This window comes from Pipistrellus hanaki (assembly GCF_964339955.1).
Source record: "Pipistrellus hanaki genome assembly, chromosome: 16".
Lineage (NCBI taxonomy): Eukaryota > Metazoa > Chordata > Mammalia > Chiroptera > Vespertilionidae > Pipistrellus > Pipistrellus hanaki.
In genome coordinates, this window is record NC_140518.1 from 6,337,920 (window position 1) to 6,455,188 (window position 117,269).

General features: G+C 39.1%; 2 protein-coding genes across 4 annotated transcripts; both read left to right on the forward strand.

Moving 5' to 3' along the window:
- Positions 1-284: 284 nt before the first annotated feature.
- On the forward strand, positions 285-45,343 carry ABCA9 (ATP binding cassette subfamily A member 9). 3 transcript variants are annotated; one of them, XM_084863685.1, is made up of 39 exons: positions 285-645; positions 2,918-3,019; positions 5,449-5,656; positions 7,993-8,157; positions 9,387-9,490; positions 10,200-10,426; positions 10,690-10,831; positions 11,258-11,443; positions 12,066-12,213; positions 12,882-13,050; positions 13,585-13,646; positions 14,169-14,279; positions 14,696-14,871; positions 15,065-15,184; positions 15,401-15,539; positions 16,294-16,384; positions 19,035-19,174; positions 19,669-19,788; positions 21,034-21,232; positions 22,684-22,850; positions 23,821-23,954; positions 24,339-24,476; positions 26,077-26,184; positions 27,978-28,151; positions 28,653-28,766; positions 32,955-33,074; positions 34,008-34,076; positions 34,503-34,594; positions 35,755-35,875; positions 36,448-36,562; positions 37,244-37,335; positions 38,202-38,362; positions 39,067-39,142; positions 39,222-39,316; positions 40,000-40,119; positions 40,307-40,447; positions 41,690-41,769; positions 44,287-44,342; positions 44,473-45,343. In XM_084863685.1, the coding sequence occupies exons 2-39, from the start codon at positions 2,924-2,926 to the stop codon at positions 44,569-44,571; spliced, it is 4,875 nt and encodes a 1,624-aa protein (XP_084719811.1). In that variant the 5' UTR covers positions 285-645; positions 2,918-2,923; the 3' UTR covers positions 44,572-45,343. The 3 variants fall into 3 exon arrangements, with proteins under 3 accessions (XP_084719811.1, XP_084719812.1, XP_084719813.1); XM_084863686.1 differs by having other exon boundaries at positions 286-641; positions 5,617-5,656; XM_084863687.1 differs by lacking the exons at positions 285-645; positions 2,918-3,019; positions 5,449-5,656; ... (1 more) ...; positions 9,387-9,490; positions 10,690-10,831 and having other exon boundaries at positions 10,342-10,426.
- Positions 45,344-51,504: 6,161 nt separating this feature from the next.
- On the forward strand, positions 51,505-97,394 carry ABCA8 (ATP binding cassette subfamily A member 8). The gene is made up of 39 exons (XM_084863688.1): positions 51,505-51,789; positions 54,643-54,744; positions 55,634-55,838; positions 59,350-59,514; positions 60,234-60,340; positions 61,160-61,386; positions 61,918-62,059; positions 62,353-62,538; positions 63,763-63,910; positions 66,599-66,767; positions 68,781-68,839; positions 69,849-69,959; positions 70,717-70,892; positions 71,368-71,487; positions 72,716-72,854; positions 73,429-73,519; positions 74,262-74,401; positions 74,616-74,735; positions 75,743-75,941; positions 77,540-77,706; positions 80,135-80,268; positions 80,795-80,932; positions 81,585-81,689; positions 82,757-82,930; positions 83,134-83,247; positions 85,797-85,916; positions 86,740-86,790; positions 87,267-87,358; positions 88,234-88,354; positions 88,988-89,105; positions 89,794-89,885; positions 91,433-91,593; positions 92,067-92,142; positions 92,222-92,316; positions 92,874-92,993; positions 93,178-93,318; positions 94,866-94,945; positions 96,309-96,364; positions 96,495-97,394. The coding sequence occupies exons 2-39, from the start codon at positions 54,649-54,651 to the stop codon at positions 96,579-96,581; spliced, it is 4,842 nt and encodes a 1,613-aa protein (XP_084719814.1). The 5' UTR covers positions 51,505-51,789; positions 54,643-54,648; the 3' UTR covers positions 96,582-97,394.
- Positions 97,395-117,269: the final 19,875 nt, after the last annotated feature.

Consider the following 117,269-nt stretch of genomic DNA (forward strand, 5'->3'; position numbering starts at 1 on the left):
GTTTGGCTGACTCATGCACGAATGTGTTCATTTTCTAACCCTGAAAAAAGCAATCACTTTGCTTCATTACCGTATTTCTAGGTCCAGATTTGGAGAACCAAATTTTAGAGGAAGGTTTGGAGCTACTTTTTGACTTGATTGGTATATTTCTAGCTGTTTATTCAAAATCTCCCCTACCTCCTGCCCCCTGCTTCTTTCTGCTCTGCACTGTCTCTCATGTTTCTTTAAAAGATTGTTAGGCTGGGGGAGAAGGGAGGTGGAAATCCCAGTAGGGCCTTGTGTGAAAAAAACTAACAGAGAAAGACTAAAACCTTTTGGGTCTGATAGTGCCTAGTGTTTTGTTCTGTCCAGACAGCCATCTGCAGCTCCACACTCCCTGCTGAGGAACTGGCCTGGAGACAAAGCAGTGGGAAACAAACAGTGAAGGAGTCACCCCGGTGATGTGAGCAGAGAGCTTTGGGCAGTAGCCTGGCTGAATTAAGACCACAATCTTTTTCGGAAATCAGTCTACAACGGAACTCTTCACAACAAACATGAAGTTAAAAGCATGATGTACTAGTGGCCCAGAAGGAACGTGAGCGCTTCAGGAACTGCCGAGCCCCGAGGACGCACCGTGTCTGGACGATCATTCCAGATTTCCTGTGAGTAAGTGGACCTCGAACCCTGTGGTGGTGTTGCCTGTGGAAATATCACCTATGACATCCAACAGGAAATGCCAAACATTTGGGTGGAAACTATGAAGGGCAGTAAGTTATTGATGACTCGTTTTGATTTGTCAAATCATCTGAGTAGTTTCTATTGCAAGGCTAAGTAATCGGTTGGAGAACTAAGACTTTTTTTTTCCCCCTTCTCATTTTTACCCCATGACTAAAGCATATTTGGACCAAGTGGCTTGTATTAGCTAATAGGCTATTGGAGAAATGGAAAGAAATCGAACTTTCTGCTCCCTCTTTGCAAATAGAAGTTACTCCCCATGTTATTGGACTTAATTCTTTTTTGTTTGTTTTCAGTGTTTCTGCCAGAGAATTTGTAAGCATGGGGTGTGGGGGTGAGGGTGAAGGGGGGAGGGGGGTGAGGGTGGAGGGTGGAGGGGGGTGGGCAGGGCTGAGGAGCAGGGGGGAGTTACATGATTTTCAGAGTTTTGAATTGTGTTAACTGGCTTGAGGATATTTTCATCAAGAAAATTCAGAGCAATGTTTTTAAAAATATATTTTATTAATTTTACACAGAGAGGAATTGAGAGGGACAGAGAGTTAGAAACGTCAATGAGAGACAAACACCGACCAGCTGCCTCTTACACACCCCCCACTGGGGATGTGCCCGCAACCAAGGTACATGCCCTTGACCGGAATCGAACCCAGGACCTTTCAGTCCGCAGGCCAACACTCTATCCACTGAGCCAAACCGGTCCCGGCACAGGGCAATGTTTTTATGGACCTTTGTGGATCATGCCAAATACATAAGAATTTCCATTTGATGTGTTGTGCAATGCACTGATGCTCTAAATATGAGGAATTCTGGCAGGAAATGACTGGGGTTTTATAGCCAAGTTATTCTTTCTGGATCACACAATTTTTGGAGCAATTTAAGCTAGTTAGATGTTTTGTGCTACTATGTGGTGAGTTGCATTTTTTCCTGGCATTTACATCAGGAGGTGCTGTGCTGGGGGTAGGAGGGGGCCACACAAAGGGGGGGCAGGGAAAGAGCGAGGGGGGATAGTGTTAACAGTGAGAGACAGAGAGCCAAATGATGACACTTAGATCATGTCCATTCTTTTATTCATGCATAATTATCAGCACATGCACTAATCACAGAAAGAAAGAATTGGCAATATATTTAACCCTTTGATTCTGTGGTTTACCACGACAGTGATGTCCTGATCTGAACTGCTGCTGTTGGTGTCAGGTGGGTCCTCTCAGCTGTCACTGCCTGCTCCAGTGCAGTAATATCGGGAGCTCATCCCCGTGGCTTCTGAATCCTTCTGTTCATTCCTGGACAATTGTTAAACATAAACGCATGCCCTCCTGTGTTCCACAAACAGCACATTGTAGAAGGAACCTCCAGCAACTATTTCTGTCTTCATGCTCTTTATTATTGTTGTTGTTGTTGTTGTTATTAAACTAGAGGCCCAGTGCATGAAATTCATGCACTGACAGTGGGAGCCATCCCTCAGCCCAGCCTGTGCCCTCTCACAGTCCAGGAGCCCTGTAATGGATCACCCTCAAACATGTAGCCCCACGCACCCGGTCAGGGCTCCATGATGGATCACCCCTGCAGAGGGAGGCCCCAGCCCACCGGCCAGTGGCCTGGGCTTCCTTGAGAACATTATGCTAAGTGAAATAAGTCAGACAGAAAATGCTAAGAACCATATGATTTCACTTATATGTGGGATATAAAACTGAAACTTAGGAACACAACACTATACCACCATAGTGCACATTAGGAAGAGCATCTTCATAAAGGACCCCTTCAGGGCTCCTATGAAAATTTCCTGGGCATTTGTACCCTGCAGCTGAATTGACTGATGGCAGTAGTAACGAATAGGGAATGAATCACTCAAATGACTGTGTGAGTCTATACTCCCCCCAGCAGTCCATAAAGTTCCTGTGTCCCCATTAGAAAGCTGAACAGTGGAAGGTTGTGGAGAGAAAACTTGACTCTGTGAAACTCTCTAATTTTTTGTCTAATTTTAATTTTCATAAGGAGTCAATACAAATTATGTCTAATCATTTTTAAAACTGTGGTTTCTTTCAACACTGCACATGAACATCCCTTTGTCTGTCTTTGAGCTTTTTACCTCCTTTCTTTGTTATATAAGCAGTTGGGAAAATCTGTTATGATATTTCTTTTCAGCTTGATTGCCCAGTGTTCCCTATTTCACACCTTTACATTTACTTCCTAATTTTTAAATAAACAGGTCAGAATGAGCAAGAGGCACTTCAGCGTGGGTCAGCAAACATGGGCCCTTCTCTGCAAGAATTTTCTTAAAAAATGGAGGATGAAGAGAGAAACCTTCTTGGTATGGTTCAGAGTCTATGTGTTCTCATTTGTAGGAGAGGAAAAAGTATTTGATCAGACAGCATAAATACTGTGTCTTCATTATTTAATGTTCAGATAGATTCTATTTCTAATAGACTGACTTTTTTTAAATTCTGTTCTTTGCTATTATTTCAAACTAGGGGTCCAGTGCATGGAATTTGTGCACGAAATCCTGCATTGAGTGCCTGCCTACTGGTAGTCAGTGTGCATTGTAGCGACAGGTTGACCCATTTTTTCTGGTCATTCTGCTGTTTAGTTGCTGGGCTTTTATTACATAGGATAATATTTCTTTAAAAATATTATTATTATATGTCTTAAGGCATTTGAAAAATAATTCATATTTAGAAACTCCATGAAAAATAATGCCACATCTTTACACTGCGGAGTTAACAATTCTTAGCATCTGAACTCATTTGAAACTTATGAAGATATAGGTACACAAGTTCAGGGTTAAAGTCAAAGAAACAGGCAACATTTAAACCAGAATTAACCCAGAAATAGATGAAGTTTTTAAAAAGCATTCAAAAGACAAAGTGTAGCACTTCCAAACAGTTGTATTATGGATACAGATGATGTCAATTGGAAAGAAATAATGGCTGTATATACAACTAAGAGGGGAAGGAAAGTGCATTTTGAACTTTTGCTTCTATTAGGATAGTATTTGTTTTCTTCTAATCATAAGAATGATTAGATGTTCTAGAACATCATGCTGAGTGAAACAAGCCAGTCAATGAAAGAGAGACACCACATGACCTCACTTATTTATGGATGATAAAGAACATTATAAACTGAAGAACCAAAAGATAGATATAGAGACAGTAAAGCAGCAAGCAGACTGTCAAATTACAGCGGGGAGGTTGGGGAGATCTGGGGGAGATAAGAGATCAACTGAAGGACTTGTATACATGCAAATAAGTACAACCAATAGACACAAAACTCTGGGGAGGGAGGGTATGTACGGGGGGGGGGGCATTGGTATATGTACAAAAATAATAATTTAATAAAAAATATATTATAAAAAAAAGAATGATTAGATGTTCTTTATGTAGAAAATTCAGTAAATTTAGGAAAAAATATTAAATACATTAAAAATCACTCATAAAATATCCATAGGTTAAGGGATGATATATTAATAGTTAATCTTATAGACATTGTGTGCATATGCTCTTTCAATCAATATGTATTGAAAACTTCAATTGGCAAGAATAAGGTCTATAAAAACCTGCATTGAGTAGAGATCATATGAATATAAAAGTTAGATGCTACTCTAGATAAATATTTTGTTATCATCATTTTAATTATTCACATGAGCATTGTACTGTTAATTTATCTACCTGACTAGATAGGATATCTATAGGCCAACACACATAGCTGAAAGAAGAACATCTGATGAATATTGTCTTCTAAGGGACATGTGTTTAGAATTAAAACTAAATATTAAAGTGTGTTCTTAACACAGGACTTCACATGTATTCTGTTGCATCTCCAATTCCAGAATATTGTCACAATGATGAAGACTTTTAAAATATGTCTTTATGAGCAATATTTTGGAACTATATTTTTCCATGTTCAGGTAGCAGAAGATAAAAATATGACCTTGCTCCTGTGGATGTCTAGTTCTCTATTTCATGCCACCGAACATTTCTTTATTATTGTCACTCAGGTTTCCACATGATTATAAATCATTAAGCCATTCATGAAGCAATCTAGCCTTTAAAACTTGCATTGAAGTGTGATAAACTTAGATTCTCAATTATAATTGGAACCAAGGGCCTGACATACAAATTCATGCATCAGTGGGGTCCCTCAGCCTGGCCTGTGGGATCAGGCCAAAATCAGCTCTTTAAAATCCCCTGAGAAGTCCCAGATTGTGAGAGGGTGCAGGCCAGGCTGAGGGACTCCACCAATGCATCATCGGAGATAGGGAAGGATGTGGGAAGTTGGCCACCTGGGGAGAGGCTGAGGGAGGGCTTCAGGGCATATTCTGCCTGTCTCACTCAGATCCCAGCAGCAAGCTAACCTACCAGTTAGAGAGTCTTCCCCCTCGTGATCTGTGTATGTCATAGCTACTGGTCAACCGGTAGACTCTCTACCCCGTGGTGGTCAGTGCATAACATAGGGAGCAGTTGAGTGGCCTTAGCATATCATTAGCATATTATGCTTTGATGGGTTGAAGGGACGACCAGACACTTAGCATATTAGGCTTTTATTTTATAGGATGGATGCTATAACTCCATTTTGATAGATGTGCACATTTCAAAATGGGCAGATTAGAGAACAAGAAATTTGGGAGAGTTCAAGACTGGAAGAAAGGAAAAATGGAATCTAAGCTACATAAAATTAAGTGTTTAAATTTATCTGTAGTTGAATAATTACTGATTTGCTCCATCTTCTCTCGTTGATATGCAGGAATGGTTTTTTTCATTGCTCCTGGTGTTATTTGCTTACCTGATTTCTTCCTCTATACATTACGCTGATAACTTTCCTCACATACCTGCAATATATCTGGGACGTGTAGATCATTTTAATGATTCTGATTTCGTTATTGCATTTGCACCCGAATCCAAAACTACCCAGGAGATCATGAACAGAGTAGCTTCAGCCCCATTTATGAAAGGTATGTGCTCTAGAAATTCAGGGTACATGTCTTGTTGGCAAAATACACAAATTCATTTTGAGATTCCTTTGATAAACTGTGTTAAATGTTTAAGTTTCTAGATTTAATTCACAACATTAATGCATATTCCTTTCTGATATCAATGAGATTTTCTTACTGTGTTTGCTAGCCTCCTATACTAGGAAATTTTATGTTAAGAGGGTTTTCCTTTTATAGTCCATATTAAAATGTAATAGTCCAGAATTATTCAAATGTTTGTTTCCAAGAAGATTCTATAAAGATTGACCAATGGTGACAGCATGGTTTTTTAATCTCTTAAAATGCATAAAAATTGAGAGAAACATTAGACAGCAAAACCAAGAAACCATGGACAATATTGACAACAAAATAGGTGCCAAGGTGTTTCCTTGAGCCTCTAGATGTAAGTGAACAGGGAAGAAGCCCTAACAGCCACAGTGCTTGCTGTAGGGTATCTAATGGGCCCAAGAAGAGAATAAGAACCCCTTAAGGAAAGAGAGTCAATTTGAGAAAGATCAAAACCATTAGTAATTGGATTGGTGCTGTAGTTTTAGAATGTTATTCTGAGGTTGTTATGTATGTCATGTGAGATATGCCAAATGAGTAATTATGGAATAGTCTAATTATTCCCAAGTCCTTGAAACATAGGAGTCTTGGTATGGGAAGAAAGGAGATGCAGAGATCTGGGACAGGAAATTTACAGGGGGAGGAATCTTGACCTTCCACAAAGTTAGGAAACCTTTGAGAGCAAGTAGATTGTGCCAGAAAAACTCAGCAGTCAACTACCAGAGACCCCCTCCTGGGTCAAAGCTGGCATATGTTAAGCTTCAACAAGAATAAGCGCAATGATTTGAAACTCATCCAGTGTATATTTAAATGCCTGCTTTCATCGTGATGTTAAAAGAAAAAAATGTTTGCCCTTGGAAGATGATAAGAAATCAGTTGTTAGGAACATTTGTAAATAAAGGGGAAATACCAGCATTTATCCTGTGTGAACTGTACTATTGGATAACCAAACAGATGCTGGAAAGTACTATTTTATAAACATGTTCTACTAGTAGGTGAAAAACAAATGATGGAAATAGAACATCATCATTTTGAAATTTCTAGTGGATCTGGGCGCTGATTGTCAATGGCTGCTCATAACACAAAAAAGCAAGACACTCAGCAGTTATGACACTAATGAAAGAATACACCATCACCTGTAGCCTGGCCATAAGGATTGGACCTGGGTCTAATTAAATCTTTGGTCCAGCTGCCAGATGGCAAGGAAGTACAGAGGACAGTGGAACATGTTGCATTATAACAGGCGTTTGCATTCAACAGATTCTAGACCACATGTGTCAAACACAAGGCCCGCGGGCCAAATCCAGCCCCCCAGGCCTTGCAATGTGGCCTGCACCGCGCTGTCATCACTGCACTCCGCTGTCAGTTTATGACATTGTCAGTTTATGACTGTTCAGTAAACCATTCGGCCCGCGATTTAGGCTGGATTTTAGATTTTGGCCCCTTTTCTGATTGAGTTCGACACCCCTATTCTAGACAGTGAGTTAAATGGCCTGAGTTTGGTCCATAAAAGGCACTCATTTACATGACATATTTTAGAATAAACAAAGTCTCTTGGGAAAACACTATCCAAATTGAACAATTTTATGCTGCCTTTGAAGTTTAGCCATATTGACACCATTGTCAAATGGAAACATACAGGGTAGGATGAAAATAGGTTTACAGTTGTTTATACAGAAAATAATACAATCAATAGTACAAGAATAAACTGTGTTTTGTGTACTCACAAATGTAAACCCACTTTTGCCTGGCCCCATATATTATAATTATAGAACATATTTATAGTTGTAATATATATTTCTACTTTAGATAGGTCTGTATGCACATCAGTTTAAATGTATGCGTTGGTATTGCTATTCCAAATTCATCATGCTTTAAAATATTGGTTAAATACAGGGTGTCCCCAAAAATGTATACACACTTTGAATAATTATTAATTCCAATGAGTTAAATCTGAGAAGAAAAAGAAAACACATCACTTGAGCTATCAGCTATAAAGTATGTATACATTTTGGGGGGACACCCTATCTTTCATTTAGAAAGGCACAACCTGTGATAGAAGCGATTGCCACAGGGCACTTCTGAGTTTACCAAGAGCGTTAGAATCCCCGCTACACACACCACATGTGAATCTCTCAGTTAGTGAGGAGAGGATGTGAATGTAAGTAAGACCTTCACCATGATTGTGTGTGGTGTGTTGTCTTTGGACCAAGTAGAGAAATTCCTTACCTTTTTCTCTCTTTCACCCACAGGAAGGACAATCACGGGGTGGCCTGATGAGAAAAGCATGAATGCATTGAATTTAAGCGATTCTATAGATGTAGTGAGAGTCATCTTTAACAATAACTTCTCATATCATTTAAAGTTTTCCTGGGGAGGTAGAATTCCCAGGGTGAAAGAGCACAGAGACCATTTAGGTAACTTTCCTATTAGAAAAATACTTTTTTTTTTCTGTTGTCATTAGTCAAAAGGAAGCATATGTGATAGTAATATATCCAGACTTTTAACTTCTGAACATAATGAGATTCAATATACACACAACATATCCAGACTTTTAATTTCTGAACATAATGAGATTCATTCCTGTTTCATTTTTTTTAAAAGCCTGTGTTCTTAAGTATATTGTCTTATTAAGAAATTATATTTGCTGTTGCAATTATGCGCTGCTTAACAAGAGGGATACTTTCTGAGAATTGCATCATAAGATGATCTCATTGTTGTACAAACATCACAGAGTGCACTCACACAAACCTAAATGGTACAACCTACTACACACCTAGGCTGTATGTATACAGTATAGACTACGACTTGTAACCTGTACAGCATGTGTCTGTGTAAAATAACATGGGATTAAATTAAGCACAAGAGAAAATGGTGCAATCCAGAGATGCGCTAAACATGAGATAGTCTTTGGGCTGCTGTTAGCATAGCCTGGCATACTGCTTTACAGCCAGCTTTTTTATGTAAGTAGAAAAAGTATACTCTAAAATAATGATAAGACATATAGTATACATAAACTACTGAAATTCTGCAGCACACCAAGAAGTATATTTTTTGAAGAACTGATAAAAAAAAATAGGTGTCATTTTGATTCACTCACACTGGGCAGCTGTCATTTTTTGTGATGGCGTTGTCATTTTTTCATTTGACAATCTAGAGGAAAAGAGATCAGTGCCCTGACTAAGTAGTCAGGTCCTAGATTATAAGAATTTTTCAACTTCATTATATGTGTCCCATCATTTACCCAATATAGTAATATGGCACATGACTGTATTCCTGTGTTAGTCCTAAATAAAATTTCAAGAAAAGGCTCTTGCTCAATGATTACCAAACAGTTTAAAAAATTTAGTGCTTCTTTGGCACAAGCCACAGAATAGTCTTGGCTCAACAAAACTCAACAAAATATTCTTGGGTAATGGCGAGAATTATAAGATTGAGTGAAAAATTGTTGAAAACTGATGTTCACATGAACAAAGCATATTCTCTGGATGTACCTGCAAACCTTACTTGCAAAAAGCCCTATCTCACACTATGTTATTGTGAACTTGGAGTGCATTTTGGAGCATTTGAAGTCTTCGTTTTTCCTATCACCAAGATTGTCCCATCCCATCCTAACTGTTTATGTCGTGTTCTCCTTTTCCTAAAGCCCATTGTCAACCATCATATGAACAAGTCACCTGTGAAGGTTCAGTCTTCTGGAAGAAAGGCTTTATAGCTTTTCAAGCTGCCATTAATGCTGCTATCATAGAAGTGAGTATTAAGTTAACGAGACAAATGGCATTGTGAGTTCAATTTTGTTGGATGGTTATCTTATAGATTGTCCTATCTTATCATGTAATTGATTTATTCACTTCATTTATTGGGTAAATGTACTAGACAAGTAAGACAAATACTGTGCGGTCATGAGCCACTGTGCACTATGATGTTTGGATAGTTTTGTCACTAGATTATGAGACCACTGTTGTATATACAGTCTGTCATTGACCAAGATGTATTGTTGCAGTGCATGACTGTATATAAACCATTACACTAAGCACTGAGGATCAGGAAATAAGTAGAACACAGTTACTTTTCTCCAAGGATACTGAATAGTAGGGGGAGAGAAATGGACATATGGTTCACAGTAAGAGTTCACATTCTGTCATAAGATTATAAATGGTATACTAGGCAAACAATGAAACAAGATTACTCTGAAATATCAGAGAGGATCTACTAATAGAAATGACATTTTGGCTGAGACTTTGAGATTGAGTGGAATTTTATCTAGTGAAGATGATGGGAAGATGTTCTAAGGAACCAAGACAAAAACTGGAGGGTGACAGGAACTACCTGGGGACAGATCGTGATAGGCATATGCTTTTAAATGTGGAATGCACATGATTTCTTATCATTGAGAGGAAATGCATGAGGTTATAGTTAGCTTGATAATAACAATGTGTTCATTGATATCTTTCTTTAGATCACAACAAATCACTCGGTGATGGAAGAGCTCATGTCAGTCACCGGTTTAAATATGAAGATATTATCTTTCATTGCCCAAGCAGGGGTGGAGACTGATATTTTCATTTTCTTCTGCATTATTTCTTTTTCTACATTCATCTACTATTTATCAGTCAATGTTGCCAAAGAAAGACAATACATTAAGTCATTGATGACCATGATGGGGCTTCGAGAGTCAGCATTCTGGTAATTACATGGCTACAGTCTGTCACATAGCATTCATAAGCAGAGCTAGTTGTTTGGACTCCCTAGACCTATAAAGTACCATATTTAAACTTGATGGCTCTGTAGAATATGTACTTCATGAGCAGAGAAATTTTCTGACGTATTAGCTGTTGTATTCCCTGAACTCTTGCTATGTGATGAGCTGCTCAAATCATTTGCTGAACCCATGAATGAGTCCAGTGATGGAGGAGAAGCTCTGAACTGACATTTCTTTTCTCTGCAAGGCTCTCCTGGAGTGTGATGTACGCTGGCTTCATCTTTATTATGGCGATTCTAGTGGCCCTTGTTGTAAAATCGACCCATGCTGTTGTCCTCACTGGCTTTGTGGTGGTCTTCATGCTCATTCTCTTCTATGGCTTGTCTTTGGTGAGTCAATGAATTTAATCAGCTTCTCTCTCTCTCTCTCTCTCTCTCTCTCTCTCTCTCTCTCTCTGTGTGTGTGTGTGTGTGTGTGTGTGTGTGTGTGTGTGTGTGGTGTGTGTGTGTATATATATATATATATATATATATATATATATATATATATATATCCTTTCCTTCTCTTTCTCTCCCTCCTCCTTTCCTTTCCTCCCTCCCTCTCCTTTTTTCTCAGGGAAACCTACCCATTATTTATCACTAATTCTGATCGCACCTGTTCTTTTCTGTTTGCAGTATTTGACTGTTTACATGAGATAGTATCTAGGAGTGGGGAGGGAATAGACAAAATATCATCCTGTGAAATTATGCCCGTTAGTATGCCTCTGATGATTCTCAGAGAAGTATATATTTCCTGAAGTGTTTCTCTTCTCTCAGATAACTTTAGCTTTCATGATGAGCGTCCTGGTAAAGAAGCCATTCCTTACCGGTCTTGTCGTCTTTTTGCTCACGGTCGCTTGGGGGAGCCTGGGTTTCACTGCGATGTACAGGCATCTCCCTGCCTTTTGGGAATGGACCTTATGTCTTCTTAGCCCCTTCGCTTTCACTGTTGGGATGTCCCAGGTAAGAGCTGATGTAACTACTTCATTTTCTACAAAATGTTTAAAACAGATTGCCTCTGAATAATTCATGCTCCCAGGTGCTAAACATTAAAATTCCCATCTACCTTGGTAAAGACACATGCCGAAGGTATAGATAGGAGATGTATGTTTCTATTTTTTCTCTCTCAGCACAGTTCATTTTCTTTTAAGTCCCTAACTGCAGTCTAATACTCCATTACTGATGCGGTTCTGCTTTTACTTTTAATGGGCTGTCCCGTTGAAGATATACCTAATTTAATGCTCAGGAAACATGACCCTTAATATTATGACCAGAATTTAAAAACCAGGCATTCCATGGAAATACGTTTTTACTTTTTGATAGGCCAATTTAAATGAAACTGAGCCTCCTCTCAGAAAATTAATTCTAGTTAATTTGGCATCTATATTTACGCCTGGCCTGTGGGCATTGGGCCAAAACCAGCTCTCTGACATCCCCCGACGAGTCCTGGATTGCAAGAGATCACAAGCCAGGCCTAGGGACCCCACTGGTGTAGGAATCCATGCACTGGGCCTCTAGTAAGAAAATAATAATTCTTGATGCGTCTTTTATCCTTTTAATAGTCTATGTATTTTTTTTTTTTTAGCTTATACATTTGGACTATGATGTGAATGCTAACACCCATTTGGACTCTTCAAGCAACCCAAACCTGATAATAGCTACTTGTTTCATGTTGGTTTTTGATACTTTTCTCTATTTGGCATTGACGTTGTATTTTGACAAAGTTTTGCCCAGTAAGTAGATTCATGATTGTGCCTCAACACAATTTCATTCATTGTATTTCTTCAATGGTCTACACTTTGTCAAGAATAAAATGTACATCATTAATAATATTAATATTGGTTACATATTGAAACAATAATATTTAGGATACAGTGGATTAAATAATATCTATGGTGTATTGACTATAAATTAGCAAACATTTTTTTCAAGACTTTAAAAATAAGTCTAATTGTATACTGCACTGTGTTTATAGAATAACTTCCTAAGATCTTGTTCTACCATAACACTTTAGATTGTTTCTTTTAAGAAAGAGACACTTGTGCTCAGCCAATGTGGTTCAGTGGTTGAGTGTCAACCTATGAACAAGGAAGTCATAGGTTCGATTCCCGGTCAAAGCACACACCAGGGTTGCAGGCTCAATCCCTAGTAGGGGGTGTACAGGAGGCAGCCGATCAGTGATTCTCTTTCATCATTGATGTTTTCATCTCTCCCTCTCCTTTCCTCTTTGAAATCAATAAAAACTTTTTTTTAAAAAAAAACATAGACACTTGTAAGCGATGAAGAATAATTATATTATTAGTGCACGTATCAGAACTAGATGAGGAATGCTACTTCTATGGTGACTGCAGTCCTTAAAGTGGTGCCTAAACCAATATTTAATTGCCCCCCTTTCATGTAGCTGAACATGGACGTCGACATTCTCCCTGGTTTTTCCTGAAACGCTCTTTTTGGTTTCAACACCAAAGACCTGACCACATGACCCTTGAGAATGAAGTAGATTCAGATTCTTCACCTAATGACTCTTTTGAACCAGTGTCTCCAGAATTCCATGGGAAAGAAGCCATCAGGTACAGAAAAAACTACCTGGAGATGCAAATGAAACACCTGTCAGAGGAAAGAGAGCTATCAGGCAAAACCCAGATATGACAAAGATTTCCTTCGGTGTCCTTCTCGTACTCACCAATGTCCAGGCTGCTATCCTCAGGAAGGGCTACCCTCTTTCTTGATAACATTTTATTGTCTTACATTATCAGCATTTACATTTATGTACTAATATCTAAGGTTTAGCAACTACCATCCATGAATAAATGGTATTCATATTTCCACTCTCTTCATTATCTCTTTTCCATTGTTCATGCTTTCTCTCTCTCTCTCTCTGCTGGCTGTCTTTGTGACAGACACTGTCACCATCTCTCTGATTGTTTTCACCCCCTGTTCTCCATCATTCACTCTGTCCCTTTCCTCTTTGCTTCCTGGTTAATACAATGAGAAGAAAGTGGCAGGTGAGGCAGAAAGGGGAAAGAGACCCTCCAGTGAGTGGATGTCTCAATCATCTGTCCACCTCCAACATTTCTTCACTAATTTTCATCTTTTTTTTCCAGAATAAAAAATCTTAAAAAGGAATATAAAAAAGGAAAGCATGAAAAAGTAGAAGCTTTGAAAGGTAATAAATATCATACATAACAGGCGGGTTCGTTTCAAGACTGTATTTCAACTGTGATACTGTCTTGGCAGACGAAGAGTAGATAGTCCAGCTCTCATGATGCTCCTTTGTTTGAACCCAGTGTGTTTCCTTCCAAGTAAATGAAAGCCACATAACCATTTCAGAAAGTCAGAAACATCCCTCATATCCTTTAGGTTTGAGAGATGCATGATAGGCTCATGCTAGTTTATTTTCAGCTCACCACATTCTCCAATCCAAAAGCTATCTTAATTGTAGTCAGCCCATCTTTAAAGACAAAACTGCTTTGATCCCCAAGATTGTTAATCATAGAATAATGTATTATGGCAATATTACACCTATAAATTTATATCATAGCAGACACCATTTTAAAGAAAGGAATTTGGGGATGAATTTTGACTATTTCTAGCCAAATATACCCATATTATAAGAACTTACACAAATTTCAGAGAATCTAAAGTTATTATGTAGGCTCTGAGTGTAATTTTTTAAAAATAACTTCAGGTCTGGTATTTGACATATATGAAGGCCAGATCACTGCACTCCTTGGTCACAGTGGAGCTGGTAAAACGACCCTGTTAAACATACTCAGTGGATTGTTGGACCCAACATCAGGTGAGAAGACAATTATATAATGACAGAACATGGGCAAATGAATTAACTGTGCATTTTTATTAGTTAGTTTCAATAGTAGTTTCATAACTACTAGTCACACTCAGGTATTTAAAAGTTTTAGAAGTTTCCTCAAGTTATTCTTGCATAGATTCATGTTCTCTTTATTTAGGAAAATCTCCTTGGTTTAAATATTTCCTGGTAAGTAGCTTTATGCTTATGAATTGTCACCCAGCTGGATCAGATGTCTTTTGAACATAACATTTTTAATTAGTCAATAGTGTATTTCCTATAGGTAGGCCCAATGTCTTTAAAGGACTCTAGTGATTGACACACATTGTTTTTTCATTTAAAAATATCTTACATAAAGCAAGCATGCGACATTACCCTGATATTAACTGTCTACCTTTAACTTTTAGGTTCGGTCACCATCTACAATCACTCACTTTCGGAAACTGCTGACTTGGAGACTGTCAGCAAGCTCACCGGAGTCTGCCCCCAATCCAACGTGCAATTCAGTTTCCTGACAGTGAGGGAGAATCTCAGGCTCTTTGCCAAAATAAAAGGGATCCAGCCACAGGAAGTGGAAGGAGAGGTAGATTCCTTGTTAAATGGCATGCAGCCATGAGGATGAAATTGTTTACCTAGGAAATTCTAAGTGCACTTGTGTTAGTTCACCCTCTACAGGGCAAAAAGGCCCCTTATAATGAACAGAAAAATAATACTGTTTTGTTTTGTTTTAAATAACCATTCTGGGTTTTGGACCAACTAGCCTTTCTTTGGTTTAGGTACAACGAGTTTTAGGGGATTTGGAAATGGAAAATATTCAAGACATTCTTGCTCAAAATTTAAGCGGTGGACAAAAAAGGAGACTAACTTTTGGAATTGCCATTTTAGGAGATCCTCAGGTAAATCGAACTAAAATTACTGGTAAAATCAGATTGAGGGCTGAGAAACTATTGTATTTGGTCAGACTTAATTTGTAAATGCTAAAAGCAAGAGAGCAGTTACAATGGAAAATTAAGTACTGCGCTATGTCTCCAAATACATCTACTAGTGTGTTGCTTTTTAATGAAATTTTTCCTGGAAGGGGAGATGACTTTACATGCTTTTGTGCTGTGCAGATTTTGCTACTGGACGAACCAACCGCTGGATCAGATCCTCTCTCGAGGCACCGTGTGTGGAATCTTCTTAAAGAGAGGAAATCAGACAGAGTCATCCTCTTCAGCACCCAGTTCATGGATGAGGCTGACATCCTGGCCGGTGACTCTTGGGTTTCTTTCATGTACCTTCGTTAGAAATCAGAGTCACGTGTGGAATATGTATAGATTCATTCCAACACAGTTAGTTGCCATGAGTGTGACTGCCATTTGAGCACCTGCATCTCTGAGTACATTGTGCCATGGAAGTGCTCTGAACCTATTGCAGTGGTTGTAAAATATTTAGCTGTTCTTAAAGATATATTATGCTTTGCCCTTGCCAGTGTGTTCAGTGGTTAGAGTGTCGGCCTGTGCACCACAGTCGCAGGTTTGATTCCTGGTTAAGTGAACACACCAGGGTGTGGGTCTCTCTTCATCTCCTGGTTGGGGTGCATGCAGGAGACAATTAGTCTATGTGTCTCTCACAGCAATGATTCTCTCTCTCTCCACACCCCCTCCCTCCATTCCTTCCACTGTCTGAAAAGCAATGGAAAAAATATTCTCAGGTGAGGATTAACAACAACAAAAAAGATATATTATGCTTTATTCCATTTGAATGTCAGTTCGCTCGAAACAAACCCTTTCAATGTATATTTTTTTCTAAACTAGAGAATAAACTAACATGTCATTCCAATTATTGTATGACAAAGAAAGTGGCTTATTTATGATCAGGATTCAAATGCATCTGTTTTAGTGGGTCATGCTTCTAAAATATGTTGCTTATTAATGAATTTGTTTCTTTTATATTAATAGTGAAAATACAACACCTTGATGCAAGTTATTATTATTTTTTATTTTTTTTTGCTTTTAATACTTAGACCGAAAGGTGTTTATATCTAATGGGAAGCTGAGGTGCGCAGGCTCTTCTCTCTTCCTAAAGAAGAAATGGGGCATCGGCTACCATCTAAGGTACGACCTCACTGTTGGAGACAGGTTAGCACATGTTGGAAAAGCTGAGAGCAGGTGATATTGAGCATGTTCAAGTAGACTGCACAGCTGGTGTGTTCATTTCAAGAGATCCGTGTTAGAACTATGCCATGGGGTTCTTTTTCTTAGCTAGAGTAAAGGATATGAGGGGTTGCAGACATGAAGGCTATAAGGATGATGAAGCAATGTTTAAATAAAATTTTTGGAAAATATTTTTACAACACTTTGTTTGCTAGAAGAAATGTATTGATATTCCAGTCCCTTCTCTTAACATAATTCGTTGCTTATTTGGGTTTATTGCGACAGTTTCAGTAGCCTCCTCTCAATTCCCCATGAATTCATTTTTTTTCCTTCATTCTTTTCTGTCTCCTTCTCTTCCAGATTATAGTTATTATCACTATTAAGTAATGTCGGTCACTTAATAAGCATTGGCTATGGTTTAGGTACTAGCTAAGGTGCTGACATTTGGAATGCTCATATAATCATATTTAAACTTCCAGATAACTTTAAGATGGTTTTATTATTCTCCTTTGGCATGTCAGAGAGTTTTAATAATCCGCCCAACTCACTTATAAGTGGTAGAATCTTAGACCAAGATTATAGGTGTGATATGAATCACCCCTTGTACTCACACCAAAATATTAATATTTCTCAAAAATAATTAAAGTCACTTAATCTCCAGTGGTTAAATGAGTCCCCCCATTATTTACTCCAGGTGTTTGATCTGATCTAGCCTACCATTCCATCATGATTTCTTGGTACTACCTGATTGAATCTGTACCTTCCAACTAAGAGGAACCACCCACTGTTCTCTGGGAGTGTTCCATAGCGTTGTGTGTTTTTTTTGGTTTTTTTTGTTTTGTTTTGTTTTGTTTTTATATTTTTTTTTTTATTGATTTTCTTACAGCGAGGAAGGGAGAGAGATAGAGAGCTAGAAACATCGATGAGAGAGATACATCGATCAGCTGCCTCTTGTACACCCCCTATCAGGGATGTGCCCGCAACCAAGGTACATGCCCTTGACCGGAATCGAACCTGGGACCTTTCAGTCCGCAGACCGACGCTCTACCGCTGAGCCAAACCGGTTTCGGCCATAGCGTTGTCTTTTATCTGAGCTTGAGATAGGACATCTGTTTAACATGTCATCCTCCAACTCCTTCAACCCACATTCCAATCATATCCATTTTTGAAGGTCTTTTCTGAGTGTTTTCTTTTTGAAAAGCACACATTGTTCAGGAACCCTGAAAGCATTACTTTGAATTGCTGCCTTATGCAACTTAATTTACTTGATTTTCAGTAACTTCATCTATGGAGTAGCAGCAATAATACCTGCTTTGCATTTAAGACTAAAGATATTGAACGAATGAGTAATTGACAATGTGCAAAGCACTCAATTGAATTATTCAACTTCCTTCTCCCTCACTTATTTTATAATATGCTTTACATTATATTTATATTATTATATTATAGTATAGTTTAGTATAGTATAGTATATTTTGTTACAGGTTCCTTTAGAGAAGGTTCTGTATTCTTTTTTAAATATGTTTTTATTTATTTCAGAAAGGAAGGGAGAGGGAGAGAAAGATAGAAACATCAATGATGAGAGAGAATCATTGATCTGCTGCCTCCGGCATGCCCCCTACTGGATGGAGATCAAGCCCATAATCCGGGCATGTGCCCTTGACCAAAATCGAACCCGAGACCCTTCATGCTGCAGGCCAATGCTTTATCCACTGAGCAAAACCAGCTAGGGCTGTATTCTTACTTGTTATCTTAGAGAGTTCTTAGCACAGGGCCTTGTAAGCACAAAATATCTTCTTCTAAAATGGATTTTTTTTTTAGGTTCATGTCATCAAAGTCAATTGTGATACCCTCGTCATCCGATAGCCTTAGTGTACTTCAATGCATGTGACTAATAATAGGCTTCCTCCAATCCAATGATTTCATGAAGAACTTTGTCTGTTCTCATAATAAGACAGACCAGCTTTGACTTGAATACATTTTGGACCAAAAAAGAAAAAAGATCACATCAGCTACCATATTGAGGGTTTCCTTAGTGCAAGGCCCTGTGCTATCTAATACCAATTTTGTTTTGTTCTGTATTTTGAGATCCTTTGAGAGGTTAGTATTGTTCAGTCTCACAGATGAGACAACTGATGCTCAGGGACACTAGACCTGCATTCTGGAACAAGGATCAGTAAAACAATAAAACCATGTTCTTAAGGACTATACACAGTACCTCTGTTTTGTTTTTCCCATGTTCAAGTGCTAGTTTTTGCAGAACTCATACTTTACTGCAAAGGGAGAATTCAAAATTGAGTTATTGAACAGGTGGAAACAAAATTAGGCATTCCCTTCCACCTCACCCCAACCAAGGTCTAGCCAAATATCTCTTTTCACCAAATAATAATCCTTGAGTCACCTTTTCTATCTCTAACATCCCTTACACTAGTTCCCCTGCCATGTGGTACAGATGATACAGTTTGGACTATATTGGTATTTTTATGTTTCACTTCTTACATTAGGTTATACATGTTTTATCTCATTAATGAAAGGATGAGTGCATATTACGATTGCTTGTAGAGATAGTGTTCGAGAAAAATAATTTAAATTTACTCTTTTTAAACATTAGTTTGCATTTGAATGAAATGTGTGATCCAGACAATATAACATCGATTGTTAAACAGCATATTCCTGATGCCAAATTAACGGCACAAAGTGAAGAAAAGCTTGTATATATTTTGCCTTTGGAAAGGACAAGCAAATTCCCAGGTAACAGAATGCAGAGACCCAGAGTGGTTTATATTGATGTTACAATAAACTTAGTTCTTTTTCATTTGTTATTATAATGCCTAAAAAGCCTAACATGAAAGCATAAATCTCAATTTTCTAGAAAATATTTCTTAAATATTGGGGATTTCAACATATAAATTTTGGGTTGACACAGTCATTCCATCCATAATACTCTTCATAATCTAACAGTTAAATATGTTAAACAGATTAAGTAAAATATAACTTACTTCAAAATCCCTCACATAGGTAGTTTTCTAAGAATAAAAAAAATAACTTTAAAATTGTATACTCAAGAAGACATGGAAATGTATATACTGTATAGATCATTTTATGAATAAGGGAAAGTCTATATCATAACTTTGCTTCTGATTAATGCATTGTATTCCACATGAGTTTTCTATTTTTCTTAAAACGTTATTATCAATCTCATTACAAATCATATTCTTTTCATGCATTTTTGTGTCTACCTTTAGACCTCTACAGGGATCTTGATAGGTGTTCTTACCAAGGCATTGAGAATTACGGTGTTTCCATGACAACTTTGAATGAGGTGTTCTTGAAACTAGAAGGAAAATCAGCTATTGATGAATCAGGTAAAAAAAAAATTTTTTTTGAATTTTATATTTTTGTGCAGTATTTTATCTTGAAAATATACTTTGAATGATAAAATGATATGCTTTTGGAGTGTAATGATTTAGTCTTGTCTTGGGAAAATGTACAACAGATAGAAATGTATTTCTGTTACCTACCCTCTTCTCTCAGTGCTGGCCTCCCACCTTGAACATCCTATTTTTGTACCATGCATTTTTTTTAAAGCCTGTGGAATACTGCAGGGCATAAGACTAAATCCTCATGGAGCTGAAAATATTTATTATTATTATATTTATTATTATGTACATAATATAATATTCTATAAGCGCTATTGAGATAAGAAATTAGAGTTGTAGATTGACAGTTGCTTTTTTTGTGGTATTTTGATGACATCATTCCAGTGTCTTCAGGGTTTCATTGTTACTGTTGAAATTTTTTCTGTCAGTCTAATTGTCATCCTGCTATAGTGTTCTGCCTGTTCTCTCTAATGATTCTAAGGTAGTCCTTTGTTTCTGGTTTACTATCTGTGTCTACTCTTTATTGCACTTTTTCATTCTTATTTTCTGTTTTTTTTCCTGATTGATCAAATGGAGTTTTTTGTTTTATTCTTTTTGAAGTTATACACTTGGTATCTTTTCTTAGTGGTTGTTACACTTACCTTTTAATGTTCATCTAGCTTTGTGAAAGTCTAAAGTTGATCAATTTGTCTAGGCTCTTTTTCTAAAAGACGTAACTTTTCTCTTATTTTCAACCATTGCTATATTTAAAAAATCTTGTCTCTACCAATTTCTTATTCCCAGAGGGTAAAGAGGAGGATTTAATCTATATTAACTTTTCCAGCTGTGTCAGAAATGCTAAAATATTTTATCTGTTGACATGCAGAGACTGTTCTTCTTGGCTAAAGCTAAATATTAGTTTCTTTTCATTGATTTCTCTAGACTAAACTAAGTCCTTTAAAGCTGTAGACACAAACTTTTTTTTCTTCAGAAAATACAAATTTTTCTTTTATTATGTCATATTGTTTCTTCTTGTAGTGTATCTTTTTTTTTTTTTTTTTTTTTTTTTTTTTTTTTTGCTTCATTCCCATGTCTGTAGTACTTGCTCAGGTAAAACTATTAGTTAGATTACTTGTATCTTTGTCCAAGACTCTACTCTGACACCATGTGGTGAGTAGATAACCTTAGGGAAATCAAAATAGGGCACATCTAAAATGGCACTTTATAAATTACTGATTTTACATTTTCTAGATTTTGGAGTTTGGGCGCAATTACAAAGTGACAGGACAAAAGATACAGGAGGCCTTGTTGAGCTGGAACAAGTTTTGTCTTCCTTTAACGAGACAAAGAGAGCAGCCAGCGGCATGGCTCTCTGGAGGCAGCAGACCTGTGCCATAGCAAAAGTTCGCTTCCTGAAGCTAAAGAATGAAAAAAAAACTCTGGTGGCCATGTGAGTCCCCGAGGGTTTCGGGTATGCATGGTCTGCACATCCAAAATCAATCGGGGGGGGCGGGGGGGGTGGACAATCACAAATAAAATAAATTTCAGCAATTGTATATGGTCTTTTAAATATAGAAGCCAATTTTTAGTTGCTTAAGTGGGTGTGTAATTAAAACAGAAAAGTATGGGGGTTTTCTCTTCATTTCACAGAGAATCTGCTCTTATCAAAAGCTTGTAGTTTACCAGAAGCATGAATGTCAGCACTTAGGTCCCATCTCAAAGACTTGCCTCTGTGTGGGCTGCATCTTACTGGAGGCTTCATGTCACTCTCTGGAGCCTCTACCGTCCTCTCCAGATTCCTGTTTCTCACTGAGTGATACCTCCTGGCATGAGCCCTGCTTTCCACCCGGGCACTCACTCATTCCATTAGCTCCTGAGGGTGATTAGAAGCCCAGCAAAAAGGCATAGTCCAAAACCGGACAATATAGTCAACCATAGAGTCCATTTAGGGCATTGGAAAAAGAATTTTACATGAGGGAGAATTTGAATCTGATGTAGGAAAATTGAACATTTAGCTAAAGAGGGAAAGCATGATGGAAATTCAGACAGAGAGAACAGTTCAGAGTGTGGAGATGCATGGGAAGTCCGCAGAACTGTTATTAATTATTAACAGAGTGTTCAAAAATAAACAATTTTGATAATATATTACATAAAGCTAGAGAGTTTGGACTTTGTGACTAGTAAGGAGTTTTTGAAGTTTTAGTTTTTAGTTTGAATAAGCAACTGATATCATTAGAACATAATGCCAAGAAACTTAGCCAGGAAACAGTGCAAATGGCTTGGAAATAGCAGATAGTGGGTACAAGGAAAAGAGCCATTTAGGGCAATGTTGAAAGAGGTCAGGAGAGAGAGAATTAAAGTCCAAACTTGAAAAGTAGAAGAGAGAAGAAGGTGCAGGGCAAGTACTAATGATGATATGATAGACATTTCCAGCCATTTGGAAAAGCAAAGAATGGGAGAGAAATGAATATAACATAATTGAACTTCGGAAGCTGAGTGGATAAGAAAATGTTGGAACTTGCAGAAATCTGGGAGAGGAAAGGGAAAGTTATAGAGTATAGCAAGTCAGGGTATAGCTTTCAGTGGTTCCCCCCAAAAAAGAAATGCAAGACTGAGTCAAGGATATTGGAGAGGGATATTAAGAGTGATAATCAGCATATTTCCTAGGCTTGAATGACATGTCTAAAGGGGGTAGAGGGCGGCATTAGGAGAGAGAGAAATGTCAACGAGAGGTTCATAGGAACCATCTCATCTTAGAAAAAAAAAAAGAAAAAGAAATGGGGAGGAAAAGTATGATTCACATATGTGGTTAGTATTTGTAATTTCCATTATAACATCCATTTTCTGTCCACATGTAAATACCTACGTACATGATTTTCTCTTACCTTTTCCTTTATGCAGATTACTGATTTTGGGCATTAGCCTTTTCCCTCTGCTTCTGGGATATCTGTTCTATGAGATATATCGAAAGAGTTACTCTTGGGGACTGTCTCCCAGTATGTACTTCCTCTCACCAGGACAACCGCCTCAAGGTCCTCTGACACACTTACTGGTCATCAATAAAACAGGTGAACATGGAGCTCAAATGCAACCTTTCAATGTTGTGCTTGTTCAGAGATTCCCAAGACAGCATAAATCATGAAGGAAAAACATCATATTCTGAATGTTTTATTTTATTTTTTAAGCCTCAGCCAAGGATATTTTTTTCCATTACTTTTTTTTTTTAGAAAGAATGGAAGAAAAGGTGGTGGAGGAAGGAGAGAAAAATATTGATGTGATAAAGACTCATCAATTGCTTGCCTCTTGCACATGCCCTGACTGGGGCTGGGCATGCAGCCGAGGTACATGCACCTGACTGGGAATTGAACCCAAGGCCCTTTGGTGCATGGGCTGATGCTCCAAATACTGAGAAACATCAGCTGGGCTATTTAGAAAGCACACATGATGCTAAACAGAAAATTAATTTTAAAATGGCAAATAGAGGGTGGAAGAGTTGGTTTTAGAAACACATTTTGCAAGTTTACTTGACTATGGACTGTTCTTCTAGATCTTTCCATAACATTTTTAAGTACTATGCATTTTTAGGCTCTGGAAAGAAAATGTATTTCAAATTTCTAAGAAAATAGAAGATTAATATCTTGGATGATAATGATAATTTTAAATAGTATTTTTTTCAATTGATTTTTATTGAAAATAGTGTTGACACTATTACAGATGTCTCCATCTTCCCCTCCTTTGCCCACCTCCGCCTCACCCCGAGCCCTCTTTTCCCCACTGTTGTCTGTGTCTATGGCTTATGCATATTTGTACATGAACAACATTATAAGTAAAATACCTAGCCTCTAGGTAACGTTACCTTGTCATATCCCAGTATCAGAATGGGTTTTAGTACCACACCATCAATTCTGCCTTTTTAAGCAAATCCTCATGATGGTATGCTTTGAGTTACATTATTTAGTTTTGTTTTGTTTTTAAATATGTTATTTGACTTTTGTTTTACTACATTTTTGCTTCTTTTGAACTTTACCTTCTTGGTAGGATCAAGCATTGAAAACTTTATACATTCACTGAGGCAACAGAACATAGCTTTGGAGGTGGATGCCTTTGGAACTCTACATGGCTCCAACGAGCCATCCTACAATGGGGCTATCACAGTGTTAGGTGATGACAAGGTATGTTGGGCTCTGATTGCTGCATCTCACCAAAGATGGTTTATGAATGTGCAATCTGAGAAATATTTATTGGGCTACGTAAAAGACCAATTGGCTGTGAGAAGATGGGGTAGTTCTTATTTGTAGAGGAGAAGGTGGACTACAGTTAGTTACCCACAGCCTCCATATTACATATTGTGGCTGATGTGGTGGCTAGTAAAGACCACAATACTGTATTTCTTGGCAGTATTTGGGGACTTCATCAAATATTAGTGGTGGCGGTATTCATTGTATTCAGTGCTTTAGCCTTATTGTGTTGTCAATACTTTGTTTTCTATCAGATTCTCTCATTACATTTTGCATTGGCTTTCTGAGGACTCAGAATGCACATTTATTTTCTTTCAGCACCAGAAATTTTCAATAGCATGCAATACCAAAAGGCTGAATTGCTTTCCTGTCCTCATGGACATCATTAGCAATGGACTACTTGGAGTTTTTAATTCTTCAGAACGCATCCAGACAGATAGAAGCACATATTTTACAGTGAGTATAATATTATCTCCCTTATCCTGAACTATAAGACATTTAAAAAAAAATACCTGAGATGCTGAAATACCATCATGTTAATTTTTATGAACTTATTGAATGAGTTCATGTTTGTTTGTTTGTTTAATATATTTTTTATTGATCTCCAAGAGGAAGGGAGAGAGAGATAGAAACATCAATGATAAGAGAGAACCACTGATCAACTGCCTCCTGCACACCCCCTCTGGGGATCAAGCCCAGGCATATGCTCTGACCGGGGATCGAACTGTGACCTCCTGGCTCATAGGTTTATACTCAACCACTGAGCAACACTGGCCAGGGTCATGTTCTATATACTTACAAGTTACTTACAATTAAGTATAACATTGTAAACTTAATTGGATGACTTAGGGTCAGTGGAACAGCAGAAAATACAATTAGTTCAGAAAAAGGAATGACTTTTGGTCTTAGATCTGTCACCATCTCTGGTCCTAAGTAGTAGGACCTGGTTGAAACAGCCAGGGTCATCAAGGCCAGATGCTGGGGCCTCCTTAACAACTTGACTTCAGCAGGCCTTGGTTCACCATTCCACACAAAACAATACAGATGAGAATTCGTCACTGGGGTTTCTTTAGAAGTAAATGAGGCAATGTGAACACCCAGTACAGTTGGCCAAGCTAGTATAAACATGAGTTATAAAATCCATAAATGCAAGAAGCCATAGGTGCTCAATAAAATGCATTTGTTATCATTACTGCTGTTAATATTGCTTTTCTTGGGATCCACTGTTTCTATTAAAGAGCATTCAGTTTTTTTTAGATTGGAAAACTGGCTGAGTTAGAACTAGAAGCAGTTCTTGTTTAAAATATAATTTGCCACTGAATTTTAGAAGGGGCTAAGAGAAGAGAGAAGGAAGATAATCTCAAAACTCATGATTTCAGACCTCATGATACAGATGGCTCGCAGTGTAGTAAACCAACTGATCATAGATCAGATCAAAGCTTCTAGCAAAACCCAAGGCCCTCTTTGACCTGATAGGATTTTGACATTTTTAAGACTTAATGCCCTTATGTGGAATGTGTGCTGATCATTTTTCTCTAAACCCATCACTTTTATTTCCTAACATCCTCCTACTAATTCATTTATATCTACCAGGTCCCCAAAGGCGTTTAAATTTGCTACTTATGCACTAGGTTGAGCCAGAGGAATGATTCTTCATAAGTGTTAGACTGAGCTGATTTGGCACCAATTTTTGAGAGTAGCATTGGCAGTCCACAAGCTCTATTGCCCATAGAGACATCATTCTAAATGTTATCCTCACAAAGTCAGAGAGCAGACGTTTTGTGCTTACCTTGCATGTTATTAACTGTGGGACCTTGGCCAGTTTTTGCAATCTGGCGGCACTTGCTTCCTCCTAAGGAGAGCAGGAGGCATGTTGAAGTTCCCGTGTTGTTGCAACTCGTGATTGAAAATTAATGTGGAAAGAAGTTGCAAAGAGAACCTTGGGAAGTATCTCTGGTGGTCAGATTGGTTGATTTATTTGAGTGATTTAGTTAAGAAAGTAGAAATGAACCTTATACCCAATTGCCATCAACTCTTGTGTTCTGCACTATTTCAGGAGTCCATGTCTGAGGAGATTGAGTCCATGAGCAATACCTTCTTCTGGGTAGTTGGGACGGCCTGTTTTACTCCTTTCATTGCCATGAGCAGCATCGGTGACTATAAGGTAAGAAGGGTTGACCAAGTGTTTACATGTTCTTAATGCCCAGGGAGCACTTCCCCATCTTCTGACCATAAATTCATATGTAGGTGGTACACCCAATGTATATACCTGAAACAATGAACACCCAAGCATTTTCATTAAAGGTTGACAACTATAAAGAAAATGCTGTTTTTCTTAAACCAATAAGAGATCTCAGGAAGGGCAGATTCCGAGATATCATCACCTAACAGGAAGTAGGAGTTTTATCTGCTCTACCACTTAGTTTTATTTCTAGATGCTTACCCACAAACATCCCCTCTTCCCTGATAGCATAACAGCCTCCCTAACTGCTAAGGCGATGGGGCCTCATTTGTCATCTCCTATTCCATTTTCCACACCGTGTAACAGAGCACTATCTTAAAAGCACAGCCCTGATCTTGTTAATTACCTGCCTAAATCTTGTCAGTGATTCCTTATGAAACCAAGGAGTGAGAATGAAATACCTGAATAGCCTCAAAAACCTGGGTGGACCCAGGTGTTTCCACTTGGATCTGATGCCACTCTCATCTTGATAACCATGTCCAGCTCTACTGGCTTCTTTCCAGGGTCCCCTACACTTCAGCTCTTCCCACTGCCCAGCCTTCTCTCCTCCTAGTCTGCCTGCCTGCAATGCTCCCGACCAGGCACATGGATACTCCCACTCGTGCTTAGACCCTAGCCCTTCACAAAGGACCCCTCCCTCCCGACCCGAATCCTGTATTACAATGCATCTGCTTTGTAAAGCCTCTCCTATGACCCTGAACCTCCTTAACACTTTTAATTTTACTTGTTTTCCATTTTTTACTTTAATAACATTTTTAAATTATGTAGCTATTGTTGTACATATTTGCTTATTGCCTTTTTACCCACCTCTCCCTCCCCTCCAAAACCTAAATTCTACAAGAGCTCTTTGACCAATGCCAAGTCAGGCACATGAACAAATGAATAAACAGGACTTGTCAGCCCTCTAATGTGTCCTCGCTGTCATTCTCTTTCCTGCTTCCTTCCAGCTGTACTCTTCTTTCCAGAATACTTATCTGCTTTCCAACTTTCCCCTTAGTTCATCTTTTTTTATAGACTCAATTTTAGATTTAAAATTTTAATTGCTTTTTGTGCTTTACTGTTAGAACGGGCCAAGTTATATGTTAGGACCTTATGTTAAAACCATCACCGCAACAAAATACAGCTTATAGTGTGGTCCACAATATCAAAAGCCACTACTACTTTTCACTTACAGGAATGAAAAGTATGGTTTGCTTCAAGGCAGGGAGTGTAACATTTTAATGGGAGACTTCTTAGGCCAACCTAAAGAAGCCATTTTAATGAAATCAACCAGTGAGATGATCATTTCTTAGGCCGCAAATAAAAAGCCAATTATAAATGCACTATTGACATCCAGTATACAATTTATCTATCTTATAGGAAATTGTAAACCTACATCTTTTGTTTATTTGTACAATTAGCAAGTCTTCAAGATGTCAAAGGGAGGAGTAGCTTTGGAAGGAAAGGAACAGGTATCTTCTCATTCAGACAATGCCTAGTCATTCTGCGATGGAATGTAAGCTAGATACATGGGTGCATTTTCCCTTTATATAATGAAGTGGTCATGTGATTTACAGCATTATTAATAGCCCAGAAGCAGGAGTGTGGCACGTGAAACCCAATTACTAAGTCAGTATAACATATAGAAGGAACATAGAACGTTTGTGAATACATAGTTGTAATTTCTCAGCCTGAATGATCAGTACCTTTGATAACTTCGTTTTTTTTTTAACCAGAAAAAAGCTCACTCCCAGCTCCGGATCTCAGGTCTCCACCCTTCCGCTTACTGGTTCGGGCAGGCATTGGTGGATGTCCCACTGTACTTCTTGATCCTCCTTGTGATGCAAATAACGGATTACATTTTTCACCCAGAAGAAATGATAGTTATAATCCAAAGCTTGTTAATTCAGGTAAGTGGCAAACATTAGGAAATGGTTTATTAGATTTTTAAGAAAATATATTTTATTGATTTTTACAGAGAGGAAGGGAGAGGGATAGAGAGTTAGAAACATCAATCAACTGCCTCCTGTACACCCCGTACTGGGGATGTGCCTGCAACCAAGGTACATGCCCATGACCGGAATCGAAACTGGGAACCTTCAGTCCACAGGCTGACACTCTATCCACTGAGCCTAACTGGTTAGGGCTAGATTATTTTTTTTAATATATTTTATTGATTTTTCCCCCCTCCCTCTCATATAATACATACCCTCCCTCAATAGAAAGCATCAAGAGTAGACTAGATGAAGCAGAGGGCTAGATTGTTTTTAATGGATGTGGTAACATTATTCATCTTAAACCAAAGGATTTCACCTTACTTCTGCTAGTGCATAGCTTGGAAAGTTGGGGTTTAAATATGAATACTTTTCTAGATCGTGTTTACCTTATTCAACTTAATCTTCTCTTTTCAGATCCTGTGTAGTATTGGATATGCCACATCTCTTATTATCTTGACATATGTGATTTCATTCATTTTTCGCAATGGGAGAAAAAATAATGGCCTTTGGTCATTTTTCTTCTTAATTGTAAGTAAGCATACAGTGCACATTGTTTTGTTTTGTTTTGTTTTTAAGCCAGTTTATATAATTTTAAGATTGTATATTTTAATCTTTATACTAAACAGATTGGTAAATTAATGTTGCTCTCTAGAAAATTCTAAATAAGATAGTCATAGGCATATATAAGATACTGTATGTGAGAGTGTGCACCATTTATAAAGTAGGACCTCAAACATGTCTCCAAGTGTAGCCTGTCCCTGGAGCTAGAGACTTCTACCTTCAATAGTTCACTTACAATTTTACTTGAATATTTAAAAGACACCTCAAGGATCACATTTCTAAAATATAATCCTTTCCTCAATCCTGTTCTTTTTTGTCTTTTCATATCTGACTTTACTACAGTGCACTCTCCCCAGATAATTGCTCATACCAGAAATCTAGACTTATCTTCGATTCCTCTCTGTTTCTCCTCAGATTCAATCCATTCATATGACCCTAAAAGTCAACATTTCTCAGGTCTGTTTGGTGTGTCTCCGTGTCACTGTCACTCCCATTGTCAGCATCTCTCTCTACTGCAGTATTGCAACAGACGTGTAACTGGTCTCCTGCTTTCTACTCTTGCCTCCTGTAAATTATTCTCCATATAATAACCAACATGATCCTTTTAAAATAAAACATTATTGAACAGTGTGACCTACATATGGAAAGTGCACCATAGATTCATGTATCCGGTTTCTGAACTTAATAAAAGTGGAATCAGGTAGATATTCATAGAAACAGAGTCAAATGCTAGTTACCAGGGGCTGAGGGTGATAAGATGAATAAGTTCTGGGGATCTGATGTACAGTATAATGATTATTGTTCACAATATTATATATTTGAAAGGGGCTGTGAAAGTAGATTTCAAATGTTCCCACTATAACAACGGTGACAAAATGGTAATTATGTGTAGTGAAGGATGTGTTAGTGAACATGATTTTGGTAATCTGTTCACAATATATAAATGTGTCAATTGATCACATTGTACATCTTAAATTTACAAACTCTTATTTGTCAATTATATATCCATAATGCTAGAAAAAAAGATGTGCCACTTAAAGATGAAATTCATTCAACCAAGAAATAAGTCAAAATTCAACAAAATAAAAATTACTATAAAAGCCATGAGTAGGGGTCACTTTACTCTGTGAAATGTGTGAATATTAGATAACTTTGCGAATCATGGTTTGGTCATATTAATATAGAAAAATTCTCAAATTTAATGATTCCTTTTGTAAAGCAAGCATAACTTTAATAACAATCTTATGGAAGATATAGTTAAAAAGAAAATTCCCTGCCAAAGCCAGTTTGGCTCAGTGGTAGAGCATCGGTCTGCGGACTGAAAGGTCCCAGGTTCGATTTCAGTCTAGGGCATGTACGTTGGTTGTGGGCACATCCCCGGTGGAGGGTGTGCAGGAGGCAGCTGGTCAATGTTTCTCTCTCATCGATGTTTCTAGCTCTCTATCTCTCTCCCTTCCTCTCTGTAAAAAATCAATAAAATATATTTAAAAAAGAAAAAGAAAAAGAAAATCCCTGAGAAATTTAATCAGAAAAATTAAGGATAGCTCTCTAAATAAAAAGATGCCCAAGCAACCCCAGAAGTAAATTTTTAAAAAATAATAATAAATACGCAGGTGTGATTTATTTCAGAATAAACTGATGGCTCAGTATTAGCAGCTATAAAACTAAAAGAAGAAAACTGCCTTTGTTAAGAAAATACTGTACAACTCCTTTTTTAAAATATATATATTTGTATTGGTTTCCGAGAGGAAGGGAGAGAGACACTCAGAGAGAGAGAAACATCAATGATGAGAGAAATCCATTGATTGGCTGCCTCCTGCATGCCCCCTACTAGGGGATGCTTGAAACCTGGGCATGTGCCCTTGACTAGAATTGAACCAGTGACCCTTTAGTCTACAGGCCAATGCTCTATCCACTGAGCCAGGCCAGCTAGGGCCCATACAATACTTTTTTTTTCTTTCAAAATGCTGAGCAAAATGAAAATATAAATATAAAAAACACAAATTACCAAAAACAATATCATATTAAATAGTAAATTATGTAGTTATTCACCTAATATCAGCAGTAAAATGAAGACACCTACAATCATTAATATAATGTCCTATCTCAGTAAGATGGCATGGTGTGTACTGTAACTCATGGTCTATAGAAGAATAGACTGTCACCATCTTTTGGAAAAAGAATCCGTTAGTAACTATGGGAAATTTAAGTGCACATACTTCTCAGAAATCTTCCTTAATGATTATAAATGTAAATATACAAAAATTTATGTTGACCAGCATTTATAGGACCAGAGAAATTGGAGCATCATTCTAAAATTATTACATTCTTGCACATCCATTCAAAGAAATACTAAACAGCTATGAAATGAATAGCTGGTATGCCAAAAATGAAAAGGGGTGTCTCTGACCCACTGGGCAATGGAAAAAATGCAGAATGTGGAGTGTTGTGTAATAAATGGATCCTTTCTCAGAATCTAAATTTAGTAAAAACTCCTGCTGGTTTGTATGTACATTGAATTTGAGAAACCCTGCTGTGTCTTAAAAAGTTCATACAGTGGTGCCTCGCATAAAGAACGCCTCGCACAGCGAACGCTGCACACAACGAACTTCATTTCATGATTCATACAACGAACTTCGTTTCACACAACGAAGTCACCCGAGCTTCCACGATCGCTGCCGATGTATTGCATCCTTCCGCGCAGGCACTGCAGGCAGTCGTTAGTCACTGCGCTTAACTTAAGCACGTATCGCGGCAATCATTCTTCATTACGAATTAAATCACGCACGTATCACGGCAGTTGTCCTTTTAAGTTAAACTCAATATTTTTTTTATATCATGGCTTCTAAAAAAAGAAGGAAGGTGATTTCTGTTGAAATGAAACAGGAAATAATTAGAAGGAGTGAATGTGGAGTAAAACAGTGTGACCTCGTCAAAGAGTTTGGCCTCAGCAAGACCACCATTTTCACCATTTTGACAAATAAGGATGCAATCAAATCAGCCAAAGTAGCCAAAGGAGTATCAAAACTATTTCATGAAAAACATAGGTCTTCAATCCACGAGGAAATGGAGAGGCTATTAGCGATTTGGATTAAGGACAGGCAGGTGAAAGGTGACGTAACAACCCAAGATATTATCTGTCACAAAGCCAAGAGAATTTATGACGATCTAAAGAAAAACTGGAAGTAGCAGCAATCAAGATAATGAAGAAGAATTCAAAGCCAGCAGGGGGTGGTTTTTTAGATTTAAGAAAAGGTGTGGAATCCACAGCGTTACTATGCATGGTGAGGCTGGCAGTGCTGACAAGAAAGAAGCAGAAAAGTTTGAGCTTATTGAGGAACACGAAGAAGAGCTGACAACTGAAGAGCTCCAAGCACTTCTGGTCCAGCAACAGGACAATGCTCAAAGGGAAGCGTCATCTGATAACGAGGAGCAACAATCAAACAATCAACCAATCCCAACTGCTGACATCAAGAACATCCTGGTCAAATGGAAGGCAGTTCAGGAGTTTACCAATGCCCACTATCTGGATTCAGCTGAAGCAAACAGGATCAACGATCTTTACTCCGATACTCTTGTCCGTTATTTCCGGCAGATGTTGGAGAAAAGAGAAAAACAAACGACTTTGGACAGGTTTTTCATGAAACCATCGGCCAAAAAGCAGAAAATGGATGAAGATGTGCAAGATTCGGTAGACTCTACTTAGTCTGTCTTAAAATTAAAAAAATGTGTGTTTTTTTTAAAAAAAAATTATGTTTTTAGATGTATCTAAATAAAAATAATAACAAAAAATTTATCTTTTTTATGTCATCTTAGCATATTTTATGCTACAGAACGAATTATTTTTTTTTAACATGTATTGTTATGGGAAAATGCGTTTCACATAACGAACTTTTCGCATAACAAACTTGCTCCTGGAACAAATTAAGTTCGTTGTGTGAGGCACCACTGTACTCCATCCAGATCAGAATTGTGACAGTGCAAGGCAGAATTCTCTGTGTTGCAGAAGAAAAAAAAATGGCAGTACTGGCTTGGGAAGTTGAGATGGAAATTGAAAATAAGAACATTTATAAGATGAAGCTCTACTCTCTTGCAAAGCATCAAAAAGTTCAGATTGTTGCACTTTAGTGAAACTATACTGTGTTTCTATTTTAGGTCACCATCTTCTCGATATTTTCTACTGAAATAAATCATTATAGATTTCTAGGGCTGTTAACCTGCACCCTATTGATACCGCCTTTCACACTGATTGGCTCTCTATTAATTGTCTCACAGGTAAGAATTTCACTCTTGTCCCTTGATCATGAAATGTGTGGCCACTGAAGGCAGCCTTGAATATTGTAAAAATGTAGGTAGAGTTTTAAGTTGTATAAGGTTTTAGGTCTCTGTCTTCCGAAAGTCAATTCACTTACCACAGGCAAGAATCATGTTCTCATTCAATAGGAAAGCCTGCCTTGATTTATGAAGGTCAAAGGCAACTCCACAGTAGTAGAACTTCATAGTTCTCATAATAACCCTCACTCCTAGGAACAAATGACTTAACTGAGAGGCCAATGAGATGCCCTTCTTATGGTATTTTGGACATGTCAAGTCTAAGGCTCCTCATAGACATGCATTGGGAAATATCAAGTGTCCAATTAAATTATGAGTCTGATATTCAGTGTGCAAGGTTTTGAAGATTTGGGGGGATGTAAAGCTAAACATTTGAGATTCCTCAGCATGTAAGTTATATTTAAGGCCATGGAACTAGGTGATATTACCTACAGATTAAGTTTAAGTAGAATGAAAAGACAGTCCATGGACTTGGTCTTGAACTCCAAAATTTAAAGATCAAAAAGGGACTGTTGTGTGCCAGGATCTATTCTCAGACACTCTCCTTAATGAGATAGAACACCCACATATAAGGATGTACATCAGCACCACTGAGTTCCTCCTAGCAGGGCAAATCCTGCTAACTTTCAGTGTTAAAATATAAAGTATAAAAGCATTGTAGCCTACAGCACAGGCACAGGGTAACAGGTCACCAAGTGACTTTAGAAGCAAGGAGGACATGCTGCACAGTCAGAAATTGACTTTTATCTGGTGCATGAGCAAGAATCACATAGAAGGCTGGCAAGGTCATGTAATGGGCTTTAAATTGTCTTAAGTGAGATGAAAGTCATCCACAGATAGAGGTCAATCTAAATACACCTTTTTCTTGCTTTACAGATTCCTCCTGACTCGATGGAATATTTAGGAGAAGCGGAACAGTATCTAATTTATCTGGCATTGCTGATAGTAAGAAGACATTTCCATTTAAATGTTCTTGCATGAGGGAGATTCATTTGTATGCTTTGCACTAAATTAAAATTTTAATTTTAGTGCTTGAAAATTTGGCACTTTACACATTTGAACACACACACACACACACACACACACACACACACCAACAGAGGCTACAAATTCTGGACCACTAATTTTATAATGTTCGTCTGAGGCTGAGTATGAAACCCAAACTCTCACTGGCATGAACAGAGTCAGTATCAGTGTACTCCTACTTGTGCCATGCTCTCTCATAGAATATTAAACACAATTTCTCAATCTTGTGAAAATGTTATCAAATCTACCTATACATGATCAAACTCTTTAAGTCATGTCTCATATTGAAATTGTTGTTTTTCATGGTGATGCTAATTTTGATTTTTTTTCCCCCCCCCCTCATAGCCTTACCTTCAATCTTTCATTTTCCTTTTCATTCTACGGTGTCTGGAAACAAACTTTAGGAAGAAACTGATAAGAAAGGATCCTATATTCAGGTTGAAATATTCGTGTTTTATTTTAATATTTCTTGTTAAATACATTTTAATAGGCTTCAATTGATTGAGTAAAAAGTACTGTACAGGATTATTTTTAAGGGACTGTGTTGTATACAAATTATAATTTCATGTTAATGAGCTTATAATATAGCAAGAGAAGCTACCCCAGCACACATAAGACACTGAAAAAATAAGGCAAACCATAATTTCACTAATGTTCTAGAAGAAAGAGGTAGCACTTAAAAATAATGGCTAAATATAGACAAGTAATTGGATAAGTGTAGCCAATTCAGGAAGGAAGAGGAGTCTGAACAAAAGGACAAAAATTGGAATAAATGCCGCCACCCTATAGGTTCATGAAGGCTGCTGGAATAAACTTGAAGCCTTGTGTTGGAGGTTAATAGGAAATTAAAATTAAGCTAGATATTGGAGTGTCTTGGAATAGGGAACCATTGGGAAGGTTTTATAGATTATGCAATCAGAAACAGACAGATATGTTTTGAAAACTTTGCCTAACTCAAAAAATATGACTGAAGCTCAAGTCTAATGTAGGCAGTAGAGCAGGAGAGTGACAGGATGACAAGCATGGTTTAGAAAATCTACTGACTGCAGCCATTTGGGATGGCATGAGGGAAAGAGACAGGAATCAGCAGTAATCAGCAGTGGGGATGATGAAGGAAAGGGTTAGATTGGTAGTAGTTAGGAAAGAGTGATTCTGATACACATTCCCAAGATGTGAAAGTGCTCAGAAACTGGTGATTCCGTATCTTCGGATCTCTGGGACACATCCCTGATTCCAAATGTTTTGATCCGTTCTTCTCACAAAGCCTTCAGAATTCCAAAATATCTGTGTCAAAATTACAGTCCCTAGATTCCTTTATCAACCCTGTCAGACTGTGAGTACTTTTATTATTTATAAAAGAAGTCACAGCCAACATGGAGAATGAAACTTAGACCAAAAGCAAGCATGGTGTGAAAGCACTATCATTTGAATCACTGCTGGAAAGTAGGCTGTCTGCAAGGCACAGGGCACAGCACAGAAGCATGGAGATCATGTGGTCTCAAAGTTACTCAGACTATGCAAATAATTGACAGCAGTTTACACAATGTTCATTATTTCTGTTACAAGTTGTTCAACTGGAAACCTGCTCTGATTTTAGAATTTCACCAAGAAGCAGTAAGTTTCTTCCAAATCCAGAGGAAACGGAAGGGGAAGATGAAGATGTTCAGATGGAAAGAATGAGAACAGCGAATGCTGTGACCATCCCGGACTCTGATGAGGTAGAACTACTAGCAATACCCTTCATAATATACTACTGTCTGTCAGATAAAGTGGGCAACTATCTAATCTGAATTTGGGGGCAAGGGGACACACACACACTTTGAAGTTCTTTCATCCTTGCCCATAGAGCTCATTACTTGATTTCAGTAAATATGCAAAGCCAGCAGAGATCTAAGAACACACACAAGTTACTTTTCAGTCATAGTTTTGGTAGGTAAGGCTAACAATTGCAAAACCTAAAAGAGATTTTGGGAGCAAAGCAATCCAGAGGAGAGAGTTCACCTGAGGTGTATGTGTGCGCATGTGCGTGTGTGCCTATGAGTGTGTGTCTCAACAGACTTATTGGTTAGACGAAAGTCTCTGTTGCTATTTTTTGAGGAACAACGAGCATGAATCAGATGATACAATGCAAATATCCTTTTGCAGGTTGAGGGAGTTTGCTTTAAAATGGCATTTTTGAGGAGAACTGGTAGGATTCACTATTTTGTATTGGGAAAGATCTGGCCGGAAGGAGGGAGTATGGGACACACACTCATCTCAAGGTGATAATGTTATTCCTTTGTCTTTCCAGAAACCAGTCATCATCGCCAATTGCCTCCGGAAGGAATATGTAGGCAAAAAGAAAAACTGCTTTGCCAAGAAGAAGAAAGTTGCCACAAGAAATGTCTCTTTCTGTGTTAGAAAAGGTTGGAAGCAGGGTGATCTTGACCTCTGAAGATGAGGTCTTTCGAAGGGAATAATGCCATCCAAATATGGGAACATCCACTGCTAAACAGAAAGTCAGCCAGCTCATCAGCAGTAGAATTCTGACCCAGCCTGTTTCACAGCCTGTTTCATGGCCTGTTACAGTCATTAGAAGACATTAAAGCACCATAGGCTGTTGTGCTTTGTCTGCTAAAACAAACAAAAAAGAACAACATTCCAAAAGGACACAGTGTTTATGTTAAGAAGTATACAGCAGCTTTCTAAGTAGTCACATTAGTTTCACAGCAGGAAATACCGAAGGGAACTCACCAGACTACGGTAGCTCATTCTTCATAACTAACAAAGAGCACGTTTCTCAAAAGAGTCAATGAAATGCAACAGGCACTGGAATCAAAATTTGTTTCAATTCCATCTCAGCCTCTTACTGGCTGCATGACCTTGGGCAAGATATTGATCCTCTTTACACCTTAGTTTCCTCGCCCATAAAATGAAGGGACATAAGAACACTCAATTTTGTGCGTGGGTGCGGGATAAGTGAAATAATGTACATAGCACATTTGACATAAAGCTTGACACATAGTGAGAGCCCTCACATCTTATGTGCTTTTATTTTTGTAAATGTTTGCAGTTATAATTCTGAGCATACCTTTTTTTTTTTTCAGGTGAAGTTATAGGTCTATTAGGCCACAATGGAGCTGGTAAAAGCACAACCATTAAGATGATCACCGGAGACTCAAAACCAACCGCAGGAGAGGTCAGTGACACATGCAAAAGGGTGCTCATGAGCTCTGCCTCGATGGATGTTTTACGATACATGCTGATGACAATTTTTAAAAGCACAGGCGATCTTTTCCTACTAGTCAATGTGATTTATGCATTGAGTTAAGAGGATAAATTAATACAAGTTCCTCTCCTTAATTTTTAAAAGTAGTTAGGTATTGAATAAAGCTGCATGTTATCTATACTATGCCTCTTATCAGATGAACAAATAGAGACATTAAAAGGTGAGATTTTGGAAAGGAAAGCTAAACACTCACTTTACTGGAGGTCAGAGATCTTTGTTTTATGGATTGATGTGTCCTGAGAACTTGTTAAATTGAATTGCCAAGATCCAGTATTTATTCAGAAAACAGAGGTCATACGTTGGAGGGAAATTGAGTAATTGTCTAAATTCCATAGCAAACACTAGAATAGTATATGAATGGCACTTGGCTGTTTGTCCATCCTAAGTCGGGTGAAATGACGGACAGAGGTCCAAAGTCAAACAATGGACAAATGAATAAGCAAACTTGAATTCAATCACGGTGATGGGCTTAGTAATAAAGCCTAAACTAGAATGGAGGGCTAGAACGATATGGAATATCTGCCTTTTGATGTATTGAGTTTCTGTCATCTTTTCCCCAGAGCTACGTGTGTACTCTTGGCAGCCATGTGTGTAAGAGGAGGACACCACTGCAGTACGCTCACATGCGCGCGCGCACACACACACACACACACACACACACACATACACAAACACACACACATACACACACACACACACACACACAAACACACACCACATACACCACACCACACCACAATTTTGGCCAGAAGGTGAGAATGAACTTTTTTGTGTAGGTGATTTTGAAAAGGAACAGCGGAGGGGACACCCCCAAGTTCCTGGGGTACTGCCCTCAGGAGAACGCGCTGTGGCCCAACCTGACGGTGAGGGAGCACCTGGACGTGTTCGCAGCGGTGAAAGGGCTGAGGAAAGCGGACGCCGCCGTTGCCATCACACGGTACCTGGGGAGAAACACACCTATTCCTCTATTAGAGCGATGTCATAGATTCACAAAAAGCTAAGGAAGGACCATGCTAACTGATGACTCCATACTTACTGATTTGGGAGGAGACTTGTTCACCTAGACCCCAATTCAGCATTATGGTCTCTCATTTTCTGCCTGGAGAAGAAAAGTCCAGTGATTATTCTTCATACAAAAATAAGTCATTAAAAAAGTGAATTTAAAAACCATGAAAGGGCTCTGGCTAGTGTGGCTCAATTGGTTGGAGCATCGTCTCATTCACTGAAGGGTTGTGGCTCCATTCCTGACAGGGCACATATCCAGGTTGGGGGTTCAATCCCCTGCATGCAGGAGGCAACCAATATATGTTTCTTTCTCTCCGCCTTTCTCTATCTTCCCTCCCTCTCTCATTTCCCTCCCTCCCTCATCTTCCTCTCAGTAAATAAAGTAAAATAAAAAAATGGAAGGTTCATGAAGTGTCCAAGATAATTTGAATTTTTTTAAATTTTACTTTTCCATCACAGTTGACCTTCAATATTATTTTGTATTTGTTTCAGTACATAGACTCATGGTTAGACAGTCAAATATAGTTTCAATTTTATGATCACTCTGAATAACACTGTAGTCTTCTGATTCACCCCGTCTCCCATGTGCCTCTTGGTTGTGCGCTGGTCATGTGGGTTGACTCCTGTTTGCTTCAGGTTGGTGGAGGCGCTCAAGCTGCAGGAGGAGCTGAAGAGCCCGGTGAAGGCCTTATCAGAAGGAATCAAGAGAAAGGTAGGGGCAGGGCTGGGGTTACCCCAGGAGGCCCACTGATTCCAGATCCCTGCCAGATGCACTGTTCCTCTCCTTCCAGCTGTGCTTCATGCTGAGCATCCTGGGAAACCCGTCCGTGGTGCTGCTGGACGAGCCGTCCACAGGCATGGACCCCGCGGGGCAGCAGCAGATGTGGTGAGAGGATGTTATGAGCAACCCAAAGTGAAAGTGTTTTTCTTAGCAAATGAAAGACCTCAATATTATCAGGAAAAGCAATAATATGGGGAGGGGAGGACCTGATAGCCCATTGCAGCCAATTTTTATGGAGGAAAAAAAGATATTCTAACAAATTAATACTCAAGAATTTCATTGTCATCTCAGATTGGGTGTGCATGGCCCAATTTTATACTCAATCAGATCAATCTACATTAACTTTTTCTGTGACATTTCCAGATACATAATTCTATTAGAACAAAATAATTATTTAACTATTTTAGGATATATTTTGAAATCTGTCATTTTGCACTTTGATGCATATGTCATTATTATCATGTTTTTAAATACATTTTCTCTTTTTCTACCTTTTTTTCCTACTGCCTTCATATAAATTCTTGAAATTTAGCATTTTTCTAAACTTTTTACACAATGTCATTCTCTACATTATTCAGCCCAAGCCATGCACTGAATTATTCACTCTAACCAGTAGTTTGGTTATTTCCATGCCTGTTACCCCTGCAAAAAATAAAATGAAAAATCCTTTCTTTGTGTGATCTGAATTCACTGATTATTTCGTATGTGCCCATGGAAATTATTTAATTTATCTTTTTATATTACCTTAGCATTCCCCCTAATGAACATTTCCCTTGCTCTAACATTAGGCAGGCCATCCGGGCCACCTTTAGAAACTCGGAGCGGGGCGCCCTCCTGACCACCCATTACATGGCAGAGGCAGAGGCCGTGTGTGACCGTGTGGCCATCATGGTGTCCGGGAGGCTGAGGTGAGTACCCACCCGAGGTCCCCAGGCATGCCCTGCACAAAGGACATTCCCCTGTGAGGGGATAGGAGGGGCTGGCTGCTCCAGCTCTCCCTGGCCCTGCCCTGGCATCCAGAAGCCAAAAACCACCAGCAGTAGATTTCTCTCTGCCGTTTCTTGATTGACTCTCTCCTCTTCCTCCTCCCTCCAGATGTATCGGTTCCATCCAGCACCTGAAGAGCAAATTTGGCAAGGATTACCTGCTGGAGATGAAGGTGAAGACCCTGGCCCACGTGGAACCCCTCCACAGCGAAATCCTGAGGCTTTTCCCCCAGGCTGCTCGGCAGGAACGGTAAACCCAGGCGGTGCTCTGTTTCACCTAGGTCTCCGTTTTATTTTCTATCTTCTCATGCTTTTTTTTTTTTTTTTTTAAACCTTCTGGTCATTGTGAAAAATTCCTAGAGAAAATCCCAAACCCAAGGGCTACTACAGGAGGGGAACAAGAGAACAAAGTGCTCATTTGCAAACTGATTCTGTAAGGGAAAGGGCCAGGTACTAATCGGTACACGTACCGAGTTCATTCCATTGTCCTTTTGGAGGGTGACCCACGCCCATTCAAGGAGACCAGCTGTGTAACACCCAGTGCCAGGCAGCAGTCAGCCTCCCTGATGGTGTCTCTTAGTGTTTTTATTATCAGGAACATTATCAAGTCATGAATGGCCCGGGAGGCTCAGGCAGGTTAGACCATGCCAAATAACTTGTGGTGGGGCCAGGGGGTGAGCCTGGTCTTCTTTAGTTAAATAGGATTCTCTCTAAGAGAGAAGAAGGATGGTAAGGAATCTGCTTCTGCCCTTCCAGAAGGGTACGCATGGTCGGATTCCTGCCCTTTATCTCCCGTTCCTGCCTCGAGTAAAAGGGCCTCTTCTTAAGAATCTTGAAATGGTCCTGCTCTGTACATTGACTTTTTGTTGTTTGAAGGGCATTCACACTGTGGCCGTTTCCAACGCTATACAGATGTGTACCTGCAATCAAATCGTTGGTGCCATTGTTGCTCCTTTTCATTTATTTTTTACCTAGGTCATGGTCTTATTTTTTTTCAATTACTGTTTACATTCAGCATTATTTTATATTTGTTTCATGTATATAGCACAGTGGTTAGACAGTCATATACTTTACTAAGTGACCCCCTGATATTTCCAGTATTCACCTGGCATCATCCATAGTTATTACAATATATTGATTATCTTTCCTATGCTGTACTTTACATACCCAGGACTATTTTCTAACTGCCCATTTGTAGTTCTTAATCTTTTAACCTTTTCCACCCAACCCCCAACCCTCCTCCATGCACCCCCCCCCAAAAAAAAAAAACACAAAAAAAAAAAAAACCTGGCAACTGGCAAAATGTTCTCTGTATCTATGAGTCTGTTTCAGTGTTCTTTCTTTGGTTAGTTGGTTCTCTAAAGAAATGCACATCAAAGCCCCAGGGAGATATCACTTCTCACCTGTCAGACTGTTGCTCCTTTTTGGATGTTCACTCATCAGGAGTTGTGCACCTAAAGCCTGGAGTTCAGCCTCGCTCTTTTCCTTCCAGGTTCTCCTCCCTGATGGTCTACAAGTTGCCTGTTGAGGATGTGAGGCCTTTATCACAGGCTTTCTTCAAATTAGAGATCGGTAAGAGCAACTGTTTAGAGGTAAGACTCTGGGAAACAGCCCTAACAGGTTTGGCTCAGTGGACAGAGCATAGGACTGAAGGGTCCCAGGTTTGATTCATAGTCAAGAGCACATGCCCAGGTTTTGGGCTCGATCCCCAGTAGGGGGCGTGCAGGAACCAATCAATGATTTTCTCTCATTGATGTTTCTGTTTCTCTCTCTCTCTCCTTCTCCCTTTCTATCTGAAATCAATAAAAAATATATTTGTATAAAAAGACTGGGAAACAGACACATTCAAAGCTGAATACCTTCCTTTCCTGAATTATCTTTTTATTCTTCTTTGTTTGTTTGTTTGTTTGTTTGTTTGTTTTGCCTGTCATCAGTCATTAGAGTCCTCAGGCATCCTAGTTCTTTAAAAGATCCTTCCCCTTCAGTTAAGTTTAGGATGGCCCAGACAGGGTTTTTTTTCACCCTCTGGTTCTGCCTGTCTCTTCACTCTGTGCTCTGTGGGTCCTTTTTGGCCTTATGACCAATGTTGGAGCATTCTGGTCGGAAGGATTCCCACAATGGGGTCTGATCAACAGGAAGGATTTTATAATTAATTAGAAGCAGGGAGAGAGATGTTCCAGGAAGGCTACCTCCCTGGAATACAATGGAGCTTTTTTCTGAAGAGCCTTCCTGTGTTTCTGCTTTCAAAAATGTCCCCTCCCTCCTCAAATGCCTTCTGATGTGCTTAATTTGCTGAAATGGAAGTCCTGATATAGGGGGTAAATCAATTTTTTTTATCATTTTCCTATCCTGTTATGTGAAGATTACACAAAGTACAAGATATCAAAATGTCCTAAGCTAGTGTTTTTCTCTCCAAATGTTAAGTTAGCCATAGTTACATTCTCAGCAGCAATGCATGTACTGAAACTCCAAGTAGCATGGGAGTAAAAGGCATGCCCGTGATTATTTCTTTACCTTACTACATAGACTCATTCTTTTTTTTTTAATATATTTTATTGATTTTTTACAGAGAGAAAGAGAGAGGGATAGAGAGCTAGAAACATCAACCAGCTGCCTCCTGCACACCCCCTACTGGGGATGTGCCCAAAACCAAGGTACATGCCCTTGACCGGAATCGAACCTGGGACCTTTCAGTCCACAGGCCACCGCTCTATCCACTGAGCCAAACCGGTTTTGGCCATAGACTCATTCTTGCATACAGTTATATCCCTTTGGGCTAATGCAAGTTCCAGTGAAACTGGAGCCTCCCAGGCCCCCTTCTTCCTTCAGATTTGAAGACTCAAAGCTGGGGTGGTTAGTTTTGTCTCTCTTCTCACCCTATGTCCCAAGTAGATCCTGGGAAAGGAACTGGGGTGTTTATCTATGGCATCCCTTGAAATAAACTTTAACCATGCAGGTGTGGGACATTCAAGTAGTTGCTAGCAAAGAGGCTACTCTACACAAGCAGGACCAAGGGCAGGCTTAGGTCCAAAAGACCAGAAGCTTTCATTTCAGTTTTAAGCGAACACAAAATAATTCAAATAATTGCCAGGGGAATTATACCACATGAAACATATGCAGTTGCAAATCACACAGCACTTTATTACTCACACAATTCCTGGTACTGCAGGTACAGACTTATTGGGGATTCCAGCGGTGCTGTCCTCTGGGGTCCGGCAGCTGGTCTGGTCTGGTGTGGTCCAGATGCAGAGGGCCGGTGTTCCTTATCCGAGAGCTCAGTTGCATCTTGTTCGGGGATTACTAGCCTTTCTTTGTGTCATCTGGCAGAGGAGCGTAGAGCAGTGTTGCTTGCTGGACTGACAAAAGGACGTGCCTTTGTGGCCGTCTTGATGGGTGAGTACGTTGACTGGTCTGGACTCCATTTTTAAAGGCTGTACTGCACCCACAGTAGTCCAGGTGGCTATCAATGAATTACATCAATGCAGTCATGTTAATTTCAAACAGGGCGAGGGGCTACATGTGGTTATCTAGGGAGAGTACCATCACTCACTCAGATGGTTATCTTGACAAGTCACTCTGAGTTATTTACACAAGTTCAAATTTTTTATCTATGAATTACACACACTTGAGGACAGTGGGGGAATGTGTCCTTATTGTAATATCACACTTTAAGTTTTAAGGAAAGTTAATTTAAACGTTTTAAAACCTTCTTAACATTTTTAAGCATTTTTAAACATTTCTATATATTTCTATAACAACCTACTCACTTCTACTCACAGGTTGATGGTTTAGGCCTCTCTAGGTCAAGTATAAGGGGAAGAGAGAAGAGATAATGTGGAAGCAAAGTTTGATTTGATCTTTAGAGATGTCCTATGACATTAGAGCCTGACTCCCTTTCTCTTGGGGTGCTTTTGAGGGTTCTTTGGTGAGACCCTCTCCCCTCCCATCTTTAGCCTCTGACCACAGCTTCCCGGGTGAGTGATGCCTCCTCCTCTTGGCCTCTTGATACTTTTTATACATGACTTTGGTACAACCTTCAGGATCCAAAATATATGACTTCCTAATGCCCATCCATCCATCCTTGTGCAGTTAAACAGAGCTTCGACCTGGAGGAGTACAGCCTGTCACAGTCCACCCTGGAGCAGGTAGGTCTGTTTTAGAGATTTCTATATCATCCATGGAATACAAAGGTGCAATATATGCATACCCTTTGCACACACTCCGAGCTCCAGGAGGCGGTGTGACACCCTCTCTCTGTCTTTTCCTCCACGGCAGGTGTTCCTGGAGCTCTCCAAGGAGCAGGAGCTGGAGGACTTTGATGAGGAAGTTGATCTCTCTGTGCGGTGGAAGCTCCTCCAGCGGGAAGAGCCCTAAAGCCCCAAATACCCTGTATTGCCCTTTGAGCCTGCATCTCTTTTTCAGTTAATATTTTATACCATTATAATATCGCAGACACAGACAGGGTACTTTTGAAATGAATGTCATGATTTTTTCTCAATAATATCACTTACAGTGGGATTTAAGAAGCCAGGCCATACAGCCTCTGGACCAGCAGACAAAATCCATATTTCATACAGTAGCAAACACAAAGAATACACTTACTATAGAATTGTTTATGTTTATGAGGATGGTGCAGGGATTGCTTAATTTTTTTCTCTGAACTTTAAAATATGGGATATTTTTTTATCTTTTTTATTATAATACAAAGTAAGACGATGTTGATTATGGGGAAAGGGGAGACACAGTTGATTACATGGCAGCACAGTCTTTCCTTTTTGTAATTCTTTTTTTATTTCATTTTTTTTACTTAATTCACTGATTTTTCTTTCCTGGAATTTTTAGGATTTTCACATTTTAGAGTCTATATTTTGCCTACTGTAACTATTAAGGAAATTTGAAACCCATTAATATAAATAATTGCAGTAAGACATTGAGTAATCAAGTTGATGAAAAAATACATACATTTACATACAGTTTTGAAACATATTTCTGATTTTATGTTGTCTTATGATGCCAGGGTCTACCCTGATGCAAAGCACTAGAACTTCATAGATCTTAATTTCCCATGTCTGTACATGTTGTGATTTATTCAACTGGTAATTCTATAAACACCTTAAAATCAATACAGCATATTTCTACACTCATACTTATATGAGTTTTTATTGTTGTTGTTGCTACATTCATTGTTGCATAAGTCACTGAGTTTATGGTAATTTGTTATGCAGCAATTAAAGTCTAATGCAAGTATATAAATAAAGTCATATTTAGAGAAGTTGACTTTCCCAAAATCATAGTCCCAAGACCCAGAATTCAAACCCAGGAGTCTGACTGGTGGCACCTACTTTAAGATATCACCAAGCAGTTATTAAGCACCAGATTGAGATTGCAATGAGGGTATAAAGAACATTCCTTCAACTTGAAGTTTTGATTGCCTTTCAGGAAGAGAATCTGAAGAACACAATAGACACTATATGATCAGCTTCTAATTGTTATGGTATCAACTAGAATGACACAAGGATTTGAAGCTAAACACTATTTTTGCAGCCCAAACATAGCCAATTATGGTGGTAAATTCAAATGACCCAATTATGAACCACAGAAATGTAAAACCTTGATGCTGAGAATTTTTTGTGCCCATTGAGAAAGTTAATTGCCCTTCATTTTCAGGAGAGTCACGGTGATGGATTATGTTGTTTGAATGGTACCAAGATCACTTGGAGATAAAATGAAGTTGCCTATTTTGTGGAATCTTACTGAAGTCAGCTGGGGCACTGTTTCTCCTTTGATGCAACTTCTTTACTGAGAATCTTGGGGTAATAACAGCCCCACTTAATTTTCTATGTCATTTAGATAGAGATCAGTTGATGCTCTCCAATCCCATTCTCCCTCTGAACAGACGGGAAGACTTCATTGTCTAGGTTCCCTTACAGTTACTCTGGGACCCTCCGACTCTGGGACTATCCGTCTAGCTCTGGAGTAGAGAATATAGAAACGATGTATGCCATTCTTGGGCCATTACCTAACTTTCCTGCTAGATCGTTTGTGAGGTTTCTCTTTCTCATATATGGGTTAGGAAAGAAGGTACTCTGAGATGCAGAGAGCACAGTGGAAAGTACTCAAGTCCCTGAGTCACCATGTAGAGGCAAGCAGTGTAGAAGAGCTAGCTAGTCTGCATAGGACAGAGACATGAAATACACACATACACACACACACACACACACACACACACACACACACTCAAAAACAAAACCAACAACTGAACTACTGCAAGACACTCGAACTACTGACATTATTGAGACTGTGGGGTTGTTACACCAGGCAGCTAACATTACTCTGACTGATAGAGTATATCATACCAAGAAAGGGGTGGGACAAAAACCTGAACAGGGCATTGATGCAATTGCCAAGGACCTTTGAACTATCCCAAGTTGCCTGTCCCTGATCCTTTCCTAGATCAGGACTCTGCAAGGGCGATCCTTGACACTTGCTTTTCTGTGTTGACTCTGTAACCAGTTGATATTTCCGTCAATCTCACTTTATCGCCACCAGACTGCCCTCAAGGTATTTAGATAGACAATAGTAACTTCCTGCTGTGACTGTTCATATAAATGTTTCCTTGTTTTAATGCTTGTTTTGGGCAGCCTACATCCAAGGCTTACCTGTGCCTCAACCGGCCCTGGGCAGCTGGGTAGCCGCAGTCCCAGGCTTGCCTGCACCTTGGGTCCGTAGCCAGGTGGGGCTGAAGGGACTGGATTCTGCCATCTTGTGGCTGTGAGAACCGCCATCTTTGAGGGTGTGACAGTGAATTAGCATATTACCTCTTTATTAGATGAGACTAGATGTGAATTAATCAACAGTGGCACTGTTGACATTGCACTGGGTAATTTCTCTTTGGAGGCGGGAGGAAGAAAGAGAAGCTGTCCTGTGTACTGTAGAATTTTAAGTGGCATTCCCCCCTCTCTGCCCACTAGATGCCAGGTGCAACCTGGCCCCGAGTGTGACAACCAAAAATGTCCAAAACATCCCTCTTGCAGTACAATGATGTGTCAGGAAAATGTTGGGGGAAGGAAGAGAGTCTGGTCAAGGAGACTTCCTATATTTTTTGTTGAGCAAGTAAAATGTGGTACTGTTTCCTGGGATTAAAAAAAATTTAATAGAAAAGCTGTGATATGTGAAGCAGAGAAGAATCCAGAATTTGCTTTTTAAGAAGTCAAACTCCTGACTAGATTGCCTGAGTCAGCAGGTCAGTGTAGGTCACACTTGGACAAATTGTTTTTTATTGACCTCCAGCTGTATTTGGTTGGCTGGCTTTATCGTATCCTAAAGAAGTGTCTTCCAGAGGGACTCTGATATTTGTAAATGTTCTTGTGTGTCTCAGACAAAAGGGGCTGGTTTCCAAATATAAATCACTACCTTTACAAACAAGAAGAAATGGGGGAAACATCACTATTTTCAAATAGTAAAAAAAATAAATAAATAAATAAAGAGGTTAGTCAGTGAAAAGCATTTTCTCCACTCAGGTGTTCTGACCTTTGAAATGACATCTTGACTTAGGCAATCTAATCAGTATTTGGAACTAATTTTGGATTCAGTGTTTTCCAGCCAAGAGAATTGCAGCCACAACCTCCTTCTAGAAAGCAGTCTGAATGAGAATTTTCAAAGCAGGGAAACAGTTCAACCATAATGCAGACCTGTGTGAGGGTGTGGCAAAGGTGTAATAGCCACCGTAATGAGAAAGTAAGTTCAGACTCAAGATCAGTAGGCAACTCCATACACTACAACAGGATATATTACAGGGCAATTTACTTATGGGAAATTGGGCTGGAGTGAACAGATTGCAAAGCAGTTTTTCTCAAATTATTCTCCTCTATCAGACACCTGTTACAATACATTTTTAAAAATACATGTTTTTTATTGATTTTAGAGAGAGAAGAAGGGAAAGGGAGAGAGAGAAAGACTTTCTTGATGAAGAGAGAAATATCAATTGGCTGCCTTCTGTATGCCCCCTACCTCCAGATCGTGACCTAGGCATGTGCCCTGACCAGATATATACCTGGCTTTCTTATAATTGTTGCAGTAGAAACATTGATCTGACACAGTCTGCTACATCTACCCCAAATCAGAAGCACTCAGCCAACTTTTGTTTGAAGTTCACAGGTCTATGAATATTTGCAAAAGGTCACAGTATTATGAACTGAGTGGCTTGATTATGTGTAAACTAGAGGCCGGGTGATGAAATTCGTGCACTTGTGGGGGATTCTCAGCCTGGTCTGCACCCTTTTGCAGTCCAGGAGTCCTCGGGGGATGTCTAACTGAAAACTTAGGCCTGCTTCTCATGAGGATAAAGCCTAAGCCATCAGTTGGACATCCTTCGCACTGCTGCAGAGGCAGGAGAGGCTCCCGTCACTGCCACTGTACTCACCAGCCGCAAGCCCAGCCTTTGGCTGTGCAGTGCTTCCCTTGTGAGAGCACACTGACCACCAGGGGGCAGCTCCTGCATTGAGCGTCTGCCCCTGATGGTCAGTGCACCTGATAGACATTTCCACCCTGAAGTCAATTTGCATATTAGCGTTTTATTACATGGGATCATTGATGCATGAGAAAACAAAAGCTCAATGCACATGAATTACAGCATGTTTTGGTTGATGTGCCCACCAAAATTTTATTCGAGTAAAGAATATTGAAATGAAAGAGAAGTCATCTGGTCAGCTGGTCAAAGATAAGGGGGAATGACATATTCAGACCAGATGAAGTAGACTTTGGGGCATAGAAAGTTGCCAGAGATAAAGATGGACATTATATAATGATAAAAAGGCCAAACCATTCTAAACATATACCACAACTTTCAATTACCTTAGGCAAAAACTGTCAGATCTGAAAGGAAAGACAAAGCCTGTAATTTTTGTTAAAATCTTCACTACTCTTCTCCCATTAACCAATAGAACCAGTAGACAAAAAAACAAACAAAACAAAAAACAAAATAAAAACAGTAAAACTTAACAGCAACCAACTAGATCTGACATTTATATAACACTCCACTCAATCACTAGCAGAATATATTTCCTTGCATTTGGAATATTCACCCAGCCAGTCACTATCTTCGGTTATAAGACAAGTCCTAATCGATTTGACTATACAGTTATAGATATGAATTAGAAATCAATAACCCAAAGATAACATGAAAATATGTAGAGATTTGGAAAGGAAACAACACGTTGCTAAATAATCGATGGCTCAAAGAGTAAGTCGCAAGGGAGATTAGAAGAAACTTGGAACTGAATGAAAATGAGAAATACAGGAGTAAAAATCCTGATTTCCCGGATGAGATAATCAATTGGGCAGTTGTAGAGAGGAACTTCCCTCTGATGAAGCTGTTTCTTTTCTCATAGTTTGAAGACAGTGCTTAAAATTTTGGTGTGAGCCACAATCATCTTGGACATAATAGAGGAAAGCTTACACATGCTGGATTTCCTCTATTAGATTGCTCTTTATGATATGATACTGAGTATACATACCAGTATAATATGATACCAAGTATATTGATTTCAGAGTGAAGAAGGGGGAGGGAGAGAGGGCTAGAAACATCATTAATTGGCTGCCACCTGCACACCCCTACAGGGGTCAAGCCTGCAACCCAGGCATGTACCCTGTCCTAATTGATGAGTTGACACTTAACCACACTAGCTGGGCATCTAGATAGATCCTACTCTGTAAGTCAGTGGCCAAATGACTCACTTTTAAAACCAGATGTTCTGGAGGAAATGAATGGATAGACAGGTAATTTGTAACATGGGTGACCTTCGTATTTTCACAATCTGCTTAGGTTGGAAGAAATCCTCTGCAACTAAACTAAAGGGCTTCATCCACCCACACTTTCACTCAAAACACCAACTCCAAGAGCCAACCCTCACTGTGCCAGATTAAGTTCATCTTCACTGAGTTCCATGCATTTTCTAATTGGCAAGTTAGGCAAAGGCTCAACTTCCCATTGACTATGGTGCACTCTCACTTTCTTCCCAAACTGCTAGTCTTCTGCCTCACGGTGGTTGGACAGTTACTGTGCAATACCACCTAATGAGCTGTCTTTAAACCCAAGGAAATGGCCAGGCTGGTGTTGCTCAGTGGTTTAGTGTCAACCTATGAACCAGTAGGCCATGATTCCATTCCCAGACAGGGCACATGCCTGGGTTGCAGGCTTGGTGCCCAGAGTGGGACATGTAAAATGCAGCCAGTCAATAATTCTCTCCCATCATTCATGTTTCTAACCCTCTCTCTTTCTGCCTTCCTCTATGAAATCAATACAAATATATATTTTTAATAAACAAAACACAAGGAAATGCTTGGGAGTTAGACAATCACTGGGGACTACAAAGAGTAGTGCCTGAATACACTAAAAAGAAAAAGAAAAAGGGAGACTCTTGGATTTTGGTCCTCGAATTCAACTATAAGACCCAACTGCCCTTTTTTTTTTTTAATCTTCACCCAAGGATACGTGTATTGATGTGTGTGTGTGTGTGTGTGTGTGTGTGTGTGTGTGAGAGAGAGAGAGAGAGAGAGAGAGAGAGAGAGAGAGAGAGAGAGAGAGAGAGAATATCATTGTAAGAGAGAATCACCAATAAGTTGCCTCCCATACAGGTCCCAACCAGGGATCAAACCTCAAACCTAGGTATATGCCTGACCAGGAATGGAACCAGTAACAGTTTGGTGCACAAGATGATGCTCAACCAATTGAACCATTCTGTCCAGAAACAAATGTAAAGTCTTAACTTTAGAAAAGATTACTCCCTGCAATCTCTGTGGAAGTCTGAAAGAGTTTATCTGGTTTTTAGTTGTTTCCATGGCGCCATCTCCATCTCAAAGTGACTGCAGGTTTAGTTAAGTATTTGCTGCATTTTTGTTTTTATTCAGAAGCCTTCAGGAGATCCTGATTAGAGATCAAATATGAAATGTTCCCCAGTGTTCTTCGAGTCAGTAGCTAATGGAGAGGACACAAAGGCGTGTATCTGTGCAATTAGGATTGTCTCAGGAGATTGCTATCCAAGACTGAGGCAGGTCCTAACGTAGTTACAGAATGTGGTTGCTTTTTGAGCTTGTGAAAAGAATGTTACCCATGAGATAGTATTGATTATAAGTAGATAATCAGTTGGGAAATAGACTTTTAAAACATTTTTAAATTTTTCTAGGGTCTGCTTCTTGGTAAAAAAAAATAATAATAAGTTTATTCTGAAACTCTGATGCTTCTGTTAATTCAACTGAAACACTGAGAATGAAGATAACCTATAACTGTTCAATTTTACAGAGAGAGAGAGAGAGAGAGAGAGAGAGAGAGAGAGAGAGAGAGAGAGAGAGAGAGAGAGAGAGAGACACCAAGGGCAGTCATGTGAGTGTACTTTTTGGCAGGACCAGCAAAACTGAGATCACAGTCTCCTCTGGAAATAAGTCTTCCCGTGACCTTTCCACTGAAGCCAAATAGTTAACGCAAAATCTGTAGATGCGGCCGAGATCAGGAAGGAATGTGACTCGCTTCCTTCTATATAAGAAGTCCGGTGGATAAAATGTGTTTCTAGGTTATGTGCTTCACGCTTCTCAAAGGTAAGCTCCTTGTCTTTGTTTTGTTTGAGAGTGCGTGTGTGTTTTTTTTCTGTCACAAAATTATAAATAAATCTTTAGTAACTGAAAGCCAACCAGCAATAGAGAAACTATTTTGAAAATGAATGGACTATTTGGATGTGTTTGGACATCTGATATTTACAATTGTAAAAATGAAAGCATCGTGTTACAGCATACGTTTATTTAAATGTTTTGCAACTGTTCCGTGGTTTTAGGCCAGAACTGAATGTAGAAATAAGATGAAATTTGTTCAGAGATTGTGAAGAACTGAGATGATTGACAATTTATTTGTAAACCTGGATCGTCTTTGAAGGTCTTCACTTTTATTGCACAATAACTTGGGGGCATTGCGATAAACTTTTTCTGATTTTGAGACTGTTTATAAAAAAAAAAAATACAGAAACACAGGGGCGGGCAAAGGCAGGTTGTCAGTGGTGAGTATGTGAAGTACTGCGTTTGTTCTTGAGTTATAATTATTGTCTCATTTTCCATATGAAACACTGGGAACCTGCCTTTCCCCCCTTGCATGTCTATTTTTGCTGCCTCTCAGGCTTGGGCTCTAAGAATTTTAGAAATGAAAGCTGCCTTCCAGGGCTTTCTGCTCTGTGCACACCACGTATCGGGTCCCAATGTGAAATGTGCAGCTTTTCCTCATCCAAACACTCAGTTGCTCTGCAGGACTCAGAGCTTTCACACGCCTACAGTGTAGTTCTGAATGCAAAGTACCCTTTGAAACTGCCTGCTACTTGTATGAAAAGGAATGCACGTGGCTGTGAGTCTGGATAAACTACAGAACATACTTAAGCTCAGGGGAAACACAGTACGTGGTGCTAACTTACAATGGAAAGGCTGAGGGGTTGGAGCCACTCTGACATGTTCATGCTACAGTGGGCTGTGGCTGATTCCACAGTGAGGAGATTGCCCTCTTGCCCCGTTTACCCACCTGCTCAGCCCTGCACAGTTTCTTTAAAAGCAGTTGTTCTGGTCCTGGACGGTTTTGCTCAGGGATTAGAGCATCAACCTGCAGACCAAAGGGTCGCCGGTTCGATTCCCAGTCAAGGGCACATACCTGAGTTGCAAGTTCAATCCTCAGCCTTAATCGGGGGGTGGGTTGGGATGGGGGAGAGTATGGAAATAGTCTTCCCGTGACCTTTCCACTGAAGCCATATGATGTGTCTCTCTCACATCCGTGGGGGTGGGATTTTTTAAATTGCTTACTCTGAATTCTCTGCACTAGAACCTTCTATGGGGATCCTGAGCCCCTCTCACTGGACACCCTCACCTAATGCTTTTTTCCAAGAATCTTTTCCTCCCTCCGACTGCCTCTCCATGGGCTCTCCAGCCTCTTCACTCAGTGCACACCTCCCTAGATTTGCCTCTCTGCCTCAGGAGCATCCACGTGTAGGTTCTTCCTCTGGCAGCTGAGGCTGCCTTGGCTGGTAAGCCTGGCATTGAAACCGGCATCCAGACTCATTTCTCAAGCCTTGTCCCTAGGAAATAGACAGCCCTGCCGGCATCTTCTTCCACGAATGGAGTGGGAGCTTCAGGCAAGGGCACTTGTCCCACTCATTATCACAAAGGAGGAGGCCATGACAACGGCCTACTCTCTGTCTCTGGCCCATGTTGTGTGCACAGAGGGAGCAGACTGCTTGCTCCAGGTCCAGGACTTAAAAGCCAATTTAAGTGTGGAGATGCTGCTCTCTGCTCAAAAGCCCTGGCCTAGTCTTCCGAGTCACCTGGCATGCTTCCCAGAAAACTAGTGATTGTCCCAGAATCCCTTACTTCTTATTGATCAGCTCAGGTGCACAGTTTTCTCCTGCAGTGAGCTTTAGGAGCATTCCAGTCCCACGGTGTACAGGGCAGGCTCAGCAGGTCATATTGTGTGATATTGGTTGTTAAGGCAATGGAAAGGGTGGAGCTATTGTTATGCATAGAGGCATCTCCTTCTGGGAGGTATTCTTGGTCCTTACTGGGCGGGGGGGGGGGGGGGGGGGGGGGGGCGGGGGGAGCATGTATAAATTCCCCTACCTAATCCTCACCACACCTCCAGCTCACTCTCTCCCTCCTCTCTCTCCTTGCTCAAGGTGGCCTATGCTAAGACTGTGACTTGCTACTTTTACCTGGAGGAGGGCTATGGTCTACTATGTATTTCTGGTGCAATATCTGCAGAAAAATGCTGCTCTCTGCAATCGATTTTGGGCAGAGCCCCTGGAATGTTTTCACAATAAGCTGGCCTACACACAAGCCAGAGGGTTCCGGTTTTCTCACCCAACTAACCCTGTCCAAGCCCAGTCGGATGGAATTTCTACCTCCATCTGGAGCTCATGCGCAAATGCATGACAGCCTCCCCATAGGAACCTGTACACTCTATCGGCAAATCTGGAATTACTACTAAAATACAAAATAACAATCCTGAATAAACAACAAAAATAAATAAATTATTATTTTTGGTTTCAAAAGATTTTTTTTTTTAAAGAGTAACCATTATATCTTTAGGATAAGAGGGAAAACATGGAGGGGAGAAAGAAAGCTTGATAACATTTAACAGAAGGTAAAAATGTGGGCAAAACTAGAAGCAAAGGAAAACCAGGTTTGACATGAGTATAAAACACAATAAAAGAAAGATCCTCCAAAACAAGAACTTATTCGTGAGAAATCTGGGGGCAGAAGGGAGCCAGTATTAAATGCTAACTTGGGAACCCTCAGATACTAGGCACTCAGATTCAGAACACTGGCGTTCTCAGGCTGCTTGTTTGGGTGTTGGCAGGATTTTTTTTTCCCCATTAAGACCATCATATATGCTTACTTTCTCCTTTTTTTTCCCTCATGAAACAGGGCAACATGAGTAAGAGAGAGAGAAGTGTGTGTCAACAAACTTGGGCCTTATTATGCAAGAATTTGCTTAAAAAATGGAGAATGAAAAGGGAGTCCTTAATGGTATGATTCAATATCTGTTTCTCTTCTTTATTTATGATTGAATAGTGTTCATTCCTTCAGAGGTATCTCTGATTGTTTATTTTCCCTCTAGAAAAAACAAAAAAACAACACCTTAATACAATAGAAGAAATCTTTCTCAAGATATTTTTATTAAGTCCTGTATCCATTTTGAGTTTATTTTTGTGTATGGTGTAAGTTGGTGGTGATTTTTTTTACATGTGTATGTCCAATTTTCCCAACACCATTTATTGAAGAGACTGTCTTGACTCCATTGTATGTTTATGCTTTCTTTGTCAAATACTAATTGAGCATAGTGTTTTGGGTCGATAAAATGGATTCTCTATTCTATTTCATTGGTCTATATGTCTGTTCTTGTGTCAGCACCAGGCTGTTTTGAGAACAGTGGCCTTGTAATACAGCTTGAAATCTGGTATTGAGATCCCACCTACTTTGTTCTTCTTTCTCAGGATTGCTATGGCTATTCGGGGTCTTTTTTTAATTCCAGATGAATTTTTGGAGAGTTCTTTCTATGTTTGTGAAATATTCCATTGGTATTTTAATAGTTAGGGCTTGGGCAAGAGGCAACCAATTGATGTGTTTCTCTCTCATCAATGTGTCTCTCTGTCTTTCCCTCTCTCTCCCACTCTCCTAAAAATCAATGAGAAAATGTCCTTGGGTGAGGATTAACACAAAACAAATAAACTCCTAGTAATAGTTCATTGATATGACCCAGACTGCTGAAATTTGTACTGTCGATATTTAAAATGGTTCAGAATGGGGTCTATATTAAAATGAGAAAAGTAAATGAGACAAACTGCATGACCAAATGATTGTGGGTCACTTATTTGAAATCATAATTTTCTTTATTTTTTTTTCTTGCATTGTGTAGGAATGGTTTATCTCATTGCTCCTACTGCTTTTTTTGTACCTATATCCTTCTACTCATGAAGTCATGGATTTTTCTTCGCTACCTACTATAGACCTGGGACGGGTAGATTCATTTAACCTATCTACATTTGTGATTGCTTACGCACCTCTCACCCATACAACCCAACAGATAATGAAAAAAGTTGCCTTGGCCACCCATACAAATGGTGAGTATTCTAGCAGTCTAAGAGGAATTTCTAATGTCAATAATTTATTTGACTGCAGATGCATGCATTTAATTTCTACGTATGTTGGTAACTATGTCAGTTGTCACCATTTCTAGATAGTGTAAAATGTGAATTTATTTTTTTTTCTTTCCAGAGCGTAAGAGGCCATATCTAAGTAAAAAACTGTGAATGTATTTCTTGCCAATTAAAGGGTTATCACTTGCAGTGTGCAGTCTTTCCAAAAAGAAATTGGCTGATGTTGTGTAGGGTTTGGGGAAGCATGGAACATACAAATGAGTATATGTTGAAAAGGAGGAGTGTTTAGCAATTTGTTGACTTGTAGCTGTGGAAGCTTTGTTACTGGAATGAGACTAGTGCTCTAGTATTTGCTTATTATTATATCCAAAAAAAACAACCAGTCTTTTCTCCTTTTAAATTTGATTATAGGAATTTTATTCTCACCTTTCATTATCAAAAAGATTACCTAACTATATTTGAAGATCCTCTTGAAGAGTATTCTGTGTTTTAATTGTTCACTGTTTAGTGGAAAGGTACTTATCAATGAAAAATAAGATGATCATTCTTACTGTCAAGATTGTTTCTGTAAAAATTTCCTGAAATTTGAGGAGAAGCAGCGTAGAGGAGAGGCAAGCGGACTGAACATAGTGTCAGAGAGCATTTGACTAAAGTAGTTCTGTGTTATATCTGCAGTACATTTTACAAGTCATCAGCTTCTCTGAGTCTCACCACCATATTTAAAATAAAGTTAACAGTACTATATTTGTCATGAATATCCCATTTGAGAATGAGGGAATTCCAATTCATCTTGTGGTAAGGAAAAGGGCACCTTTTGTGTAGCTTAAGGAAAAAGAGTATCAAAGCACAGCTGGATAGATGAGTGTCAACAGCAGAGGAAGAAATGTGTGTCTGCTTCTGAGGTCTATAGCAATGTGTGCTGCCTTCATTCCCAGGTCGGCTCTGCCCAGAAGACGCAGAGTTGGTCTTCAGAATCTCCAGTTGTAGCCCTACCACATAAACAACTCCAGTGAAAGTGAAAGGAATACAGATCTTTCCCAACATTTCAAAGTAATTTCAGAAATTATACCCATGAAACAAATGGTGGTCTTTAGATTAGTCTGGATCTTGGTCCATCAGGAACTAATCTCATTGCATAGGGAGGTAAAAGTATTGTCATTATGCACTGGTTGGGTTTTCAGATCCCCCTGTGAACCACATCCAAACCACAGGGTGTGTGAATGGAAGAGGGGCAGTATCGTAGATAAATGTTAGGGTGTTTGCTAGAAGGAGGACTGGATGTCAGTCAATTAAAACAGGAGCTTTGTTTTTTGTTTTGTTTTTGGTTTTTTTTGCAAAATAAACACACACTTCAAAGGGGAATCTATGGTGATTGCCCCATAAATGTGAATTGAGTTATAATTTGACAGTGGTTTATTGCTTGCACAACTTTGTGAATATCTTGAAAATCGTGAAATTGCACATTTTGAAAGGATGACTTTTATAGAACTAAATCTCAAATTTTTTAAGAACACACAAACATGACTTAAAAGGGACTCAGTATTAATTTTAGGCACCATAATTCCCTACCAAGGGTGGTATTATTATAAAGGCAACCTGTGACTCTTGTTCCACCCAGTCACTGCAAGTTATAGAATACATGTCTCTTCTTTTTGTCAACCTCTGTCCATCATTCCACTCTGGCCTCAGTTGTGTTTGGATTCTCACTCCGTATCTGAACTCAGTACCCAGAAGTCCACCCACTCTGCAGTCTATGTTCATGACTGCACATCCCAGATTATGTGGACTTTTCTTTCCTGTCCTTGCTTCCCTGCACACAGGCCAGGAGGGTGGGGGTAGACCTTCCCATGATACTACAGCACACATCACACCACTGGTTCCACTTGAATCTGAATGTCTACACTGTGCATCTTGCCTGCAAACACTGAATCTGCTATTGATTCAAAATCTTAACCTGAGGCCTAGTCTTCCTGTGTACCCTGAGATGGGTTTGTTCCTACCTCGCAGTGTTCTCCTAGGGGCCCCGATGACATAAGCATGTGCTCCTCAACACCACCTTTGGTAATAGGCACATGCAATTGCAATAATAAATATTCATTAAATGACTACTGTGTGCAAGATCTTTACCTGGAGTTTGTCTTCACAATGAATGTGTTATTATCTTTATTTTACAGTAAGGTCACTTGTGATTATGATAATAAATATTAATAGTATTATTCTGTATTATATTTACCTGTACTATGTATAATATTCTGTATTACTAATAATTTGTATTAAATTTATTTTACAAATATGGAAATTGAGTCAAAAAGGTTAAGGGACTTACTCATGATTATAGCATATTTAATGAAAAATATTATCCCAGGGGAAAAAAATGTTAATTCTGTCAAAATATATGCTGCTTGCTCCCTCCACTTTGATATTTGACATTCCCACCCCAATGAAAGAACTTTTCTTTCATTTCTTCTCATTTTTTTCAGTCTTACTAAAGCATCTATATGGCACTAAATACATTATTAGCAAAAAAAAAAAAGGGGGATTATTTTAGTGATATCAATATAAGCATATTAACCATACTGTAAGGATTGTTAAAGAAAAATGAAGTTACATAGTTAATTCCAACTGATATAAGCTATTACCTAATATATATATATATATATATATATATATATATATATATATAATTTTAGATTTGTTGTAATGCTAATTCTAGATTTTTTTATAATGCTAATTCTTCTGTGAGTATTTAATTGATATGGTATATTATATGTAATTAAAATTGGTTCAATAATTCCAACATATAAAATTATTTTTTATGTATGTCTTCTGATTATACACTATCTAGATAAAATTATAGAAAAGTCTGTCCCATCAGCCAGTGTTATTCAGTGGTTAAGCATCAACCTATGAATCAGGAGGTCACAGGAGGCCCCAGTCAGGGCACATGACCAACTGGGTTGTAAGTTTGATTCCCACTGTGAGGCATAAAGCAGCAGCCGATTAATGATTCTCTCTCTCTCTCCCTCTTCCTTTCTGAAATCAATAAAAATATTTTTTAATTAGAAATGTCTGTATTCAACTTTGACTGCCTGACTTACTCCAAGTGGATATATGACTTAATCTTATTTCCATAAAGAACTTCAATAAAAGCAATTGAATGTGAAACCTGTAGTTAGTCTCCTAATCCTCCCGCTATTATTTCATGTTCTATTGGAAAAGAACTGTCGTGGATTCTAACACACTGGGAATAGCTCAACTTGTAACATTTTATAATAAGTAAAAGTGCAATATGCTAATTAGACCAGACGTCCTTCTGGACGACCTTCTGGACAAAGCTGGGGCTGTGAGGGAAGCCTGGGTCCCAAGTGCAAGAGGGAAGCCCGTGCTGGCAGCCAGGTGAAGGAAGGCTACCCTTGCATGAGTTTCGTTCATTGGGCCTCTAGTTAATTATAATATTACTTTCTTATAATGGCAGAAACAGATGTCTTAGGACTGTCCAATGAAGAGAGGATGGAAGAATTAATGGAAAATCTTCCTAGGCATATAGTAGGAGTCATCTTTACTGATACATTCTCATATAATTTGAAATTCTCACACGAAGAAGCAATTTCAAAAAGGAAGGAACACAGAGACCATACAGGTAACTTTCTAGCTATACAATTCCACTACTTTCTATTTAATTTATATCATAGGCATATGTGGGAATAGGTGGTAATGCATTGAATTTTAAAATCTGTATCTGCGATGGTGATGTCAACAGGCCAATGGACACATTTAAAAAATGTACAGTGATTCTGAAGTACATTAACATACTGTATTAAGTTGTAGTTTTATATATATACTTATATTTACATATGTAAAAATATATATGTGTATATATATATATATATATATATTACATGTCCATAATTTATTTATTGCAGATATAAATTCTGCCCAGATTTCTTCAGGAACATATTATATTTCAATCAAAATCATAACGGATATTTAAATATAAATTGATATATTTATTCTAAAATATACCTCTAAAAGGAGCACAGAATAGCCAAGATGCTCTATAGAAAAGAATGAAGTTACAAGTAACTAAAACTGTGCTGCGACAATAGTAATAGACAGATAGATGAGAGAACCAGAAGAGAGAACTCTGGAAGACATTGTGGGTCAGTCAGTGCAAGGAAAATTGTCTTTCCATAAAAAACAAAATGAAATTATTTCACATGAAATGACAATTTCAGATGAAAAGTTAAATGAGAAAAATACATGCCTCTAAACCTTTCAAAGGCAGTATAGGACAATGTCTTTTATAACTGTGGGATGGAAAATAATTTCTTAAAACAGTTACACATCTTTCCCTTAAAGCTCATTGTTATGAAACATATCAAGGAAATATGGACTGTGGAGTCACAATATTCTGGAAGACAGGCTTTGTGCATCTTCAAGCTGTCATTAATGCTGCTATTATAGAAGTGAGTACAAAAATGTCCAATGCAAACTAGTGTTCAATGCAGATTAATGGTATTAGAAGCATCAAAAGTTTCATCAGCTCTGGTCCATGAGTGTCATCCTGTACACCAAAGGTCACCGGTTCAATTCTGGTCAGGGCACATACCTAGGTTGCAGGTCCCATCCCTGGTTAGGGTATGTATGGGAGACAACCAATCAATGTTTCTCTCTCTCCTTTGGCCTTCCTCTCTCTCAAATCAATTTTTTTCAAGTTTCATCAAAGAAACTATAAATCAATAGCCTTGTTTTTTCATTTACTCACCGGTTTGCTTACAATAAATTTACCTAAGTTGCCATGTGCCAAGGAGGATAAGTATAAATAGAAGAGAATTTTTCTCCTCGGAGAAGCCAGACATACAACTAAATTCTTGGAAGAGGAGAAGTAGGCAGTCATGGAGGTGTTCATAAAGTCCTTCCAGGTAAATGAGCACAAGCTTCTCGGTCTAGGAGACCACGGAAGAATGCCTCATTGAAATAACATTCCACACTGAAGCTTGAGGGAAGAAGTTTGCTGAATAGATAATGTCATCAAGACATTTCAAGCAAATCATCAGGCAAGGTTAGGCAGAGAGGCGATAAAGCACATGGCTAATTTGGGGAACTCTGTGCAGCTCTGGATGCCTGGAGTGGAGGCTCCACGCGGCCAGTGGCAGAACAGGGAAGTGAGAAGTTGGGCTAGCATCAGCTTCACACAGACCCATTACGTGTCCATAGTAAAAGAGATGATTGAAAGAATACGGAGCCTGTCATCCATAAATATACAAATCCATGTCTTTCTTCAGATCACAACAAATCACTCGGTGACGGAGGAATTGAAGTCAGTTACTGGGAAAACTATGAAGACACATCCCTTCGTGAGTCACGAAGGGTTAACCATGGATCTCATCCTTTTCTTCCTCATCATTACCTTTTCCCCATTCATTTATTATGCCTCTATTAATGTCACAAGAGAGAGGAAAAGGATGAAGGGTTTGATGACAATGATGGGTCTTCGACAATCAGCATTCTGGTGAGTCAAGTGTACCAATAAATGAAGGTGGGAATTTAGGGAAAGTGGACTTCTTCGAAGCATCATTTGGCAAATGCAATGATTTTCTCCCTTTTTTCTACGAATGGGATACATTGTCCTTAGTGGAATGCTTGTCAGGCTGAGGCTAGGGGTTACTATGCATCTCAAAGAGAGAACATCAGGTTTTGTTTTTTGGGGTGATTGCAAAGCAGGGTTCCTGGGGGGTGACCACTGAGTCTACAGATAAGAGTGTGGTCAAAGTGATAGACATCGGTGCCTAAGCCAAAAGTAAAATTCCAGCCAGAGTGAGGCTGAAAGGGGAAAAAGTGGTCCAGGATCAGAAGCCCTTTTGGGGATCAGGTATGATGGATATACTTGAGGGAGCAGACTGGCAGAACAGGCTGGTATATCAGGGCTGGGTAATTGGAATTTAAAATGTCACAAGTTGAGCTATTCCCAGTGTGTTAGAATCCACGACAATTCCTTTCCAATGGAACATGAAATACTAAAATAACATTATTTCCCCCTTAGGCTCTCCTGGGGTTTGCTCTATGCTGGTTTCATCTTCATTGATACTCTTTTATTGGTGCTTATTATAAAATCTACCCAATTTATAATTTGGACTGGCTTCATGGTGCTCTTCGCTCTCTTTTTCCTCTATGGATTGTCTTTGGTGAGTTGGGGAATTATCCTTTTTCCCATCTGATAAGATTAAATGTTGGTTTTCAAATAGGTTGTTGTTCTACATAACCCTTTTCTTCTATGCCTGCTCTCTTTGCAGGGAAAGTCTGTAGACTGGTATTTGACCTGTAATGCCAGTTTATAGGGGAAATTTCAGATCATCTTTTGTATTTAATACATAGACTAATAACATAATGTTAATTTTATATATTTGATTTCTAATGTTATTTTGTTAGGAATAATTTCTAGAGAGACATAAACCAACTGTGTCTTCTCTCCCCATAGATAGCTTTGGCTTTTCTAATGAGCGTCTTGATAAAGAAGACATTCCTCACTGGCCTGGTCATGTTCCTTCTCACTGTCTTCTGCGGGAGTCTAGGGTTCACGGTCTTGTACAGGCATCTTCCTGCGTCCTTGGAGTGGATGTTGGGTTTTCTCAGCCCCTTTGCCTTCATGCTTGGAATGACCAAGGTGAGAAACCATCTGATCACTTACTAATGGCATTTGTGAGCCATCTTCCTTCTCTGGGATTTTGTTTCTGGTATCACATTATTTACTTCATTAAAAATCAAACACTGGCATGTTAAATTTTTGTTACATTTTCTTTCTTTTTTTTCTTCTACGCAAGCATATATAAGTATCTACAAATTGCATCCTGGTGAGATTAGGCATAATAATTACCTTAAATACAACAATTAGAATGCTCTATGCACTGAGTTATAGGAGCAACTCAAATCTCAGAACACGAGAGTATAAGATAAAATAAATTACATTTAAATAAAAAATAAACTATTATTTTGCTATGTATTAACCCTATTTTTGTCTCTTATAATGCTTAGTATTATAAGGTAGAAAGTCCTAATAAAGACTATAGTGAGGTTTTAAAAGCTTTGGCAGCACTTAGCCCAGTAAAATAAACCATGGGTGAGTGAAAAAAAAAATGGAAGGCCAATATATAATTTTTGGATTGTTATTTTGGCAGCTAATTAAATATGGACATGATGTCACAAATATAATACTAAATAACTCTTCCAGTTCATATTTTGACTTAGTAATTAAACAGCATGCATGATCATTGAAACCAAAAAAATAATAAAAGTCAAAGTTAAAAACACTTGAAAATGCATTCAGTGAATTACATTTCTGTTCATAAAATATCATTTCTCTTGATCTGATTCTCACATTAAATTTACTTTGCCATTCTTCCAATTAATGGTCATGTCACTCACTACAGATCCGTTATTTAGTGCTTAGCAAAAGGGCTGTTTGTTATAAAGTACTCATTAGCTTGAACATTATAGACCAGCCCACTCATTCTTCAACACAGCAGTGATCTTTCCAGGAGCATGAATTCTCTCTCAGGAGACATTTTTAAAGAACACCATACCTTTCCTCCATATTCTATTTGGTAAAGATTTATTGAAGGCAAAGGTCACATGTCATCTTTTCCCAAACTCCTCTACCTCCTCCTGACACTCCCATTTCATTGGGAACACATTGCAGTTACTAAACTGCATTGTAGTTGTTCTCATGTGCATGCTTTTTAACAGATTTGAGACTAAACTAGTCAGTTTTATTCAACTTTGTATTCCTGGTATGGGGCAAAGAGTAGCTTATTTTATTTTTATATGCTATACCTGTTTATCATTTATCATAAGCCTAATTTCCCTTCACTAATTACCTTTTCATTTTCAGCTTTTACGTGTGGACAATGATGTGAATTCCAATGCACTTCCTGCTTTTTCAAACTACTCGAGTCAAATAATAGCAACGCATTTTATGTTGGTTTTTGATATTTTCATCTATCTGGCATTGACGATTTATTTTGAAAAAATTTTGCCAAGTGAGTAGTGATATGATTAAAATCAAACGCCATTTAAATCCCTTTTTTTCTTTTTTTTTTTTTGCTAAAATTAATCTCCTAACGAGTGTTATTTATATTTAAAGAACTATCCTGTGCATCAAGGTCATTGAAATCAACAAAGTTATTGCCAGTGACCAATTCGGTTGTTTATTTCTCTCTGGCTGTTTTGACTGGTCAGAGCAGAAGCCTGAATTTTGCTTATAGAATAACAAGCCTTTGTTTGAACTTCACTCTACTCTGGGTGTGGCTTGTTTCTTTTTAAAGAGATGCTTAGAAACCTAGTTCCTAAGTGGCTCTGGCTTGGTAATTAGTCATGGAAATTTATAGCTGCTTTGTCTAACTATTTAGCTCACCTGTACTGAGCCCTGGCTGTACTTTAGAACCACACGAGGAATTTGAAAAACCTTCTGAGCACAGCTCAACTCCAAGAGATTATAATTCATTTAATCAGTGGTGGGACCAGGGTACCTCTCTTTCAAAAAGATCTCCTCATAGTTTCACAATGGGAAAGTCAATAGGTGATAAATCTTCATTTTTATCAGCCTGCAACACGAAAGAATATGCATTCCACAGAAGCAGGGCTCTGTTTTGTTCACGGATAAACCCCAAGCACCCACCTCAGTGCCTGGTACATGCCAGGGACTTAGTAAGTACTTGCAGATGAAATACTGCTGCAGTTTTTCCTCCCTCCTTTTATAATGAAAGGCAGGGGCTGTGTCACCTCTGCATTTCCCATTCAGAACAGAACACCAAGGGCCTTTATTATACATTTAATCCATACATATATGTATGTATGTATGTATGTATGTATGAATATAATTTTTATTTGTTAATCATACTTCAGTAAAATTATGGAAGTCACTAATGCATAAACACACTGAGTGGGTAAAAATGTCACCAGTGACTACACACTGGTAGAAAGGGAAGAAGAGAAGGGAGTGAGACTGAAGACACACAGTGTGGTCTTGAAGCAGTGGCTTGATTGTGCTCTTTTTAGGTGATCTCTCAAAAACAATAACTACCTCTGTCTTCTAGAAGAGCCCAGAAAAATATATGTCATGATCTATACTTTTTGGCTTATATATTTTATTATACAATTGGAATTATTTGTATCATCCATTCATTAAGACTGAATTTAGCCTGGCCTGTATGGATCAGTGGTTGAGTGTCAACCCATGAACCAAGAAGTCACCAGTTTGATTCCCTGTCACGAAATTTGGCTGGGTTGTAGGTTTAATCCCCAGTAGCAGGCCTATAAGAGGCAGCTGATTGATGATCTCTCCCATCAATGTTTCTATTTCTCCCTCCCACTCGCTCTCTCTCAAAAAAAAAAAAAAAAGAAAGAAAGAAAGAGAAAGACTGAGTTTAAGCCTGAATTTAAACAAGATGACTTTGTTAGAAATTCTTTTAAAGATAAAAAGTATGAATGTTAGAAAGGAAAATTAACTAGATAAAATGATAGAATCATGTATTAATAAACCTTGTGGCAGAATGTATCCAGTTAAGCTACATGCTTTATTTGACAGACTTCCTAATCCAGGGGAAAAGATAAGTACTAATAATATACCTACGACAGGTATGCAGGGAATGTTCGGTATATATTTATTGCATGGATGCATGCCTGAACATGTGAAAGGTATACAGAAGTTTGAAAACCCATCAATCTTACATTGGAAGCCAATTGCAGAATAGTAGATAAAAATAATTCTTCCATTTCATAATGTCCCTTACCTGTTGGAAAATAGAAGAGATAATTAAGTGCAAATATACTGTGGATTCGTTTTCAGAAAGAGGTTCATAGATAATGCATTCTTAACGCAGATCATAAATTTGCTTCAGAGGAATGTTATAATTTGGAGTTGATATAAGGCATAAATACAAATTAGCTTTTGAAATTCCACTCTGTGTTCAATTTTAATAAGTTTTCTTGCCCCATTCTCTCCCATTCTTGTCACTTATTTTTTTTAAATACTAATCAATCTTGTCTTGGAGCATTTTTTGTTTTATATGCAGCTAGAGGACTGATGCATGAAGATTCATGCAAGAATAGACCTTCCTTCCCCTGGCTGTTGACACCGCCTTTGCTCTGGAAGGAGCTGCCTTTTGCTCCTGCCCAGAGCCACCTTTCTGCCTTCCCACGCTGCCCAGAGGCTCTGAGCGGCTGAGATGGTGTGGAACACACCCCCAACCCCCAGCCACTTGGAGCCTATGTATGCAAATTAACCTGCCATCTTTGGGTTAATTTACATACTCACTCCTGATTGGCTGGTGGGTGTCACAAAGGAACGGTCAATTAGCATGATACAATTTTATTAGTGTAGAAATAGTCCTCAAGTTCTTCCTTTGCCAGCATGGATAGAGTTCAGCATGACAAATCTTCCATTTGTCTTGATGTTTTGGGGTTAAGAAGAGACTTAACATTTAAGTTCCTCCAGAATTTTTTAAACTCACAGCTTCAGTTCTTCTCAGAGGAATAATAATTATAATAGAGAGACATCTTAGTGATCTTTTTTCTCCTTAAGAAGCTACATATATCCAAACATGTATTTTTTCATGTTGACCATGTCTCAAGTTTATTGGCAGAAAGTTTGTGTTGCTATGCTGCATTGGGGTAACTCTCTCCCTTAATGTGGTGATTGACCCAGAATTTGTCTCCTGGCCACATAGATGAATATGGACATCAATACTCACCCTTGTTTTTCCTGAAGTCCTCATTTTGGTCACGACAACATAATGCTGATCATGTGGCCCTTGAAGATGAAATATATTCTGATCCTTCATCTAATGACTCTTTTGAACCAATGTCTCCAGAATTCCATGGGAAAGAAGCCATCAGGTAACAAGGATACAGATGGAGAACAGGCCAAATAATGAAGAGCTAGTAGTTCGCACTTGAAATAGGCCAAGTTCTCTCTAGTGCCCTATTGATAGGTCCCATCGAACCTCATCCAATGCTCATTCATCACTTCCCACTTCAAGCTGGAAGAAAAGTTCCTTTACCTTTTTTGTCTTATATTAGTGACATTTACATTAAATACAAACTGAGATTTCATCCACAAAGATAATTTGACAAAACCTTCATCTGGATTCTTAATCTTCTATCTGTTGTCTTCTTAAATTTTAGCCTCAACCTTACTCTTTTCTTTGCCTGGGCTCATTTATTCACACATAACTCCTACCTCTATTATATTCCCTATTTTTTCTCTCTCAATTTTTTAAACTTCTCTTTTATATTTATTACCCTTCCAAAGAAAATGAAAGAGTAGGGAAGAAAAAGGAAGAGAAGATCTAAAGATAGTCACATTTGGAATTAAGGGAAAAATGCCTTTTAGAATGTGCTTTGTTCAGTGCTAGTAACTTTTATTTTTAAATTAAAAATTAAGAAGAAATTTCTCAACATCCCTAACTAAATTTTATTCATCCATCTGTACCCAGTATATATGTTAGTCTTTCCTGAACTGTCTCAGATTATGCCAGACTACTAAATTTCTACTACAACAATTTCATTTTTTATTTTAATATGTTCCATATGTATCTTCCATACTTATATTAGTCCTGTGACCTAAACTAGGTTTAACCTCCAGCAGATCAACTGGAAGCAAAGCAGTGACTTTAGTTGATGTGTTTATATGTTTATTTTAATTTTTCTATCTCTTTAGCAGCTCACTCAACTATAAGAACTATGTAGAATGATGCTAAAATGGGATTAAAACAGAAAGGAGAAAATCTAAACAGTTCAATATGAATAGAACCTGGATTACTTGATGAATATATGACAAAATAAGAAATGTAAATTTGATTCCGTTTATGGATATGTACTTGATAAAAATAAAACATGTAAAATGCCTAGCATTCCAGATCTATAATAGCACCTAGCATGCTAATTCTATTTCTTTCTATTACCATAATCATCATCATAAACCAATATCATCTGATGTTTACTGAATACTTACCAAGAACAAAGCACTATGCATACAAGATGCAAAGCACTATGCATGCAAGATGCAATATTTTACTCATCCTTCAACACAGCCCTAAATTATTGGGTTACAAAAGCCAAAAATTACCCAGAATATGTACACTGGCTAAGGCAACAGGGCTACTAAGTGTTCTAGCTGGGGTGAGTTCAGTTGGGTAGGACTGTATAACCCATTGCTCTCACAGTAATGATCTTTGCCTCTCTCCCTTACTCCACCCTGACCTTGACTCAAGATAACCAAAGATAACTCCAGCCTGAGTCAGTAGTTCACAATGAGCCCTTCAGGAATGGATGCCTGTGTTACCTCTTGGTCTAACTTCTTTGGCTTTGCAGTTTAGAGATGATCCTGGTTTTCAATAGTAATATCAGATTCCACCTCAGTCATTGGAACAATATTACCTGCTGGTATGTTCCAAGCATAGGGAAATTTTAAAACTTGAAAGGTAGCCCAGCTGGTGTGGCTCTGTGTGGTTGAATGTTGATCTATGAGCCAGGAGTTCATGGCTCTATTCCCGGCCAGGGTATATGCCCGAGTTGTGGGCTCAATCTCCAATGTGGGAGGTATAAGAGGCAGATAATCAATTATTCTGTCTCATCATTGATATTTCTATCTCTCACTCCCTTTCCCTCTCTGAAATCAATAAAAAATATTTTTTAAAAACTTTGCAGGTTAAGCTAGTGTGCAGCCAAGGCGTGGGGAAAATATTCTAGCTGATTCTCACACACAAGCATGATTGCCAGAGAGTAATGTCCCAGCTTTCCTATGCACTGAAGGGGGCAGATTCATAAATCATGTCAGCCAAACCTAGAATTACCAACTAAAGAAAATTGTCATAACTTGAAACCGCTTTTTCTTTCTTTTTTTTTTAGAATCAGAAATGTTACAAAAGAATATAAAGGAAAGCCTGATAAAATAGAAGCTTTGAAAGGTACTATTTAGTTATTATATTGATACTGGAGGTGTGGTGCACAAAATTGGTGCACTCGGGGGTCCCTCAGCCCATCCTGCGCCCTCAGTCAGACATTTTTATGCTGCTGTGGAAGCGGAAGAGGCTCCCACCACTGCCCTGCACTGGCCGGCCTTGAGCCTGGCTTGTGGCTGAGTGGTGCTACCCCTATGGGAGTGCATTTGACCACCAAGGGGAAGCTCCCGCAATGAGCATCTGCCCACTGGTGGTCATTGCACATCAAAATAACCAGTCATTCTGTGCTGTTCAGTCTATTTGCATATTAGCCTTTTATTATATAGAATTAATTTTCTGATTTTCACTCTTGTTTTTGCTCTTGGTGAACAATTACTGGTGGTATTTCAGATTTGAAATTAGTTATTTAGCCATATGATAAAATTTCCTTTCTAACAATTAGTTTTATATATAAAAGGAAAAAATTGTGTTTTCAAATTATATATGTCTTTGAAAGATATACTATATCATACTGAGGTAGCCTAAAGCTATTCTGGCTTGTTTTCCACAAACTCAAATTTTTCTTCTATAACTCTAAAGCTTTTGTGTATATTGCTATTTTTATTTTGTGCAAAAACATTCTATACACCAAAGGATTTTTATCCACATAACAATTTATATAACTATTAATCTATCATTTATTGCCTAAATTAGCATTTAGTCAATAAATAATAATATTTACTTGCCATATACCAGGCAATATCAATGAACTTAAGAGTATAAGATGTTTCTTGGCTTTTCAAACAAATAATTTCAAATTTTCAAAACAGGATGCACATACAAATTTATCAAAGCATATATTTTTATTTAGAGTTTAACAACTTCACATATTCATATATTGAAAACATGGCCATTCAAGGAAATTAAAAGACAAATTTTAACTCCACAATAAAATTTGTAGTTTTTTTTTCTACCTCCCAATCTTTTTCTGCTTTCCTTTCCCCCAGCCTTCTTTCCTTTTCTTTTTTCTTCCTAGATCTGGCATTTGACATATATGAAGGCCAAATCACTGCAGTACTTGGTCACAGTGGAGCTGGAAAAACAACACTATTAAACATTCTTAGTGGGTTATCTATTCCCACCCAAGGTAAGATTGTTCTTTTTCCCCCAAAGGCAGGCTGACAAGAATAAGTTCTTGTGATCATTAATCACAAACACAGATTACCAGGGAAAAACGGAAGTTAATTTATAGTATTCTAAAGAGGTATGCAACACTTAATTGGTATATATGAAATTTTATTATTTTGTGATCATTATTTACATGTTCCTTTGACATTCCAACTTGTATCTGTCAGCTTTTGCTGCACAACAAGCATTCCCAAAACTAATAGCTTAAAATAAAAATGTTTTCTTATTTCTCAAGATTCTGTGGGTTGGTTGGTGGTTTTTCTATCTGGATTAAAATAGCTGGGGGCAGATGCTTTAGCATAGCCTTACTCACACATGTGGGGCTCTAGTTAGGAAGGACCACAGCACCTCTCTTTCTACACCCCCTAGGAAGCTAGTTAGGGATTCTTCATCCCGTGATGCCCATGACTCCAGGAGCAAAGAGAGGACAACCCTAGGGTGGAGGCACTTTGCAATCCCTACTTATATACCATTTATCATAGAACTACACCTAACTATGAGGAGAGAATAAATAGACTACAACTTAATGGAAAAATCTGCAGAAGGAACCTTGCTCCTACCCATACACCACACTACTTAAATGAAAGTTCACAATGCCTGAGTTGTATAAATCTTGAAGATAAAACCATATAAATAACTCAATAGTGGCTTTTCATTCAGAAATATATCTTAATTTAAGTATAGTCTGATGTTAACTTTTAATATCTTTGTTATAGGTTCAGTCACTATGTATAGTAATAAACTTTCAGAAATGGCTGATTTAGAAAATATCAGCAAGCTCACTGGAGTTTGCCCACAATCCAACGTGCAATTTGACTACCTCACCGTGAGAGAAAATCTCAGACTCTTTGCTAAGATAAAAGGGATTCCACCACAGGAAGTGGAACAAGAGGTACATAAATATATCAGAACTAACGTATTAGTCAAAATGAGAACATGAAGTCTATTTGCTCTGAGTTCGAATGAATTTCATTAAATTATCTTTGAGCAAAGTCCTTCTATAAAAGTTGGGCCAAAAAAAATCTAATTTATCTCAGTTAAATGGTTAACTAACATTTATGTATAATTTATATGTGAAGCATTATACCTAACTTTAAATATACTAATTCATTTATTTCCCATAACAACTCTATAAGATAGGTGCTATTATTATCTCCATTTTTACTTATGTGGAAACTGATGTTCAAGAGAACAAGTAACTTGACCAAGACTACGCAGCTAGTTAATGTGAAGTGGTATTCAAATCGAGTAGTCTGACTCAGAATGTATGCTTTTAACCATTATACTTTTCTGACTTGTATTTATCAATGTAAAAATAAAAAAGAAAGGAATCTTGTATCATGACACAAATGTTGTCATTTTGTTAGATACAAAGAGTTGTGCTGGAATTGCAAATGGACAATATTGAAGACATCATTGCTCAAAACTTAAGTGGTGGACAGAAAAGAAAACTCACTTTTGGGATTGCCATTTTAGGAGATCCTCAGGTAAATAAGATGGGATTTAGAGATGGATTAAAATTTTTAAAATTAAAACTTTTGGTAGTAGTTCCAAACTTTTATTTGCAAAGGACATCTGTGATAAAATATTTATGATGGGACATCCTATCTAATAAAAGAGTAATATTCAAATTAACCTTCAATCTGCCACATCCACAAGCCATGCCCACCAGCCAATCAGGAGCGAGTATGCCAATTAACCCACCCACAATGGCTATGGCCACAGAGCAAGCAGGGGGCTTGGGTTTCCTGGGCAATGGAAGAAGCCAAGCTTTCTGCACACCCTGGGCAGTCCAGGGCTCCACTCAAGGCTACAAAGTTTCAATTATAAAAGATAAATAAATCCCAGATAGCAGGGCCTCCACTTCTGTCGCTGGGGGTGCATGGCCGGCTTACAAACCACCACAGGCCCCTCACCCAGGTTGTCCTATGTCCCAATTGAATCCCCACCCTGATGTGGGACACCCTTCAGGGCAAAACAGCTGGCCCCCACATGTGCAACAGGCCTCTATCCTATCTAATAAAATAGTAATATGCAAATTTACCATCACTCCAGCACACAAGTTAGCTGCCCAATGTGGACACAATATGGCCACCACAATATGGCCAGCAGCGGAGAACAGTTGGGAGGGACCAGGCCTGCAAGGGAGGACAGTTAAGGGTGGCAAGTCCTGTGGGAGAGGGCAGTTAGGGGCAAACAGGCTGGCAGAGGAGCAGTTAGGTATCAATCAGGCTGGTAGGGTAGTGGTTAGAGGTGATCAGGCTGGCAGGCAGAAGCTGTTAGGGGCAATCAGGAAGGCAGGCAGGCGAGCAGTTGGGAGCCAGCAGTCCTAGATTGTGAGAGGGAAGTCTAACTTCACGTTAAGGCCCGATTCTACCTGGATCAGGCCTATATGGGCAGTTGGACATCCCTTGAGGGATCCCAGATTAGAGATAGTGCAGGCTGGGCTGAGAGATACAAACCTCTGTGCATGAATTTCCTGCACCGGGCCTCTAGTTATATATAAGAACAAAATCCTAACCACAGTGCCCTTTGAAACCTAAATAATATTGTTTCAATGTGTTTTCTGGAAGAACTACACGCTTTATTGAAAAGACCCTTTTATTGAGATTTTCTAGTCATAGTCATTGTGTAATGCAATTAACTCATAGTTCCTGGTATCATTTTCTGATAAATCAAGAAAAGACCCTTTTATATACCCCCCCTCCACTGTAGATTTTCCTATTGGATGAACCAACTGCTGGGTTGGATCCCTTTTCAAGGCATCAAGTGTGGAGCTTGTTGAAGGAGCGGAAAATGGGCCGTGTGATCGTGTTCAGTACCCAGTTCATGGATGAGGCTGACATCCTGGCTGGTAAGTGCTGGTTTGCTTTAAGTATCACGATGAATTCTTTATGAGATTTGAGAAATATGGATTACATGCTCAGCAGCTCTATTTTGTAACATGGTCATCCAGCTATATCCAGCCATTGGAACAGCTGGTAATGGTATGAACTGGCCCAAGAGTCTTATTCCCAACCACTTCTGTGTATCTCCTAGGATTTTGTATCCTTTGATTTCGTGGAGGTATGATCTTCCAGGAAACTCACTTATTTTGAAGGAAGAGTCTATATTCAAAGGCAATGGTCCTGCCGAAACTGGTTTAGCTCAGTTGATAGAGTGTCCCATTAAAATGTATAATGTGATGATTCTCTATATTCAAAGATTTATCCGCATAACCTCTCTGACTGGCTGGAAGGAAAAACATTCTAAAGTATATAAGTAATATTAAAATGTGTCTATTTCAAAGAATCTTGATGTAGCCCTGTATTTGAAAATAATAGAAGCTCCTGAATAAGAGTTGTATCATGCAGACAATTATCTATCAATATTTGGGAAAGAACGGTCAAATTCCTAACAAACTTTCTTCTTTGCTTCTTCCCTTTCAGACAGGAAAGTGTTTCTCTCCAAAGGGAAGCTGAAGTGTGCAGGCTCAAGTCTGTTTCTAAAGAAGAAATGGGGGATTGGGTATCAGTTAAGGTACGGCCACTTGAGGAGGCTGAGAATAAGAAATGGGCTAAAGCAAGGCATGATGCTTGAACAACACATTGCAGCACAGAACAAATGTTGATAGATACATACATACACATATACACAAATAAAATAAGGAGATGTATAGCCAGATATAGAGAGATCAGAGATTAGAAATAAAGATAGTGATATATGGAGTATATAGTATATGAGCTATTGATTGGCAGATTTTAGAGATTGAGAATATAAGATAACAAAAAAAAGCTTAGATAAATGTGATAGAAAATATATCCACAACACATTATTTAGTAAGAAAGGTATGTATTAAGGGAACTTTCTCAACTGACATTGTATTTCACAACCCCATCATCTCTCACCCAGGGTTTTAACAGTCTCTTAAGCAGACTCCTTGTTTCTTCTCTTTGCCCTAGCTCCTCCTCTTCTCTCTTGTTCTTTCTCTCTTGTCCATCCTCTCCATTTTATTTTATTATTATTTTTAGATAGTGGAATATTCTGTTATTTGTTGATTGATTCAGAGATAAGATGCTTAACGTTATTGTATTTCAATCTTTTATTTTAGGAGGTAGGGATTGCATATAACCTGATTTTTTTACCTCTTATTTCATGTTTGGATGACCTATTTTTTGCATTAGATCTTATTTAATTTTTCTTTGTCTCCTAGAGACAAGTAATTTTCTTCATGCAATTGGAGAATAATGTTAAATAACACAGATCTATATTTTATCACCAGTTTGCAATTGAATGGAATGTGTGTTCAAGAAAAAATAACTTCCATTGTTAAAAAGCACATCCCTGAAGCCAAATTATCAGCAAAAAGTGAAGGAAAACTTGTCTATACATTGCCCTTAGAAAAAACAAATAAATTTCCAGGTAATGTACAAAAATATCATAAAATGGAATATATAAATGTTATTTATAAAAATAATATCAATGATAAATACTGTAACTAACATTTATTAAGAGCATACAATGTGTTCAGGTATTTAAAAAATGAGGTAAGAATAACTAGACTTTTATCTACAGTGGGAAATATATTCTATTTGATGCAGTATGTTTGTTTTGTGTATGTGTTTTTTTTTTTTAGAACTTTATGAGAATCTTGATCACTGTCCTGACTTGGGAATTGGGAATTATGGTGTTTCCATGACAACCTTGAATGAGGTGTTCCTGAAACTAGAAGGAAAATCAACCGTTGATGAACCAGGTAAATAAAATGCATGAAAATCATCATATAAGTGTATTCATAACACCTAGTCCAGTATATTCTTCAAGAAGACACCATTCCAGGCCCTGGCCGAGTAGCTCAGTTGCTTAGAACATCATCTTGATACACAAGATTGCAGGATGGATCCCCCTAGTCGGGACACAAACAAAAATCAATCAATGGATGCAAAGATAACTGAACAACATCTCTCTCTCTCTCTCTCTCTCTCTCTCTCTCTCTCTCTCTCTCTCTCTCTGTGTGTGTATGTGTGTGTGTGTGTGTGTCTTTCCTCTTCTCTCAAATAAATAAATAAATAAGAAAATACTATTCCAATAACATGATTCAAAAACATGATTACAACATGTGGGGTTCCATGATTAAGGCCATTTTGGACAAGAATACATTAAGGTCAAGTGCATCCCTGTCACTTTTTTACCTCCACTACCAATATTGCCTTGATATTAAAAATGGCCCATTTTCTCCTACCCAAGGCTCATAGCCCTCATTAAATCCCATTTTCTAAGAGCAATTTCAGACGAAACACTTATTCTTAATTTCTCTCTAAGCACTTTGAATGAGTCATCATGCTGCCTGTTGGTCTCCGTGGTTTCTGATGAGAAGTCAGCTCCTGATCTTATTGAGGATTTCTTTGTATGATGAGTTGTTTTTCTCCTGCTGCTTTCTGTCTTTGGCTTTGACAATTCAACTACATCTTCAGGTGTGGACCTCCTTCTGTTTATTCTATGTGGTATATATGTGAAGATTAGAGTTTTTCATCACATTTGGGAAGATTTTAGGTACTATGATGATCTTGCATACTTATCTTAACCTCTTTAATACATTGTCTGTATCCATCTAAGATTTTCTTCCTAGTCCTTTTATTCAAGTGCCTACACTATGAGGGGGTGTTATCTGTGATGTCTTTGGTATAACAAATGCCTATAGTAAGCTCAATAAAGTCCATCTGAAGTGGGCTTTTCATGCATTACTTATTTTGTGTTTTGCAGGTTTTGCGACATCTGGAGAAGTACAAGCAGAAGGAGCTGGAGACACAGAAAGATTTGTTGAGATGGAACAAGTTCTCTCTTCACTTAGTGAGATGAAAGAAACAGTAGGTGGCATGGCTCTGTGGGGACAGCAAATCCGTGCAATTGCAAGGGTCCGCTTCTTAAAGCTAAAGCATGAAAGAAAATCTCTTTTATCACTGTGAGTATCAGAATTCCGTAGCTTTTTGCAGTCGATGCATTAAAAAATATTAAGGCCTAAAGACTAGAGAAAACAAACAAAAAATAAAAATACATGTCTGCATCTGCAAACTGGATAAACTATAATCCTCAATCTAGTTCGTGGGCCTAGTTTTTATCTACTAGCAGACTAGCAAGTGAAATTTATAAAGTCTCAGAGCTAATTTTAGGGGGAAAGTTCAATTAATATAAGTTTTACTGTAATATTTGCTCTCATTTATTTATTTATTTATTTATTTTTTATATATATTTGTGTGTGTGTTAATCCTCACCTGAGGATATTTTTTCCATTGACTTAGAGCAGAAGGGAGGAAGACAGAGAGAGAGAAACATCAATGTGAGAGAAACACATCAATTGGTTGCCTCCCGCACTCACCCCAATCAGGGATCAAGCTTGCAACCGAGGTGCATGCCCTTGATTGGAATGGAACCTGGGCCCTTCAGTCTGAGGGCTGGTGCTCTATCTACTGAGCCAAACCAGTTAGGGCTATTTGCTCTCCTTTAAATTTTCTATGGCAGGTGACAAAAACATTGGGATGTAGATATTTCCCAGTGTCCATATGCCAATGTCTCATTTTAGTTGTTATCTAGTCATGCTACTGACTCAGCCCTAGAAATCCTAACTCTCCCATTATGTCCTACTGGCTCTAACATAGAGGGCCTAACTTCCCTCCAGCGCTCTTAAGTGATGGTAGCTCACTCTCCATACATACTGCGTGCATAATAGGTGCCTCCCTGCTCCTAAGAATCATGTCACCTCTCCGTAACATGATTAAGTGTCCAAGGGATTTTGGCTATCAGTCAGTGCCTTGTCTGTGAATACATTGATTAAGCATCAAAAAATTGGAGGGTTGGCACTTAATAGAATCTCAACAAGTACTTGTTAAATAAATAAGTAATGAGAATTCACTGAGAATATTTGACTAGGAGATGAGCATGATTTAACAAAATCTTTAAGCTTAGTCTGGCAACAGCATATAACAATGTCTCGAGAGATGCCAGTCCTTTAGCAAGAATTGCAACAAGATGTATCACAAAATTAGAAATTAGGAATGGAGAAATGTTTCAAACTAAGATATCATGAAAATATAATAAAAAATTTCAACTTACTTGAAATGGAGAGCATGGGGAAATAAAGAGTAAAAAATAATTGAAAACTTGAGCCTGGAAATCCAAGAAATCATGCAGTCATCACAGGACTAAGTGAAGAGGTTTGGCCATGAAGAAATTTGAGTTTAATGTGTTGGTGAATGAACCTCTCACTGGAATTCCAGGAAGAGGCAGAATCTGGACACAGAGTTTAAAGACACATGTCACATGATAGCGTACAGGGTAGCTCATGGCCAGAGAGGAACAAGAGAAATGAACAAAAGGATAAATACAATTTATCATCTCTAACTGAGAGGTAGGAAAAGGATAAGGTACTCAGTACCTGAGTCAGAGGGCTATATGTTTAGTTTTCATAATTTCTTGATCTCATTCAATTAGAATCTGCCTAGACCGTTTTTAAAAGGTTAGGGCATGACTGTGCATTCACACTGGCAATTTTCTTCTGTGTAGGCTATTGATTCTGGGAATTGGAATTTTTCCTATGCTGTGGGAGTACATCAGTGTGAAAATATATGGTGGCACTTACACATGGGAAATTTCTCCCCATTTATACTTTCTTGCTCCTGGACAACCACCGCATGATCCTTTCACTCAGTTATTAATCATCAACAATACAGGTAATAACGTGCTGAATACTTCATCTCCAATACATTCACTGTTCAGAGTATTACTTAGACAACATAAACATGAGAGAGAAAAATGAGCTTTTTACTTCTTCAGCAAGTGTTCAAAAAAATTTATGAGGCTTGGGATGATGAATATGCAAGACCAAAATAGAGCAGGAATTAAGAAAGCATTTGTCAAGGAACAATAAATTATCTGATGACATTTTGCAAAATAAAAAAGTTTATACCCCAAAACACATTTTAATAGCTTGAGATATAATTCAAATGCCATATTGATTCATTTAAAATGTGCAGTTTAATGGTTGTTAATGTATTCACAGAATCGTATAATCTTTAATATAATTCATTTCAGAATATTGTCATCTCAAAAAGAAATCCCATATCATTAGTAATCATTTCCATTCACTCTGCCCCTAGTTCTGATCAATCATAAATTTATTTTTTATTTCTATGAATATGCTACTCTAGACATTTAATATGAGTAGGTTCATACACTATATATATATATATATATATATATATGTGTGTGTGTGTGTATGATCTTTTGTGACAGACTTTTTCAGTTAGCATGATGTTTTCAAGGTTCATCTATGTTATAATATGTGTCAATACTTCATTTCTTAATTGTTGAATAATGTTCTATTAAATGGATATACCACATTTTATTATTCATCAGAGGGCTTATATTTTGGTTGTTTTTTTTTTCAATAATTTTTTTTTCAAAGCAATTCATTGCTTTGGGATAAAAACCTAGGAGTGGAATTGTGTTACATAGTGACTATTGTTAATCTTTTGAGGAACTGTAAAAGTATTTTTTATAGTGACTTCATCAATTTACATTTGCACAAGCATTTTGTGAGGATTCCAATTTATACACACAAAAAAAATTATTAAAAAATAAAGTAAAATGCCTCTCAATTGTAGTGCTGAAGTGTTATCTAATGTTCCTAAGTAAAGAAGGCTGTGATGTACCTTACAAAGAAAATATGTGTGTTAGATTAGCTTTGTTAAAGCATGCATTATAAAGCTGTTGGCAGTGAGATCAAGGTTAATGAATCAACAGTGAATATACAGAAACATATATATATAAAATAAACCAATGTACTGATTTGGTTAAAGACCAGAACTTACAGAAACCTAAACCTGTGTTTCCCCTATAAGCACTGATCCAGTATTCACTAATTCAGTGTTTATGATAACTTTCTAGTGACTATAGAAGTAAAGTACATAACTACTGAGAATAATAAGAATCAACTGTAACTGTATTTAAATATTTAATTCACCCATATATCATCTTTTCACTTTGTTATTGGTATCCTTTGAGGCATAATGTTTTAATTTTTATGAAGTCAAACTTATTTTTTCCCTTGCCTGTGCTTTTGATGATATATTTTTGTAGGCTTTGCCTAATGTAAGATCACAAAAATTTATTTCTACAGTATATTTTCTTTTAAGGCTTTTATACTTTTAGTTCTTACATTTTGGGTCTGTGGTACATTTTTAGTTCATTTTTGTGTGTGGTGTGAGGAAGGGATGCAACTTCAATAGATATCTTCCTGGGAGGGTCAGGCCACCAAACTTTCCCATTCCCTTCAGCTTCATGTTGCAGAAGCTTGAGACCACCAGAAATGGGGGGGTGGGGGTGGGGGGCCAAAGAGATCTGGAGTTCTCTTCTTACCCATAAGGTGGAAGTTCTAATTTATGGACAAGTGGTTCTCAAATCATCCTCATCACAATTGCTCCCTGGAAGACTGGGCTTAAAGAGGTAGAATTCCTGAATCCTTCTCTAATCCATTCAGAGGGGAGCTTTTATTATGCCAATCAGGAAGAATTGTGAAGGTATAGGTCTTCATTACAGTTTCTTAGTGCTCTTACACAAATTTAGCATAATTTTTTTTCGTTTTCTGTATGTCTTTAAAATAATTTTTAAAAAATTCAACTTGTTGGGGTTTTTTTTTAGTAATTTTTACAAGTAATGGTTGTTTTTTCTGGGGAGAAAGTCCATAGAGCTCTTTACATAGCCATTCAACAAGTGTCTTCTTTTATCAAGAAACATTTTGAAAATCAATTAACAATCTAGTGGTAGTGAAGTGAAATTTAGCCAATTTGGTGATTAATTAGTAGAGATTACCTATGTCATTAAAACTATCTTGGCATAGCTACTCATTGAAATCTTCTTGGAAAAAAAAGTCTATTCCATATGCACCATATGACAGTGATCATAAGTTAATAAATATATTATTAAGTAAAATCCATAGAAGTAAGTAGATTTTTAAATTCACAGTAGCAAGCATGTTACTATGTAGGAAAATATCCTCACAGTTAGTATTACACGAGGTCATCAATTTTCATTTCACTGTACAGGTTGATGTTGATTTTCTTAGTTTTGAGATTCCTAATACATTAAACTACAATTTAGGGGCAAGCATTGATGACTTTATACATTCTGTGGAGCGTCAGAACATAGCTTTGGAAGTGGATGCTTCTGGAAATAGAAGTGGCCTAGATGATCCATCTTATAATGGAGCCATCATAGTGTCTGGTCACAACAAGGTATGCTGGTCTCCATTTAAGAAATTATCCTAAAGGTGTGCAAAGCTAATAAATTATCAATATACTCTGGCCTTCAATTTAGGAAACCAAACTAGAAACAAATACAGGAGTACTGCTTTCATTACTTAGCTAATTGTAGTCATTAGAGTGATAAGTACTTCATATATTAATCATTGTCTACCAACACATAAAATAAATATTATACAATACCCACCATCAAGAACATATTTAAGTCCAAAAAATAAGTATTTCCTCTCAAGGATTTTCTAATTCATATGTGCTGAAACTTCTGTTTTATTTTTAAACAATGGTAATATTTGATTCTAGCCATAAGCCAGACAACTGGTGTCCTGAAAGCCAGATACCGCCTATTATACATGTTTAGGTTTATTTAACACAATTTTGTTTTTGTTTAGATTATTTAGCACTATTTTTAAAACATGATTTTTAATTAAAATATTGAATGTTTACTTTTTTACGAAAAAAATGAAGATCTCTGAAAATTTATAACCTTTTTCTATTTTAGAATTATAATTTTTCATTAGCGTGCAATACCAAGAGACTGAATTGCTTCCCAGTTCTTATAGATATTGTTAGTAATGGGCTACTTAGAATGGCTAAATCATCAGCACATATCCAAACTGGAAGAAGGACATCTTTCAAGGTAAGTATGTACTTTTTGACTCTCCTCCATCAGGTATCTTCTGGATGGCTGGGATTTTATTCTTTTTTTTTTTTCTTTTTAATTGATTTTTTAAAGAGAGGAAGGGAAAGGGATAGAGAGCTAGAAACATCGATGAGAGAGAAAAATCAACCAACTGCCTCCTGCACACCCCCCACTGGGGATATGCCCGAAACCAAGGTACATGCCCTTGACTGGAATCGAACCTGGGACTTTTCAGTCCGCAGGCTGATGCTCTATCCACTGAGCCAAACCGGTTTCGGTGGATTTTATTCTTATTGAGTAAATATCTGCAAGGTAAACTAGCATTTGGATTCATGCAAGTTCTGTGGCTTTGGGAAATCAATGTAATTTTTTAGAGCTTTGATTTTTTTAATGTAAATAGAACTAAAAAACTATATTTTCAAAGAGAACATGAAGAAATTAAAGTGAAATCATGGAGCCCTGTGATTAGCTCTTTCCTTATCCATACATGTGGGTATCAAGCCAAAAATCAAGCTTCAAGCCTGGATGAATAGTAAAGAGTTTGGTAACAAAATGGATGTAAGGCAGGGTTATACATAGGCTGTTTAATTTTTTTAATTAATTTCAAATTTGTTCATGCAACTCATCATATTCTTTGCCTTTTCAAAAGGAAATGGATCGTCCAATTTTATTCATGATGCCTTCCATATTCTGGCTGTTAATGTCATCCGGCTGTGCTCCTTATATTGCCATGAGCAGCATCAATGATTATACGGTAATGATGAGTAACTGAAACTTCCCTTACTTTGTATGATCATATATTGAATGTAAAATAATTACAGGATTTTTCAAGAGGCGATTTATACACAAGTAAACAATACAAGTTTGACAGCCAATTGAGACAAAAATCCTAAGTTGTAAAAAAAAGGAAGTGTTATAAGTGGAAATATCAATGTATAGATAGAGTCTACAGAATAATTTTAAAATGTATATGAGTATGCAAGTAACTGAAAATAAAATAACTTTGAAAAAGAAAAACAAAATTGGAAGATTTATGCTTCTGACTTCAAGGCTTACTACAGTTAGAGTAAGAATGTGTTGTACTAAGTAAGAATAATCATATAAATATATGAAATGGAATATACATTTCATATATAAACCCATACATATATCATCAATTGATTTTCAGTAAGACTGCCAGGGAATTCAAATAGGGTAAGGTTAGTCTTTTCAGGAAAAAAAAATTGTATGGGAAGAACTTGATACTGTTATGAAAAACATGTTCTTGACACTTGGTTCTCACCATAAACAAAATTATTTTGAAATGAATCATAGGTCTTCTGGTAGGCAAATATTTCTTAGTTGGGACACAGGAAGCATAAACCATACCAAAAAAATGATATCTGACCTTCATCAAAGTTCAAACCTTTTGTTCTTTGTAAAACACCAATCAGCAAATAAAAAGCCGTAGGCTGGGAGAGAAATATTCACAATGCACATGCATAACAAAAGATTTATGTCAACAATATAAAGAGTTCTTACACCCCAGTAATAGAAAGTAACCTAATTTCAAAGATGGGCAAAATATTAAAACAGAGACCTACCAAAGAAGATATGTAGATGGAAAATACTTCCAAAAAAAAGATAGTTAACATCATGTGTAATCCAGAAAATAACCGCAATGAGATTCCTTTTCACACCAAGTAAAATGAGTACATGTTAAAATGACTGACAATACAGAGTTTGTGATGGGATTGAGAAACTGGGGTTCTCATGCATAACCCACATTTTCTGAAACCTCTCATTGACACAGCATCTGTATTTTTGCTGTCTCCTGCTCAGAACAAAGTGTGGTCCCAGCTTCGAATTTCCGGGCTCTTCCCTTCTGCTTACTGGCTTGGACAGGCATTGGTGGACGTCCCACTGTACTGGCTGTTGTTCCTACTAATGTATTTCCTGGATATGATGTTAAGCCCCAAAGATTATATATTTCAATTTGCATCTGAGGTTGTACATGTAAGTTACAATATTCATCGAGCAAATATCGTTGTACAACATAGGTAGAAACTTTGAGGATGCAAATTGTTTTCATTGATATTCTCATGGTCACAAGTTATTAATAACTATAAGACCTAGGGCTGTGCTAATGTTTTGATTCTAAAATGTTTTCCTAGATTGCATTTGTCTTTAACTAAAACATAACATCCTGTTTATTTCAGATCCCATGTGCTATTGGTTCTGCTACATCCCTTATTTTCTTTACATATGTAATTTCATTCATTTTTCGCAAGGGGAAAAAAAATAGTGACATTTGGTCTTTTATCTACTTTGTTGTAAGTATGTTTCTTTTGAACATGTATTTTAAACATGTAATGTATGATTCTGATATAGTATTTTAAATTTTCCGTTGGTAAAATACATTAATATGAGAGTTCAACATATTTAAAGTTTCCCTGCCTTAGATATGGATCCTTTTCAAAATCTGCCTCTTTTCCTCTCCCTATTTCTACCCTGTCTTTCTTTAAAAGTGGCCACATTTTTTCTCACTATAATATATTTAACAGAAGGAAACCTGGGAACCATCTGTATTTTCTTTTTACTGAAAGAAAAATAACCCCAAAGATCTCCATGGTGTTATGCAAATACTGTAACCAGCCTAGTTAAAACCAGAAGCAACTTCTCCAAATCTTTACTTAGAATTCCATAAAGTGATGCTTAATTTATCTAAATTAGGAGGAAAAATATATGTAATCTATAAGCCTCTATTCTAATTCCCTGTCATTGACAGTTTTAACACTGAAAGAGTGCTCAAATGATAAACAGATGAGTAAACAGCCAATTCCTAAAACAGTGATAAGACAAAAGTTACCCAGATACCATCTATCCTTAAAAGTCCAACACAACCGCCCTATCTGGTTTGGCTCAGTGAACAGAGTGTCGGCCTGTAGACTGATGGGTAATGGGTTTGATTCTGGGCATATGCCCAGGTTGCAGGCTTGATCCTCAGTAGGGGATATGCAGGAGGCAGCCAGTCAATGAATCTCTCTCATCGTTGATGTTTCTATCTCTTTCTTCCTACCCCTTTCTCTCTGGAATCAATAAATATATATTTTAAAAGTAAATAACTAAAAAAAATCTAGCACAACTGAGTAATAAAGAGGTCTTGAAAACCAGAAAAGGGAGTCAGTCACTCATAAAAATAAGAACAAAGGTTTCCTTTGGGAAGTGAAACCTGAGGAAGAGTAAGATTTCACATTTGGAGAAATTGAAAAGAGTAGAGGAACAGAAACCCAAAGGGAGAGTGTCCAGAATAGGGAAAAGCCCTAACTACTGGTAATAATCTGACATGAATATGGGTAGAAAACAGGCTGCAGCCTGAACCTGGTCCTAGTTGTGGTGAACATAATTGTAGGCACCATGACTGGCCTTACATGATGGGCTCAAGAATTTATTCTACAGCCCTAGCCAGAAGCTCTGTTGGTTTGAGCATCATTCAATATGCTCAGGTTGTGGGTTTGATACCCAGTCAGGGCACATAGAAGAATCAACCAATGAATGTGTAGAACAACAAATTGATGTTTCTCTCTCTTGCTCATTCTCATGAGACACCATGGAAGCTAATAATTCAGAATAGAAATATGATCACATGCACACTTTTAGGAAGAATATTCTGGAAGTCATAAAAGTGACGGTTTGTAACAGAGAGAAATTAGAAGTACAGAAACGTGATAAAGGCTTAGATCTGGATATGTTGAGTTAGTATAGCGCTGGGGTGTTGATCTGTGAGTGCCTTGTGCGAGGCCTGGATGAGGTTGGATGACCTATTTGGAAATGTCTTTTGTGTGAAGTGTATCTTTGGGCATGTGGAGGTATTATTGATATGGGAAAATGCTAAGTAACTGATTTACTATCTGAAAAGGGATTTACTATCGGGGAAAGGGAGGGAGGAAGAGACTGAACATAAACTGTGCACCTATGGATGAGGACAATGGGGGAGGAAAAGGGGGCGGAGGGTGGGGTGGGAACCTGGTGGAGGGGGGAAGAAATGAGGAACCTTTGTAATAATATGAACAATAAAGGTTGATTTTAAAAAAAAAAAAAAGAAGAAGAATTACAGAAACGCTTAGGAAGGCATCATCATAGAAGAAAAAGTCTAAGAGGGTCAGACATACTCATAACTTTCTCTTCTCCCTGAATGTTGTGTTTTAGTACTTCTATTAAGCCACTGCAGGTTTTTAAATGCTTATATTTCTCCATTGGCATAGTTAACGGGTATCCTTTTATTGTTGCTTTATTCCTATTAGATATTTTTTTAAATATATATTATTTTATTGATTTCAGAAAGGAAGGGAGAGGATAAAGAGATATAGAAACATCAATGATGAGAGAGAACCATTGATTTTCTGCCTCCTGCACATCCCATACTGGAATTAAGCCAGCCTCCCGGCACATGCCCAGACTAGGAATTGAACTGTGACCTCCTGGTTCATAGGTCAGATGCTCAACCACTGAGCCATGGTGCTGGGCAATCCTATTATAATTCAATTTCATTTTTACCTATGATTGTTGCTCATATACCATTCTAAATTTTACCTCCCAAAATACAGTAATATACACTGCCTTTTCCTTTTCTATATTTAAAATGGTCTCCATAGTAGATCCTAGATTTACCCAGTGAGGTCTCATTCATGATCCCCCGGGCTGAAGGAATGTGGCTAAATCATCAAGAGACAATGTCAATGGAGATCTGCTGATTTCAGATTGGTTTTCTGGGTTGGAGTGGAAGTTAGGACTATCTCCATGATGAGCCATCTTAATTTGGAGCATCTATTGATGTTCAGAGTGGTTAAAATGCTTTTCTTTTTCTTTTTTTCCTTTTTAGATCACCTTTCTCTCAGCGGCCGTATCTGTGGTGGAATTGCTTCAATATCACTTAGTATTATTCATAAACTTTTTAGCACCACAAACCATATTAATTAGCTGTATGCTCTTATCTTTTTATGTAAGTAATGCTACCATCTGCTCCAGTGTCCTCAAACTCACAACCAATCATGAAAACTTTGCTTAGGTCTGAGACTGCAACATGTTCAGTATGTGTGACATTTGAAGATTTCTACTTCATGCTTCCAACTGATTCTCTCTCCAGATAGAACAATATGCTCCAGCTGAACTGTGATAGAATTGTTGACCCTAGTTGATGTGTGGGAGGAAGAATAATGGGTGGGGAGAAATAAAGCAGCCTTCATACTCATTTTGAGCTCTATACACTCTTGGGCATGCGTAGCTCTACAAGAAGGCAAGTGAAATGTCCCTAATCTTAGGGATTTCAGGATTCTAGAGAAGCTCTCAGCCCCCCCCCCCTTTTTTTTTTTTTTTTTTTTTTAGCTGATTGATACCTATACTTCTTTCTACCTATAGAAGGAAGGTACAATATATGAGCTAAGAGATATCCGTAGGGAAGAGAAAGGAAAGAAAGGAGACTTATGAAAGGGCCAATGAGCACTAGAAGGTATATGAAGGACTGTGTGATAAAAGTTAAATCTTGCCTCTCAATGTTTGGGGAGGCTAGCATAACAGACCCCAAGATTCTCTCACCAGGTGATGAATAATTGCTAAATCCTATTGCTTCAAATAAAAGCACAATGGATCATAAACCTTGGGAAGAAGGGAGACAGCTCCTCACTACACATTGTAGAATAGACACTTAGCCAGTACTCATCAAGGGGCGTGCCAGCAGGGTTGTTCAAATGGGCCAATTCACTTTGTATGGCAAAAACTCACAAAACAAAAATTTTTGTGTTTAACCATTGTCCTTCTTTTTGCAGCTTTTCATGTTTCCTACATCTGAGGAAGAGCCCTTTTTGATATTCCTAATTGTAAGAACACATTTTTCTTTAAAATTTATCATGTATTTTACTAACTAAACTATTTTAATTCCTTTAAACATGGCAGAATTTTTTAATGTGGATATATAGGTATTTGTAGCCCTAGTTGATGGGGGGGGGGGAAGAATTGTAGCCCATAGAGATATCCTATTTGTAAAAATAGAATTTTTTTTTATAAAAATCAACTAACCAGATAATATGCTTCCCAATTTTTAAGGACACTGTATAATTATTAGAGGAAATTATTTAAAGTAATGGTATCACACAATTTTTATACTTGTTTCCTATGTTTTTGTAAACAAGACTGAGAGTGAATTTATTAGTTTCACAGTTCACGAATAGGTTATTGGAAATTGGTAATGATATTGCCAAATGCATCTTTGTAGAAGTCCAATTATTCCTAACTCACTTTTAATGTGAAACGATTTTCTTTTAGTGTTTCTAATTATGCATCTCTTTATTCCTAGCCTCTCCTTCAACTTATCTTCTTGATTTTTATTCTTCGGTGTCTGGAATGGAAGTTTGAAAAGATATTCATGAGAAAGGATCCCCTCTTTCGGTCTGGAGAAATGAAATTTGATTTTTTTATTTCAGTGATCAGTGTTTTTAAATATTTTATGCATAAATTAATCCATTAACAAAGAAGTGCTAAGAACTAGAAGGGGCTGGGGAAGGGACCTCATGTCAATACAAATAATAGAGATATAGGTACCTAAATCAAATATCATAAATAGTGGAACAAACAGACCTAAAACATTGAATATTAAAGAACTCTCTCTAACACTGTGCAGTGGAACACTAGGTAAAGTGACATCCAGCTCATTCAGTTTAAATAGCAGTTAATTTGAATAGATTGACAGTGACTACGGAATGCTTTCTGTCCAGAATGGAAGAATAGAACGATCAATAGGTCAAAGATAGCAATAACTGTGCTCTTTTCCTGTGGTAGTGAGAAGTCCAACTGGTGGGCCATAGACTGGTTCAGTTATTCATGGCACTTAAAAGCTGAGACTGTTCCCATCATTCAATAATGCCACCATAAGCATCTTACTCCCCATCAGTTTCATTAATAACTCTTACAGATAGTTGCATGGGAGACTTCCAAAATACAAGACTTATAAAAAGTCTTCTAAGATCAGTATGAGAGATTTAGTTTGAAGGAAAAAAGAAGAGAAGGAAGAGAGTATGAGTGACAGAGTTAGAATGGAGGAAAATTAGTGAATCTGACACATATTCCAAAGAAATGGCTAACCTTAATAGATCAAGCATCTTATTTGCATTTGGAGGGGGGTTGAGATTTCACTGTATTGAGGGGAGATTATGATAGGTTATTAATCACCCAGTCTACTCAAGTATAAGATTTAAAGAATTCAGTGTTTTTGATACGAGGATAAAAACCCAAAATCAATTATTAATGGATGGTTTTGACTGCAGAATTTCTCCAAGAAGCAGTGATGTACACCAAAATCCAGAGGAGCCCGATGGGGAGGATGAAGATGTTCATATGGAAAGAGTGAGAACTGCTAATGCCTTGAATTCCACAAACTTTGACGAGGTAAAAACATACAGAGTAGTTATTTTATCAAATAACACAAATGAATACAATCAGAAAGCATCTAATTCTCAAATGATCTTGCATTTTTCTAATTCGTACAAATGAGAATCATAACTTTATTTTAGCAGGTAGTTATCATTTTTACATCTAAATGAGCAGATGAAAAAGTCATTTTAATTCACTTTGTCTTCCGTAGAATATAAAATTTTTAAATGGAGTGAAAGTGAAATTTCTGAAGCCAAGAAAGAATTTGTGAATTTTAGAAACTGAGCAAAGTGACCCCAATTACTGCTTCTTGGAGAAAGTACACTGTACAAAATGCAGGACCAAGTCAAGTCCACAGTGTGTTGTTTGTCCTTTGAGGGAGATTTGATGATTGCTTCTCCAAGTCTCTGCTTCTGTTCTGAGAGAGGGGCTGGCTGCATTAAATAGCGTGTTCCTGCTTGAGTGCCCTTCTAGGAGAGGGAAACATACGTGCTGAGATAGGAGAATGGCCCATAAATGTGTCATCTTGGAGAAAGTCTTCTTGGATAAATGGCTTGTGCAGTCAGGGCTAGCCCAGTGGGAGAATAGAGCTTGTTCAAGGTCAATGGAGAGTATTAAGGTCTGACACGATGTACTTGTCATTTACAGAAACCAGCCATTATTGCCAGCTGCCTACGCAAGGAGTACACAGTGAAGAGGAAACTCTGCTTTTCCAAGAAGAAGAAGAAAATCGCCACAAGAAATGTCTCTTTCTGTGTCAGAAAAGGTTGGGCATGGAGGCTCTCCCACCGCTGGCTCGGAGCCCTCCTTCGAGCTTTGTGGTTCTTAATGAGAACCATCTGTGACCACCTCTTTGTTCACACACAGACCCATCAGCGGGTGACCTTGACAGTCCTTATACATGGCTCATTCCTAGGGAAATTAAGTCATGCCCATGGATACAGGCTTACTCACATCCACATGGAAACCATAGCACTCTATTGAAATAAACCATTGAAACCCCCAACATGTGCATTTCTCTGTAATGAACATGATTAATTTCCTAACTTTCATTATTTTTCACAAGAACATGAAAAGAATATACCAGCATGTTCTGAAGTCATGTACCATGACCAGCAGATGGTACATGACTTTATTTTGTGACATTATTGCACAGATCTTAGGATCACAGGAGATGCGTGGTCTGATACACCTACCTTCCAAGAGTGACTTTGTCACTTCCCATCAGTGTGGCTTTGGGCAGCTAACCTCATCCCTAAGAGCTTATGTTCCCAAATATGTAAGAAAGGCTTATTATAACCTCTCAGGGGGTGGAGGGGTTACAACAATTTCATGGGACACTACCTACAAATCACATAGACTTGTCACACAGTGAGATTTCAGACTATGTTTTATTCTTAATTTTATTATCAAAATCAATTTGTATTAAATGTGACCTTTTTTTTTTTTTTCAGGTGAGGTTTTAGGATTGCTAGGACACAATGGAGCTGGTAAAAGTACATCCATTAAAGTGATTACTGGAGACACCAAGCCAACTGCTGGACAGGTAGGTGAACCACGTGGAAAATATGTTACCTAGTGGTGCTCAAAATAAATTTTATAAGATGTCAAAATATTATACACAGCCAAATCTCATTCATTAGATGAATGAAGTGATTAATGTGGCTGAAAACACATTACAAATTATCACATTAATACACAACAAAACTAATCATTGAAAGAGAATAATTATTCGTGCCAATAAAGGCAATTAGTGGGAATGTCCAGTCTCAGAATGCATACAAATTCTGTTTATACTACCACTTGGATTTGCACATTCAATCAGCACTGCCCTCACAATATGAATTAAAATGTGTGTGTGTGTGTGTGTGTGTGTGTTTTTTAAATAACTTTATTTAGCGATCATTGTCCTTTAAAAGTGCTCAATTACTGTAACACTTACCTTGGTAGAAAGAAGAGTACACTAACTTGGGGGAGTGTTTTCAACGAATGGCTCAAGTTGAGCAACAGGGATAAGAAGTTGACAGAATTATCCATGCAATTCAACTGTATAAAAGGCCAGACAAACAGAAAAAGAGCTGAATTTATCTAAGAAACAATATGAGTTGCAGAGAAAAGTAAAATTCTATGGCAGGAGAAAGGTAACCTTCAGAAGCCCTTTGAAAAGTATGTCAGGGTGAGGGAACACAGAACAGAATCCTAAGGCAGAGGTCTGTGCAACTCCACCATGGGAAAGGGGCTGGTGGTCACGCCCACCAAGGAAAAGACCCCCAAATACCTGATTGGCAGGTGTCCCAGGAAAGAGGAAAAAGGAAATATATTCACAGTGACTCTGATGCTGAGGTGAGAGCAGATGTTGGTGAAGGATGCCTCTGGGTGATGGTGGCTCAGCCAAGCCTAACAGGAGTGCTTAGCTCAGTTGAGAGCACCACCTTGAAATAAAATCAATATTTCTCCTTAAGCATGGGACAAAAAGAGGTAACTATTCATTGAGATCTTGGAATGAAGCGTTTTTGAAGGTTATGTGAGATCTGAATGATAAAGCCAACAACCATTTGGGTGACGTGAAATCAGCTTGAATCACATTAGCCAATGTGACCTCATTAATGCCATTGTCCTGCTTAAGCACTTTCAGTGACCTCCCCCTGCTCTGTGCCTGGGAGGAAACCTCTGATTCCCACGCCCTTCCTGTCACATCTCTCTCTTCTCGCCTGCACCACTCGGCTCCAGGTGCCCTGCCTTTGCCGGGGGTCTGAGAGCACATAGAGCATCATCCCTCCACAGGCCTTTGTGCTACCCCAACTCCTGGCCTCTTCCAGGGCAGGCGCCCTGTCAGCCTCCTGCTGCAATGGCCCCTCAGCAGGCAGGCTTTCTCGGATCGCCCCACCTGAGGTCACTTGCCCTGAATATCTGTTTGCTGCCATGTATGTACACTCTGACAGCCTTCCTCCAACCAAAATGGTTGCAGGTGATCAGAGTCAATGAGATCGGAGACTTTCTCTAGGTTTTCTAGGTTTGTAAGGAGAAAGGCGTCATGGGAACACAGAGGAACAATGCAGGCCACAGGGTCTGAGAGTGACATTTTCTCTGCAGGTGCTACTGAGAGGCAGCAGCGAAGGGCACCCTCTGGAGTACCTGGGGTACTGCCCTCAGGAGAACGCGCTGTGGCCCAACCTGACCGTGAGGGAGCACCTGGAAGTGTTCGCTGCAGTGAAAGGGCTGAGGAAAGCGGACGCCAAAGTCACCATCACAAGGTGAGGGGTGGGAGAAGAGGGGGGGGGGGGGGGTGGGAACACACCTGTTGCTACCTGAGAGGTCCAGGAAGTCAGGTGGAGTGCCAGCCTTCACAGGAAACTCAGGACTTCCCAGGACCTCAACACTGACCCAGACCGCAATGGGGAGATAACTGGTTTCCCCAATTTCAACATGTTATTTTATTTTCCCATCTAAAATATGGAAAGAAAAAAGTATGCATTGGTACACTTATCAAAAATACTAAAATTTAAGTGTAAACTATCATAAGACAGAACTGTGCATGTCATAAAATGCACTTCAAATCTTTTAAAAGGAGAAAATTATTTAAGGGGATAGGAGGTGTCAAACCAGGCCATTGTAACGTGGCCCAGCGTCTATTTCAGAACCCCAATTCCGAGCTCTGTTCCCACCCTGCTCCTGCGGGGCTCGGTCCCCTTGTCAGAAGCCTGTAGGCCCATTGTGTTTGCTTCAGGTTGGTGGAGGCGCTCAAGCTGCAGGAGGAGCTGAATCGCCCAGTGAAGGCCTTACCAGAGGGAATCAAGAGAAAGGTAGGGGCGGGGCTGGGGTTACCCCAGGAGGCCCACTGATTCCAGATCCCTGCCAGATGCACTGTTCCTCTCCTTCCAGCTGTGCTTCGTGCTGAGCATCCTGGGAAACCCGTCCGTGGTGCTGCTGGACGAGCCGTCCACAGGCATGGACCCCGCGGGGCAGCAGCAGATGTGGTGAGGGGCCGTCCGGTCAGGGCCAGCCTGGACGCCTGGCAGGGAATCTGAGACATGTTTAACTGCTGTGAACATTGGCCCTTAAGCTGTTTTGTTTTGTTTTTTTTTTTCCTTTTCATCACGTTTTTAACTTGTGAGATCTGAATTCCGTAGGAGACCTATACAGACTTTTATCAGTTATGTAGGTCAAAGTTGTGGCTACTTACTTTTATTTTTTTTAATATATTTATATTAATTTCAGAGAGAAAGGGAGAGGTAGAGAGATAAATAAACAAAAATGATGAGCACATACACACAAAAATGAGGTGCTTATGTAGGTGGGTTCTGACTTACAGGGAGAATCTCTGATGTAACCCAAGAACCTACTGTATTGTAATTGCTCAATCGATCTTTTAAGAAGCTCTGGTGTATCTGTGTGACACAATAAGACACAATCACCCCGTGTCCCACACTTCTCATGAGAATGGTAATTCTCATTAGGATTCACAGGTGGGGCAGAGGACAGGGTTCTGGATGTTCTTGTGTATGTTTCCCATGCATCTTTTCTTCCCATTCAGGCAGGCGATCCGGGCCAGCTTTAACCACACCGAGAGGGGTGCCCTCCTGACCACCCATTACATGGCTGAGGCAGAGGCCCTGTGTGACCGTGTAGCCATCATGGTGGCCGGGAGGCTGAGGTGGGTGTCCGCCCAAGCCCACACTTGACCACCAGGCTGACAGTTTGTCGGTGGGCAGAGAGGTTCCTGTGAAAAACTGGGACCCCCTGGCCAAGGTCTGATGGCCCAGTCCTGAGGCAGCGCTTGCAGCAAATCCTAAGTCTCAAGCATTGCCTCCTCCCTCTTCCTTTCCTCCTCCCTCCAGATGTATCGGTTCCATTCAGCACCTAAAGAGCAAATTTGGCAAGGATTACCTGCTGGAGATGAAGGTGAAGACCCTCACCCATGTGGAGCCCCTCCACAACGAAATCCTGAGGCTTTTCCCCCAGGCTGCTCGGCAGGAAAGGTACAGGTGGTGGCTGGCTTTGACCTACTGTCAGATGTCAGTTGTTCCCTGTCAGGCTCATAGAGCTGTGGTCATTCAAGTCTACATTTAGCCCAAAGGAAACCCTAAGAGAAAAGATTTGTTAGACACTACAGAAAGTCAACTAGAGAAGAAATGATGTTATGTGTCATAGTCCTACTATTTACCAGGAATTGTCCTGTTCTTGGGTTATCTTACTGAATCCTCACGGAGACTTTCTAAGGTAGACTCTGCTGTTCCAGTGAAAAAGGAGATGATTGCAAAAATGCATTTTAAGGGTCTGACCTTCAAAAGGACCTTAATCCATGAAAATTGGTAGATTGGTTATGTCACATGACAGCTAATAAATGGCAAAACTGGAATGTGAAACTTTTATTTCAAATCTTTTAATATTTCCAATTTTATACAGAGTCTGGTCATGGAACAATCCTCATAAAAGTAATACACTAAAAAAATACAAAAATTAACATTAGGGTCATTTTTTTTTAACAACTGCAATTTAACTGCAAAAGACTGATAATTGAGGACTTGGGGAAAGTAGTAAAGATAAATAAGTCATAATGACAAAGCTAGAAAATATATTTCTATAGTGGAGTATACTGTAAATATAAAGTTAATGTTATAACTCACCAGCCCAGTACTAAATGGAAATATGTCATAGGGGTGCAGGGAATGAGCAAAATGGATGAGAAAGGCTGCTCCATAAATATGGGAAATAGCATCTATTTAGGAAATGAAATCTGACTCCTCTTGGTTTTCAAATGATGGAAGGAAATTTATCTGAGAAACAAATTATTTTAAAAATGGTGGCTGGACATTATTTTGAGCTTGAATTCTTAGAGATTTCTGGTTTCCTAATCAGAGGCTCAGTTATGGTCTCCTGTGTTAGGAAAGCAGTTTGAATAGGAAGGGGAAGGTATGCTAGGTAGAAATTCTCTGAAGAAGCTTGAAGAAATGCATGGTGTCAGGGCCCAGATGGAGGATGAAGCTGAGGAGTAAGTGTTGAGCCTAGAAAGTGAGGTGGGCCCTAGCCAGTTTGACTCAGTGTACAGAGCACCAGCCCGGGTTCGATTCGTCAAGAGCACATATTTCAGGTGCAGGTGCAGGTTCACTCTCCAGCACTGGTGAGGCCTATGCAGGAGGCCACCAATAGTTGTGTCTCTCTCACATCGATGTTTCTCTCTGTGTGTCTCTCTCCTTCCCATCCACTCTCTCTAAAAATCAATGGAAAAATATCCTCTGGTGAGAATTAAAAAAAAAAAAAAGTGAAGTAGATGGTGACTTTGTTAAATCTGGAAATTTAATTTGCATTGTAGCAACTCATCTCCATCTGAGGGGCCAAAGGCACTATCTTCTGACTCCGATCCCCAGTTGTCCTATGAACTGCCTCTTTTTATTAGTGTGATTTACCCTCTGCATTTCACCTACCCCAAACCACACTTACAGAAATAAAGGCCAGAGCGATGTCTGAGTCAGTTCACATCCATCACGGGTGGTATCAGCGTCTCTCTCCCCTCCTTGCCTCCCAGGTACTCGTCTCTCATGGTCTACAAGTTGCCGGTGGAAGATGTGCGACCTTTAGCACAAGCTTTCTTCAAATTAGAGAAGGGTAAGAGATCGGCTTTGAAATAAGAGCCTGAAAGCAGATAATTTCAAATCACAAAACAATCCATCTTCATGATAAAATGTGTTAAATGTGATATAATGTGTTAAATTCATAGTTAAAATTTCAAATTGAATTTTAGGAGCACAATATCAAGGAAGTACAGGCATTCTGTGTGTGTTTGTGGGAGTGGGGAAATGGGAATGATTTTTACTCTTCTGTGTTTTTTTTCCCCATATCTTTTTTGTGTGTGTGTTTATGTGTGTGTGTGTGTGTGTATATATATATATATATATATATATATATATATATATATATATATATATTAAGTCAAAACTCAATCATACATGCATTTAATAATAATACTGTCAAAAAAAGAAGAAGAATATTATCTATTGGTGCTTACATGTTTAAAACTAAATTTTATGTGGACTTGCATATTAATGTTTGCCTTGGGTTCTCTATTAAGAAACTCACCTCTTGTCTGGTCACTAAGATGATCTTGTGTCCGTTGTGCTACAAACTGACCACACTGTGTCTTTCATCACCAGCCTCATGTGGTCCTTGCTAACTCTGCTCTGTGCTAGCTGGAATCCCTCTCCATCCATATTCTGTCATCGGCACTGCCCAGTGTTATCTTCCCTTGCTTGTCACATTCCCTGAGAAAGAGATTCAAGTCTTCTGGTTCTAGAAGCCTCTTCTTGCTCCTGCTAATGGCATCCATGTTCACAGTGATGCCTCTCCTTTCCATTCTCTGAGCTGAGCACCCCAGCGTTCTGAGCATCTCCAGACTGACACTGTGGCCAGTACTAGCCTGGTACCTCTGGTGGTGTTTTTCCAATCTGCTACTATTGGTGGCATATTTCCAGCCTGCTGGGCTCTTATTGGGGCTCTAACTACCCTTCCCAGTCCATTTTGGTCAAGGAAAAGGTTTTCTACTTGGTTTGGGTCAAGCAAGCTACATGGACAGAAAGAGGTCCGTGAGGATTACCTGCATCTGTGAAAACCACAGGCATCTTTCTCTTAATCTTCTGATGCAACTCTTTTCAAAATGTGTCTGCCTTCCACCTCTTCCTGTGCTGGATGTGCAAACTCTCAGCTCGCCTGCAGGAAAGGAGGCCTTCTTGGCACCGCTTCCTCCCTTAAGCAGACATCTCAGAATCTGTGCAACAAGCACCTTTTCTCCAAACCTGTGTCAATGCATTGCTGTTCTTTTAGCTGAAGGTTGTACTTAAACCATCCTAATGGTTCTTGTCTTCACCTTTTCATTTACTATTTTTAAAAAATTGTTATTTGTATTCTGTGCTGATTTCTAAGGCCACCTGGAAATAAAAACATAAATCCCTAACATACATACATCCTTGTGCAGTTAAACAGAGCTTCGATCTGGAGGACTACAGCCTGTCACAGTCCACCCTGGAGCAGGTGGGTCCGTTTTAGTGGTCTTACCTCATCCATGGAATTTAACTGTACAATAAGTACATACCCTTTTCACTCACTTAGAGCTAAAGGAAACAGGATGACATTCCTGTCTCTCTACGTCTTATCCCTTTAGGTCTTCCTGGAGCTCTCCAAGGAGCAAGAACTGGAGAATTTTGATGATGAACTTCAACCCTCCATGAAGAGGAAGCTCCTCTCATAGGGAGAGCCTTGAAGCCCCAAGCACTCCCTGTTTCCATTGAACCTTGTGGGGGTTTTTTAAGACGTTTATTTTTATAGCATCAGTGTTTGTATTTAGAACCGGTACTGTGAACACTGACGTGGGTTTTGGTGTGGTGGTGAGGAGGAGTAAGTGCTGGGCAAATGCAGTGACAACAGGGACCGAGGCACCCGACTGAGCCAACTCCCAGGCCCTGCCTGCATGTGTCTGCAGGTCACCCTGATCCCATTTTTCTGCCTAATGCTAAACAAATAAATTTACATTTCTGAATATGATATACAAATTTTACTTAATATTTTTATCAAAAACTTAAAATCCTTTTTTTTTTGCTAACCTAAACTGAGAAATTCATATATTTACTCTTCAGCAAGTGTGATCCTTTATAAAGCTGATATTTTAATAATAATTTAAGTGAGCATGTCAAAAAATATTATACTTATTGAAAAATATTTTAATACATATGTTATGGCTTAAAATATGAAAACATCATTCATTGGTCATAAAATCTGATATCAATACATTTGATAACATTTCCACTGGTAACAGACATAGTCATACAGACATAGTTTAGAAAACTAAAAACTTGCTATTAGAAATGTATTATACTTTTATATTTTTATAAACCAACAGAGTTCTATTTTATTGTATTTTTAAATCGTTGCTAAAGATGCTTGTACTATAACTGATCTTTTTTGGACATCTGCCACTTCATCTCAGAAAGTTGATAAATGTAATAAGTCCAATGACCAAGTTGGTGGGAAATATAAAATAAATCTCATATATATATTTTTGAAATGCCTTCTATTTCCTGTGTCTTCTCTCTACTCTTGGCCCTCCAATTTACGAGTTCATTGGAATCCAATGGAAAATGATTTCTAATACAAGAGCAAGTTTGCTGCTTTAATCAATGCACTACCAAAATCTAAATAAAGAAGACACCACACCATGATGAAGGAAATAAAAAGTGGTGGCAAACAGAGCCATTTTCTAGAAAAATCTTCTCAAACTACGTACCAGGTGTGAAGACCATGCATAAAATGTATGATTTTCTGAGATTTCTACCAGTGCTTTTATGTCTTTTCTTCCCTTTCAGAAAATTCTTAGCATCCCAGAAAATTCTGCTCTGCCCAACTGCCTTCCCAGGCACTTATGTGAAGTCTGTTTATTCATCTTGTGCTGGGGGGGGGGGAGGCGGGGGGGGGGGGGGGGGAATGAATGGAACTCAGTTCCTATCTTCAGTGAATGCTGCCATGTAGCCTAAATTTAATCTGCCATCTACTATCTCTGTAGACCTTGTTTACTCATCAGTAAATGGAGATCTTGATCTCCTTACCCACAGTAGAGGGTTGCCATGACAGCCAAAAGAGACAAAGGCAACAACAACAACACCAAACTGCTGCCTGGCTGATTCCAGTGCCCAGGGACAAAGAAGCACTTCTCAAGGACACATTGAAAATGAGCCTGTTTTTACCTGATTCGCCAAAGGCCAGAGGAGGTATCTGGAAATGGTACACTGAACAGACTTCTTTTAATGGAGGATTTCACATTGTAACCCAAAGAAATCACACAAACTAGGTCAGTGGGAGAGATATCCTGGGACAAGGAGAGTTTTAGCACTGAAGTACCCTTTTGTTTAATCCATGGATTCAACCAGTCTTGGTATCACAATCAGGTCTTTTGAGAAAATGATTATGACAACTGTGTCATACCTGAGCTTAAGTTTTCACTTGCTCTTGGGCAAAGAAAAGCTTGCCCAATTCTTCATGCAGCTTCATTGCAGCCAAAGTCTGCTGTTGGTTTCAAACGATATATCTGGGGGAAATGAGGCTAAAAAAATGGATACTATTTCTCCCACCTTCTAGGTTCTTCTAGCTGGACTAGTAATCAAATTAGCAGTGTCAGATTAACAGGGGAAAGGCAAATTTTAATACATGGGCATGGGGAATTCACATATGCAAGAAAACTACAAAGACACAAGGCAACATTGGATATATATGTCATTTTTGGACAAAGGAGAAGAGGGGGAGAATGAGATACTCGGTTTCAGAAGAGAGAGTGAGGGGTTTACAGATAGTTGAGGAAGAGTGGAACACACGTGGCAGGCAAATTCTTGCCAGGCAACTCAGAAACGATGGGACATGGGTATCTAGCTAATAGACCCTTCCAAATGCACCCTTAATTCAAATTAGGCTAACATGGACATCCTTAGACTTCCTTTCTGATGCAGGTTTTTCCATCTGAATCTCTTGGGGAACAAAAGAGGAAGGGTCAACATTTTTCTCTGAGTCTTTTGTTTCTTAATCAACAGCTTAAAACCAGTATTAAAAACAACAACAACAAAATCTCAAAACATTTTGTCCCCTACATCTACAAAGGAAATCCATTATCATGAATTTGGTACCACACAGAAGATGATGACCTTGGAAATGTTTCATGGCCAGATGGCAGTTGTTGACATTTCTGAGGCCAATGAGAAAACCTTGAACTGCTAGTAAAAGAACAGATGAACTGAAGCGTTTACCCTTCAACATATCACAGCCACTTTTATTTATAGATCACAGAAGACAGGAAACATTGTGCAAAAGATTATTCTTTCTACTCCTTATGGCCAGTCATACTCTATCCATCCATTTTTAAATCATCATCTCACTTCTACTCCATAATATTCTTTTATCCTCCTTTGTTTTGCCTTTTCTCTGGAAGCCATATCAAATTATATTCAAGGGAAATATTCAATTAAAGTAAATTGGTTGGCCCAGCCATGGTGGCTCAGGGGTTGATTATCAACCAGTGAGCCAGGAGGTCATGTTTTGATTCCCCATCGGAGCATGTGCCTGGGTTGTGGTCTCCATCCCCAGTGGGGGTCATGCAGGAGGCAACTGATCAGTGATTCTCCCTCATCATTGATATTGCTAGCTCTCTCCCCCTCTCCCTTCTTCTCTGAAATCAATAAAAATCTTTTTAAATAAATAAATAATGAAGTAAATTAGTTGGCATGGTAGAAACAATGCTAGTTAAATGATCAACATCGTTATTTTTCAATCAGATATACAATTCTAAGGAAACCTGGCTTCTGTCTCCCTCTCCCAGGCTTCCTCTGTTTCTAGTGTCTATGCTTTTGATTCCTTTTCTGCTCACATGTTTGTTTCTTTATAGTTCTATAACACTTCCAAAATCTTCTCCAAGATTTTGTTGAAGTAAAACTATGGGGGAGGATTTTTCCCACAATTTAGCAACAACAATAAAAAAAAAAAAGTACAGTCTTCCAAGCCCCCAGATAGGCCAAGTAATATATTATGTTGAATGAGAGTTGCTAAAGGCAACAGGGGAAATATGAGAATGCCTTTACAATGGTGGGAGCCAAATGTCTCAAGAGACATCCTTTGTCTTCTTCAGAGGAGGAGACCTTCCACAGCTGTGAAAGGATTGAGGGGCAAGACGAAATCACTATCACATAATAGAGAGGAAATCGCAACATTTGGAAGTGGGAAGAGTTAATATTCTTTTTACAAATTCCAGAATTTCTGGTAACTTAAAATATGTGTTTTCACCTTTCTCTTCATCTTCAGGAGGGAGTGAGGGGATGAAATACATAAGACTTAAACTAAATAGTGATTTTGAAGTTGAGATTGTAACCTTTGGGAGCCTGTTTGATTTAAGTCTTGGTTTGTGGATTGAAAGGTCTCTTGTACCCAGGTTCTAAGTAGGCTAAAGCTGATCTGCTGCCATCAGAGACTCATGAGAACTAAGCATAATAAAGCATGCGAGTGATTCTTATTACCTTGGTTATTTGAAGTCTGACACCCTGGATTTTTGGGGGTATTATGAAAGGAAAGAGAGGAGTCTGTACCATTTTATTTATTTTTAAAATATATGATTTATTTCAGGAAGGGAGGAGAGAGAGAGAAAAATAACACCAATAATGAGAGAGAGTCATTGGCTAGCTGCCTCCTGCACACCTCCCACTGGGATCAAGCCCACAACCAGTCATGTACCCTGACTGGAAATTGAATCATGACCTCCCAGTTCCTAAGTCAACACTCAACCACTGAGGAACACTGATGGGGCACCATTTTCAACTTCTAGCCTGTACAATACTGGAAAGCTCATGAAAGGAGGGTGGAACAAACGTTGGAATCTAATCTTTCAAATGCAACAAAACTTTCAAATATTCCCAACCCTGACTTTTCCCTTGAGTTCTCCTCATATATCCAACCACTTGCTCAATTTCTCCATTTGAATGTCTAACTCGAATCTCAAACAAAAGGTGTGCAAAATGAAACACTTAATAGATTTCCCTTAGCCTTTTTCTTCTCAGTAAATAGCAACATCCAGTTGCCAACCTAGGAGCCACCCTTGGTTTCTCTCTTTACTTCTTCTCTTCATCTGATCCAGTGGTACTGTTGACCCTACCTCCAAACTGTACCCCAAATCCATCCACCTCTTAACATCTCCTGTTACCACCATAGTTTGAATGTTCTCACCCAGATTTCTGCATTGGCCTCCACACTATTTTTCCTGCATCCAATCTTGAACTCTGTACTTTATTTTCCATGCAGTGGCCACAAATCATATCATGTCACTGTTACTGAACCCAACTTTGTGTGCCCAGCACTTCAAAAGACCAAAACTCAAAACATCAAAGTTTGGAGTAAAGGAAGGTTTATTGGTCAAGAAGGTGCCAACTGAGAAGATGGAAGACCTAATGGTGACTCAAATCCATATTGCTCTCTGGGCTAGGTTAAGGGATTTTGAGGAACTAGGGTACACAGAAGTACTGGTGGGACAAGTTTTAATTGGAAGACCTTGGAACTTGGCCATTTATGGTAAAAGGCATCAGTACTACCCCTGGACAATAGACTCTTTGCTTCTGAAAAGGTGTCAGTGTTCAAGATCCTCTTATGTCTCAATCTGTGGTTCTCTGTGTTTATGTGTGCGTGATATGGGACTTCGGTTCCTGGTGCAGCTAGAGGTCAAAGTTCTCTATTTTGCACATGCTTCAGCTGCATAAATCACCATTTTGGTCTGTTGTCTCTAAAAAGCAACTCAGTATCTTACTAAACAGGATAAGACTATTTTCAGCTGGTTATATGGTTACATCACCACATCCCTTTTAAAATCTACCATTGCACTAAAATAAACTCCCTATTCAAGTTTACAGATCCTTCTGTGATGTGGCCTCTGTCCACTTCTCTGAGACTCCAGCCACATGGGCCTTTTATCAGTTCCTTAAAAACACCAAGATTGTTCCACTCACAGGACCTTTCATCTGCTTTTCCTTCTGCCAAAAACCTTCTTCCCCGGACATCTGCATAGTTGGCTCTTAATTACCTTTCAAGTCTTAGTCAGTTCAGTTGTCTCCTCTTCAAAAATATAACCCTGACCACCAAACCTAAAGCTACTCCCAGTCACTCTCACTATTTGCTTTGCTTTATTCTTCTTAAATTATCTGGCTTATTTATTTATTTACTTGTGGACAAACTGTATACCCCACCCCTCCAGTTAAAGATAACCTTCATGAGTGTAGGGATCTTATCTTTCTCATTGTTTCCCCATGGCCTGGAACAGTAGTTGTCCTATAAGAAGCAACCGCTAAATAATTATTTAATTAATCAACTACATAAATAGAACCTCTACTTCTCTCTGTTCTAGCATTTATTACTATCAAATATAGCCATCATGTCACTAAAGTTTTTTCTTCATTGAACTTTTCAACATGTTGAGGAGAAAAAAATAATTTTACCTCCACCCTTCTAAGTTCTTGGCTAAGATCCCCCATCCCATAATAAAAATATTAATAGAAGAAATACAAACAGAAGTTTGATAACATGTATACAAGGGAGATACCCAGGAAAACTGAGAAACTCCCCCAAATGGCTCAAGCCATCACTTTAAAAACAATCTCTAGCCTAGCCAGCATAGCTCAGTATTTGAGCATTGACTTATGAATGAGGAGGTCACAGTTCGATTTCTGGTTGGGGCACATGCCAAGGTTGTGGGATGTGCAGGAGGCAGTGTGGGATGTGCAGGAGGCAGCCGATCAATGATTCTCTCTTTGATGTTTCTATCTTTCTCTTCCTCTCCCTAAAGGATGAGCAAGTCATCAAGGGGAATAATGAAAAGCAGGTGAAATGGTAGGGAGTCTTGAACTGGCTTTTCCAGTTCACATTCCAATGTGGAGAATACCAAGACCAATAAACTACAAGATAATGATTTGACCTGCCTGGGAAGTTGAAGGAGGAAATTGAAGAAGGAAACCAAAAACATTCTCAGAGCCACTTTTTTCAGACCTGTGCCCTTGGGCCATTTTTTATGTAATGGCCTTGTCCATGGTTTTGGCCACTCAATATACTTTAATGGACTTGTTGCAAATGCAAACCACAACTGCCAGGCATTTAGTTACAGCTGTCTAAGAAATGATACATCCAGTTTGGGCTTGTCATGAACCCTGTGGGTTCCTTTCCAAATAGCCACTTCCTGTGTTGTCCCTGAAGAGGGATTGTGAGTACCTTCAGAACAAATATAGGGAGACTGCTATTTCTATGTGGACACAGATATCTATGTGTCCACATAGAAACAGACTCTATGCTGCATTTCTACTCCAAAAAAAAAAAAGAAAAGAAAAAGGAAATTATGAAGAAACTATACCCTACAGCTCAGAAAGTTGGAGAGCCTTAAGAAATCCCAGCAGGGCAGCAAGATGTTGGCAAAGAACACAGAGCAGAGGCAATGCGCTCTGGGAAAAGAGGGTTGGTACCAAGGGACTCTGAGCTATAGAGGTAGGGAGCTACTCTGCTGCCATTTGGGGAGGTAATAAAATCTTGCCAGAACTCTAGAAGGATAAATGTTTGAAATGTTTGAATACTGCTCTAGCCTATTTGGCTCAGTGGATAGAGCATCAGCCTGCACAGGTGTTTTTTAATCTGAAGACTCCCGGCGGGAGCCAGGCAGCAGCAAGAGTCAGCGGACACATACCCCTCTGCTTTCCTGAATGACCTTGAACCAGAATGATGTAGTTCAGAGGAAAAGAACCTGGATCAAGATAGCAAAGGACATACTGTTGACCTTTTCTCTCAGTCCTCTTTCTGCAGAGATAAGCCAGCTTATCTCTAAGATGACCCAGGGATAAAGACTTACGTAGCTTTGTGCCACCACCAGAAACTCAAGAAGGGTCCCATTCACAAACCAAACCCTCAAAAAAGTGTTTTGTGGATAATGCAATAGAATTGCTTGAAATAATGGGAATCCAATCTGGCAGCTGTAGAAGGCTTTTTCCTAAAGGTACTGGGGAACTCACAGAAACAGTGAAAAAGCTAAAACCTCATTTCAGAAGAAGTGAGGCAATAGGAAAATACAGCCAATATCACATCTCAAGGACAATCTGATTTGGGCCACACCACCAACACCACTACTGCAAGATCATCGATGCCACCAACAGTGGTCACAGCTACTGACTTCCCAATGCTGTCACTGCTGCTGGACTTCCAGCACTACCATCATGAAGACTGTCTCTACCACCCCTTCCCCTTTACGTCGCTTCCCCTGGGTTCAAAGACTCCAGCTGGAGCATTCTACTGGATGGGCTGAGAGGGAAGTTTGGTTTATTTGGCTTCCACCATGGACAGCCAAATTCTGCCCTCCACCAAGGCTTAAATGTTACGACTGCTCGGCTTAGTGTTTGAAAGAATTGTACTATATCTAAGAAAGATTGCATGAGGGTTTTAAAACAATGGCTTGCTGTAAGCAAGTAAAGCTTCAGGGACTAGAAAAGACTGACTCATCATAGAAGGAATCCCTTAAAAGACAAAGAGTGACAGGAGGGAACATTGGGAAAGTCAGCAGCTGTGGAAGTATGGGAGGAGAAAGATCACTCAATGACGCTCTAAAAAAATCAGATTTATCACGGGATTTTTTTGTTCTATTCTTTGTTGTGTGTGTTTATTATCATTATTTTTGTCACTACTCCAAGATCTCCATACTCTTCTTGATAGTTGTCAATTATCTATTTTAAATTTAAATATTTTAAATACGTATTTGGACTTCATAGGAGATTTACTTCCATACCCAAATTAGGATATTCTGGAACACCCCCTACAATCCCCCTCCCCCCCCAAAAAAATTATTAATCATAGACTCTAAATCTGAAAAAACTTTCTAGATGAATATTTATGTCTATGTCTATGCCTACATCTACCTACATCTATTGTGAGGAGAAAAAGAAGAATGAAATCATATCAGTGTTTGATTCCTTAGGTTAATTGATAGTTTCTAACTTGATGGCCAAAGGACTCGGTGAAGAGTTGGTTACATCTACTTTGTTTTGGTTGTCAACAGCTTTGTTAGTTGCTATAGCAGCATCCCAAAGATTTCAAATAATTTCCTGTATGCTGACAAGATTGACTGCCATTTGGTTTCAGTCCTGAGCCACTCTTTAGTGACATAGTAAACACAGAATGATCACTCTCTGGAATTACCAAAAATTGTATTGCATTCCCACTTCCTGTGTAAGCTTTCCTCTGGGGCTTTTCCCTCTTCTCTCAAACTTCCAGTGTCTGTTTATTGTTGAGCCAAACACTGAGCCCTTGTTTCAATGAGGGATGTGCTACAACTTAGATAGTTTGCAAAAGAACCTATTCAAGATCAAGAGGCGAATCCAAAATTTCTCAGATTTGGGATTAAGTCATAGAAACCAATAAAAGAATGTCTTTACTATACTGTTTGCTTTAAACTTATGAACTGGGAACCTCAATAGTCACGTCATTAAGAATGGAGTATAACTTCATTGTGCCTTCTACAAAGTCAGAAAAATAGACTCCAATCTGAACCCATTTATCTTTGCTGAATGCTGGAAGGAAAACACACCACCTGGGCTCTTACATAAATTAGCCTTTTTTAAAAAAATTAAAAAGTGCCTCTTATTCTTTGGCTTGTTCTCGAGACTTTGGCGCAAAATGAATCCAGTTTTCACCACCCCGTCCTGAGATGACTTGAAGAGCTCTTCCCACGCTCACTCAAGATTGTGCTTACCATGAAGGACAACAGAGCCCCATGCTGCCTACTTGGTTACCCCAATGGTTCAGCAAAGTCCTTGTATCAAACACCATGCCGTTCTTTCTTTGGTGTGTCTTAGGCAAATAGGTAGCGGAGAATGGAAAGGGTCTGATGTTATTTGCCATCTCGATCTTTAATGGAAGACTTCTCGTTCAAGATAAATACATTCTTCCCCGTCACTCCAAATCCTCAGTGGTTTGAACAGATGAAAAAACAAAGGTAGAATGAGTGTGTGTGTGTGTGGGGGGGGGGGGGGGTGAGGGAAGGGGAGGGAGAGAATAGAAAGAGAATTGGTTGACCATAGACTGTGAAGAATTCCTGAAGAAATGAAAGCTACCAAGAACACATTGTGGGGGAAAAAGGAAACATTATCCAAAATGGGGATCAGAGAGGGCTGTAAGAAAAGGGGGGAGTGACACAGAACTCCACACTGGGCAGGGTGGATACTGGGACCAATGAGACCAAAGACCAAATTACAGGGGGCGTTTAGGGAAGGTTGACTCTGTACAACACCCTCCATTTGGGCCAGAGACGTCCATGCTACATGGCTGAGGAATATTAGAGAAAAGAGGGCGATGGTGATTCACCAGGACTGAGGTGGAGGCATGTATCAGGACTAAAACGGCATTTCTGAGAGCCCTGAATACGTTTCCCTGCAAGCTTTTCACCACCTGTGTTATTTCATTAAATGAAGCGACATCTGTTCTCTGTAGTAGGAGGTTGTTTGTGCTACATGAGTATAAATTCCCCCCTGCTGAAGTCATTAAGCTTTGTCATTCATTCTTCTCTCCCGTGATTCTCTTTCCTTTACTACGTTAGGTCTGATTTATCGAGGGCTGTTGCAATCATCAGGGATGTTACAGCCCTGATGTCTCTGAAAAGCAGCTTATGACATATCACTTCCTGACTTGGGCATGTCAACTTGGCATGTTACCGATTATGCCTGTCAGGATCTGTCTCTGATACCCCCAATGCCTTCTACTCCAAAGTCCAATCACTGGAGTTAGTTCCCATTCCTGGAATTCTTCATGCATAAAGGACTCAAGAAGTACGAGGGCACAGATTTCAGCATAGTACGTACCTATTGGGATTAAACAGATAGGTAAGACATGAGCTAGGAAGACCCAGTAGTGTGGCATTTCCTACCAACTCTGGCAATGAGTATGACTTGAAAGCTGTTTGCACTAAAAAAAATCCCTTATATGTGACATAGTATTTTGATCCAGTACAGTTACTTTGGTTGTATTCAATTATGACATTGAAAAAATAGATTAGAATGAAAGCCGCCTGGAGTTCATAATAAATGTAATTTATACCACCACATAATTAGACAAAGAATAATTTTAATAGCTTTTCCTAATAATGTTAACAGGTTTTTCTGATGACATGACCATGGATCCTGGTCAGAGAAGAATTAATTTCTGAGATTAGAGCTGCAAGAGGTAAATTGTGAATATTTTTTTAATTGTCAACTCTGATGGGGGTTTTTGTGTTTTTTATTGGTATGTTTATTTTTATTTTTTAATTTCACTTTATTGCTGAAAGGATTACATATGTCCCCTTTGTGTTTTTTTCCCCATTGACCCCCATCACCCCACACCCATGGGCCATCCATATATGCATATAAGTTCCCCTGTTACTCACTCCCCCTACCCACACCCACCCTCACCTTCCCTCTGAAATTCGTCAGTCTGTTCCATGCTTCTGTGTCTCTGGATCTATTTTTGTTCATCAGTTTATTATGTTCATTACATTCCACATATGAGTGAGATCATGCAATACTTATCTTTCTCTGGTGGGCTTATCTCTCTTAGCATAATAAGCTCCAGGTTCATTCATGCTGTTGCCAATGGTAAGAGTTCCTTCTTTTTACCACTGTGTAGGTCTCCATTTGTGGATGTTGTTACATGCGAACTCATTTAAATACAATTTTATATTTCTCAACCTAAATTTTAAAAAGTGAATTTTAAAGTTGCTTTTATACTTTTACAAATCACCAAAGCATTTGGAGCAGATAGGTAAAAATAATTATACTACCAGATATGATCCTTCTTAAATGTTATCCCTAATTTTTGCTTAATGAGCTGCCTACCAGTTCCCATAAAATAGTTACTCCAATAATCATAGGGTAGGAAAATCCCAAGTTTTAACTCATTCTTACTAACTTATTATTTCTTATTCATTTATTCTTCCCCTTTCACATCTCTAAGCTAATCACACCTGATGCTTTGTTGGCACAGAAAACACCTACCAGCCACCTGATCCACAATACATAGTCACTGTTAACATTTGAATCCAATTCCATTGCAATCTGGAGTATGATTAAGGAGGAAGGAAATATGAAGAGCACCAGATTCTGTGGCTGTCCTATCGGATGCAGAAATGAGTTGTGATTAAATAGTGTCTCCATCTCATAAGAAATAAATGAACCACTTAGGCCTCGGCACCTCACCAAACTGATACACCCCCAAGAGTAGCCTCATCTTGGCCCCGTGCCCTGAACGGCTGCTTTGAAAGGAAGAGGCTAGCATCTGCTTTGATTCACGTCGCCTGGGTCAGGACACACTGTGTTCGTCTCTCTATTGCTGTGGGAATGTAGTGTTGTGGTCCCCCTGGATGGATGAAGTATTTGTGATGTTTCTTATTAAGCTGTTGACTTCCTGCAGCTGTTGAAAAATCTCAGATTCACACTCTAAACCCATCAGAGGCCTTTGGCTTCTCGGTGTTGCATAGAAGTGGTAAGTAAGTTGATCTCTGCAGCCGTTTGGCCAGGTGAAAGGTTGTAAATCCAAATGTATGTCATTTTGATTAAACAGGGCAACTGAACACAATGATCCTCCCCTGTTGCTTCAAAATTAACTTCAAGCCGAAACCGGCTCAGTGGATAGAGTGTCAGCCTGCGAACTGAAAGGTCCCAGGTTTGATTCCTGTCAAGGGCATGTACCTTGGTTGCAGGCACATCCCTAGTGAGGGGGGCAAGGGAGGTGAGAGGCAGCTGAACAATGATTCTCTCTCATCAATGTTTCTAACTCTCTATTCCTCTCTCTTCCTTTCTGTAAAAAATCAATAAAATACATTTTTTTAAATAAAAAAACAAAACAAAATTAACTTCAAGAAGGTTTTGCTTTGAAATGAGAAAATATGGCCTATTCTGTTGTACAGTTAGGGAATGTGAGAATAAAATTAAAAAGTGCTGCCCTGGCCAGTGTGGCTCAGTTGGTTGGAGTGTTGTTTCATACACGAAAAGCTTGCGGTGTTCGGTTCCTGGTCGGGCACATCCCTACATTGCAGGTTCTACCCATGTCGGGATGAGTACAGGGGACAACTCATTAAATGTGATTGATATTTCTCTCTCTCTCCCTCTCTCTCTAAAATCAATAAAAATATATCCTCAGCTGAGGATTTAAAAAAAAAAAAGAAAGAAAAGCTGCTTAATTGAGTTTAACATGACATAAAACCCCTATATCTAATATAATTCATCTATGAAAAATACATAGGTAAATACTGTCTTCTTTTGAAAATATAACATAAATAAGCAAGATGTGAATGTATGCAAGTGTCCTTTAAGTAAATAAGTAAAAGTTTAATTTTTTTAAAAGAAATTCTCCATCCATCACCATTTATCCCCCTATACCCTCCTCCATCTCCCCACTTCCCCCGATACCCTCCTCCTCTGCACAGCAATCACCGTACTGTTGTCTGTGGAGCTGTGACCTATTTGGCATTGATGTTTAGGTTCTATTAGAAAGGCCCTTTAGTCCATTTCAAACGTGGCACACAGCTACATATGGCTTCCTGCTGCTGGACTACAGAGGTCTATCTGCCTGAGCCCACTAAGATATGAACAGGAGTTTGCAGCCAAGAAAGTAAGGGTTTATTATTAGTTCAGACACCTCATGCTCAAAACCCAGCTCCCAATGGCTTCTAGGAGATGGGTTATATGAGAAACTAAGAGAGTTATGGTTGTGTTTGGAGTTGGCTTACCGATTGGTTGGTGCCAAGCTAGGGGGTGGTTGGTCCCTCCCTCCTGTCCTGTCGTCAGTCATGGCGTCACTTCACCTGATTTCCCAAGGATGTGGAAACACAACTGAAACTTGACTGAAACTCTTTCTCTGTGGTCAGCAGACCTGAGGCTCTGTTGCTGACGTTGGTTAATGCTGACCAGGGCCTCGCTGTCCTGGGTCATTAATGATTGAGGGAGTGGACATGCAGGGGAGAAGAAAGTGGGAGAGTCAGGGTGCTGGATGAAGGCAGCCTGACTCAAAAATAAATAAAAAAGAGCCCTGCCGGCATGGTTCAGTGGTTGAGCATCGACCTGATTTTGGGCTTGATCCCCAGTAGGCAGCATGCAGAAGGTAGCAGATAAATGATTCTCTCATCATTGATGTTCCCCTCTTTCTCTCTCTCTCTCTCTCCTGCTCTCTCTCTCTCTCCTAAAAAAGAAATGGAGTTTCTGTATGGTTACATTCCTGCTTCTATAGACACTATGTGTGAAGAATATTGGGATTTACGAGCTTTCCTGCCACACCTCTTTATTTGAGTTCCATTGCAAACCTATAGGTGAGTAAGATGTAAGAGGAAATCAAGGCTTGGCACTGTTGTGGGATTTGTTCACAATCACAAAGCTAGAAAGAAGCCAGTCTCAAGTTGCATGAGGTCCCAAATGCCCTTGACTTTGAGATGGAGGAAGGGGCATGGGGAGTTAGTGTGTCGTAGGTGCTAAGTTTTAGTTTTGCAAATTGAAGAGCGTTCTGGGGTTGGATAGTGGTGATGATTGCACCATAAAGGGATGAGCTTAATGTTACTGAACTGTGTGCTTTAAAATGGTTAAGTTGGCAAATTTTATGTTATGTCCATTTTACCACAAATTTAAAAAAAAAAAAAATTTAACGAGTGTGTAAAATATCTGGAACACATGGTATGTGCTCAATCGATAACAGCTCTCTTTTCCCACAATTTGATACTCATTCTCCTGAAGTTACTGCAGAGCTAAGAGTCTGTGAGATATAACATTAGTGAAGAATCATTTTGTTCTATAAAAACATTTGATTTAAATGCTCTACCTAAAAAGCATTTGTCTTCCCTTGTCAAACTTTGTGAGAGTACTAAAAAAGCTAAAATGATGCAATAGGCTGTAATGGGCTCTTGGCTGGGTTCCCAGAATGACATCATTAAACCAAGACTTCAACAAAGGGTGTCGTAGGCTCTGTGTTTGAATTTGGAGAGGGACAAAACTCGTATAAAAGGTAAAGTAATTAAACACAACTAGAACCCTTTCTTTTGACTCTCTTGATACAGGAAACAGGATCCTTACCCCTATCAACTGATATGTAAAATATTTTACTTTTCCTTAAGAGCATCCCATCTAATAAAGATATAATATGCAAAGTGACCATCACTCTGTGACAAAAGCTGGAAGTGCTCACAACCAATAAGGAGGGAATATGCAAATTGATGCAGCAAAGATGGCATTCCGCCCTGCCCCAGCACTCTGGGCCTCTGGGCAGCACGTGTGCACAGGCACGGAGCAGCTGGGGTGGGGTGGGACACCTGCTATGAGTGGGGGGCAGAGGGTGAGGGAGCTACAGGAGGGCAACAGGGCAGAATGAAGGTGGAAGGCAGTGGCCAGAGCAAAGGCCCGGGTCCTAGATGCCAGAGAGAAGCCGGTGCTGGTAGCCAGGGGAAGGAAGGCCTATTCTTGCACAAATCTTCATGCATCGGGCCTCTAGTCCGTATATAATTCTGTTACCAACATCACACAATAAGGGAGAGTGATTATTTCTCTCCTAAAGATGAGTCAACTGAGGTGCAGCTCAACAAGTTTTTACTAAAGTTTCCCCTATGTTCAAAAGCTAAGTGACAGAGCCATGCTTGTGTATCATTTTATTTCAAATCCCTTCACGCCTCCTGGGACTCACAGATGTTGAACAAATGTTACAGTTTGTAAAGCATGAACTCTGCCACAGCAAAACCAGAGATAAGCATTCTTCTCTCTGAGAACCACCTCGTTTTACTGTTATAAATCCAAACTAACCTCAAGAATAACTGAATTTGTCATCTTTAAGGAAAAAATACAGCTCAATTTAGCCGGTTTGACTCAGTGGGTAGAGATCAACCTGCAGACTGAAAGGTACCTGGGTTTGATTCTGGTCCAGGGCACATGCCCCGGTAGGGGGTATGCATTCCCCACTAGGGGTTGTGCAGGAAGCAGCCAATCAATGGTTCTCTCTCATCATTGATGTTTCTATTTCTCTCTATCTTTCCCTTCCTCTCTGAAACCAACAAATATATATACACCGTATTTTCCGGTGTATAAGATGACCCCCCTAATTTTACAGTTAAAACATAGGTTTAGGCCTATATTCGCTGTATAAGACTACCCCCCACTTCTGAGGCAACACCAGTTCTTTTTTTAATAGACCGCCTCTCTGACTCTGGCCAATCCGAGCAGGCTTTTTTTTCGTTTCAAAAGTCGTTTTATATGTATATATATATATATATATATATATATATATATATATATATATATATATATATATTTTTTAAACAGCTCAATACAAAATATGCCATATTTCAAAATAATAACACTTGGCAGATCCATACCACTGTTTCAAAGCAGTTAATGGAATTAATATAGTGTGATTTTAAAAGATATTTACCGATAATATCTACAATTACAGTGCTGTGGGTGTCCTTCAAATTCCTGTGTGGGAACTCTAACCCCTATGGAGACCGTCTTTGGAGATAGGGTTGTTAATAGGCAATTAAAGTTAAATGACGTCATAAGGGTGAGGTCCTAATCAGATAGGACTGGTGGCCATCCCAGGAGAGATAGGGAAGCAAGTGTGACAGCATCAAGGTCTGCAGCAGCAGGGGGCGGGCAGGGCTGGGTTGAGTTGCACTGGCCTGTGTGAAGAACCATGACTTCCCCAGCAAGGGTGTTCCTGCTCACTGATTAGAGCTTGAATCCTACTGCCACAGCCGCCAGGGTAGAGAAGACTCCCTCTCCTCCTCAGAGCTGCCCAGTACTTTTATCCAGTCGTCCAGGAGTGCTCTAGGCTAGAAAATAGATGTAGCCTCTTCCACAAGGAGCTCTGGACAATGAAATGCTCCAGAGTTGGTGCCATTGGAGGCAAGTGTGCTGGTCTTCTGCACTCCCTGTGTATTGTCCGTGAGCATGGGCTGTCCCAGGGGTGGTGAGATGGCTCCCATGTGGCCAAAAGCAATTCTTGGGAGATGAGAGTGGCTGTGAGCCAGGAGCGCCCAGAACTCAGAGTAGCTGGAGATGAGTGCATTTAGCTCAGAGAAGGTAAACCACGGACATGAACTGACCTTGTCATCACACTCTGACCTTCCCACCTTGAGCCAGGCAAGAGCCCTTAACAACTTCCTGCCCGTCGATTTCTAAAATCTAGAAAAGTATCCTTAGAGCCCAGAGAATTTCTCTAAGCTCTGCCTTCTTCTCTCGACTTTGAACTCTGCCTTTTATCTCAAAACTACATTTCCTTCTCATCCTTGTCCTTTGGGATCAGTGACCAAATTAGATTACCTGCCTAGCTTCCCACGTAGGATTCACATAAGATCTTGATCCCATCTGTCTCAACAACACATCCTGTAGGCCATGCAAATAGCTGTTTGATCCCTGGGACAAACAAATGGAGGTATTTGGGTGAAGGGATAGGAATTATTTAGAGAAGAAATAATAGGAAAATTAAGATTCTCTTTCCCGCTCTAACTGGTTTGGCTCAGTGGGTACAGTGTTGTCGGCCTGAGGACTGAAGAAAGGTTCTGGGTCCGATTCTGATCAAGGGCATGTACCTTGGTTGCAGGCTCTATCCCCAATGAGGGGGTGTGCAGGAGGCAACGACGGGATGTTCCTCGTTGATGTTTCTAACTCTATCCCTCTCTCTTCCTCTCTGTAAAAATCAATATATATATAAAAAATATTTTTTAAGATTCTCTTTCCCAATATGCTAATACCCTAAGCAAAGCCAAGGAGATTCCTAGACCAGAGAAAGAGTTCTGAAGACTATCAGCTAAGATGATGGGTTCCCAAAATTTGGAAGTAGCATACTAGGATTAAAATTTTAAATTCATCTTGAGTCCCATATCCTCAGATATAGATGCAGACTATGAATATCGTCTGCATTAGAGTAAAAGATAGTCCTACATGTTATAGCTTCTAAACACAGCAGGATCTTAATTACATTCTTATCCTGAGCACTTTGGTTTATGATGAGAAGAACTAGTTGACCTTACTGTTAGAAAGGTGATTACACCTACATGGAACCTGGGTGCAGGAAGTCTCAGGGCTGCAAGTCTTATTTTACTTCCCCCCTTTTTAGCCAGTAGCTATTCTTACCTAGTAAAGAAAGAATGGGAAGGAAAAACATACCTCTGACTCAATCCTGTTATTAACATTAACAACAAAAAACATGGTTTGCAACTTTCTTTAGAACATCACAAAATGTCTCCAGCTTTCCCAGAAACTCCATGAGATTCCTCTGCCCATTTTTCAAAACTGAAAACAATCCAACAACAAATATCCCTCAAAACCATCATAAAGATGTCATTCAAGGTCATTACCAAATGCTGTTCTTTTCCCAGCTACGCATCGCACTGCTGCACTTGAGATTAAACAGAACACTTTCTGTATTGTTCCTTTTAATTTGCCAAGCTAATTTTCAAAGGGTGCCATCTCCTGGTCTGGTTTTTTAAAATATCCATGGACGTTCAATGCTTCTAGAAGCTCACTCCACAGTGGCCCTGCACAGACAGAGGGATGTTGGCTCCCTCCTTCCAGCCACCTGGGTGGCAGCAAATGTTTCTGTCTTCTGAAAATCCGACCCAAGAGTCTTGGCAAGCGCTGGCTGGAAATGCATTCCAGCAGAATGAGGATTGCAGAAGCGTAGCGCGTGCCAATTCGAAGGCAGCTTTTAAGTGTCAACGTTGTGTCTTACAAATACACTTAGTCTGTGCCCTGGAGACTAAGAGCTGTCCCTCGGTGCTCTTTCTTGCCTAAGGAACACAAAGTCCACCAGCCATGGGCTTTCCTGTCCCTCCTACATATTCAGATTGGCACCAGCCCTGGAATCTGAAGCTTATTCCAACACGAAATGTTGCAATTTCCCTTATTTATTTGAGCCACTCGATAATTCATCATGTCAAATTTTAAAGTCTCGTCATCCTCTTCTGAGTGCAATGCACAGCTTAAATCCATTTAAACGTGTGCCACGTCCCAACATGACCACGTAAGTTTGCAAGCATGCTTGTGTTGGAGTAACCCTCCTGATAATAGCAATTGTAAAATTTGGGGGGAGCATATACTAAGGCATAGAGAATAACCAAAGAATATAATAACTGGAAAGAACATGACCCTTGAATTTACCCATACTTAATTCTGGGACTGAGCCTCAGCAGAAAGCAGCAGTCATACTGAAGTTAGGAGACAGAGCTCAGGCGGAGTTCAGGGTTTCAGTCGTGACTGGAAAGTAATCCTGGAGAGGAGAGACCCACAGAGCGTGAGCCTCAAATTCTGCACGCAAGGACCTCTGGCAGAGTTGGTGTATATGTAAAGTGCCAGTGTGTAGACTGACTCCAAGAAATCTGGTCAAAAGCAGCAGAGAGGGGCTAATTCGGCCAGAGACTTCAGCAGCAATAAGCAGAGAATTCTCCCAAGCTGACTGAAATATCACGCTACAGATTCAAGGCCCTCAACGAAGCCAAAGCAGCCTAAAGACAATGAAAACACATCTAAGAATTCGTAGACTTAAGTTTCGTTTTATATCTTATTCTTACAAATGCCACTATTACGAACATTCTCTTCCACACATATTCCTACACAACCACGAATGTTTCATTTGTGAGGAGGGGCAAGGCAGAATGGTTAGTAAACGGTGCTGGAAGATTTTTTTGCACTCTATCCCCAAGTATTTTAGGCTGTACCCTATGAAATTGCCGTTTCCTAGGTCAAAAACAGCCGAATATTGGCAACTTTGTGGGCCTCACCCTCACAGGGAAGACGTAGAGCTGAGACCTGAGTCTGCCATTGTCCTACTCGCTCATTCTGTCAATTGTCCCCGGGACCAGGAGGTCATCTGGGAGTTTGACCAGGGGGCGGGGCCGGCCAGGGGAATGAGGGAGGTTTGCATCTGTAAGATAAAAATAAGTCCGTGAAACCTAATGTTTTGCAAATGGAAACACAACACATGAATAGTTGAGGTTTGGAAAGGTCTGTGGGGCTGTTTTTGTTCGTGGGGTTTGGTTTGGTTTTGTCTTTTCAGCCAACTCCGTTCACAAAGCATAAGCACACCCCCGCCCTTGGTTCCCAGCTGTTTCTTCTCCTGCTTTAGGATTTGTCCACTCTTTACCTTACTTCCACCAGCATCTTCCTAGCCCCCTCCTGTTTATTTTTCTACCCTTACAGGGCCACGCAGACCTCCAAGTTGCAGGGTGGTGAGAAGAATGGCTTGTTCTGGTAAATAAAGTGGAAACGGAGCGAGGAGGTGGGCGTTCTGACGTGAGCCCGGGGCCTCAGGGGGCTTTCTGTACCCAGCCTCACAGGGCGAACATCTGGGGCTGCGCGCAGCTGGAGAGAGCTCCGGTTTAGAAAAACAGACCAGGCCTTTGTTATATAAAGGGGAAGACCGTGTTTTTGTTTTTGTTTTATTTCTTAGTCCCAAGTGCTCCCCCTTCCATCAATTTTAGCGTTTGTGCTGTTTTTGGGTCCACCTAGCACATCCAAGAAAAAGTCCTCAATTTAAATAAAACAATGATGTAGAATCAAGTTTTCCAGCCTCAGAAGCTTGAATTACAGTTCTCGGGAAGAAATCGGGGCCAATCAGAGAAGCGGCGCTGTTTTAAACGGAGCACCCCGAGGCTGTGGAGAATGCTGTGGCTCTGGGCTGTCTGGAAGGCCAGGCCACCTTCTCGCAAACATGGCCCCGTTTCCTGGTGGTTAGTCTCCAATCCTAAAGGCATCAACTGTGCATTGAGTCACAGCTTCATGCTGACTTGTTTGCAAAGCCCTGAAACTTGACATTCCAACAACCCAGTGCCAGCCCACAGGCTCCGTGACCCTGACCCAAAGCCACCCAGAGACAAGTGGCTCAGAATGGGAGCATTCATGTTTCGGTATTTTGTTACATTTTCACTTGATTTTTTTTTTTTCCATGCCAAAGAGCATGTTTACTTCCAAGACTTGGTTGGGGGTCTTCATTTTTGAACTAAGCACTACATACTTTGAACATCAGGATCTTATCTGGGAGTCAGGTCATTTGCCAGGAGGAGGAGGAGGAGGAGGAGGAGGAGGAGGACCAGGCTCCAGCCTTCTGGTCAACCCTGAGTCCCTAGGAACAGGCAACTATTACATTGGTTGGTCCAGGTTTAAACATGACCTTGTGGGAGTCTTCTGTACCCTTTTGTAGCCAGAATGCCATCGCACTGCACTCAAGAACTACTTAGGCCAGTGGTCAGCAAACTCATTAGTCAACAGAGCCAAACACCAACAGTACAACGATTGAAATTTCTTTTGAGAGCCAAATTTTTAAAACTTAAACCACTTCTAATACCATTCTTCAACATAGACTCGCCCAGGCTGTGGTATTTTGTTTGAAGAGC

Coding starts and splice junctions, on each gene's coding strand:
- ABCA9 (XM_084863685.1), top strand. CDS start 2,924: ATGAGCAAGAGGCACTTCAGCGTGGGTCAGCAAACATGGGCCCTTCTC. Junction 8,158..9,386: donor AGAGCACAGAGACCATTTAG/GTAACTTTCCTA, acceptor CTTTTCCTAAAG/CCCATTGTCAACCATCATAT. Junction 34,077..34,502: donor TTTATCTGGCATTGCTGATA/GTAAGAAGACAT, acceptor CCCCCCTCATAG/CCTTACCTTCAATCTTTCAT.
- ABCA8 (XM_084863688.1), top strand. CDS start 54,649: ATGAGTAAGAGAGAGAGAAGTGTGTGTCAACAAACTTGGGCCTTATTA. Junction 77,707..80,134: donor ATTAATCATCAACAATACAG/GTAATAACGTGC, acceptor ACTACAATTTAG/GGGCAAGCATTGATGACTTT. Junction 93,319..94,865: donor CAGGCTGCTCGGCAGGAAAG/GTACAGGTGGTG, acceptor CTTGCCTCCCAG/GTACTCGTCTCTCATGGTCT.